Source organism: Arachis stenosperma, chromosome 5, assembly GCF_014773155.1.
Source record: "Arachis stenosperma cultivar V10309 chromosome 5, arast.V10309.gnm1.PFL2, whole genome shotgun sequence".
NCBI lineage: Eukaryota > Viridiplantae > Streptophyta > Magnoliopsida > Fabales > Fabaceae > Arachis > Arachis stenosperma.
In genome coordinates this window covers 134,036,074-134,180,252 of record NC_080381.1, presented here as the reverse complement: position 1 = coordinate 134,180,252, position 144,179 = coordinate 134,036,074, and the positions used below count along the sequence as shown (strand labels likewise).

General features: G+C 34.5%; 7 protein-coding genes and 1 non-coding gene across 13 annotated transcripts; 3 read left to right on the top strand and 5 right to left on the bottom strand.

Moving 5' to 3' along the window:
• Positions 1-4,045: 4,045 nt before the first annotated feature.
• On the bottom strand, positions 4,046-13,248 carry LOC130981456 (putative phospholipid-transporting ATPase 9). The gene is made up of 11 exons (XM_057905052.1): positions 12,826-13,248; positions 10,753-12,077; positions 9,840-9,950; positions 9,335-9,611; positions 9,027-9,115; positions 8,829-8,937; positions 7,037-7,249; positions 6,562-6,687; positions 6,351-6,449; positions 5,870-6,061; positions 4,046-4,678 (listed from the first exon to the last, which is right to left on the bottom strand). Exons 1-11 carry the CDS (start codon positions 13,246-13,248, stop codon positions 4,046-4,048), a joined length of 3,597 nt encoding a protein of 1,198 aa, XP_057761035.1.
• Positions 13,249-30,737: 17,489 nt separating this feature from the next.
• Positions 30,738-30,845, bottom strand: LOC130983759 (small nucleolar RNA R71). The gene has a single exon (XR_009087737.1). It is a non-coding gene; the product is annotated as a small nucleolar RNA R71 (small nucleolar RNA).
• Positions 30,846-61,009: 30,164 nt separating this feature from the next.
• Positions 61,010-70,844, top strand: LOC130980086 (tRNA(adenine(34)) deaminase, chloroplastic). 4 transcript variants are annotated; one of them, XM_057903718.1, is made up of 6 exons: positions 61,010-61,323; positions 61,737-61,851; positions 61,950-65,622; positions 65,712-65,799; positions 69,120-69,247; positions 70,241-70,844. In XM_057903718.1, the coding sequence occupies exons 3-6, from the start codon at positions 62,027-62,029 to the stop codon at positions 70,503-70,505; spliced, it is 4,077 nt and encodes a 1,358-aa protein (XP_057759701.1). In that variant the 5' UTR covers positions 61,010-61,323; positions 61,737-61,851; positions 61,950-62,026; the 3' UTR covers positions 70,506-70,844. The 4 variants fall into 4 exon arrangements, with proteins under 4 accessions (XP_057759701.1, XP_057759700.1, XP_057759699.1 ...); XM_057903717.1 differs by having other exon boundaries at positions 61,945-65,622; XM_057903716.1 differs by having other exon boundaries at positions 61,845-65,622.
• A 1,389-nt stretch (positions 70,845-72,233) lies between these two features.
• LOC130983032 (lysine-rich arabinogalactan protein 19) lies at positions 72,234-73,331 on the top strand. Its single transcript, XM_057907200.1, has 2 exons — positions 72,234-72,893; positions 73,022-73,331. The coding sequence occupies exons 1-2, from the start codon at positions 72,234-72,236 to the stop codon at positions 73,118-73,120; spliced, it is 759 nt and encodes a 252-aa protein (XP_057763183.1). The 3' UTR covers positions 73,121-73,331.
• On the bottom strand, positions 72,665-78,129 carry LOC130983033 (uncharacterized). Of its 3 annotated transcripts, none has more exons than XM_057907202.1 (5): positions 77,883-78,129; positions 77,653-77,764; positions 76,452-76,580; positions 73,325-73,458; positions 72,665-72,900 (listed from the first exon to the last, which is right to left on the bottom strand). In XM_057907202.1, the coding sequence occupies exons 1-4, from the start codon at positions 78,047-78,049 to the stop codon at positions 73,351-73,353; spliced, it is 516 nt and encodes a 171-aa protein (XP_057763185.1). In that variant the 5' UTR covers positions 78,050-78,129; the 3' UTR covers positions 72,665-72,900; positions 73,325-73,350. The 3 variants fall into 3 exon arrangements, with proteins under 3 accessions (XP_057763185.1, XP_057763186.1, XP_057763184.1); XM_057907203.1 differs by having other exon boundaries at positions 72,671-72,900; positions 73,339-73,458; XM_057907201.1 differs by lacking the exon at positions 72,665-72,900 and having other exon boundaries at positions 73,222-73,458.
• A 3,078-nt stretch (positions 78,130-81,207) lies between these two features.
• Positions 81,208-113,767, bottom strand: LOC130981838 (phosphate transporter PHO1 homolog 1). The gene is made up of 14 exons (XM_057905571.1): positions 113,044-113,767; positions 112,661-112,928; positions 112,004-112,394; positions 111,855-111,903; positions 111,692-111,763; positions 111,266-111,398; positions 110,193-110,313; positions 108,977-109,226; positions 108,401-108,505; positions 107,863-107,907; positions 107,589-107,741; positions 83,293-83,577; positions 82,536-82,672; positions 81,208-81,437 (listed from the first exon to the last, which is right to left on the bottom strand). Exons 1-14 carry the CDS (start codon positions 113,275-113,277, stop codon positions 81,347-81,349), a joined length of 2,334 nt encoding a protein of 777 aa, XP_057761554.1. The 5' UTR covers positions 113,278-113,767; the 3' UTR covers positions 81,208-81,346.
• On the top strand, positions 94,958-96,392 carry LOC130981839 (uncharacterized). The gene is made up of 2 exons (XM_057905572.1): positions 94,958-95,781; positions 96,177-96,392. The coding sequence occupies exon 1, from the start codon at positions 94,979-94,981 to the stop codon at positions 95,735-95,737; it is 759 nt and encodes a 252-aa protein (XP_057761555.1). The 5' UTR covers positions 94,958-94,978; the 3' UTR covers positions 95,738-95,781; positions 96,177-96,392.
• Positions 99,612-100,973, bottom strand: LOC130981840 (uncharacterized). Its single transcript, XM_057905573.1, has 2 exons — positions 100,131-100,973; positions 99,612-99,735 (listed from the first exon to the last, which is right to left on the bottom strand). The coding sequence occupies exon 1, from the start codon at positions 100,931-100,933 to the stop codon at positions 100,175-100,177; it is 759 nt and encodes a 252-aa protein (XP_057761556.1). The 5' UTR covers positions 100,934-100,973; the 3' UTR covers positions 99,612-99,735; positions 100,131-100,174.
• Positions 113,768-144,179: the final 30,412 nt, after the last annotated feature.

Here is a 144,179-nt window from a genome sequence, read left to right as displayed (position 1 = left end):
TCTCTAACTTTCAGAGTCTATTGCATCTCTCCACTTTTTCGTTTGGAGAGTGACAAAATCTCACCACTCTAGGTTAGGTAATGTGACATAAAGTCCTAGGCTAGGTGTCTCTAGGAATAAGATTGAATTGTGTGATTGGATGGAATTAAGATGTGATCATTTATGAAGTGTTGGATTTGATTTTTATTTGGTGATTGGGTGTTATGAGTTATGAGAATGTGATATGAATTGATGATTAAAATTATGAATTAATGAATTATTGAAATATTGAGTTGATTGAATTAGTGAATGTTGGGTCAAATGCCGTGAATTTGGGTTGGAGGCCGTGAAAGGTAAGTTTGGTAAGTTGGTGAATGTATTGAATGTTGATGCATGAGCATGAAATGGTAATTATGTGATTGAGCATGTGAAATTTGGTAACAAATTGTTAGAATATAGGAATTGAGGATTGGAGATGTGAAAATGATGATTTAGAGTTGTAATATGTAATTTAAGTAGGCGTGAACGTGGTTGATATCAAATGAGTGAATTGGGATGGTTGGGAGGCATTATATTGAGTAGAAATTGATATGGCTTGTAAATCTTTGAAAAAATTGGTGAATTATGTTTTTGGACAAAAACGGATTTTTGGCCAACTTCGGCGGGTCGTAACTCGGTCCTCAAAGTTGAAAACTTAACGAAAATAGATTTTTATGGAAGTTTATTTATCGATCTTTCCAATGTTCAAGAATGGTTGAAAAATAATTCTTAACGAAAAAGTTATACGCTTTTAAAGTTGTGATAAAAAAACCGCATTTTTGCAACATATCATCTTTTTTCTGGATTCTAATATGCATGCGTATGCGGACACGGCATGCGTATTTGACTTTGAAAAATTTTGGATTTGTGCATACACAAAAGTGGCTTGTGTATGCAAGCCAATGCTTCTAGCTGGGTACTCGCGTACGCGACTATAGTCCGTGTACGCAACATTGTCAAAAGTTGGACTTATGCGTACGTGGAAGGCATGTGTACGCATGACCACCCAGTTTTAAAAAAATATATATTTTTATATTTTTAACCATTCTTCGAGCCTTCTAACCCTTTATAAACCCTGTTATGAGTCTAGAGCCTGTGTAATGGAGGGTAGAGGAGTTAGAAATAATACCTAATGAGTCAAGAAAGTGAACTGAGGAGAGATGGATTAAATGAAATGAGAGGTGTGATGAGAATGAGTGTGATAATGAGAATGATGAGGTTGATTATGAGAATGAAGGATGACGAGGATTTATTTTAATTATGATTTTTGAATGAAGTGGAATGATATTAAGAATGGATTTGAAAACGATATTGAATCTGATTAAGAAATACCACCGAGTACGATGCAGTGGCATTGTCCACTTACTGCGGGTAAAGGTTTGAGACACTAGGTAAGATACAGTGGCGTTGTCCACTTACTCTGGATGAAAGTTAAGACACCGGGTAAGATATAATGGTGTCGTTCACTTGCTCCGGGTAAAGGTTCGAGACACCGGGTAAGATGCAAGGGTTTGAGTTTAGTCACACTTGCTCTGAGTTGAGAATTATAACACCGCCTGGGTAAGAGGCAAGGATTGAAGTTGTTCCCCTTGCTTCGGGTTACGCGAGTAAGATGCAAGGATTGCAGTTTTGTCCCACTTGCTCTGTGTTGTAGTGTTCCTGTCCAGGGTTCACTACCGGACATGTCGAGTTTGACTATATAACTGATAGGTGATATTATCGGCCATAGTGCAAGCATACATCATTTGTATATGATTGAATTATTTGGGCTTACTATTCTTGTCTTGGGTTGATTAATTGTGCATAATTACATGTCTATATGCTAAATGTCTTGCTTGAATCTACTTGTATATTATTTGCTTGCTTTGCTTGTGTTTGCATTTTGAGAGGTCCCTCATGTTGGTGTTGGTTGACGCTGAGGGCTGTTCTATTTGGAGTATGGAGTATGGTGAAAAACCTTGAGAGGAATGATTGTGAAAACTTGAATAAAAGTGACTTAGACTAGCATTCCCTAGGAGAGTTGCCTGATTACAGATTAGTGAGAACCTAGGATGGCAATGTTAATGTATGAAGTTTAAAATTACTTAGTGAGTTTCCTATTACCTTATATTGTATCTGTGTTGGCACTTTTATGGTAATGGAAACCCATGAGTTGGTGGTTCTCATTCTGTATATATATCCTTTATTTTTCAGATACAGGTCTTGGTGCTCCATGAGTTGGAGTTCGTCTAAAAGACGACGAACTTTATTTTGACTCTACTTTGTACTTGATTAGAATCTTTCCCCTTTCTCCTTCCCCCTCGAGCAACGCGGCGCAAGTTCTCCACTTCTCCTCCTCCTCATTCAGATACAGGTATACAGCCTCTCACCCCCAAAACACAAACCCTAGTCTACTTCCCTACTGCTGCAAGGGTCTCACTCAGCGCCGCCTTCGTTGCGCTCAGATTCCATAGTGTCTTCGTCTGGTCGTTTGCGGCTCCGCGCTTCTTCCTCATTCAACAATTGATGCATCTTCCTTAAGCTCACGAAGGCAATTGTTTCATTTTTTTTAATTTTCATTCTTTTTTTTCGATCTTTGTTTAGAACATTGATTCAATAATTTTTTTGAGATTCTGCTAGAACATTGATTTTTTTAGATTCTGTTAGTGCTACCCAGATTAAAATTTGAATCATTGATTAGCTCTACTCATGTGCTATATTATATGGTTTTCTTGTTTTGGATTAAATTATTAAATAATTAGTTGATTTAGTTCGGTTAATCTTTGTTAAAATTACATTGATTTAGTTCACTACTTAACCTTGCTTTAGCTCTCAAGTTGCTTGCTGCTTCAATTTAAAGGGATTGTGAAGTTTGGTTTAAGCTGTGATTGAGGTTTCCTTCATTTGGGTGTTCTTCACCTTTTCAGTGAAACTTAGCCTTTGATTCTTTGAGCATACACGTTCAAGTTATTATTCCCAGCAATGGTAATTCTTAGATATTTCTTTTTTTTTTTGTTTTAAATGCTCTTATAGGTGTTGTGTTGTTGCTGTGTTTTAAATGTTCCTTTGATTCTTTGTTGTGTTGTCGCTGTGTTGTCTTTCTTTTTTTTCGAATGTTTGTATTGATTTGTTGTTTGAGGACCTGCACACCGACTCGAATTCTCGCACTCTTGCAATGAAGCTTTCCATGTTAAAACTATTTTTACATACAAAATGAATGTGGAGGGAAGGATGTTATTAAGCAATTGGAGGGTTAATAGTGCTCATTCAATGCTTTTTTTTTTTCTGTTAAGCATTATGCTAAACTTGTTAAAATTGGTTTGAAAACTGTTAATTTTTTGTTAAAGCACGTTAATTATTGTGTTGATCTTGTTGAAATTATGTTTGAAACTTTTTGTTAATCTTAGTTAAATATAGTTAGTTTTTGTTAATTTTAGTGTGTTTATTTATATTTTATTTATTATTTTATTATAAAACGATTATTTCGATTGAATTACGATTGAACCGATTGGACCAATAAATCAATCATTAAAACTGTTCGATAATCGATCCGATTTTCAGAACGTTATTCTCTTCATTATTCAAAAGAAGAAACCAATTAAATTTTTTCTACTTTTTGCAGGAAAGTAATGCCTAGAGAAAAAGATGGAGAAAAATTTAGTGTTGTTTGATGACTCTAAGTTAGGAATGAAATTGTGATATGAGGGTACAGAAATTCTATTAAGTTAAAAATCTTAGCAGAACCATTTGAAATAATACGTACTCCGTGATGAAGACAAATTAACAAATAAAACAAATAGATAGTTTATTCTCCATTCTGCAATCAAACTTCAACTCCCCCAATCCACAAAAAAACAATCCCCCAAAATGAAAAAAGGTTTTGTGCATTATGCGCTTACCATGAAAATGGATATACAAGCAACATTCCCTTGTAGTGAGTAAGCAATTCAAAAATGATATGCACAACAAATATATTTTCAACTTTCTATACACAAAACTACATTTCCTTTTTCGAATATGGAAAAAAGAATAGTAAAAAATATAGATATCATCTATGGTCAGTGAAGCTGCCTCTAAGGCTGTTAGTCTTGGCCGCTCTGCGTGCCGTTGATCCAACAGTTGTGGGCCTCAATGAACTTTGCCGCACCATAGCGCAAAACTCGGGATCATTCGTCTTTCCTTTGTGCCTCAACCACTGCACTATTTCATGATACATGGGAAAGAATCGCATCTGTAGTGCTGAGAAAGTGAAGTATGGTACAAGTGTTGTGATTACCACAAAAAATATCAACAGCCAATAGCATGGAGTCGGAGCCAGAGTTTCAACAAAGACATGGTAAGCGTTTCCAGAAAACGATGAGGCCATTGCTCCATAGGTAAGGAGGAAGATATACCAGATAACAATGGAGCCCCATATTAAAACATGTTGAATCAGGGTGAAGTAATTTACAGCAAGTGCCATTTGCAGGTTTACTACCCAAACCACACAAGTGTACATTGTTGCTCCTAGTATATCTCTTCCTGCCGTTCTTCCTCCTTCATCAAAGGCTTGAATCTCCATAGCTTTTGTGCAGAAGAAGAAAATTATTATGGAGCTAATAAATCCATTAAGCATCCAACTAAGTATTCGACGCCAGCTAAAGAGGATGTTTTCTACACCTTCTCGATACAACATAGGAAACTGCCACATCAATAAAAAATAACAAAAACCGATTATCGAAGAAATGAAAACCAGAAACCAATATAAGATAAATCAATGATTAGTGAATTTTACTTTATATAAGCATGAGGATTTATTTACATGGTAAGATGTAAGTGATCAACATGGAAAGGGTTCTATTTACTTCCCTTTATAATGGGCTCTCTGGATACCAAAACTGAATAAGCCTAACTCAAATCCCACAAACTTGATCAAGAGTGAAAGATTACTCAAGACTTTTTAAGGCTATTGTGTAAAGTGTTCAACAGGAACCATATATATCATATTTCTCTTATATTAATATCAAGATAATATCCAAAAGCCACCATGAGAGTTAAAAAGCAACCAAGAGTAAGAACTTGTTTGGGTGAGTTTTTTAAAAAAAAATCTTTTTTCGAATTATCTTTTTTTAAAAGATCTTATAGAAAAATAAAAGTAATTTTATGTTTGGGTATCTTATGCAAAAAGATCTTTTTATCTATCAATTATGTTTGGGTATAACAATATAGAAGTACTTTTTTGTTTATTTATTATATGAAAAATATTTTTTTAAAAGAAAAAAAACTTTTAAAAAAAGATATAAATTATAGCTCCTCAAAAAAATGTTTTTTTATTTTTATTTTTCTAGTGTTTTTACTTTTACTATTAGAAATTTTCCAAACACGTTAAAAAAAAAAATTCATTAAAAAAAAATCCTTTTTTATCAAAATAATAATGGCGCTCAAACACACATTAAATGTCTTTTCTAATTTCTAACCATTTGTCTAAAAGATAAAGCGTCTCTCCACATTTAAAAATTTTTAATTAGTTTTCAACCATTCAAATAATTGGTCTAAATAGTTTTTATAAATAGTAATTTGCTGATGTATTAAAAGCTTCTTAAACTAATTACTTGAATAATTAAAAACTGATTAAAATTTTTGAATTGTGAAAAAGCATTTTGTCGTTACAGACAAACGGTTAAAAATAAAAAATAGAAAGTTACTCATCAATCAATATGTCAAAAAGGGCCTCATCATGTACGAATTATTGCAAGTTTTTTTTTCTAGCTTCTTTATATGGACTCTCTATCTTTGCTATTCTGTCAACTAAAATAGGGCTATTGAATTTTCATTTGAAAAACATTATTAGAAACATGAAAACCTTAATAAAATATTTGAACAATAAGCTTACCCTCAAACAAAACCGGGCTGATACATCCTGGTCAAAGACCCCAAGGGCAATGACTGGAAGTGACGAAAAAAAGACATTATACAGAGACAAAAACCAATCATTATACGCAGGTTCTCCAGAAAATGACGCATGGACCTCAAACAAGAATAAAGTGAAGCCAAATGTGATATTCTTGTAAAAGAAATAACATATCTGTAATAAGAAGAATGAGCAAGTTAATATACCAAATAAAAGTTAAGGTAACCTTTTAGGGGTGATTTCGACTTTGTACCTAATCGTTATTTTGGTTTTATTTTTGTTCCTAACTTTAATAACATATATAATTACTTTTTAGTTTTTAAAATGATTTGAAAATTAAACTGCATTGAAGATGCTAAGAGATAAAAATAGAAAAAGAAAATGTTTGGAAGAAAATTGAAATCACCCCAAAATGTTAAGAAAAAAATATACTTTTCCTAATATAATTTATTGTTGCCTATACCATTGATGAGATTCTCCGGTAACACCAATGTCCATGCACAAGAAGTAGTCGTTCCAAATAACAAAACTGTGCAATTGCAACATCACTGGACATAACAGCCTGTAAGAAAAAGATACAAATAACAACATGCAATAAAAACAAAGGAAATGGAAGCAAAGACCAACGAAAAGAGCAAAACGAGAACAATTTATCCTTTTTTTTTGTGAATAACCTGCATTCCTTCAACACCACTGATTCCAATCCCTATGTCCGCTTCTTGAAGCATTCCGACATCATTAGCTCCATCTCCAATAGCTAACGTAGTTTTACCGGTTCTAGATTTTACAAGTCTGGTCACCTTTAAGAGAATAATCAAGAAAAAATTATTTTAAGCCAGCCTTTTTAACAATGTAATTAGAATGAGGGTAATATTCTAAATTAGTTCCTAACGAATTTTAGTCGGATAATGTGATCCATCAACAAATTAATCACCAAAATAGTTTTTAAGAATTTTTAACATTTTTAAATATAATCACTCCTTTTAAAAAGGCAAAATATAACGTTAAAATTTGTTGAATAATAAGTGCTAAACTAAAAATTCTTTAGGTTCTGACTTGGAATATTACTCTTAAAATTCTTATCATAAGGAGGAGAATAAAAAAGAGATGATGCTAAATGGAGAAGAAACCCAATAGTCCAAAACATACCAATGCTTTCTGTTTTGGCGATGAGCGACAACAAATAACAGATGCACATTTAGTTGCTAAATCCAGAAGCAAGTCCTTCATATCATCCTCTAAAGCATAAGTAAGTGATTTGCCATCAATAATTAGAGCAAATGCTTGCTCAGGGGTTCCACTAGCAGCTGCAATTTGTTGAGCACCTTGTGATAGTTGACGCTGAATACTTTTTCTTGAAGCCTATGATATAATATAAGTTGGAACAAAATTATCATAGCTTTATATATAGTTTCATCAAGACATTTGAATTCTAGTGAATTACATAAAACACGAGCAACAAAGACGATTTATAACGTGAAAAGAAAGACATAAAAAATAAAAAAGATAAATAAAGGTGCATATTAAAGAATATATTGAAAGTAAATAAGTGGACCATATCATTATATGTAGGGACGTATGTGGGTTGGGTTGGGTAAGTTTTTTTTTTTGTCATTTTTTTTGGAAAAGTACGAGGAGCCAATGAAATATTTGTACAATGTGTATAATGGAGGTTTATGGAGTATTAGAGATATAACCATTAGTGTTACATTTTTTCATCAGTTGAAGTTTTTGGGATGAGTGATATCATGATATGGTATTAGAGTGTTAGATTCGAAAGGTCAAGAGTTCGATCATTAGTGAACCCCAAAATAAGTATAAAAGATGTTCATTTTATAACTCAATAGCCTATTATACACATTGTACAAATAGTCTATTATTGCCTCCCTATTGGAATCTTTTTTTTTTTTAACCTTTCGACCTTAATTCTTTCAACCTTAAAAGAATTATATATATATGTATGTGTGTGTAACTATAAGAAGGTATATATAGAAATTATGCGTACTTGATCAATGACAAAGTCCAATTTTTACAAAAGTATTAGTCCATTTCATCTTTTTTAAAATGAAATATTATAATATTCTTTTTTTTTTTACCACAACTAACAAAATATATGTATATTGTTTTCTTTATTTTAAGATTAGATTATTAGTGGGTGGCATAGGTTATATATGATTAAATCCACCTACAAATCAATTGAACTGATTTCACTTCTCACCCAAACAAAAATTTTAAAATTTTTTCTTTGCATCCACTTGCAATTCTCTAATTAGGTTTTTGGGAGATTAGTGTGAGTGAGAGAAAACAACTCTAGAACGAGAGAAGAATGAAAATATTATATCTGTTTTTTGTGCAGAGTTGTCATTTTTTAACAACATTTTTTTTGTTTATTTACCATTAGATTGGCCTAAAATTTAGACTGATTATTTGGTTCTTCATTTTAAATAGTTGGATCATTGATATGAGTCTATAAAAATAAAATTTGTTGTCACAAAATAATTCTAAATTTTAGATATTTTCATTTTCTAACTTCCTATTTGTAAATTTTAGTGTTTTTGTTGCTGTTATATGTATAATTCATGTTTTATTAAATATCCTCATCTTGTACTCTATATTTAATTATAACGAAGATATTTTTTTAGTACTAGTTTTATCTGTCACATTAAAAATTTTGGTATATTTTTATTATTGTTTTATTTAATATATTTGCTTGATAATAATTGCTGCGTTATTGAAAATATTATTTATTGCTCTTGTTAGATATTTGTATTGCTTTTACTGGTAGGCTGTACCTGTCTACCAAAATCATGGGATGGTATTTTTCGAGTTTGAACCGACCCATATTTTCTAGTTGGATTGGGTCAAAATGCATGAGTTGATGGGTTAGCACATAAAATTTAGGATAAAAGAACATAAAATTAAGGCTGGAATTTAATTTTACCTTGAAAATTTCTCTCTTATCTCCAACCTTCTCTAGTGATCGAATTTCTGGAGTATCCAAATGAATTATGATTTGTGTCATTCCTTCTCTAAGTAAACTACAAGCAAAACTGTAGTAGTATATGTTGTAGTCAAACATCTTGAAAAATAATTTTCATCCTGAAGCCACTATAAAAACTGCATAGCCAAAATGTCATACCCAATATTGATGGCAGTCTCCATTTTATCCCCTGTCAAAACCCAAATTTTAATTCCTGCTTGAGAAAGCTTGTCAATGCAATTCGGAACCTAGCAAAACATGAGAAGCATCAGAAGTCCTATTTTATATGATAAATACGAGTAATGCTAGGAAATTCATTTTTTTGGACAATATTAATCAATTTTTTTTATTATACTTATCTTAAATTTTTGACTCTGCATCATAAACCTTTTGGAAAAGTATGAGGAGCCAATGGAATACTTGTACAATGTGTACAATAGAGGTTTAGGGAGTATTAGAGATATTACCCCGTGTTGGAGCTTGTCCTCTATTGCAGTGGCACCAAGTAGAATCATATTCCTCTCGATGTTATCTGATACTTCCTCAATCATTGTTTCTCGATCTGCTGAAACTGAATTTTTTGCTTCGGTAAATTTATCTTGAAACTCCTTGTATTCTTCTTCATCAAGCTCGCGGAACGCTAGTATCAATGTCCTCAAACCTGCATCGGCATACTCATGTACATGTTCCAAGATTTTCTCTTCAAACTTTCTTCCATTGTTTGCAAGTCTTTCAAACATGACACTTCCAAGGAAAATAAAAATGACATAAGCAAAGTTTGCAAATATCGAATATGAAATGTATATGGTGTGTGTTTGAACTTTGAACCCATTAAGTGATTCAAAAATTTATTGTGTTAGGCAATTTTTTTCAAGCAAAAGTAAATATGTTTTAGCATAATAAATGAACAAAAATATAATTTTATATTATTGTATCTTTAAATTACTTTTATTTTTAAAAAATATCACAAACCTGTCAGCACCTTTACAAAGTAGCAAAATTCTTCCCTTTTCATCTTTTACTATGACTGACATTCGCTTTCTTGTGCTATTGAATTCTAAAACATGGAGAAGCATGTATGTCCTGTAAAATATGATTAGTTAGTACATATATGGTGTATTAATCAATCTTAACTTGAAAATTGAAAATTCCAAAAGCAGTAGCTATAAACAATAACAAAATTTGGAATATAACATTGTAAATGTATTTTCTTTATAAGTGAATTCCTTAAATTGAAAGACAACAAAATAATAATAGGCAAATAATAGAAAATCAACAAAGAAGCTTAAAAAGTGTTAGATTACAAAATTTTCTTATCCAAAACCATAGGGACAACTTTTTCCACCATTTATGCCAATGCATAAACTAGAAGTTAGATGTCATCAAAGAAAATTTAGTCAATAATTTTTAATCTAAAAATGTACATCATTGGTACAATTTACCTATCATATTAGTATTTTTTTTTTAAACAAAAAAGACAACAAGACGAACCATATGTAAAAAAAAAATAAAACAAAAAGATCAACAAACATCTTTAATTTCTTCGTTATTGACACAATCGCACTCCTTGTAGTTTTTAATCCCAAAAGCTTAAATTGATTTTGGGGTTCACCAAAAAATCGAATTCTTGACTTTTCAAATCTAGAGTTCTAATACCATGTCATGATACCACTCATCCTAAAAACTTCAGCTGATGAGAAAAGGTAACACTAATAATTATATTTCTAATACTCCCTAAACCTCCATTGTACAATTCCATTGGTTCCTCGTACTTTCCCAAATGGTTAATATGTAAAATTCATGTGGGTTTCCAACAAGAATTCACCTTAAAAGTTGATTGGCAAACATACAAAGAAACAAATAATATAAAAACAAAAAAGCTTGCCTCTTAACTTTTTCTTGAGAAACAGGATCCAACTCAAAGATTGATAAACTAGTCTGAGTCCTTTTGTAGAATTCAAAGCCAAGTTCTTTGGCCGCAATGACGAATGCTGCTTCATCTGGAGATTCAGCTTCATAAGAGATATTTCCTGTGTCTTCATTAATTTCTGGTATAGCTGTATGACAAATTGCCAATAATCGAAAGAAATTCCGGATAACATTTGCATGAGGCTCATTAACCCAATTTCCATCCATGATCCTTTCATCTGTAAAATTAAAACCTTTGATTGGTGCCTTTCTATCAGGAGAGTTTCTTAAGTCATCAAATTCTAAACCATTTCTTCTGTTCATGGCCTTCTCCACCTCTGTGACTCCACGACCATAAGCGACTCCGGCAATAGAACATTTGATGAACTCCATTGAATTGCAAGTGAGAGTTCCAGTTTTATCAGAAAGAATTGTGTGAACTTGACCAAGTTCCTCATTCAAGTTGGAAGTAATGGCATGAGCTGGCTTGTCTGTTTCTTCATGATACATTAGGATATCTTGGTTTATGAAAATGCTCTGAAGGACCTTAACAACTTCGATGGATACATACAATGAGATCGGAATAAAGAAGCTGTATAACATTAAGGCTGTTAAACAATGGAAGAAAGCAGCAGCAGGTGCTCTTTTCGGATCAAAGAAAATTGTAGAATCATCTGGCCTTAGATACCATCTTTTCATCACATTATTGTTCAAGTCCTGTTTAGTTTCAATGCCAAAGAAAACTGATCCAACAAGTGCCATTAGGAACAAGATTAAGAACATGAAATAGATAACCCGATCCATCTTCCTCTCGATCTTGCTTCTCTTGGAAGGTGGAGAAACCGAGTTTTGGATAACCTTTGTGTCATGACCGGTGAAGATGACAGCTCCAAATATGTAGTCCGTGTTGCGAAGTTTGGAATCTCTTAGGAGAAGCTGCTGGGGAGAAAGTGCATAAACTTGCTCCTTAAACTCTATGCTTCCAACAAATGTATACAAGTTTGCATTGGGGTCTTCACATTTGATTGAAGCTCTGAAATCACTCAAGTTGTCTTCTGTTAAGGAGCAAGTTACTTCCAAGCCTTGTTTCAACTTCAAGTTTGTTTCTCCATCTAAGTTCATGGTCTCAACATAACAAACTGCATCCTCATAACTTGATGAAAGAAGTAGTAGGTCTGCAGGGAAGAACTCATCCTTTTCAACCTTAACTATGTCACCCACCTTTAGGTTCTTCCACTCAGTACATTCAAAAACTCCATCCCCTTTATGCACTTCCACTATTCTATTGTTCACCTCAATATCCTGCAATGCTCATATTCAGACTATCACATAATAACTTTCTTTTAACACCAATGCAAGACTCATTTATGAAATCACTTCCTTCCAACTAAAAATAAAAAAGATAAAAGGAGGTACTATAATTGAATGCTTTGGTGTGTCATTTTTTACACTTACAACAAATTAGTGACTTCAGAATTAAAATTTACGTTGAAATTAATTGATGAAATGAAACCGATTTTATTTTAGAAAAATAGTACTATCAATCTTTATAGAGATCTAATAAAAAATTGGTGGCTACTCCAATAAAAATTTAATGATTGTCATCGTGTAAAGATATATCATTTTGACTATTGAACGATAGATTGTAGGGCTTGATTTCATTTGAAGTAAAAGTGTTATCTTTATTTAAAGTGTTACAAAATAAATAAGTTACACTTTTTAAGCAAGAATCATCATAAGAAAATATTTTTGACATCTTCATAGGAGTAGTTGCTAAAAAATTATCATTTATATAACTATCTTGATAGAAAATTTAAGAATATAATTGTCTTATATATATACAAAAAATTGACTATCAAACCAATTATTAATATAAAATATATATTAAAAATAAATCAAATAATACATATATTTATATACAAATACTAATTTTGTATGTGTAGATAGTATTTTTGTTAAAAATAATGTAAGATTCAAATTGAATTTAAATTAAGTATTAAAGTAATAAAACCAACATTTAGCTTTAAATAACTGTTTATGAATGGAGTACCTGCTTTTTGCGACGCATATCTTCAATACCTTCTTTGACCATTGTTGCAGTAATGACAACAATTAAGGGCAGAATGGCACTGACAGCTGTATAAGGCGCAAGCTTGGTAAAGGACAATACACCAGTGACCAAGAAAAAGAAGTTTGCAACTCTCCTAAACTGCTCAAATAGTGACTTGGGTAAGAAATTTGCAACAGTATACTTTGTGGATCTCACAACATTATCTGCATACTGCTGGTTGTTATTGTTGTTCCCAGAAGCATTCTCAGAGCTCTCTGAAGCCTCATTCAACACAACCACCCTTGAAAAGCCAGGACTTCCAATTCTAGAATGTTCTTCATTCAGTAATGATTTCTTACCACATGCGAAAGTGTAGATCTTGCTCAGACGTAGATTTCTTAATTTTCTAGTACCCTTCCTCATTTTTGTTTCAATGTCTTGTTTTTTCTTTCTATATGCAGAAAAAAGGGAGGAGTCAAACTAATATTATGGTTGTTATTCACAACCCGAATTGGAAACTATTTCCCCTTTGTGTTATATCTTCAACTCCCTCATAGAGGCTGGCACAAAATAAGCCTGAAAATTTATGGCATTTGATCAATTCTGTTTCACACGTGCATGAAGAACAATAATAGGAAGGATTCGAAGAAGGCCAAAGGGTTGAGCAAAGAATTGGATTGGATCTTGCATTTTGACCTTCCAAGAGATTTGCGCATTGTATCTTTTTTGTTTTCGACGTCACCAATTCAAGCATACGCTATTTTCCCAGAAACCACGGTGCAATAATGAGGGAACAAACTGGAATTCGTCCAAAAGGAATTTCTTTTTAAATTTTTTAAAAGAAATGAAATTTCGTGAGAAAAGGGAAATGATGAAGAAGAAATGAAAAATGGGAAGAAACACGAAGAGAGGACAAATGAAGATCGAGATTTTCTTTTGGAAAGAGAGAAAAAAAAGAGTTATGTATTTTCTTTCCTTCTTCGTGTTTGTTCTATTTTTTCTCTCTTTCTCTTTCTCTCTCTCTCTTTGTTTTGCAGAAAAACTATGGAGCTTGTTAAGGGTAACAAGGTGTCTCTCTTTTAGAAACTTCACAACTAATTCATAAACCAAAGAAAAGATAGAAAATGCACTAATTTTGTATTATGAGCCTAACCATGTGTTGTTAACAGAAAAAATAATAATAAAACATTGGCTTAAAAAAAAAAGAAAAAATATAAATTAGTTTAAGAAATCAAAGGCAAGACGAGTTTGCCCTTCAACCAAGACTAATTCTATAGTGATTTTCATCTGACTTTTGTGTTTGACTATTAGATGTACTGCACGATTGTGCATAATAATAACAATAATATAAACTAGTTTAAGAAATCATTAATTATTATTTATGTTTAAAATATGTTTAAAATAAATATTTATAGATATATTTAACTCATATAAAATAAGTTAGTTTGTATATTTTTTATTATTTATATAAATGCTAAATAACGGTATAAAATAAAAAATATATATATAAAGTATTTGATTTTAAGCAAGAAAAATATCTAATACATACAATAAACAAAAATCTCAAATTTATAAAAAAAAAATATATGTCAATGAGTAATAGCTCAAATGATATAGTCTTCCCATACTCAATTAAGAGGTTCAGGATTCGAGTATTTTATTTTTGGTAAAAAAAATAAGAAAATATATGCACATTGTTTTTAAACAACCAATACTTCGATCAAAATATACTTTATACTTTCCGTTTATATTTTTAGTTTATAAGACATTGTGTTGACATTTTTAATAAAATTACCTATAAAAAAATTAAAAAAAATAAAGAATATAAATAAAATATTCAAATAATATGTATATATTAATTAACTAGGAAAAAAAGGTACTTATGGGCAGGGACGGACATAAGTGGGTGAGTGACGGCTTGCCCCCAACATTTTTTAATAGTAATAAGTTATTATATATAATTTATTTTTTTTAAAAAATTATTTAGTATTTAGTTTAATATAAATAAAAGTCCAGTTTAATTTAAATATTAATAATTTTTAATATTTAAAAAGTAAGTAACAATATTAAAAAAATCTGAAAAAGATATTATTACTAATATTTTTTAATTAAATAAAATTTTTCAAATCTCATAAAGTGAATTCTTTTTCTTCTTGTAGCCGTCTTTTTTTATTCATTTAATATTAATTCTCTCTGTTTCAATTGCTACAATTAAGAGATCTTTTTTAACTATGGATATTGTGAAAAATAACTTAGAAACAAAATAAAAGATGAATTTCTTACTAATTATCTTTTAATTATATTGAAAAGAAAATTATTAAAAAATTTGACACAAATTCTATTATTGCTGAATTTTATGATACGAAGAATTGATCACTACGTTAGTAAAAAATATACACATATTTTTTTATTTTAAAATATATTCTCTATCGGTATATTTTTGTAATACATCTTATATTATATTATTTTTTATATATTTTTTAATATTATATGTATTATTGGCCTCCGCATAATATCATTTCTGGATCCGTCCCTGCTTATGGGAATATGTAAAAGCTATAGATAGAAAAAATAAAAAGAATTTAACTTAAAAAAAAGTTATTAATATGTCAAACTCTTTTAATGTATTTTTATGTTTTATGTCATGAGTTCAAAAAAATTTTCTTGCTAAGTTAGAAGAGTACTTAATGTTAAAGTCTAAGCTAGGTTAGCTTAGCCGTGACAAGCTTGATTAGAAGTTTGTGTGTTCTTTAATAGGATTTAATAGTATTAGGGAGAATTCTAAAGAATTGATAAATGTAATTTCTCTAAAATTATAGTAAATATTATATTATTATTATTGTAGTGAAAACTGAATGTAAGTTACAGTACAGTAAATGACTAAACCAAGATCAATATATAGTGGTACAAGCTCTTCTTTTTTACTTTGTCTTTTAATTCAGGTTTTATAAGACAAAAATAAAATGTCTTCTACATAATCATTTTTGCAAACACCGAATCAACTAAGTTTTAAATCTATTTTGATGTTTAAGTTAAAAAGCACCAAAAGTGGTCCTAGATTCAATCCTTTTTCTACAAATCTTGAAAGTTTTCCTAGAATATTAAAGAAAATGAAAAAAATAACACAGCTCAATTTGCATGAAACTTTTATAAAAGAATTGCCTTATTCCATTTGTAATCTTACTCGGCTTCAGTTGTTAAGTCTGTATTATTGTGGAATCATTCAATTGCCAAGCAGCATTCTCATGATGCCAGAACTTAATGACTTGAAACTTTGAGAATATAAAGATTTGCTATTACCAAGTGAAGAAGAGGATGATCAACAAGAAGAGCAAGTGAACTCAGTAGTGTGAGTATTGTCAACTAATACCACAACACAAGTTTATTTGCGAGCTTGAAATCTATCAAATGAATTCCTTCAAAAGATTTCTTTCTCGGTCTTTGAATGTGAAATGATTAGACTTGTCAGATAGTGGTTTCACAGTTCTGCCAGCTTGCATCAAATATTGTCGCTTTTTGAGGTTTCTTTTGGTGGATGGCTGCAAGTATCTTGAAGAAGTTAGTGGGATCCCACCCAATGCAACTTAGAATGCTTCTATGCAAGTTACTGTGTTTTCTCAGTTGCTAAACTAAGATGATGTTATTGAATAAGGTATCTATCTATTTTAGTTATTTTTACATTACTAATGAAATCCCAAATTAATAATTGATTATGAAATTATTATTGACTAGAAAAAATTGCAGGAAGAAGGAGGAAACGAGACATTCAATTTGCTAGAAACAAGGATTCCAAATTGGTTTGAGCATCAGAGCAGTGGACAAATAATTTTGTTCTGGTTTCATAACAAGATCCCTGCCATATCTTTTGTCTTTTCTTTTGAAGGAAGATTTTGCAAATGATTGCACACTTTTCCATCGAATGACACTGTTCACCAATGACAATGTTCACTTCAGATACTTGGACATTAGTGTCAGGATTTGTCCCAGCCATATTTATATTTATGACTTAGAAGGCTATGCCAATGAAGAGCTTCTAGGAAAAGAAGGAATCAAATAGTGATTTTTTTTTCAAGTATATCTGGAATGTATAGACACAACCGAAGCTGAAGGATCATGATGTCATGTTTGGAGTGCATATACTCAAAGGGAGAAGTAGCATGGATGATATTCGATTCACAGTTCCAGTGATCCAACATGTGCAGCAACAAACAAATTTGGCTTCATTGAAACTACACGTGATACAAGTTATAAATGATCAACAAAACAATAAGACTATTAATCCACTAGTATATAAAAGAGTAAACATAAAATGATAGGATATTTGTCATAATCAAAAACTGCATGTTGACTTGTCCTTTTAAATTACATCTCTGCTTTTGTATATTGTGATTCAGAAAAGACTACAGGTGAAGTTTCTCAAGTCCCAAGTCCTACTTTATTAATTAAGTGGCACTAAAACAATGAGAGAACGAGAGAGATGGGAAACACAAGGTGAGGTAGAATTAGGCACCACAACACTATAAAAAGGATCCAAGGGTTTAGAATTAAAAGAAGTAACAATGATTGGAGAGTGAATCGTTCATGATCTTTGTGGATAATCTACCAAAAGATATCTCGAAAAAAGAGTTGTTCCACATGTTTAAATGGATATGTCGGATAAATGACATATATCTGTCATAAAAAGAGAGGAATGGAAAAATCTATTTATTTGCATTCATACGATATACTAGAAAAGGAAGAATTTTGAAGGCAATAACGGATATAAAATAGAATGCGATTAAGGGATAAGAAGATATTTGTAGGAAAAACCAAGTATTGGAGGAAAGTAGAAGTTAAGGGGAACAAAGTTAAGAAAGAAGAAGATAACATGAGATACATTGAAAAAAGTATAATTGAATGTGAAATAAACGTTGAATTAGGAGCAGATGGTCTAGACAACACAAAGAGAGGACAAAAAATGTAATACATCCGCACGGAAATGGATGAATGAAGAAGATAAAAGTTTCGGTTGCAAAAAAAAAAAAATAAAACTGGCTGCAAAGAGCATTTGGGGGACTACCACTGCCATAGATTTTAACATATTGACAGAAAAAGTGAGAATGGATTTAGGGGTGGCAATAGATAAGGTAGACTAGAATTTGTACCCAACTTTAACTGTACCTGCAGGTTGAATTTGTTACTAAAACTTAATCTTAATTCTTATCTTATCCGCGAGTTGAGAACAACCCAATCCTAATCCTATTCGCGGGTATCCAATCCTATCGCGGGTTCTCACAAATATGCAATATTATCATATGACTTAATGAACATGTTAATTAAAAATTCAATACAAACAACACAATCATCTCCCAAACAACATAATCGTCCATAAATAACATAACCATCAAATATTCAATTTTACATAAAAGTTTTTGCTTAAATTAATAACAAAAATAAATAAAATATTGTGATATAATATTATATTTATATGTCACTAAAATAGAATTGGTTTTTATATAAATAAAAAAGTGTTAAGCTATTAATTGCTAATCTTGGTTCCGTAGTAAAGACCTTTTGCACTAAGTGGGAGATTCTTGGTTCAACACCCAAGTATAACATATTTTTATAACATATACATATATAGGGTGCGGGCTAGTCAGATAGGGTTGAGATTCAACCCGCACCCTACTCGACCCATGCTCAAACCCGCTTCGTATTCAACCCTACCCGCAGCAGATTGGGTTAGCAATTCTACCCGCCCGGGTTGGATAGGGTTGGATACTCGCGGGTAAGGTGCATACTGCCACCCCCTAGATGGAGTGGCCGCATGGAGTCCGAGTTTGAGACATGAGAGCATACAAAGTCTTGTTGTCTTTTGATAGTTTGCTTGATGTTGAAGATGCGCTTGCAGCTAATAGGAGTATTTTCTTAAAAAAGTTTCATAGTTCATGAAGATGGGATAAGAATGAGTGAAGCAAAAATCAGAAGGTATGGTTGGAGTACTTTGACATTCCGCTACATTCTTGGTCAGTTGACACACTTAGAATGATACTATATATGTGGTTAAATGCGACAAAACAACTAAGTCATGCAAATCCTTTAGTGCGAGACGGGTGTAAATTGATACTTGTGTTTTTTTATCTTATTAACAACTAAGTCATGCAAATCCTTTAATGCGGGACGGGTGTAAATTGATACTTGTGTTTTTTATCTTATTAACAAATGGATTCATATAACCATAGGTGTAACGAATCACATTTTTTAAAATCTAAATATAGATAAGTAATAATTTATTTTATTAACCGGAGTTCTTTATTTTAAGAAATTATTAAAGTAATTAAATTAATTTTATAACTATTTGAATTCAATTAAATTCAGATTCTTATATATATTTTTATTATGATAAAGTATTTTACATAATTAATACTATAATTTTAGTAATTTATAAATAATAAAAATTATATATATTTTAATTTGAGTAATTGATATTTTTAATTTAAAAATAAAGTTTAGTTAATAATATTATTATCGAACATGATATCTGATGCGGTATTTTACAACCCACAAACTTACCGGCAAGTGCACCGAGTCGTACCAAGTAATACCTTACGTGAGTAAGGGTCGATCCCACGAGGATTGATGAATCAAGCAACAATGATTGATTGATTGGCTTAGTTAGGCAAGCAGAAATTGGTTTTCAGATGTTCAAAAGGTTTAAGTTCGAATTCAAAATATCAAAAGTATAGACAATTAAATAAATTGGGAATGAAATATGGATAAACAGTTAAGGCTTCAGAGTTATCTATTTTTCCGGATTAACTTTTCTTACTAACTATTTTAATTATATAGGATTTAATTTATGGCAAACTATATGTGACTAGACCCTAATTCTTTAGACCTTCCTAGTCTCCTCTAAAATTCATTAACTGCCAATTCCTTGGTCAATTAATTCCAATTAAAGGGTACATGATCAAATTCCAGTTTGCATGCCACAAAAACTCTAATTACCCAAAGAATAAAAGGATTATATGTCACGTATCCCGTTAAATCCAGATAATTAGAATTTAGGAGAATATGTTTTCAAGCCGTTGTTCAAGTATAGAGCTTTTCCAAGTTATACAAGAACTCAAATAGAAAGAGGGTCATACTTCCGTTCCACCCAAATTCATAAGATAAAGAACGAAAATAATTCTAAAAATATAAATCCAAAACATAAATTAAAATAGAAAAAGTAATAAAATCAATCCATACAAATAGACAGAGCTCCTAACCTTAACAGTGGAGGATTAGTTGCTCATGGAAAAGAGAGAAAATTAGGATTGTCAGTTATGTTCCAATCTAATGGCATCTAAAATTCCTATTTATAACTAATCTTAATAAATTTAAAATCTAATTATCAAAAATTAAAAATAATATCTTTTCCTAAAAGATAAGATTTGAATTTAAATTTAAATTAATTAACAGGTCTTCAGCTGATGGGTGGGGACCACTTGCTTTGTCCATTCTACAGCTTCTAATCTGTGTTTTCTGGGCTGGAAACTGGGTCAAAAACAGCCCAGAATTCGTAACCAGCGTTTTCTGTATTATTGCAGATCGCGCATGTGACGCATCTGTATCGTCCACGCGCTCGCATCATTTGTGCAAATTCCAGTCCATGCGTTCGCGTCAAGCACGCGATCGCGTCATTGCGATTTTTCCATTCCGCGCGTGAGCCATGCGTCCGCGTCGGTCTTCGCTGGTCATCTCTTTGGCTTCTTCTTTTTCTCTGCAGAAACTTCATCAAATCCCTCTGAATGCTACCTAAAATAAATAAAATTATACAAAACTCAAAATAGCATCCATAGTGGCTAAAATATAATTAATTCTTAATTAAATTCAACAAATTAGATGTAAATTCACTAGGAAAAGATAGATAAGATGCTCACGCATCACAACACCAAACTTAAACTGTTGCTTGTCCTCAAGCAACCAAAACTATATAGGCTTGGGATGTGAATTTGCATGAGAATGAGAATTCGATTAAGCTCGTGTCTCTTTTTATAGTGGGGTTTATAACTGTAATCCTGAATAGGTTTGGCATCTCACTCTCTTTTAAATCAGAAGGATGTCACTGTCATCTAGAATTAGAATCCGGATAATATTATGAATTCTCTGATCTTTTATATTTCAGTTTAATCCTTGAACACAGCAAAATTTACTTTAATTTATTTTCTTTGGTGCTTTGCACCTTGAGCCTAGTCGTGACTTTAAATGTTTTGTCTCAAGGGTTACTTGACACAGAAACACCACAAGCACTTAATTGGAAAACTCTCTTTGAGTTCTGGTTTTTCTTTCAGTTACTCCCAGACAGTGGTGCTCAAAGCCTTTGGCATACTCTGTTAAGCGCACTTGGTCTCGACTCTAAGTGTTCTGTCTCAAGGATTACTTGACACAATCACACCACAAGCATGTGACTAGGGAAACAACTCTTTGAGCTTATAATCATGTCTGACCTCCCTAGTCATTGATGCCCAGAGCCTTGGACCTTGCTTTTATTATTATTTATTTATTTATTATTTTTTTCTTTTGCTGTTTCTTTTGCTTCAAGGATTAAATTTTTGTTTATTTCAGAGAAGCCATAATAATTCTCTAAATTCCTATTCCTTATACATCAACATCTCTTGATTCAAATTCAAATATGCACTGTTTATATCATGCATTTAAAAATTACAGAAAATACCACCACATTTAAGTAAATAAGACTATTCTTAGAATTAATTCAATTTCTCATGCAATACATCACTTCTTTTTCTTTTCTTTTTAGATTCAAGTTCAGTGAGTGGTACATGAAACATCTTTTCAGAATTAAAGCAATTAAAAGAAAACTAATCCTAGGATTCTAACTAATAAAAGATCATGCAACAGACAAAGTAAAATAGCAGAAAATTGGAACATAACATAGAAAAAGAAAGGAGGAATAAAAATGAAAGGAACTCAACCACCTTAGTTATCCTAGCTGTCGCTTTATTCTTCAGGTTGTGCTCCTCAATGAAGATGATTCGCCTTCCTTTTGTGCCAGAAAATCAATAAGCGCAGCATCAACACCAAACTTAAAGGTTTGCTTGTCCTCAAGCAAAGAAGTACTGAAAATAGAAAGAGATAAATATTATGAGGAAAGAAAAAGAAAAATAAAAGGATAAAAGAACAAGAGAGGATTAGGATTGGGAGAGAGGAGAAAGAAAACTGGGCGGCGAACTAGTGTGGCGCAAGCGACACGAACGCGTGCAGCACGCGTTCGCGTGGGTCGCGAAATTTCCATAATGACGCGTAAGCGTCAAGCACGCGTCTGCGTGCCCTGGGTTTTGTGCGATTCGCGCGAAGTCAGCCGCGCGCCCGCGCGACTTTTTGTTTGCATGGCTTAGGAACCAATATTTCATACGACGCGTTCGCGTCATGCATGCGAACGCGTGGATGGCCATATGTGCAATTGACGCGGACGCGTCAGTCACGCGTCCGCGTGACAAAATTTGTGCTTTTAACACACTTCTTGCCCCAAGCCAGCACAACTCTCTGCCCAAACACTCTTTTACGTCGATTTTGCAGGTCACGCGTCCGCGTCATTGGCGCGCCCGCGTGGATGGCGAAAATCACAAATGACGCGAACGCGTGGGGTACGCAATCGCGTGGGCTTGTTTGTGCGAAAGGCTCCATTCTGGCATCACTCCTGCACAACTCTTTGTCAAATTTATTTTTCACACACATCCATCTAACGCGTATGCGTCAGCGACGCTTGCGCGTCGTGTGCTCTTTTTTTTTCTTTTTTTTTAATATCCGGTTCCTGTTCTAAAATAGCTGCATGATCAGAAAATTAGTAAGAACTCAATAAAATCAAATAAGTGAGAAAACTACTACTACAAAAAAAATAACTAAGAATGAAAAGGAATGATCATACTACGGTGGGTTGTCTCCCACCAAGCACTTTTAGTTAAAGTCCTTAAGTTGGACATGTGGTGAGCTCCTTGTCATGGTGGCTTGTGCTTGTACTGATCCAGGAATCTCCACCAATGTTTGTATTTCCAATGGCTACCGGGATCCCAAACTAGGCGCATAACGCCTTTGAGCAAGTTGAAGCAAGTGACAGGACCCCATGAGTGTTGATTGTGAAAATGAATTCCAGGGTCCCAAACCTTGCTTTTACACCCGTCTTCTTGTGGATCACCATTGTTCTCACTGGGTGGCAAGCAATCTGAATTCTCACAGAGACATCCAAACAACCTTCTAAACCCATTCAAATTAGCTCTACACCAATCCTTGCACTTTAATTTAGAGCATGCAACCATACTGAACCTTGCTTGACATCTCTTGCCACTAACCATCTTTCTCTTACTCTTAATGCCACAAAAAGCTCTAAGTTGACCATCCGTCTCTAGTAGCCCATATTCAAGTGGGAAAGTACAGGTTAAGGATAGGAATTTTACCTACTTAAATATTGTATTGGATGGTGATGGCTTTGGAAGAGGTCTTGCAAGCTCCACTCCCTTGTGCTCTCCTTTGAATTCTTCTATCTCTTTGCAAGCTTTCTCAATTTCCATCTCTTCCTCTTGGTAGCTTTCTTTTTCAACTAACTCTTCATTGACCTTGGTCTCAGAGCCAACTACTTTACCACCGCTCAACTGAATAACCGTGCAGTCTTCTCTTGAGTTCACCACTATATCACTTGAAAATGTACTTGCAGACCTCTCAAGTAATTGCTTGCTCATTTGGCCCATTTGCATTTCCAAGTTTCTAATGGAGGCTCTGGTTTCCTGCATAAAACTCATCATCATCTCCCAATTAGGATCTTCTTGGGATTTAGAGTTTGCCTGCTGAGTTGATTGAAACTGGTGGTTATTAAAATTATTCTGTTGAAAATCACCCTGAGCACTCCCCATGTAATTAACCTCTTGAAGAAGAATTTGGGTGTTGATAGCTGGGACTTGCATGTCACCCATCTGTTGAGCAGGTAGATTTAATTGCTGAGACATAAGCTTGTTCTGAGGAAGAATAGCATTAAGAGTTTCTACTTCCATAACACTATTCTTCTGAGAAGCTTCAATATCTGATGGTGGCTCTTGACATGGGTAGAAAGATGATGGTTCTTGGTATTTGGAACATGGAGCATTGAAATTTCTTTGGTTTTGACTTTGCCAACCAAAATTTGGATAGTTCCTCCATCCATCATAGTATGAATCACTACTTGAGTGTAAGTAGTAACCCATGTGATCTTTTTCCATTATTTTTTCTTAACACAAAACACCAAACAGAATTAAACGCACCATGTGGTTGACAAGCAAGCAAAGAAGAAAGAATATAAAGGAGATTTAAACTAAAAAAAATAAAACAACTAAGGGGACACCAACCTTAATTTCAAAAATTAAGAAAAATATTAGTGCTATTTATTTATTTAAAAAAATATTTATTTAAAACAAAATAAAAGAGGAAACGATAAAGAAGGAATAGGGGAGGGGGGAAGTAAACGAAAGAAAGTGTAACGAAAGAGCAAAAAAAGACATAAAGTTATTTTTTTTAAGGAAAGGAAAAAAATTAAAAAGAAGTAAAATAATAAAAAAAGAAAACAGGAAAACGAAGGCGAAAAACAAAAACGGAAGAAAGGAAAAAAATAAATAAATAGTGAAATAAGGAAAATTAAAATTAAAAATTTTATTTTTTTTCAAAAATATTTAAAGCAAATTTTAAATAAAATTAAAAATAAAACGTCTAATCTAAGCAATCAAACAACTAATAGTTGTCAATCACAGTAATTTTCGACAACGGCGCCAAAAACTTGATGCGGTATTTTACAACCCACAAACTTACCGGCAAGTGCACCGGGTCGTACCAAGTAATACCTTACGTGAGTAATGGTCAATCCCACGAGGATTGATGGATCAAGCAATAATGATTGATTGATTGGCTTAGTTAGGCAAGCAGAAATTGGTTTTGAGATATTCAAAAGGTTTAAGTTCGAATTCAAAATATCAAAAGTATAGACAATTAAATAAATTGGGAATGAAATATGGATAAACAGTTAAGACTTCAGAGTTATCTACTTTTTCGGATTAACTTTTCTTACTAACTATTTTAATTATGTAGGATTTAATTTATGGCAAACTATATGTGACTAGACCCTAATTCTTTAGACCTTCCTAATCTCCTCTAAAATTCATTAACTGACAATACTTTGGTCAATTAATTTCAATTAAAGGGTACATGATCGAATTCCAGTTTGCATGCCACAAAAACTCTAATTACCCAAAGAATAAAAGGATTATATGTCACGTATCCCGTTAAATCCAGATAATTAGAATTTAGGAGAATATGTTTTCAAGCTGATGTTCAAGTATAGAGCTTTTCCAAGTTATACAAGAACTCAAATAGAAAGAGGGTCATACTTTCGTTCCACCCAAATTCATAAGATAAAGAACGAAAACAATTCTTAAATATAAGTCCAAAACATAAATTAAAATAGAAAAAGTAATAAATCAATCCATACAAATAGACAGAGCTCCTAACCTTAACAATGGAGGATTAGTTGCTCATGGAAAAGAGAGAAAATTAGGATTGTCAGTTATGTTCCAATCTGATGGCATCTAAAATTCCTATTTATAACTAATCCTAATAAATTTAAAATCTAATTATCAAAAATTAAAAATAATATCTTTTCCTAAAAGATAAGATTTGAATTTAAATTTGAATTAATTAACAGGTCTTCAGCTAATGGGTAGGGACCACTTGCTTTATCCATTCTGCAGCTTTTAGTCTGTGTTTTCTGGGCTAGAAACTAGTTCAAAAATAGCCCAGAATTTGTAACCAGTATTTTCTGTATTATTGCAGATCGCGCATGTAACGCGTCCGCGTCGTCCACGCGCTCGCGTCATTTGTGCAGATTCCAGTCCATGCGTTCGCGTCAGGCACGCGATCGCGTCATTGCGATTTCTCCATTCTGCGCGGTCGCGTGAGCCAGGCGTCCGCGTCAGTCTTCGCTGGTCATCTCTTTGGTTTCTTCTTTTTCTCTACAGAAACTTCATCAAATCCCTCCGAATACTACCTAAATACTCAAAATAGCATCCATAGTGGCTAAAATATAATTAATTCTTAATTAAATTCAACAAATTAGATGTAAATTCACTAGGAAAAGATAGATAAGATGCTCACACATCAATATCCGCCGACATGAGTAAATATCGGTACTATTCGGTGAACTTAACTTTACTAATACTTCACCGTATATTTTTTGTTATTGTTACTGATATCATTTATATTAATAACTCATATTTATTAATTGTGTTTTAATATATCCAATTTTTATAATTATTCATTTAGGATATCTATAACCTGAATCGCTGACTCAATAGCTTAGTTTCGTGAAACCTACCTCCTTACGTGTCACCAAACCATTTAAAACCATCCTCATCATTATTAATCACCATCATCGGCATCTCATTTTCTCTCTTAAACGTTACAAGAAGAAAGAAAAAAAAGAGAGAGAGGGAACGCAAATTCTATGAAACCCAAGAGCTTCTGACTTCGATTTTTTGAGATCCGTAACTCCAATAAAAAATTAATTCAGTAAAATTATTCGTATCCTCCTCCTTTACACGTTGGCATCACTTTTGTTTGGTAGAAGTTGACGGTGACATAGCTCTCCTTCTCCTTGAGTTCAGCCAATTGGAGCTCTAGAAGACACAGACAATTTCTGACGTTTTTTTCTTCACCAGCTTGGTCAAAAAATTTTTCCAAAATTTTTGTTGTTTTGATTTCATATAGAGGTAGGGTTTGGTAATTTTATAATAATTAAATATGAATTTGATAAGTAAATATTGGTTTGAGTGATTATTAGTTGAGTTTGATTAAATTATGTTGAAATTTTGTTGAAATATTGTTGTTGTTTGTGAATTATGGTTCGGCCATAAAGAATAGCCCAACTGGGCTTATTTTGATGATTTTATGGCTGTTGTGAATGAGAATTTGATTATAATTGATGAGGTTTGATTCCCGGGAGATTAAATGAAAAGCGAAAAAAATCGGTAATAGTAAAGTTTAAAAACGGACTTAAAACTCAAGCTGAAAACGTGGGGGGTCATGCATACGCAGAAGGCATGCATACGTATGACATGATTTTTTTTAAGGGGTGCCACGCGTACGCTTAAGGCACGCGTACGCGCGACCTTGAATTGTGCTCACACACATAGTTTTCACATAATATTGGCACGATGGCCAAATCTCTCTGTCCAGGAGGCATGCACGCGCACAGTACTTGCACGATGGCCATTCTCTTCGGGGTAGGATGATCATGTGTACGCATGGGGCATGCGTACACATGATTTGGTGAACTTGCAGGGGTCATGCGTATAGGTGCTCTGCTTTTTTTCAAAAAATTTCTAATTTTTTGCACCAAATCAAACATTCTAAACACTCAACAAGTTACCAAAATACTACCAAACCTTATTAAACATGTTAAACTATCAAGAAAACTTAACTAACTGATGAGCGGATAATTTGTACGCTTTTTGGCATTGTTTTTAGTATGTTTTTAGTATGATTTAGTTAGTTTTTAGTATATTTTTATTAGTTTTTAGTTAAAATTCACTTTTCTGGACTTTACTATGAGTTTGTGTGTTTTTCTGTAATTTCAGGTATTTTCTGGCTGAAATTGAGGGACCTGAGTAAAAATCTGATCCAGAGACTGAAAAGGACTGCAGATGCTGTTGGATTCTGACCTCCCTGCACTTGAAGTGGATTTTCTGGAGCTACAGAAGCCCAATTGGCGCGCTCTCAACGGCGTTGGAAAGTAGACATCCTGGGCTTTCCAGCAATATATGATAGTTCATACTTTACCCAAGATTTGATGGCCCAAACTGGCGTTCAAAGTCACCTTCAGAATTCCCAGCGTTAAACGCTGGAACTGGCACCAAAGTGGGAGTTAAACGCCCAAACTGGCACAAAAGCTGGCGTTTAACTCCAAGAAGAGTCTCTACACGAAAATGCTTCAATTCTCAGCCCAAGCACACACCAAGTGGGCCCGGAAGTGGATTTTTATGTCATTTACTCATCTTTGTAATTCTTAAGCTACTAGTTTCCTATAAATAGGACCTTTTACTATTGTATTTTACATCTTGGGATCTTAGATCATCTTGAGATCTTTGAATCTTTTGATCACTGGGGGCTGGCCTCACGGCCATGCCTAGACCTTGTTCTTATGTATTTTCAACGGTGGAGTTTCTACACACCATAGATTAAGGTGTGGAGCTCTGCTGTACCTCGAGTATTAATGCAATTACTATTGTTCTTCTATTCAATTCAGCTTGTTCTTATTCCAAGATATTCATTCGCACTCAAGAACTTGATGAATGTGATGATTATGTGACGCTCATCATCATTCTCACTTATGAACAAGTGACTGACAACCACTTCTATTCTACAAGCAAACAAGGCTCTAATGTTTATCTCTTGGGTTCTTTAACCGGAATCTTCGTGGTATAAGCTAGAATTGATGGCGGCATTCAAGAGAATCCGGAAGGTCTAAACCTTGTCTGTGGTATTCTGAGTAGGATTCAATGATTGAATGACTGTGACGAGCTTCAAACTCGCGATTTTGGGGCGTTAGTGATAGACGCAAAAGAATCACTGGATTCTATTCCGACATGATCGATAACCGACAGCTGGATAGCCGTGCCGTGACAGGGTGCGTTGAACATTTCCACTGAGAGGATGGGAGGTAGCCACTGACAACGGTGAAACCCTTGCATACAGCTTGCCATGGAAAGGAGTAAGAAGGATTGGATGAAGACAGTAGGAAAGCAGAGAGACGGAAGGGACAAAGCATCTCCATTCGCTTATCTGAAGTTCTCACCAACGAATTGCATAAGTATCTCTATCCTTATCTTTATGTTTTATTCATATATCACCCATAACCATTTGAGTCTGCCTGACTGAGATTTACAAGGTGACCATAGCTTGCTTCATACCAACAATCTCCGTGGGATCGACCCTTACTCGCGTAAGGTTTATTACTTGGACGACCCAGTGCACTTGCTGGTTAGTTGTGCGAAGTTGTGTTTATGCCATGGTATTGAGCACCAAGTCTTTGGGGCCATTACTAGGGATTATTTGAGTTCTGAAAAGTAGTGATCACAATTTCGTGCACCAAGTTTTTGGCGCCGTTGCCGGGTATTGTTTCGAGTATGGACAACTGACGGTTCATCTTGTTGCTTAGATTAGGTATTTTTCAAAGTTCTTAAGAATGAATTCTAGTGTTTCAAGGTGATGATCTTATCATCACCAAAGCTGATTGATTATCATCAATTTAGCTCTTGAATGCAATGTCCTGCTGAAGCTTGGCTATCCATGTCTAATTCCTTTAGACTGAAGCTTTAGACTAACATTGCATGATTCCTGGAATTCTCATTAAGAATTTTGATACCTTTATTTCCTTTTCCACTTAATTTTCGAAAAATCCAAAAAAATTACAAAATCATAAAAACCAAAAATATTTTTATGTTTCTTGTTTGAGTCCAGTGTCTCATTTTAAGTTTGGTGTCTTGCATGCATTGTTTATTTGATCTTGGTTCTATTTTCAAGTCAATAATACAGAGAACTGAAGATTCAGTACATGCAGCAGAGGAATTATACAGAAAAAGCTGGGCGTTCAAAACGCCCAGCGAAGAAGGAAAACTGGCGTTTAAACGCCAGCCAGGGTGCCTGGCTGGGCGTTTAACGCCCAAAAGGGTAGTGCTTTGGGCGTTAAACGCCAGAATGTGCACCATTCTGGGCGTTTAACGCCAGGATGGCACAAGAGGGAAGATTCTGTTTTTAATTCAATTTTTTTTCAAGTTTTCAAAATCTTTTCAAAATCAAATCTTTTTCAAATCAAATCTTTTCAATCAAATCTTTTTCAAAATCAATTTCTTTCCATTTTCAAAGATACTTGCTAACAATTAATGATTTGATTGAACATTTCAAGTATGTTGCCTTTTCTGTTGAGAAAGGTTTAATGTTTGAATCATATCTTTTCTTGTTAGGCAAGTCATTAATTTTTAAAATCAAATCTTTTCAAAATTGTTTTTCAATCATATCTTTTTAATCACATCTTTTTCAAAAAAGTTTTCAATCATATCTTCTTCAAAATCTTTTTTTTTCAAAATGTTTTTTTTAAAATCTTTTTAACTAATTTTTGAAAAATCTTTTCCCCTCTTCTCACATCCTTCTATTTATGGAGTACCACTCCTCCTCAATGCACAATTCGAACTCTATCTCACTAAGTTCGAATTCTTCTACCTCTTCCTTCTATTTTTCTGTTCCTCTGACACCTCAAGGAATCTCTATACTGTGACATAGAGGATTCTACATTTTCTTGTTCTCTTCTCTTTCGTATGAGCAGGAGCAAAGACAAAAGCATTCTTGTTGAAGCTGATCCTGAACCTGAAAGGACCTTGAAGCGAAAGCTAAGAGAAGCTAAAGCACAATTCTCTGTAGAGGACCTAACAGAATTCTTCAAAGAAGAAGAACCCATGGCAGCCGAAAACAACAACAATGCCAACAATGCAAGGAAGGTGTTGGGTGACTTTACTGCACCTACTCCCGACTTTTATAGGAGAAGCATCTCTATCCTTGCCATTGGAGCAAACAACTTTGAGCTTAAGCCTTAATTAGTTTCTCTAATGCAACAGAATTACAAGTTCCATGGACTTCCATTGGAAGATCCTCATCAGTTTTTAGCTGAATTCTTGCAAATCTGTGACACTGTCAAGACTAATGGGGTTGACCTTGAGGTCTACAGACTTATGCTATTCCCTTTTGCTGTAAGAGACAGAGCCAGAATATGGTTGGACTCACAACCTAAAGAAAGTCTGAACTCTTGGGAAAAGCTAGTCAATGCCTTCTTGGCAAAGTTCTTTCCACCTCAAAAATTGAGTAAGCTTAGAGTGGAAGTCCAAACCTTCAGACAGAAGGAAGGTGAATCCCTCTATGAAGCTTGGGAAAGATACAAATAATTAATCAGAAAATGTTCCTCTGATATGCTTTCTGAATGGAGCATCATAGGTATTTTCTATTATGGTCTGTCTGAACTATCCAATATGTCTTTGGATAGCTCTGCTGGAGGATCTCTTCATCTGAAAAAGACGCCTGCAGAAGCTCAGGAACTAGTTGAAATGGTTGCAAATAACCAATTCATGTACACTTCTGAAAGGAATCCTGTGAACAATGGGACAAATCAGAAGAAAGGAGTTCTTGAGATTGATACTCTGAATGCCATATTGGCTCAGAATAAAATATTGACTCAGCAAGTCAATTTGATTTCTCAAAGTCTGTCTGGAATGCAAAATGCACCAGGCAGTACTAAGGACGCTTCATCTGAAGAAGAAGCTTATGATCCTGAGAACCCTTCAATGGAAGAGGTGAATTACATGGGAGAACCCTATGGAAACACCTATAATTCTTCATGGAGAAATCATCCAAATTTTTCATGGAAGGATCAACAGAGACCTCAACAAAGTTTCAATAACAATAATGGTGGAAGAAACAGGTTTAGCAATGGCAAGCCTTTTCCATCATCTTCTCAGCAACAGACAGAGAATTCTAAGCAGAACAACTCTGACTTAGCAACCATGGTCTCTGATCTAATCAAAACCACTCAAAGTTTCATGACTGAAACAAGGTCTTCCATTAGGAATTTGGAGGCACAAGTGGGACAGCTGAGTAAGAAAGTTACTGAACTCCCTCCTAGTACTCTTCCAAGCAATACAGAAGAAAATCCAAAAGGAGAGTGCAAGGCCATCAACATGGCCGAATTTGGAGAGGGGGAAGAGGCAATGAACACCACTGAGGAAGACCTCAATGGACGTCCACTGGCCTCCAATGAGTTCCCTAATGAGGAACCATGGGAATCTGAGGCTCACACTGAGACCATAGAGATTTCATTGGATTTACTTCTGCCATTCATGAGCTCTGATGAGTATTCTTCCTCTGAAGAGGATGAGTATGTCACTGAAGAGCAAGTTGCTAAATACCTTGGAGCAATCATGAAGCTAAATGACAAGTTATTTGGTAATGAGACTTGGGAGGATGAACCCCCTTTGCTCACCAAAGAACTGGATGACTTGTCTAGGCAGAAATTACCTCAAAAGAGACAAGATTCTGGGAAGTTTTCAATACCTTGCACCATAGGCACCATGACCTTCAAGAAGGCTCTGTGTGACCTAGGGTCAAGTGTGAACCTCATGCCTCTCTCTGTAATGGAGAAGCTAGGGATCTTTGAGGTGCAAGCTGCAAGAATCTCACTGGAGATGGCAGACAATTCAAGAAAACAAGCTTATGGACTTGTAGAGGATGTTCTGGTGAAGATTGAAGACCATTACATCCCTACTAATTTCATAGTCCTAGAAACTGGAAAATGCATGGATGAATCCATCATCCTTGGCAGACCCTTCCTAGCCACAGCTAAGGCTGTGATTGATGTTGATAGAGGTGAACTGATCATTCAAGTGAATGAAGAATCCTTTGTGTTTAAGGCTCAAGGATATCCCTCTGTCACCTTGGAGAGGAAGCATGAAGAGCTTTTCTCAAAACAGAGCCAAACAGAGCCCCCACAGTCAAACTCTAAGTTTGGTGTTGGGAGGCCACAACCAACTTCTAAGTTTGGTGTTGAACCCCCACATTCAAACTCTAAGTTTGGTGTTGGGAGGTTCCAACATTGCTCTGAGTATCTATGAGGCTCCATGAGAGCCCTCTGTCAAGCTACTGACATTAAAGAAGCGCTTGTTGGGAGGCAACCCAATGTTCTAATTAATCTATTTTCCTTTGTTATTTTATGTTTTCTGTAGGTTGATGATCATGAGAAGTCACAAAATCAATTGAAAAAGCAAAAACAGAATAAAAAACAGAACGAAAAATAGCACACCCTGGAGGAAGACCTTGCTGGCGTTTAAACGCCAGTAAGGGTAGCAAATGGGCGTTTAACGCCAGAAAGGGGCACCAGACTGGCGTTAAACGCCAGGAAAGGGTAAGAAGCTGGCGTTAAACGCCAGAAATGGACACCAGCCCGGCGTTTAACGCCAGAATTGGCAAAGGGTGCATTTTTGCACGCCACTTGGTGCAGGGTTGAATTTTCCTTGACACCTCAGGATCTGTGGACCCCACAGGATCCCCACCTACCCCACCACTCTCTCTCTTCTTCTTCACCCGTTCACCTATCAAATCCCATCTTTCTCTTCACCACTCACATCCATCCTTCATAAAACCTCACCTACCTCACCATTCAAATTTAAACCACTTTCCCTCCCAAACCCACCCATAATGGCCGAACCCTACCCCTCTCTTCACCCCTATATAAACCCATCTTCACTCCTTCATTTTCACACACCCTAAACACTACTTCTCCCCCCTTTGGCCGAACCACAAAGCCACCTCCTTCTCCCCTATTTCTTCTTCTTCTACTCTCTTCTTTCTTCTTTTGCTCGAGGACGAGCAAACCTTTTAAGTTTGGTGTGGTAAAAGCATTGCTTTTTGTTTTTCCATAACCATTTATGGCATCCAAGGCCGGAGAAACCTCTAGAAAGAGGAAAGGGAAGGCAAAAGCTTTCACCTCCGAGTCATGGGAGATGGAGAGATTCATCTCAAGGGTGCATCAAGACCACTTCTATGAAGTTGTGGCCTTAAAGAAGGTGATCTCCGAGGTCCCTTTCAAACTCAAAAAGAGTGAATATCCGGAGATCCGACATGAGATTTGAAGAAGAGGTTGGGAAGTTCTTACCAACCCCATTCAACAAGTCAGAATCTTAATGGTTCAAGAGTTCTATGCCAATGCATGGATCACCAAGAACCATGATCAAAGTGTGAACCCGGATCCAAAGAATTGGCTTACAATGGTTCGGGGGAAATACTTAGATTTTAGTCCGGAAAATGTAAGGTTGGCATTCAACTTGCCCATGATGCAAGGAGATGAACATCCTTACACTAGAAGGGTCAACTTTGATCAAAGGTTGGACCAAGTCCTCACTGACATTTGTGAAGAGGGCGCCCAATGGAAGAGAGATTCAAGAGGGAAGCTGGTTCAATTGAGAAGGCATGACCTCAAGCCCATGGCTAGAGGATGGTTGGAGTTTATCCAACGCTCAGTCATTTTCACTAGCAACCGGTCCGAAGTTACTATAGACCGGGCCATCATGATTCATAGTATCATGATTGGAGAGGAAGTAGAAGTTCATGAGGTTATAGCCCAAGAACTCTATAAGGTGGCAGACAAGTCCTCTACCTTGGCAAGGTTAGCCTTTCCTCATCTCATTTGTCACCTCTGTTATTTAGTTGGAGTGGACATAGAAGGAGACATCCTCATTGATGAGGATAAGCCCATCACTAAGAAAAGGATGGAGCAAACAAGAGACCCCACTCATCATGAAATCCCTGAGATGCCTCAAGGGATGCACCTTCCTCCACAAAACTATTGCGAGCAAATCAACACCTCCCTAGGAGAATTGAGTTCCAACATGGGACAACTAAGGGTGGAGCACCAAGAATATTCCATCCTCCTCCATGAAATAAGAGAAGATCAAAGAATCATGAGAGAGGAGCAACAAAGACAAGGAAGAGACATTGAGGAGCTCAAGCACTCCATAAGACCTTCAAGAGGAAGAACAAGCCGCCATCACTGAGGTGGACCTGTTCTTTAATCTCCTTGTTCTTTATTTTCTTGTTTTTCGAATTTTCATGCTTATGTTTATCCATGTTTGTGTCTTATGATCATTAGTGTCTTAGTGTCTATGCCTTAAAGTTATGAATGTCCTATGAATCCATCACCTCTCTTAAATAAACAATGTTCTTAATTGAAAAAGAGAAAAATTGCATGAATTTTGAATTTTATAACAGATTAATTATTTTGATGTGGTGGCAACACTTTTGTTTTCTGAATGTATGCTTGAACAGTGCATATGTCTTTTGAATTTGTGGTTCATGAATGTTAAAATTGTTGGCTCTTGAAAGAATGATGAAAAAGGAGACATGTTACTGAGGATCTGAAAAATCATAAAAATGATTCTTGAAGCAAGAAAAAGCAGTGAAATCGAAAAAAAAAAGAAGAAAAAAAGAACGAAAAAAAAGAAAAAAAAAAGAGAAAGAGAAAAAGAAAGAAACTAAGTTGTGATCCAAGGCAAAAAGAGTGTGCTTAAGAACCCTGGACACCTCTAATTGGAGACTCTAGCAAAGCTGAGTCACAATTTGAAAAGGTTCACCCAATTATGTGTCTGTGGCATGTATCTATCCGGTGGTAATACTGGAAGACAGAGTGCTTTGGGCCACGGCCAAGACTCAGAAAGTAGCTGTGTTCAAGAATCATCATACTTAACTAGGAGAATCAATGACACTATCTGGATTCTGAGTTTCTAAAGAAGCCAATCTTTCTGAATTTCAAAGGATAGAGTGAGATGCCAAAACTGTTCAGAAGCAAAAAGCCCCGCTCATCTAATTAATACTGATCTTCATAGATGTTTTTGGAATTCATTGCATATTCTCTTCTTTTTATCTTATTTGATTTTCAGTTGCTTGAGGACATGCAACAATTTAAGTTTGGTGTTGTGATGAGCGGATAATTTGTACGCTTTTTGGCATTGTTTTTAGTATGTTTTTAGTATGATTTAGTTAGTTTTTAGTATATTTTTATTAGTTTTTAGTTAAAATTCACTTTTCTGGACTTTACTATGAGTTTGTGTGTTTTTCTGTGATTTCAGGTATTTTCTGGCTGAAATTGAGGGACCTGAGTAAAAATCTGATCCAGAGACTGAAAAGGACTGCAGATGCTGTTGGATTCTGACCTCCCTGCACTCGAAGTGGATTTTCTGGAGCTACAGAAGCCCAATTGGCGCGCTCTCAACGGCGTTGGAAAGTAGACATCCTGGGCTTTCCAGCAATATATGATAGTCCATACTTTGCCCAAGATTTGATGGCCCAAACCGGCGTTCAAAGTCACCTTCAGAATTCCCAGCGTTAAACGCCGGAACTGGCACCAAAGTGGGAGTTAAACGCCCAAACTGGCACAAAAGCTGGCGTTTAACTCCAAGAAGAGTCTCTACACGAAAATGCTTCAATGCTCAGCCCAAGCACACACCAAGTGGGCCCGGAAGTGGATTTTTATGTCATTTACTCATCTTTGTAATTCTTAAGCTACTAGTTTCCTATAAATAGGATCTTTTACTATTGTATTTTACATCTTGGGATCTTAGATCATCTTGAGATCTTTGAATCTTTTGATCACTGGGGGCTGGCCTCACGGCCATGCCTAGACCTTGTTCTTATGTATTTTCAACGGTGGAGTTTCTACACACCATAGATTAAGGTGTGGAGCTCTGCTGTACCTCGAGTATTAATGCAATTACTATTGTTCTTCTATTCAATTCAGCTTGTTCTTATTCCAAGATATTCATTCGCACTCAAGAACTTGATGAATGTGATGATTATGTGACGCTCATCATCATTCTCACTTATGAACAAGTGACTGACAACCACTTCTATTCTACAAGCAAACAAGGCTCTAATGTTTATCTCTTGGGTTCTTTAACCGGAATCTTCGTGGTATAAGCTAGAATTGATGGCGGCATTCAAGAGAATCCGGAAGGTCTAAACCTTGTCTGTGGTATTCTGAGTAGGATTCAATGATTGAATGACTGTGACGAGCTTCAAACTCGCGATTTTGGGGCGTTAGTGACAGACGCAAAAGAATCACTGGATTCTATTCCGACATGATCAAGAACCGACAGCTGGATAGCCGTGCCGTGACAGGGTGCGTTGAACATTTCCACTGAGAGGATGGGAGGTAGCCACTGACAACGGTGAAACCCTTGCATACAGCTTGCCATGGAAAGGAGTAAGAAGAATTGGATGAAGACAGTAGGAAAGCAGAGAGACGGAAGGGACAAAGCATCTCCATTCGCTTATCTGAAGTTCTCACCAACGAATTGCATAAGTATCTCTATCCTTATCTTTATGTTTTATTCATATATCACCCATAACCATTTGAGTCTGCCTGACTGAGATTTACAAGGTGACCATAGCTTGCTTCATACCAACAATCTCCGTGGGATCGACCCTTACTCGCGTAAGGTTTATTACTTGGACGACCCAGTGCACTTTCTGGTTAGTTGTGCGAAGTTGTGTTTATGCCATGGTATTGAGCACCAAGTCTTTGGGGCCATTACTAGGGATTATTTGAGTTGTGAAAAGTAGTGATCACAATTTCGTGCACCACTAACCAACTAAAATAGGAATTAAAATTTATTTAACAATATATACAAAAGAGAAAAAAATAGAAAGAGTTTACCATAGTGTCTTCCACCTAGCACTTTTAGTTATAATCATTAAGTTGGATATTGGGGGAGCCCCTTGTTATGGTGGCTTATGCTTATACTCATCTTTGAATTTCCAACAATGTTTGGATCTCCAAAATGCTTCAAGATTAATAATTGATTGCACCAAGTTTTGATGAAGTTTTAAACAAGCTATAGAGCTCCCAAAGTTGATCCTCGTCTTGTAATTCGGGATCCCAAATCTTGTTTTCACACCCGTTTTCAAGTTGATCATTAAAATTCTATATGGGTAGCAAGCAACTAGAATTCCCATTCAAACACACAAAAATCTTCTTAGACTCACTCAATTGAGCATCACACCAATCCTTGAACTTAAACCTTGAGCTTTCAATCATAATGAATTAAGAATTGTATTTTCAACCACTAACCATCTCCATTTTGCTCTTAAAGCCACAAAGAGCTCTAAGTTGACCATCCGTCTCAAGTAAACCATATTCAAGAGGAATAAGAAAGCTAAGAGATATAAATTTTATCCACTTGAAAGAAAGAATAGATGGTGGTTCCTTAGGGAGAGATGTCTCCAACGGTATTGACAAAGCAATTTTCACTCCCATTCGTCCCGTTTTAGGGACTTCAACCACTTGATAAGATTCTTCAATTTCAATCTTTTCCTCACTAATTCCTTCTAACTCTTCTCCATCATTCAAGTCATAAGTTGGAGGTTGAGTGAAGTCTACATCAACATCCAATTCAAATTCAATGGGAGAATGTTCATCAAGTTTAAAGAAATCATATGTTGGTGCGGAACTATCATCAATAGGAGGACTTGTTGCTTGCTCCATTTCTTCCAATTCTTCATTCACAATATGCTTTGAAGGTTGTGCACTATCCTCCTCAACATCACTTTTAAGATTAATGGAAGAAGGTTCTACAACTTTAAATTCCTCTTTGCATTCAACATCTCCTAAATCTTCATCCACTTCTTCTTCTTCAATAATTTCGGCTTTCTTCACTTGTTTCAATACAAAAGTCCACTCCTCATTCTCCACTCGAGATTTTAACCTCTCTTTCATACTATGCTCTTCAATTGATTCTCCATATTCGACAATGGGAGTGTCTTGATTGCATAAGCGTTGTGAGGCTAAGTTAGTTACTACCTCGACTATGGTAGCCATGAATTCTTCTTGCCTCCTTAGAACTTCACATTTCCCTTCAAGAATTGAAATGAGAGTGTTATCCATAAGTGCTTAAGGTGGAGAGGAGGATTCATTGTTTGGAAGAAAGGTTTCATAATTGAAAGGTGGTTCATATTGATGAGTATGGTGAAGTGGTGTATATGGAATTCCTGGTTCTTGGGAGTATTGGTATTGAAATGGGGGTGGTTCTATAGGTCTTCGTTCATAATAGTCACAAGGGTGAGGTATATAAGGTTGATGGATGGGTAGATATGGGTTATGGGAAGGTGGTTGGTAAGATGAGACTTCTGAGTAAGGTTGAGAACAATGTTAAGGAGTTGATTTATATTGGTGTGCATTATAGGGTGGATTATGATCATTGTCGAACGGAGAAAATTTTTATGGATACCAAGAAGTCCATTCAAAAGAATGCAGTTTCTCTCTCAATTGACTTCCAATCACATAGCGCCTACCATCATTGAAGTTCGCATTTCCTGCAACATAGTTATAACTAAACTCAAAGTCAAAAGGATGAGAATTCATAGTGGAAATAAAAAATAACAAAACAAAAACTATTAAAAAAATAAAGAAATAAACTCCTAAACTAACAAAAACTAGTAAAGAAACAAAAAGAAACTATTCACAATATTAACATATATACAATAATTGATGAGTTTGGAAAACTCTTGTTTAATTTTGATGATGAACAAACATTATTAAATATTTAATTACAAAATTATTAATTTGATCTCAACTCATATTTTCTTAATTAATAATTTTGTTGTGTAGATTTTGTGTTGGGCCGAAAATGAAATTCTGGATTAAGCCCAACTAGCCTTACTACATGCTTCTCATGCTATAAAGCTGAATTATTATTTGGGCCGAACAAAAACAAAAGAAATGTTGCAAAGCCCAAGTGAGAATTTTGTTCAGCTTTGATTTTAAAGATTATAATCAACAAAGTGAAGCTGAATTATGATTGGGCCAAAATGAAACCTATTGCTACCAAGCCCAATGTTGATGAATGTTTCCATGCCTTATTCGAATCCATGAAGCAAATGAAATGCCTAAATGCTTCCAACGGATTCCACTTCATTATTTTGAAGGATTTCAAATTTAATTAATGCATTGGAAACATAAGAAAGAGAGAGAAGATTGATTTGATGGCTATTATGACACTACACGCTACTCAACAAAGGGAAGTGGGAAATTTGAATTCATTTTTACTCTCTCTCTCTTTGTTCATTGATTATTGTTCAAATCCATTGAATATTTTCTCTCTTCTCTCTCATTCCTTTCCTCTTCTTTCTTCGGTCATTAACCAGGAAGCCATGGAAGCTACTTGGAGCTACCAAAAGGAAAGAAAAGCAAGGCTAAAGACCATCGAGTTGATGGCACGAAAAAGAAAAAGAAAAGTATGCTGTGGCTGAGATTATCACCTAATCTGGTAAGATTTGGTGAGGTAATCTCGGATCCTTCATGCTCAAAAAGGAAGATGAAGATTCGGCCAGCTTGAGGGAGATTCTTGAAGCATGGCTTGTCTTTGATTCTGCTCAACCAACACAGGAAGTAGCTAGAGTGGCGAAGTGATAGTTGAGGCAGAGATTGAAGCAGATGAAGTCATCATCATCATGAAGCATCAAGGGCCAGAAATCCATCTTGGAGAGGAAGCCAAGGATGGAGCGCCCGGATTGATGAAGAGTGATGACCAAGGAAGGATTAGAGGTATTTGCATGTTGGTTTTTGCATGAGTTACCTATTTTCTCTGTGTGGCTGAACCGGTTTTTGTTGAAGGAAAAGAATCTGAGCTCGGGTTTGTGTTTCAACTGTGAAGGCTTCACTTCTCTATAAAAAGAGGTGAACAGTCATGGTTTGATTCAAGGAGAAAATTAGAGAGTGCATGGCACAGAGTTCTCAGAGCTACCTGAGCTAACAGATTTCTCTTCTCCTTCAATGTTTTCTATTTTGTATTTTTCTGTTTAATTTTGTCATGTCTTGAGTCTTATGGAAAAAGGCAAACAGTGAATTTTGTATGAAAAAGCCATAGAGCAGAAAAAGGCAGAGAGTGTAAAATTAAAAGAAAAAGCCATAGATGTCTTAGAGTTCCTTTGTACATCTGTGTTGTGTTTCATGATTCTGTGGGAATCCCCTTGTAAGTTGGGTTAGCACTTTACAAGTTGTAATCTGGATGATCATAGTGAAATTCCATCATTGTTGTGATGGATACTGGATGTAGGCTGCACTGCACTTAACAGCTGAACCAGGATATATCTGGGTGTTATCTTATCTCTCTTCCTACTTCAATTCTGTTTTTACTGTTCAGATGAAAAATAAAAAATGTCTCGTGTCAAGTGACGAGACAAAATGAAAATGTCTCGTGACTAGGGACGAGCTAAAAACAGAAAAGCTACTCCTAAGCCCAGCAAGTATCAGCAAGCAAAAAGGGGGCTAAGATTCAACCCCCCTTCTCTTAGCCACTGAAACCATCAATTGGTATCAGAGCTTGGTCTCAAAGAGATCAAGCTTTGCAGCTTGGAGTAAAGATCCTCATGGCAGAAAACAGTGGCGCAAGTGTGTTGTCATACAATCTGGCTGAAGGTCAATCAAGCAACAGACCTCCTCTTTTCAATGGGAAAAATTATACCTATTGGAAGGAGAGGATGAAGATATTTGTACAAGCCGTGGATTATAGACTTTGGAAGATCATCTTGGAGGGACCTAAATTTCCAACTACCACAAATGCTCAAGGAGTAATCTCTCTTAAACCAGAAGCAAGCTGGACCGAGGAAGATAGGAAGATGGTGGAGTTAAATGCCAAGGCAACCAATCTGCTCAACTGTGCCATCAGCTTTGAGGAGTACCGACGAGTATCACGATGCACAACGGCAAAGGAAATCTGGGACAAGTTGCAAATCACTCATGAAGGAACTACCCTTGTAAAGAAAACTCGGACATACATGTTAAACAGGGAATATGAGATGTTTGCAATGAAGGAAGGAGAGTCCATTGATGAACTGTTTGAACGGTTCAATATCATCACTGTTGGCTTAGATGCTCTTGGAATCACACATTCAGAATCTGTGCTAGTGAGAAGAGTGTTGAGATGTCTCACAAAAGAGTGGGAAACAAAAGCTTTAATTATTTCTGAGAGTAGCAACTTAGATTCTATGACACTTGATGATTTGAGAGGAAATTTACTTGCTTTTGAAAACTCCTATTTGAAAAAAGATTCTAAAAAGAAAGGAATTGCTTTTTCTTCTATGACTAACCCCCTGGATGATGAATCCAGTGATAACTCTTCTGAAAATGAGTTTGTGTTGTTTGCAAAAAAATTCAGGAAAATGATGAAACTCAAAGGCAAAGGCAGCAGCTCAAGAAGGATGAAGAAAGAACTTAGCAAAGTAATATGTTACAATTGCAAGGAAGTGGGGCATTTTAAATCTGATTGTCCCAAGTTAAAAAAGGAGGAAAAGCCGAAAAAGGGAAAGAAGAAGGGACTGATGGCTTCATGGGAAGATTTAGAAAATGACTCAGATGATGATGATGAAGAATCTGAGACTAAGTCACAGCCTTGTCTCATGGCAAATGAGGAAAATCAGGTATTCTTTCAAAACCCTAACACTGAAGACCTTCATCTTATGATAGATCACCTTTCTGAAAAAATAAGATATTTTCTAACTGAGAATCAAGATCTTGAACAACAAAATATCATTCTTAAAGCAGAAAATGATTTTCTCAAAGAAAAACTAAGAGAGGTCGAAACTGCTTGTGATCTTGTGGAAGAGAATAAGCAGTTAAGAGCCCAAGTTAGAAGCTGTGAAAGTGACCATTCTGTCCTTGCATATGTAAATTGTTTTAAGCAAAATGAAGAGTTGCTTAAAGAGGTTAAAAGACTTAAGGAAGACTTAGCCAAGTTCACCCAAAGTTCTGAAAATTTGAATCAAATCTTGGCTAGTCAAAAACCTCTTTATGATAAAGCTGGGTTGGGTTTTTATAAATCTGAAAAATCACATTTTGAAAACATTGCTTCATCTTCAAATGATACAAAGTATCAAGACCCAACTCGCTTTAACAAAACAGCAACTCCAAGATTTTGTAGGCTATGCAATCGAAGTGGACACTTTCCTATCCAATGTTTCTTTGGTGAAAGAATGATTGGTGATAAAGTTTGTAAAGTTGTTTTTGACTACAATGATTTGGGACATAAGAGATGGTTTAACGTGAAAGGATCCAAGAAAATTTGGATACCTAAGGTCACTTGAGCTTATTGTGTAGGTATGCCTAGCATCCAAGAAGAAAGAAAATATGTGGTACATGGATAGCGGATGCTCTAGGCATATGACCGGGAAGACAACCTTCTTCATAAAGCTTGATGAATATGATGGAGGTTTTGTCACTTTCGGTGATGATGCAAAAGGAAAAATAGTGGCTGTTGGGAAAGTGGGTAAAAATCTCTCATCTTGTATAAATGATGTCCTCCTTGTACATGGCTTGAAACATAACTTGCTTAGTGTTAGTCAATTGTGTGATTTGGGCTTTAAGGTTATCTTTAAGAAGCTTGTTTGCCTAGTTGTTTGTGAGAAAACTAGGGATGTTCTTTTTGAAGCTAAAAGATGCAATAATGTGTATGGATTAACTCTTGAGGATTTAAAGGAACAAAATGTAACATGCTTTACCTCTCTTGAATCTGAAAAATGGCTTTGGCATAGAAAGTTGGGTCATGCTAGCATGTACCAAATTTCTAAGCTAGTCAAAAAGAATTTGGTTAGAGGAATTTCAAACATCAAGTTTGATAAGGATCTTACTTGTGATGCTTGCCAATTGGGCAAACAAGTAAAATCCTCTTTTAAATCAAAAGATGGAATCTCAACCAAAAGGCCATTGGAAATGTTACATATTGATCTTTTTGGTCCTACTAGAACTCAAAGTTTGGGAGGTAAACACTATGGTCTTGTGGTGGTAGATGATTACTCTAGATTTGGTTGGGTACTTTTTCTTGCTCATAAGAATGATGCATTTTATGCCTTCTCCACCCTTTGTAAGAAAATTCAAAATGAAAAGAATTTGAAAATTGCCCATTTGAGAAGTGATCACGGAAGAGAATTTGAAAACCAAGACTTTAAAAAATTCTGTGATGACTTAGGGATTTCTCATAATTTTTCATACCCTAGAACCCCCCAACAAAATGGGGTGGTTGAAAGAAGGAATCGAAGCCTTCAAGAAATGACTAGGGCCATGCTATGTGAGAATGATATTCCCAAATTCTTATGGGCTGAAGCTGTGAACACAGCATGTTATATTTTGAATAGAACAATCATTAGAAAAGGGTTAAAGAAAACTCCTTATGAGCTATGGAAATGAACCCCTCCAAATCTTAAGTACTTTCATGTTTTTGGATGTAAATGCTTTGTACTTAACAATAAGAAAAACCTTGGAAAATATGATCCAAAATCCTATGAAGGAATGTTTGTTGGATATTCTACCACAAGCAAGGCCTATAGAGTTTATCTCAAAGAGCATAGGACCATAGAGGAATCCATACATGTTACTTTTTGTGATTCTAACTTAATTTCCAGTATTGTAAAGGATAATGATTCAGATTGTGAAGAGGATGGAACAAGTAAAGAAAATTCCAAAACTGTGGAAAATGAAGAATCTGTCAGCCCTGTTTTATCTCGTCAGATTGAAGGAGAAACTTCCATTTTGTCTCCTGAGCAGACACGAGAAACTGAAACAGTGAGACCATCAGAAGTACATCAAAAATCAACACCTGTCCGAAAGCCTAGAGAATGGAAGTCCATGAGGGGTTATCCTCATGATTTCATCATTGGTGATCCCTCTCAAGGTGTAACCACAAGATCCTCCACCAAAAGGCAAACCGAACCTAGCAACTTTGCTCTCTTGTCACAAATGGAGCCCAACAATGTCAAACAAGCTCTTGAAGACCCATCATGGGTCAAGGCCATGCAAGAGGAGCTCGCTCAATTTGACAAGAATAAGGTTTGGACTTTAGTACCTCATCCGGATGGTAAGAAGGTAACGGGTACTAAGTGGGTATTCAAAAATAAACTTGGTGAGGATGGACAAGTTATTCGTAACAAGGCTAGATTAGTGGTCCAAGGTTACGATCAAGAAGAGGGAATAGATTTTGATGAGTCTTTTGTTCCGGTAGCTAGAATGGAAGCAATTAGGTTGCTTCTTGCCTATGCTGCCCATAAAGGTTTCAAAATATTTCAAATGGATGTTAAATGTGCTTTCCTTAATGGCTTTATTGATAGAGAAGTGTATGTGGCTCAACCCCCCGGTTTTGAACATAAAGATTTTCCTAATCATGTGTTTAAACTTTCAAAGGCTTTTTATGGCCTTAGACAAGCTCCAAGAGCTTGGTATGAAAGGCTTAGTGCCTTCTTGTTAGAAAATCATTTTCAAAGGGGAACCACCGACACTACTTTGTTCATTAAAGTTTCTAATGATGACATCCTTCTTGTTCAAGTTTATGTGGATGATATTGTATTTGGATCAGCCAATGAAACCTTGTGTGAAGAGTTTGGAAAACTCATGACTAGTGAGTTTGAAATGAGTTTAATGGGAGAGCTAACTTTCTTTCTTGGCCTCCAAATTAAACAAACTCCTAGTGGTACCTTTATTCACCAAGGCAAGTATGCAAAAGAATTGATAAAGAAATTTGGCTTAGAGAATTCCAAACCAATGGGAACACCAATGCATCCTAATACTAAACTTGAAAAGGATGATGATGGCCTAGATGTGGATGAGACACGGTATAGAGGAATGATTGGTTCACTAATGTATCTTACATCCTCTAGACCGGATATTGTTCAAAGTGTGGGTGTATGTTCAAGATTTCAATCTCACCCAAAAGAATCCCATTTAACGGCTGTTAAACGCATCATTAGGTACATTAAGGGAACATGTGATTATGGCTTGTGGTATCCAAAATCTGATGATTTTTGTGCAGTAGGGTTTTGTGATGCAGATTATGCGGGAGATAGGGTGGATAGAAGGAGCACCTCCGGCATGTGTTGCTTCCTTGGAAGTTCACTCAACATGTGGTCAAGCAAGAAACAAGCCACAGTGGCTCTATCCACAGCTGAAGCTGAATATATATCCGCATCTGCTTGTTGTTCGCAATTAATTTGGTTAAAAACTCAATTGGAAGATTACAAATTAAAGATCAATAGTATACCCTTATTTTGTGATAACATGAGTGCAATAAATATTTCAAAAAATCCTGTTTTGCACTCAAGAACAAAGCACATTGAAATTAAATATCATTTCATTAGAGAACATGTGCAAAAGGGTACTATTGATATTCAATTTGTAAAATCTGAAGAACAACTTGCTGATATTTTTACAAAACCCCTCTGTGAAGATAGATTCTGTTTGTTGAGGAAAAGCTTGGGAATGATTGATTTAAATCATGTTGAAAATCTGTGAATTTCTGACTCTGTTCAATTTTATCTCGCAGGTCTAGACGAGATAAAAATAAATGCATGATAGGAGAGCTATGCTTAAGGGGGAGACTGCGCAGAAACAAATTCCAATGGGTCCCACTAAATCCCTTTGATCTATCTCTGACTGTTTTGTTAATCATACAATTTTTGAAAACCAAATCTCAAAGTTGTCCTATCATATCTAGTTGAAAAAAGGGATAATGTCAAATCAAATCCTTTCTTTTCAACTAAATCCCTTGATTCAAGGAACCCTCCTTTCAAATTTTTGGGAAACCGCTCTGGTTAATAACCGCGCATAATGACCATTAACCACTCCCATCATCTCTCTCCAATCAACATTTAATGCTTCCTTAACCTCCCTCCACTCTCCACCTTCGGCCAACATTTCTTCTTCCACCCCCATTATCTCTCTCCCCATAATGAAAAAGAAAACTGCATCAAGAAAGAGTGGAAGAATCAATCTCTCTCAAAAACCGTTCACTCCACAAACACACACTCATATTCACATTCACTCTACATCTTCTTCCTCTCCCTCTCAATCTGTCAAACAAACACCCACCATGAGAAAGAAGATTGCTCACAAGAGTTCTGGCCGTGGCAAAAACAAGGAGCACAGTGTTAAAGAAGAATCATCTCAAACCTCACCCGTTCCTTCTCCACCGCCGCGATCACCAAAGAAGGCAACACCACACACATCAGGAAAAAGTTCTCAGAAGCCCAAAGGTTTCGTGTTGCATGAAACCAGGGAACCAGCAAATCTTGAGTCACTGGAATTCAAGAACAAGTTTCACAAGCCACATTCTCACTATGATCCATCCAGATTCCTGACATGTGCATTTTATGAATTCCATCAAGAAATTCTGGAAAAGAGGCATATCTGTCCCTCCTACTTGGTGAATCTTGATCAACTGTCAGCCAAAGGAATTATTTTGCAACCCCTGTTTGATAACATCAAATGGTCTCCACTGCTACACACTCACAAAATGGTATATCGAAAATTGGTTAGGCAATTTTATGCGAATCTCAGACTGATTGATGGTACTCTTCACTCTTATGTGAAACGTGTGCATATGGCTCTGAACACTGAAACCATCAGTGCTGCCCTTGGTTACACGGACGAGGGACCGAGGGTATACATGAGTGACAAATGGGATGATCATGTTGGGATTACTTACAAGCAAGTTCTCTCCCATATCTGTGCAAACATGTCTGGATTAGATGGCACTGTTCCTACTCACAAAGCTCTTGGACCAACCAACTCATTGCTGCATCGCATCACTACCCACATTTTAACTCCACAAAGTGGTTCTCACAATAGGGTAACTGTATCTGATTCCTTAATAATTTTTGCCCTTGTTACTTCTTCTCCTATTTCATTTGCTTATCTCATGATCAGACATATGTGGGACTGTGTAAGAAGTACCAAAAAGGCTAATTTACCTTATGAAATGTTTCTCACGTGTATTTTTGAGTACTATAAGGTAGATTTAACAAATGAGACTGTGGAGAACAAAATTTCTATGATCAAAGGCGGTGGTGCTGTAAAAGGAACAAAGAGTAAGAAATCAATGCCAATGGACAGTGACCTTGAAAGCCAGTTTGAATCCTCTAAAGCAACCGAGTCAACAAGGGAAATCCTCACCGAATTCTCTAATATGTCTACTCTCATGATTCAATTCCATAGGGCTGCTCGAAAGCTAGCCTATGAAAATGAACGTGCCTGGGGGAGATGTAAAGAGCGAGTGGATATGATGCTGGAAAACTTGGAAAAGGATCTGGGCACTGGCAGTGAAGAAGATGTTGCAGACTCTGATTACAATTTGTCTGATGATTAATGACTCTTTTCTTTTACTTGATATTGGCTCTATTAGGCTCAATCTGTTTTTTGTATGAGCATAACTTAAAACTCCCTGCTCTGTGATACTTTGATACACTCCTATTTTTTTGTTGTTACTTTGTTGTTATGGTTTTTTTTTGTGGTGTTCCTCATATTTTGTGCAGGTGCCCCTTGATGACAAAAGGGGGAGAAAAGCTGAAAATTGAAATCTGAAAAACAGGGGATGAAATTTTCTGTTGAAAATTCATGATCACCCTTGTTAAAAGATATATTTTGATGCTTGATGATAGCATTGAAACTGCTCTTGCCTCATTATAATTGATGCTACTGTTTTATAATGATTTGGCAATGAATGAGTGACTGGTTGTTAATTAACCTTGATGAATATGCATGATTGTATTGAATATTCTGTTTCATCCTGGTTAACATGCTGGATATTTTTGGCAGTTCCTTTAAATTGTATAAAGTATCAAAAACTGCCTTATTTTGCTCTACAAATATTTTCCAAACTGCCTTATTTTTCTCTACAAATATTTTCCTTCATGTTGTTTTGCTCTGATATATTAAACAGGAAAATGTTTGGATATTTTTGAAGTTTGTAATTTATTGAGCAGTAAATCAGTTTATGATATCAAATGAGTTTTGATTATCAATTAAAAATGCTCATAGATCAAGCATTTAGTATCATAAAATTTGCTAAATAACATTGTTACTTGAAGCTTGATTAAATGTCACAAGTTTAGTGCTTCCCTTGGTAAAATAGCATACATCAAGGGGGAGCCATGTGATAATCTGAAAAGGGAAAAATTCAATCCTCAAAGGGAGTACTCGTACTCAATCTTTAAATTTCTTTTCATTTCAATTTTAATAATGTTTGTCATCAAGGGGGAGATTGATGAGTTTGGAAAACTCTTGTTTAATTTTGATGATGAACAAACATTATTAAATATTTAATTACAAAATTATTAATTTGATCTCAACTCATATTTGCTTAATTAATAATTTTGTTGTGCAGATTTTGTGTTGGGCCGAAAATGAAATTCTGGATTAAGCCCAACTAGCCTTACTACATGCTTCTCATGCTATAAAGCTGAATTATTATTTGGGCCGAACAAAAACAAAAGAAATGTTGCAAAGCCCAAGTGAGAATTTTGTTCAGCTTTGATTTTAAAGATTATAATCAACAAAGTGAAGCTGAATTATGATTGGGCCAAAATGAAACCTATTGCTACCAAGCCCAATGTTGATGAATGTTTCCATGCCTTATTCGAATCCATGAAGCAAATGAAATGCCTAAATGCTTCAAACGGATTCCACTTCATTATTTTGAAGGATTTCAAATTTAATTAATGCATTGGAAACATAAGAAAGAGAGAGAAGATTGATTTGATGGCTATTATGACACTACACGCTACTCAACAAAGGGAAGTGGGAAACTTGAATTCATTTTTACTCTCTCTCTCTTTGTTCATTGATTATTGTTCAAATCCATTGAATATTTTCTCTCTTCTCTCTCATTCCTTTCCTCTTCTTTCTTTGGTCATTAACCAGGAAGCCATGGAAGCTACTTGGAGCTACCAAAAGGAAAGAAAAGCAAGGCTAAAGACCATCGAGTTGATGGCACGAAAAAGAAAAAGAAAAGTATGCTGTGGCTGAGATTATCACCTATTCTGGTAAGATTTGGTGAGGTAATCTCGGATCCTTCATGCTCAAAAAGGAAGATGAAGATTCGGCCAGCTTGAGGGAGATTCTTGAAGCATGGCTTGTCTTTGATTCTGCTCAACCAACACAGGAAGTAGCTAGAGTGGCGAAGTGATAGTTGAGGCAGAGATTGAAGCAGATGAAGTCATCATCATCATGAAGCATCAAGGGCCAGAAATCCATCTTGGAGAGGAAGCCAAGGATGGAGCGCCCGGATTGATGAAGAGTGATGACCAAGGAAGGATTAGAGGTATTTGCATGTTGGTTTTTGCATGAGTTACCTCTTCTCTCTGTGTGGCTAAACCAGTTTTTGTTGAAGGAAAAGAATCTGAGCTCGGGTTTGTGTTTCAACTGTGAAGGCTTCACTTCTCTATAAAAAGAGGTGAATAGTCATGGTTTGATTCAAGGAGAAAATTAGAGAGTGCATGGCACAGAGTTCTCAGAGCTACCTGAGCTAACAGATTTCTCTTCTCCTTCAATGTTTTCTATTTTGTATTTTTCTGTTTAATTTTGTAATGTCTTGAGTCTCATGGAAAAAGGCAAACAGTGAGGTTTGTATGAAAAAGCCATAGAGCGGAAAAAGGCAGAGAGTGCAAAATTAAAAGAAAAAGCCATAGATGTCTTAGAGTTCCTTTGTACATATGTGTTGTGTTTCATGATTCTGTGGGAATCCCCTTGTAAGTTGGGTTAGCACTTTACAAGTTGTAATCTGGATGATCATAGTGAAATTTCATCATTGTTGTGATGGAGACTGGATGTAGGCTGCACTGCACTTAGCAGCTGAACCAGGATATATCTGGGTGTTATCTTCTCTCTCTTCCTACTTCAGTTCTGTTTTTACTGTTCAGATGAAAAATAAAAAATGTCTCGTGTCAAGTGACGAGACAAAATGAAAATGTCTCGTGACTAGGGACGAGCTAAAAACAGAAAAGCTACTCCTAAGCCCAGCAAGTATCAGCAAGCAAAAAGGGGGCTAAGATTCAACCCCCCCTTCTCTTAGCCACTGAAACCATCAATAATCAATAACAAGCACACATTGCAATTCTCCAGCAACGGCGCCAAATATTTAATGCGAGAATTAATGTCGGTTCGGAATTTCACAAGATAATCGCGTTGATAGTATAATCTAAACCGACAAATAACTCTCACAATCAAAGTTTAATTTTGTTTATCACAATACAAACCAATAAAAACTGAGAGTATTTAAACATCGGGTCGTCTCTCAAAGGAATTGCAGTGAGGTATGCGTGTTACCGGTTATGAGTCTAAAATTGGAGGTTTGCGGATAAAGAGGCGAGAAACTAAATGACAAGAAAGTAAAACTAACAACTAAAGAAGTATAAATGCTAAAAGACACTCCTGGCAAGGATTGAGAATTAAAGCTTCCTTTTCAAGTCATTGACCACGAACATGGTGATTATCTAGAGTTAATCTCATTCAGTCATCTCTAACATCGAGAGAAAGTCAAATAGGCATAGTCAGTCTTAATCTATAGGTCTTACTCGTTAATGAAAATAAGTACAACTAACAACTTTCAATCACCAATCAATATCAAACATCAAAGATATTAAGATCACCTTCATTACTCAATTCCAAGCTAAGAGTGCAGAAATCTACTCTAAAGCTCAAAGTAGTATTTCTACAAATACTTGGAAGGCATAAAATGAAAACATGGTAAAATTGCAATAATAATAAAATCTAAAGCTACTAAATGTAAGATATCAATAATAACAACTCAATTAAATATCAATAAATATAAAAATATCAAATTGCATTAATAGAAATTGGAAGTAACAAGATGGTTCATACAACTAAAAGTGACAAAATAAAGGAAATAACAAGTAAAACTAAGAGAATTAAGGCAATTCAATAAGGGAAGGTAAAGAAAATCAAATCAAAACAAGCATCAAAACCTAAATCTAAGAGGAATTAACTAAATCTACCATAATTTTAGAGAGAGACTAGAGCTTCTCTCTGTAGAATATAACCTAAAACATGATCTAAACTAAACCTAATTACTCTACCCTTGTTCTTTCTTGAATTTGACTTGAAATAGCTTCAGAAATGAGTTGGATTTGGGCTTGAGGAGGTCTAGAAATCGCCAGCCACGTTTTTCTTAAGTGAATCATGTGCTTCACGTCGTGCATACACATGAGACATGCATATGCGTGACATGGTGAAATCCCAAAGCATGCGTACGCGTAAGGCATGCGTATGCATGACCATGAATTGCTCTAAAACTTTATTTCTTCATGAATTCTCCACTTTGCATGCTTTTTCTTCACTTCTTCAATCCAATATTTTCCTTTTAAGTCTGAGATCACTTAACAAACACATCAAGGCATCGAATAGAATTAAAGTAAATTAAATTAGACAAATTAAGGGTCTAAACAGTATGTTTTTACTCTTAAGTACAACTTAGGAAGAACTCACAAAACTATGCTATTTTAGTGAATAAATGTGAGATAAGTTGATAAAATCTACTTATTTCAATACAAGATAAATCATAAAATTGTAATTTATCACTACCCATTGTATCAATCTTAGTTTAAAAGATATAATAAGTATTCCTCACATAGCTGACCTTGTCCCCTGTGCATCAAAAGTGATTATGTGTATTTACAATCTTATGATCTTCTTGTCTTGGCTTAGAAAAAGAAAAAATTGGAAAAAAATTATTTTCATTACCTTAAAAAGTATATACAATCACAAGGAAGATTTACAAGCATTGATGGTGGATAAATTTTTCACTTCTTATAAATTAGCAAAAAGTGCTAATGAAAAGATTGTTAGCTCAATTGTATTGGATAGTAAATTTTGGGAGGATTGTGTTATTACTGTGAAAATTATTGGTCTTCTTATTAAGTTGTTTAGGATGTTGATGTTAATGAGAAACTTTCTTTGTGATATGTGTATGAAGGCATGCAAACGAGCCAAAAATGCTATAAAGATAATGTTTAGAAATCGAAAAAGTTTCTTACACATCTTACATAAGTATCCTGAAAATGCAGTAGGATAAGCATTTGAAGCGTGCTCTCCATGCATCGGCTTACTTTTTAAATTTAACTTTTCTTCTATAGTGAGAATTTTATTGAGAAGATAAATATTTTGATGTCTTTACTAGATTTGCTTGATGTTAAAACACTTTATAATGACTCAGCTGCTGTAATGCAAGAAATACAATTGTATCGAGATCGTAAAGAAAGTTTAGGGAAAAAAAAGTGCTTTGAGAGTGACAAAGAGACTTGAACCTAGTAAGTTATTTTATTTCTCAGTTCAATTCAGTTTGAAGGCGTTTTAAATATTGAGTAATAAATAATATTTGATTTTATATCTATGTAGGTAAATGGTGGAGGTTGCACGGTGGGAGTGCTCTAAATTTGTAAAAAATGATAATTTATCTTCTTCATCAAACATCTTTATCTCAATGTGAGAGGAACTAGAGCCTTTTTGAATAAATCCATTCAAGGAGGAGAAATCTATTAGAGCATCAAAGGCTAAGTGACATTGTTTACGTAACCTACAATCTGTGCTTTCAATTTAGTTGCCTTCAAAAGAAGAGGAATTATAATCCAATTGACATTCAAAATATTGACACGGTAGATTTTTGGATAATGGCAGATGAAAATGATTCTAAGTTTATTAATGGAGACATGGAAGGCATTAAAAATTTAATATACACTGATAATGTTATGCCTTTATATCCTAATAATGAATGAAATAGCAAAATTTGTTTCATGCAATAAAAATATATGTTGTTAAGTGTTAACTTTGGATTCTTATTAACTTTTTATTCTATTTTATTAGATGGAAGAGATATAGAAGTTGATGTGGGTATGCCTAATGCTATAATTGAGTCTTCGAATATAACTTCTTTTGGTGGTATTTCTGAAGACATGACTTTGAAAACTCTATTAATGATAGATATCTTGAAGCACTTAATGATGATTATGATTTTTGATGATTAATGCTTTTGTTTAGTTGAAAAATTGTTTGTCAATGTTGTTTTTTTTGTAGTAAAACATTATGTTTGTCATTTATGTGTGTTTTAATCTATTTTAGTTATAAACTTTGATATTTGAATTTGTTTATGAACTTTTATTGATAAATTGTGGATAATATATTATATAAAATTCTAAAATTTTGAATTTTATTAGATTAAAAATTATTTAATTTAAATATTTAAAATTATATATTAAATTTTTAATAATTTTATTTAATATTTAATTAAACCAATTGAATTTCAGTTAAATTTCGGTCAGACCATTAAATTAGTGAACTAACTGTCTTACCAATTCATTGATCAATTCGATTCTCACAACTTTAGTTAAAAGTATGATATTGCACTACAAATTTAAAATACTAGCTAGTATAAATTAAAAATGCTAATTTTTTAAATTTTTTTGATATTATATAATATAATTAATTTATCTTTTTATACGTTGCATGAGTCTTACTCAAATGTAATAAAAAAATTTTATTTTACTAATACTAATATCAAAAAATATTTTAAAAATAAAATATTATTTTAATCCTTAATATTTAGACTAAACAAGTTTAATCACCCGTGCCATACACGTGATAAGATTGAAATTATAATTTTAAGTTGTTATGTTAAATTTCATTTTAATTATAATAATTTAATTAATAAAAAAATAACGTGTATGCGTTGTTTTTCTTTTCTTAATATAATGTTAATTGTATTAACTATAAAATAGTTATTTAATCTATTTTTTTATAAATCAGACATATATACTCAATATGACCATAAATAATCTAGTAATACTTAAATCTACCAACAAATTTTTATATGTTGGTATATTGTGAAGTAAGAAAATATCAAAATCAGCTCGAAATGAAGAATAAATTAATAGAGAATCCTTATGCAAAAAGTTTTGTAATAAACAATAAATAATTTAAACCTACTGAATAACAATTCAATGCTATCCTTTGATGCCTGCAAAATATATACATGAAACAACACTGTATCAATGTTTGTATATAAAATTATATGATTAACGTAATTATAAAATTATTTGTCAAGAGAATAAAATTATACGAATTTTTATGATAATTTTAATATTCTCAAACTATTAATGTACAATAAGAATTCATCTATTAGTTCCTAGAATTTTTAAATTTTTTTAAGTGATAGTAATAAATTTTAATAAATAAATAGATTTAGTAAGACATTTTGTTATTACCTTTTATTATAGGCTCTCAAAAATTTCTCTATATACCACATTCATCGAGCAGTAATTTCCAAGTGTATTAACCCGTGCCATACACGTGATAAGATTAAAATTATAATTTTAAATTATTTTGTTAAGATTAATTTAAATTATAATAATTTGATTAATAAAAATATAACATGTTATGTATTATTTATTTTTTCTTAAGCTAGTGTTAAATATATTAACTCTAAATAGTTATTAATTGATTTTAGTAATCTACTTTTTTCAATAAATCAAACATATATACTCAATGTGACCATAAATAACTTAATAATACTTAGACCTACCAACAAATTTTTATATATTGTTTTACTGTCAAATAAGAACATATCAAAATTAGCTCAAAATAAATAATAAATTATTAGAGAATTCTAATACATAAAATTCTCTAATAAACAATGAATAATTTAAATCTACTAAAAAATAACTCAACACTTTTCTTTGATGCATGCAAAACATATACCTAAAATAATATTATATCAATGTTAGTATACAGTTTTACAATCATCGACCGTATTTACTATACATGAATCCTTCTTAAAAGTTATTCTATACACGTGTGCAGTCGGAAGATAAATTACTAGACTTTATATTATTTTTCTAAATTATTATAATTATGCATTATTTATTAAATGCTAATTGTAATATTGTAATATAATTATAATAAAGATATTTTTATAAAATAAATTTAGAAGAGAGAATAGTACTTTTATTTTGGAGGGAAAATGAATTCATGAGGAATTGACACCTCACTTTTATTAGTTGATAATGTATTAAATATTAATTTTATATAATTATAATAAAAATATTTCTCTAAATTAGTATAATCATGCATTATTCATTAAATGTTAATTGTAATATAATTATAATAAATATATTTTTTAAAATAAATTTAGAAAAGAAAATAGTGATTTCATTTTAGAGAAAAAATGAATTCATGAGGAATTAACACCTCACTTTTATTAGTTGGAGAAAAAATTCAGTTTTAGTATATTTTGTCATTATTATACATTTTTCTCTAATCATATATTCACTGTTTTCTTTTCTTTGTTTCAGCATTTTGAACCTGGGTTTAACTTCTCGTAGTTCTCACTTCTCAGTCATTCTATTAGATGTAGTTGATAACTATTAAAATTCTTTGATTAATATAGGAGAAAAATATATTATTATATGATATAATTAATATGAGTATATTTTATTATTAAATAAACAAAGTTAATATAAAATAAAATTATACATAAAAAACAAAGAAAATAAAATTAAAATAGTAAAAGTGATAAAAAGATTATTTTTATAATTTTATTTTGTCATTTTTATGTATAGAAAATTAAAAAATAGTAAATTTTTAACTAAATTAATTTATATTTGTTGTATTCAATTTAAATAAGTAATAAATTATCTTATTTTAATTTATTCCTTAAATTTATATATCATAAAAATTAAATTAAATAATTAATATACATAATTTTAAATTGTGTGATACTTAAATATCTATTCAAATCAATTAGTTGATATAATTAATTCATCATAATAAATTGACTTTAATGAGTTAAACAAAATAATACAGAAGCATGCTACGTTGATTCTATCATTAAAGGTAAAAATTCGATTTTTATATGATGATAGGATAGATAATATAATAGACAACGAAAAAGAGAAAGATAAACATTTTATATCCTAAGTTGTTTCATTTGAATGTTGCAATGTGGGTATCACATTATTTTACTTATTCTACCCTATGGACCCTTTTGTAACTTTATTTCAGTATCAATAGAATTTCACAACCTTTGAGTACTAAATTAAAATTCAAAATAAAACTAAAAAAAAGTAAAGAGTATAAAATTATTGATTGAAAAATACTCTAAATAATAAAAAGCTAAATTAACTTTAATATTAAATTCATTAATACGATTTTAATTTTATATAATAGTTAAAAAATATATTAGTAAAAGCAAATGGAAGAACAGCTTTAATTAGTATTTGATAAAATATTCATTTAGAATAATTAAAAAATATAAAATTATGATATTATTAAAAATAATACATTTTTATGTTAAAAAAATTATATTTAAATAAAATATTTATAAAATATAAAATTTAGAGTAACATAGCTTTATAAACATTAATCATTAATCAATTATGAACTAACATAAAATTATAATATAATTTATTTATGAAAAAATAATCAATAATTAATATTAATAAATATAAAAATTATCCAAACACTTTAATTAAAAGTATGAATGGTTAATTATTATTCATTATTAATAATATTTTGTTCATAAAAAATGAAAATATAATTATTCAAATTTAGATTTTAGAAAAATAAACGTATAAGTAACAAATGATCTATTTTATCATGTATATTATAAATTAATGAATTAAACTAACTGATATAATGAATTATAATTAATTAATTGGTATAAATTATAATAAATTATATGATATTTAAAAATAAAATAAAATGAATAAAAGAATAAAAAAATAGAAGAATAGAAGACTACAATAAAATAAATTGAATGTAAGTTTTTTTCTTTTTACAAATTTTATATCACATCTGCTTCAATAATAATAAATAAAAATACATTAACTTAATATCTAAGAAAAAAGGATGAGATAAAATCATAACACAATTCTAAAATAAAAGCTTAAATTAAACCATAATATCATTGCACAACACAAATTAAAAGTAATTTCACACTACAATATACCACACAAATAGATAAATGACTTAAGCTTAATTATGGATTTTTTATTTATTTATGCAAACATGATAACACCATGGTCTATAAATGCTTAATGGATAACATATCATATATTGCTCTAAATGATGAGTACGGGAGTTGAAGAGTGTGTGCTGATTTGTGTTCATGATAGTTGCCTTCTTGTGACGACGCCTCATAGGAAGAAAAAGAATTGTTGTAAAAGCTACCCAATGAAAGAGTAATTGGTAAATGAATTATATTTTCTTCTAGCATATATGGCCTTTTATAGTGGTAAAATAAAAATAGAATGAATAAAATTTTGTATTTTTATATTAGAAATAGAATTTGATATTTATCCTAATAAAATTAAATAATTAATTAGTTATATTTAAATAAATAAAATAAATTAAATAAAAATATTTTTAAGAATTAATTAAATCAATTAGTCAATACAAATAATTAGTATAATTAATTTTATTTGATTTATTGAATTCAAAAAATAAATTAAAAAATAATTGATTGAATTAATTAGTTAATATAATTAATTTATTATAATTGATTGGATTTAATAAATTAAAAAAATAAATAGAAAAATATAGGACACAGTGATTTTTTTAACTAAATTAATATGTATTTATTGTATTTAATCAGTATAAGTAACAAATCATCTATGTTATTATATATCTTATTTAATCTTGCATGGCACGAGTAATTATAAGTTATATTTTGATTTCTAATTACTTACGTACATAAATGATTAAAATATATAACATAAATATTGTAATTATTATAATTCTATGATATAATTATAATTAATATATTTTATCATAATTAAATATTGATTTGATATAATTATAATGAAAATACTTTCCCAAAATAATATAATCTACTATTATTCATCCACTAATTATTTGGCAATAAACCTTAATATGATTTTTTACATCTCCGCTATGGAAAATAATTACTTAGATATACCAAATAATATGTAACATATTACTACCTGTATAAGTTAAGGCACAAATACAGAATTTAATTAAGGTGATTGAAACTTTCAACAAACAGAATATGACCTCAATCGAATAAAAAAGGGTACTCGATTTTGCATTAATTAGCTAGTCGAAGAAATAATATACTCATTCATTATTCATGTTTCATTATATTTTTTAAATAATATATAGAAAATATATATCCTGTGTTGTGACTATTAGTAATTTTATTAATAAACCTTTTTTTAAATTATTACTAATTTCAATTTTAATAGAAAATCTGAGGAAATAATTTCGCTTGCCATAAATAATATACTAAAACTGTTAGTATATTATCTTCTATAGGGTTAATTGAATTTATCGATGATTTTCCCGTGTAAATCGTTATTACCCAGATTTTAATAACTACTTAATATACAAAATTTGAAATTGGAAATTGTTATTACTAATTCAATTAACTGATTAATTGAGTAATAATTGTCAAATTATTAAGGTACAAAATCATTAATTTACTCAATAGATTTCCATATATTATTTATATTTCAAGTAATAATTTGAAATTATATTATTTACCCAATTAATAATACTATTATTAATAATTTTTTTTGCATTGATTTTTAAATCAATTATTAAATAATTATTTTTGTTAAGATAATTGTTTATAAATTATTTCAAATTATATTTTGTTAAGATATAATTATTTAGATTATTACTCATAGCACGGGTATAATTTAATTTTATACCAATTAATCAATTATAATTATATGACACGGGTGTAATTTCAATTTTATCCACCGATTATTGGCAAATAAATTTTATTCTAATTATAAATAAAATCTATTTTTATTGACAAATAAATTGTCTTTAGGTCAACGATTTAATATATGTGTAGGTTCATTTTTTGTCAAATATAATGAAAATACAAATAAAGAAATAAAGGATAAAAATAAACTTAATAATATCTGACACTACTTTATTTTATTAAATTATTTAAAAATAGCAAATCTACAAAAAATAATCGTAATATATAAATTGAGGCAATAATTTAAAATTCTATAATTATAATTTAATCAAATACTAATAGTAAAACTAAATTACCTAAACAATATTGAACATATTCTAGTCCTTAGTCACATATAGTATAGAATGATTCTTGTAACGATAACCAACTGAAATAACATTGTAAGTTTTAATATTTAGAATTCGTGCAAAATCAGACAATCCTCTTGTTAGATAAGCTTCATCATCCGCTATCCATGCAATGCGGCAAGATATAGAATTGTCACACCGAGAAACCAAACTAACTCTTATTCCCCTCAATGGCATTGCATGCTTGCAAAAGAAAGCTGGTAATTTCTGAAAAAAATCAAAATATGTTAAAAAAATTATTCTAATAATGAACAACTTAAACTAAAAAAATTTAAATATATTACCAATCGTTGAAATTGTATATTTGAATTTGTCACGAATTTAGCAAAACTAAACTGAAACTGAGAGAATTCAATTTCATTATGTGCTCCACTTCAAAGATTTTCGGGCAGACGTAAAAAGCATGGAGGGGATGGAACTTGAACTTGCCCTATAAAGTTCCGTGAATGCAATTTCTCAATCAAAAATCGAGCTCCTCCTAAGAAATCTAACTTTAACCACATTCCATTGGGTTGGTCATAATAGGTGAGTAGATCCAACCATCCTTCGGTAAAGTAGAGACTATTGCCTCTTCTTTGAATGCTTACATCCATGTAGTTGGAATCCGAATCAGTGAAGACAACTCGATGAGGTATTTCATGGATGTGATGTATTGTAAATGATTGTGGCAAAAGACAATCGAACTGGAATATTAGACGATAAGAATAACTTAGAGTAACAACAAATAAAAAATTATCAAAAGAATAATATAATAGAATGAGTATATGAAAAATATTATAAAAAATTATAAATTGTACCTTAAAAGGATCAACTTCAATAAAAAACGAAGAATACATTCTTATTCTATGAATTAGTAAAAAAACCACTAAATATAAAATTACGAATTGACTCTCAAATTTAGATTCATGTATCACAGGAAAACACTATATATAGACTTTAGTAAAACAAAAATAAATATGTAAATTACCTATTATTAAGGTAATTTTTTAATAATGCATTAAATTTTGATTTGATACAATTATAATGAAGATATGTTTCTAAATTAGTATAATTATATATTATTTATTAAATATTAATTACAATATAATTATATTAAAGATATTTTTTATAAAATAATTTAGAAAAATTATTTGATATACATGAATCGGGTAACAAAGATTTTTTTTTATTATTATTACTATTATTGATATTATTATTATCATTAAAATTATTAAAAGTATTTTTAATTGATAATTGATAAGTAGTTTAATAGTGTATTAAATATTGATTTGATATAATTATAATAAAGATATGTTGCTAAATTAGTATAATTATATATTATTCATTTAGTATTAATTATAATATAATTACAATAAAATAATTCAGAATAGAAAAAAAAATTTATTCATTTTGGAGGAAAAACGGAGGCATGAGAGATCGACACGTCATCTTTAGTAGCTGAGAAAAAACCCAATTTTAGTATATTAAGTAGATTCTAATAAAAAAAAAGGTACTTTACCCCCTGTTTTAATAAACAACTAAACATGCCGATGATATCTTAAATTAGATGTAAACATATTCAAAGCTGTACATAAAGTATATAATCAAATATTTTGCCAAATAATATACGTCTATACACTCTGGCTGAACTGTGTTGTGTGCTTTTGCCACAAACAAACAAGGCAAATCAAACCCCAGCTGAGACTATTCACCACTCTCTCTCTCTCTCTCTCTCTCTCTCTCTCTCTCTCTCTCTCTCTCTCTCTCTCTGCTTTCCCCAATCTCACATTTCTCATCCTATTTCTTTCGTTTATCACGCTTTAATTTTGCATTCAACGAAGCTTAGTGTTCTTCCAGTACACATGCAGATCGTAGCTATGGTGTATAGTACCCATCACGGTTGAGGGTCTCACTTGCTTTTCGCTTTCGAAATCTCTCTCTTCAAAAGGCACGCGCTCTTTCTTAGTTAGGTACATATAACCCTCTTTATCATCAGTTTTCATGCATTTTCGTTGTTTTATCGCAATTAGTCAAGTTTGTATAGAAATTGAATCCTTGTACTCTGGGTTGGTGAAAACTGTGAGAGCATAGGGAAATTCTTTGTTTCGTTTAAGAATAAAATTAAAATTATTATTCTTGATTTCAAGTGAAAAAAATGATATTTCTGCGTTGATGATTGTTTATTAACACAAAGATTGCAACTATTGTAAGGTTTATTTTTTTTTTTCCGGAGTTTAATTCATATGCGTCCTTTTGACACCGTTGGCATCCTTATCTTATGCATATTATTATATAGACTGTATATAAGTTATAATTGACATAATAATGAGTTCTTTATTGGTATGATTTAACACATTAAGATTTATTTATATTTTTTATTCAGTGTTATGGGATGTAGTAGAATATAAGCAGAGTGTGGATCAGATGTATTTTGAAGGTGATTTACTCAGCGAGCTAACACGCTTTGGGCTTCTACATTGACTCCTAGCAGATTACAGGTGACAGCTTATTACGATTGCTTTCGTAGCTTGCTCGGTCCACCTTATATGAGCATTTCTGGCTGTGGTCTGATACTTTCTCTACTTGAATAGCTCAGTTGTGAATAAAAGAGCTTGCTCAATTCATCAGCTTACGGTACCCTCTCCCATCCTTTCTGGGAAGGCAAATGTAACTATGCACAACACATATTTTAGCTCTACAATTTATGCTGTCAGGGGTAGGGAGTCATTCTCATTATCTTTCAATGGCTACTCAAACATCTGTTATGAAAGATTTGACAGAACTCCATCACACTGTTCATCATGTTGTCGCTGTTGTGGTTGTTGTGCACTCTCCAATTATAGGGTACCAATAAAGCCTAGTCTTCTAAATGGGTTGAGGCAGTCCACTCTCCTTCATCTGTCAGCTAGAAGATTTATTTTGGGTAGAGAACAGTTTTTTCCCCGTCTACCAGCTTATGGTCTACACAAAAGATGTTATGTGAATGAAGAAACTGTTTGCAATAGAAGTAGAAGGAGAATAGAGGGAGAATGTGTCTGTGCGGGAGACTCGCGAAAAGGGAGGGAAAGTTACCATTCATTTGGTTCTGATGATGCCGAAGCAGTTCTCAGCTTATTGAGTGAGCAATCAGATAAGGATACTATTGATGTTAAAAGGAAGAATGTCTCCACATCCAGAAGAAATGAAGCAGAGAAGAACATAAAGAGTGTGAGTAGGCAGAGAAATTTGAATTTGGGTAAGAAAGTAGAAACAAAGACAAAAGGGATCTTGAAGCAACGCGAGACATGTGCTATTGACTTGAGAAGAGAGAATGAAAAATCTAGCAGAGGAAATGTAGCCTTGGCCAGAAGTGAAGGCCATAGGTCGAGAAAAGATGTTTCTAGTTGTTCATCTTATTACACAGTTTCATCAGGAGATCTCGGGAGTGACATCGATGTTCAGGATAAACATGGTTTGGAAGAATGTTCATCAGGATATGAGAATGATGAAGCAAATTATGTGAAGGAAGAATTCAACAAACAAAGAGATGATTTGGTGAGGCTGCAGGACTTTTCAAAGCATGAAAAAACTGCATTTGGTGCTGACATTGATTCTAGCCTAAGGAAGAAGTCTGAAAAGAAGCTGGCCGAGGTAACAGTGCAGGAAATAAAATCCACAAGAGAACAGCAAGATGTGCATTCAGAAGGATTTAGATCACATGAACCTAGTAGTTATGGTAAAGCGTCTCTTTCACATAAGCAAGTCAATAGTAAGGAAGATGATGATTCGTCTTTTCTCAAGCGTCAGAATGCATTTATTCAAGCAAGAAACAAAAGGCATCAATACACAGGTGTGCAAGATTCTGGTGTCGATGAATTTGAAACAACCTTGGTTTCAAAACAGGCATTTACTGGCAGGCATGAGGAACTTGATCTATCTGATGCACAGTTAAAGGAAACAAGAGATGAACATAAAAAAATTGTTGGCTCTACTACCACTGGAAAGCAAACCTTGAATTCAAAGAAGATTTCCAGTAGCAGACATGGGAACCTTGAGATACTAGAAACATGCTCACACGAAAGAAGTGATGAACAGAAAAAATTTTCTGGTTCTACTTCTACCACAGGAAAGGATGTTATAAATAGAAGTTCACATAAATATATTGAAACTTCAAAAGTTGAAGACATTCAAAGGACATCCATGAAGAATCTTGGAGCACAAAGGATTTCAGTTTCAAGTTCTGTTCAGGGAATGGAGGAGCATCAACACCAAAAAGGAGAGAAGAGACTTCTAAAGAGAGAGGAAAAGACTGAGATTAAAGATATGAGAAAATCTCAACATATTTCTGAAGTATCACACGGTCATCAGAGTAATATTGAAGATACTTCTATCATAAATGCTAGAACTAAAATAAAGAACACAGATGAAAAGCAACTTTCAAGCTCTCAAAGAACCTCTGAGAAGGTGAAGCACATACCTAAAAGCACATTGAAGTCAGTTGCCAAAACTACAGAAAGTTCTTGCCAAACAGATGAAACAATTGTAAATTTTGAATTAAGCAGGGAGGACAAAACAACTCGGAAAGTAACAATGTCAGATAAAACTTCCTCAAGAGAGGAATCCAACATCCGGGGATCAAGGAGTTTTGTTTCTGAATCTGGAACACATGTCACATTAACAGATGATCATGAAAGAAAGTCTGCAACGATGTTGATTGCTTCCTCATCCCAAGAGTCAACAGGTGGAGGCTCAGCACGTGCTCAAATAACTTCTCGAGTCGCTAGCCCAGAAATTATTGTCGAAACTTCAGAAAGTGGCTCATCTGATACATCTGATCATTCTGATAAAAGTCCTGTTTTGCTACAATATTCTAGAGATGGAAGTAATCAGTCTTACAGTGAACCGTATACCATCATGGCTCCAGAAGATTCTCTTCGTTCAGTTGATTGCTTAGAGAAATCATCCAATCAGTTTGTTGCTGAGTTTGTTCAGAGAGCCAGACATGAAGTTGCCACTTCAGCCACATCAGAGGTGGAAGGTACTAGAACAAAGTTAGCTGTTGAAGATGAGGGGAACCAGATCTACAATTCAAGCAGGCAACATACTGAAGATGATTCTCAGTCTAAGAAGCATGATTCTAGCCATTCCTCTGGGATTCGAGAGTCCAAAGGACCTTCTGATGAGATGTGGGATGAAACAAAATCTTCTGTTGAGCAAAGTCAAAGAGCTGAAGAATCGGAGGTTGGCAATGAAACGTCAAAAATAATTGTCCGTAGAACCGGCAGGTCCCTTTGGAGTATGATTGCTGACGTTGTAAAATTACGTTGGGTTTCACATGCTGCTTCTACTTCAGCTGAAAGATCAGATGAGAGAAACTCACCAAACAAGTCTGATAGTGAAACATGGTTTTCTGGGCAGGAGCATGCGGAAAGGCATAAAAGTAGTGCTATAAAAGAAGCGAGTGTGATATCACCAGAAGCCATTACAATTGACAAGTTAAAACAGGGTAAAAATGATACCCAATGCGAAGGGGAGATGTCTGACACTAGAAGAATTAAGGACAAAGGAAAATGTGTTGAGATTAGATCATCTGATAGTGAAACATGGTTATCTGAGAAGGAGCAACAGGAAAACTATGAAAGTAGTTTAATAAAAGAAACAAGTGTGCAACCACCAGAAGTCATGACAATTGACAAGTTAAAACCGGGTAAAAATTATACACAAAGTGAAGAGACGTCTGACACTAAAAGAATTAAGAATAAAGGAAAACATGTTAAAGTTAGATCATCATCAAATACTGAAGAAAGTGGGTCTGTAACCATCCCGTATGCTTCAGGAGAGGAAAATATTGAATGGACCAGAGATAGAAAAGATTTAAAAATTAGTACTTCGGGCATTAAAAGTGTGGACTTTCCAAGTGCATCATTGCCTGCCAGAGGGCCTCCTGTTGCAAGCCCAATTGTAAATATTGGTGTGCTTGACTTGTCTCGAACTCGGTCAGTGTTGCCAATCAAGGAACCAGTTCCTTCAGTGCAGTCTGAATTGTCTGCTTCAGGGGAAAAGGATGGAGAATTGAAACAAAGAAAGTTTCAGAGGACCGGGCAAGTCTTAAGAGATAGATTTGATGACTGGGAGGAAGCCTATCAACTTGAACTTGAGCAGCGAAGGATGGATGAAATGTTCATGAAGGAAGCACTTCTAGAAGCCAAGAAGGCCGCAGATATTTGGGAAGTCCCCGTTGGTGCTGTTCTTGTGCAGCAAGGAAAAATTATTGCCCGGGGATGCAACTTGTGAGTATCATGATCTACAATGATATTTCAATCTCTTTAGCTGTTTTGCATTAAGTTGTTCATAATCAATATCAAATAATCTGTTTCAGGGTCGAAGAGTTACGGGACTCCACTGCACATGCAGAGATGATTTGTATACGAGAAGCTTCAAATCTTCTTCGGACATGGAGACTATCAGTATGTTTTCCTTGTTTTAGTTTAGATTGTTTTATTTACTGCCAAAGTTTGATATTTGTTAGTTCAGGCTCCGTTTGGTTCATGTCTCACAAAGGCCGAGACACAGACACAGACATGAATACTGAGATAAGCACACATACACAAAGATACGGTTAAAAAGAATTGTGTTTGGCAATTATAATGGACCGAGCACACATTATTTTAATGTCTATTTTACCCTTAAAAAAATGCAAACAAAATTTTACACACACACACACACACATATATATATATATATATATATATTAGGGTTTGTGTCAAGAAGCTTGAAGAAAGCAAAGAGAGAAAAAGAGAAGAGAAATAAAATTACGAATTGCAAAAATGAATGTAGTCTACTTTAGTAACGTGTCAGTCAATATATATACAACACCTTATGCACACTTAATCAAACTATAATTAACTTACTAACATATATAATATATGGAAAAAAATAAAATTAAAATAAAATAAAAAATGAATAGAAAAGAAACAGATCTACACAATAGAAGAGAAAAGTACACAAAAATGTAGCAGATTTACAAATCAGATGAAAGAAGAACGAAGAGATGAAGTAGATAACATAGGACTTTCGCAAGATGGTGGTGGCTGCAAACAACCTTCTTCATGCCCACAGTTGTGATAGTGTATCCAACTCAGAGAGGGGAAGGGAGGGAAGGAGGGAGAGAGAGAGCGAGCTTGTTCTTAGAGGATAAAGGTGAACAATAACAAAGATGAAGAAGAAGAGAGCAGGGAGTCCTTGTTATTGGAGGAGGAAAGTGTGCGGAAAAGAAAAGAGAAAAATGAGGCAAGGATAAAATAGTATGAAAATATAATTTCATTTGTGTTTCAAGTAAAAAATTTGTGTCTTGCCTTTTTGAAGAGACACAAATTACATGTATTTTATGGGTACTCATGTGTAACCGTGTCTCTCTCAATTTTGTGTCTTAATAACCTAACAGTGAACATTTATACCCGTGTCTATGTCTTTGTGTCTTGTCTTCAAAAACAAACGCTACCTCATTTATATATTACTTTTAAGTCCAGGTGACCGTCTTAAGATACGACAGTAGTGTCTTTATACTTTCATAGTTGAAGTGAATTAGACCATCTTTTTTCCCCAAACATGAATAGCAGCTGACCTAAGATTTACACAACATTCATAACACTTTTAACATCCAAATGCTTGCTATCTAATCTGTTATTTGTCTTATTCTCTTTAATATGATATAATCTACTATTATAGTATAACATGAATGTCAATTAATTATGTAACATACCACTAAAATGCCAAGCAAACTGAACCATGATCATGTGTTCACTGATGTCATAGAAATTCTGCCTTCATGGTGACAATATCTGTACTATAGACAATAGTTAGGTTCAAGCATTGTATAGTACAATCTTCAAGCACACCTTATTACTTAATGAGTACTGTCATGGGTAAACAGTTTGGTTTAAGAATCGTTGTCTTCCTCTGGATGCTTCTTGGTAGAGAACATAGTTTGGACTATGCTTAGTGTTTCACTAACCAAACCAGTCTATGTTCACAATGCCTAAACTAAACACCATCCACATGTCTAAACTGTAGAGTTGGGATAAAATTTGACCTTAGTTCAAACCTTAAAGCTTGTTCAAGAGAGAATGATTTCCCAAGTTATTATGGAGTACTTTGATCATATGTCTAGCCAATGTGAGATTAACACACCATTATCATACCTAATTTTAGACATTTATATGTAGCTTAACATCATCCATAAAATAAACTTTGATTGTATTAGACTTTACCATTATGTACAATATCATGCTTCTACCTAACAACTTAAACTTTTAGAAGATATGGTCATGACATGGTGTGATAACTAAAGCGATCTAGAATTTCAACAGGAGCACATTGGATACAAAACTATCATTTGGTTCTATAGTTCTACTTAACAGCTCAAGCCTCAAACATTTAGGAGATAGAATTCACCGCATGATCAAACCATTTTTATTCTCTCTCCACCCCCCCCCCCCCCCCCCCCGCGGCGAACCGGTAGTTTTTTTTCTGCACTATACAAGATTGAAAGAACATGATCCTTTCATTTTTCATCATTTGGGATTCTAAAATAATTCTTCCATTATTCAACAAAGCATCTTTAGTAGATGTTCAAGTGTATTAGGAATGAAAGCCCACCTACTTATTAGAGAGGCTGAGAGTAAGCGTTGGCACTTTGAGCTTCCCTTCATTTGCTTTGCAGGAGCTGCACATTGCATCAGTTGCAAAATAGGAAGTCAGGAATTAGGAGAGCAAGAGACCTCCCAAATATACCTACACCATTGTATTCTTATTACCCAAATAATACACACTTACTTTGTTTTTTGCTTTTCTCTGAATTGGTTCCTCAATAACGTCTTTTGATCTTTTTGTAAGCACCTTAATACTCAAGTCTAACAATCCAGTGTCAATGGAGACGTGATGGATGCACTCTATAGTACTTCATTAGGTCTCTTGCTGACCAGAATCCTCTAGAGATAGCCCTCTTTGTACCACTGACAACAAGGCTCCGATATCGTTAAGTACCTAAAGGAGTTGGGGATTACACACCTTAAAAACTATTTGTTAAGGGGGAAGAATTACTCCCCTTAAATACAACATTGAGCATCCTACTGATGTGGAACTTTGGAAATCCTATACTACCTAAGTCTCTAACACCTTTGTCATCAACTATTACAAGATTGACCAATCTTGGTATTTTTACATGACAATTTCTTGTTGCTATGTTATATATATCGAGTACATTTGCTTTATAGTTTGTAGACTATAATTTGGTAGCACAAAAAGGTAACTTTCTTCACTTTTGCTAAGAAGATGGTTCTGATCATGCAATAACCTGAACATGTTTATAATATTGGATAACAAAATGAATCCGGTGTAGATTGTCTATTATGATAACATATTCAAGGACGGATTAGTCATAAATAATAACTATTGAAATGGGTTAAGATAAGAAATAGATTATGTATGTTTCTCTCGAATTTTATCTTTCAGTTTATAGTGTTAAAACCCTTGTTATAACAACATTCTCAAAATGTGCTTCTATAAAAACATGAATATTATATGTTCAAATTACCTTTAGCAGTACTTGATAAAGGTGGTTTGGAATGGAGGAAAAGTAAATGATGTGTTATTAGCTAACTTCGTTTCAAGGATCATATGGTAATTTGGTCTGTCTTGAGGAATCATTGACATCTATTATTACTTATGTGATGCAAGAATTAGTTTCATGTCTCATTTGTTGGCGACAAATTTTTCTCACTTTCAGGGCACTACACTTTATGTTACGCTTGAGCCCTGTCCAATGTGTGCTGGCGCCATTCTTCAGGCAAGAGTAGATACTGTTGTGTGGGGAGCTCCCAATAAGCTTCTTGGAGCTGATGGAAGCTGGATCAGGTATGCAGCTGACATGCATGTATTGTGTATAGTTATTGGGTGGCAAGGGGAGTTGAGTCTTATGTACATCTTTTTCATGACAAAAACTGGTTTATTGTCTTTGGTAGCTTGGTGAAATTGATTTTGGTCGTGCCTTAATAAACTGTTGAAAGAAAATGAGGGAATTCATACTACTAAAATATTAAATAGATACCAACGTCTATTTGTCTACTTCTTTATTTATTAAATGTTTATAATAATAACAAATGTGAAACTAGTTTAAATGATAAGTATTTATACTCTAATTAAAAGGTCATAGGTTCAAGTCAAAAAGGTATGAATACATGCAAAGAACGGCATTTTAGTGAGGAAAAAAATGTGCACCTAACTTCCATTATAGTAATAACAATGTCGGGAAAGAAAAAGAATAGTAATATTTATACCCCTGAAACATAAATCATACCAATTGCATTTGAGTTGTCTAAAGTTTGAACTATATAATATGGCCAAATAAAGAGAAATATTTGGGAAGGGGAGCTTTGGAGCAACAGTTGAGTTGTCTCCATGTGACCTGAAGATTACAGGTTCAAGCCGTGGAAACAGTTACTGATGTAATTAGGCTAAGGATATTACACTCTTTGGGTGCGACTTTTTCCCGGACCCTGTGTTAATGCGGAATGCTTGTGCACTGCCAGGCTGCCCTTTTTTTTATAAAGAGGAATGTTTGGATACCAAATTCCATTTGTACTGTTCTATGGGATCCATTAATAGAGGCCTACAATTTGGTTTGTGTTTTGCATGGTTTAGGAAGAAACTTCTGTATTTAAAACTGACATAACTTGCATCTGGAAAAAAAAAAAACCATTATACCATCTTTTTGAAGTGACTAATTTTCCTGGTGGGAATTGAGTCATGGAAAGTTACTTGTATTCACTTATTCAGTGCATCAGAGATTCTATAGATGATTTATGAAAGGCCAAACAAATAAATAAAAATGACTGAACTTTTTTGCAGGCTTTTCCCCGAGGGAGGAGAAAGCTCAGATTCCAGAGATATGCCGCCTGCTCCAGTTCATCCATTTCATCCGAAGATTACGATACGACGAGGCATCTTGGAAAATGAGTGCGCAGACGTAATGCAGCAATTCTTTCAGCTGAGGAGGAAACAGAAGAAAGACGAATCGCCAAAGGAGCCTTCTCGCCTCTCACTTACTCACCGGCATCACCACGCCAAGTTCCTCAACAAGTTACATGACATCTTCCACGTATTCTGTTTGTAAATGACCTATTAGCACATAATTTTCCCTCATGTTTTAAATGAGCTTTCTAAATAAAAATTTTCAAACATGATGAGAGTAGTCATAGTGAAGAGTACAATATTCCATTTCCATTCCCCACTTCTAGATCATATTCAATCGGTTATGCTGTCAATAACAGTAATTCCAGAAATTAACAAAAATACTGTTGGCAACCTTTGTTACAAAGTTATTCTTTGATGGTTTCGTTTGGAATTATGACAATACTTATATGATATAGTAGACCCTATCTGTCTTTGTGATCATTTACAAGAAAGAGAAATCTGGAGTATGTACAACGATTACACTGCAGCTAAAACATCACAATCGCTTTTTATGTTGGACCATCAGATATCAACAGAAAGTGAGAACGACCTAATACTTACACATCGCTCATAATACGAATGTATGATGTAAATTGTAGGCAAAATCATGTCTGCGCCAAATATTAAACCTAGGGTCAGTTGCTCAGTAATATACTGAGTGATGTTTTGTGTAATTATAGCCACCCCAATTGTTCAACTTTTATTCATCTCTCTTATTTATCTCGTTCAACAAAGATTTAATAATAAAGTAGTCATGAGCAAAACACCCGATTAAAAATAACATTAACATCTTTTGTCGTATATTTAGTTTACTCTTCTGCTTAAACAAGTGTCAAGGTTTGAATTCTGCCTTGTATATACGACAATCCATTAGCCAGCGACAAACTCTTAAACGAGAAACTTTGGTCCGCGACAAATTAGTTTGACATGTCAAGTTAGAAAATACTATGGGAAACGCATTTGTATTAAATTTTCCGGAGGGTAATTCAATAAACTTTACCAATAAATTTTTTTTCCCCTCACCCACCTTACTCTATTCTAGTAAATATTAGCGGTGTATGTTACCAAGCCGAACCAAAATTTACCACAAAACTGAGTCGAAATTTACAACAACCGAATAGAAAACTGAAAAAATCAATTTTTTTTGTTTTTCTGAATTAAACGATTGGTTCGGTTGGCTCGACAAAAACCAAATCGAACCAAACCGAACCGAAAAAGTGGCTTAGTAATGCATTGAAATAGAAATTTTAGACTTAACAAATGTGTTTGTTTTATATTTAATTGTTGGAACGAGTTAAAATTGTGTTAAATTTGAATATAATGTAATGTTATTTCAATTTATTGATTGTTTTGAACATCATTTTACTGAGATTAATTTTCTATTAGTTAGGATTTAAAAATCGAAAAAATCGACCGAACAAAACCGCTTTTGATTCGATTCGATTCGGTTCGATTGTTACACAAACAGCAAACCGATTGGTTAGTACTTTGTGAAAATCGAACAGATCGATTCAGTTAGTTTTTGGTCCAAAACCGAACCAAACCGAACCGATAACACCCTAATAAATATCAACTTAAGTGTGCTTAAAAATACTAGATAGAGCATTCTCAAGTAAATAAACTACTTAGGTCATAATATGAAGAACATTTGAACTAAACTTCAGATATAAGACATCCGATTCGAGGAAAACCAATTGAACCTATAATCGTCAACTTTGCTTGTAAGATGATTAGTGTGATGTCGCAATCACTTGAAGGCTACATTACTCCTTCCACACAGATCATACATACACGCAATACTTTCTCAACTTTTTTCAAGGCATCACCATGGCCCTTAAATAGCAAGCAAACTCTCACTTAGTCCACACCAAATCACAAATCATAAAACATGGCTTCAACGTTCTGGGCAGTGGCTTTAGCAAGCCTCTGCTTCCAGCTAGTAACAATTAACGCACAAGCTCCAGCAACAGCGCCCTCAAAGCCGCCACCTGCAGCGCTGACGCCGAAAGCAGCTACGGCACCTGTAGTGGCAGCTTCCCCTCCAACCATAAGCAAACCACCAGTGGCTAGCAAGCCTCCAGCGAATGTGACTCCAAAACCTGCTCCTGTGACATCACCAGCCCCCAAGGTTGCACCTGTTTCGAGCCCAAAGGTGCCACCACCACAACCACCAAAAGCTTCACCTGTCTCAGCTCCAACCAAACCACCACCGTTGCCGTCGCCGCCTGTTGCGACACCACCACCATTGCCACCACCAACAATATCCCCAACACCAGTCCAAGCACCACCAGCAACTGCACCTACGCCACTACAGAGAGCACCAGCACCCGCACCTGTTTCTCCCCCACCAGCACTAGCACCAACGCCTGTAATAGAACCACCAACACCAGCACCTGCCAAGCACAAGAAACGAAGGCACAGGCGCAAGCACAAAAAACATCATGCACCAGCTCCAGCACCAACAATTGTCAACAAGAGTCCCCCAGCACCACCGGATTCCACAGCAGATTCGGACACAGCACCAGCACCAGCACCGGGTCTGAATTTGGTAATGTCTTTTGCCAGCAAACCATAAATTACAGTTATAAATAATATAATAGAAACACAGATCAAGAATGAAATATATGGCTCAAACAATTTTATAACAAATTTCTTTTTCCCTTTTTAACTTCGCAGAATGGATCACCATCAAACTATCAGCATGGGAGAAATATATGGGCAACGGCTGGGATTGCCATCACCATCTTGCTAGCTATGACAGGCTTCAGCTCATAGCAGCCTCGGTGTGACCATGGATTCACTCGAATCAGTTATTTTGTTTGCAAAATATGAAATCATTTTATGTGCATAGATCTGAATAATGGAAATTTGTACCTCTGATATATATTTTTTCCTATTAAATTCTTTATGGTGATATGTATTCAGAAATATTAACGAATATGAAATTTTTGGATTATGGAAGCAATCTGGAAATATTACATAAAAATGTTCACCCGAGTTGCACATTAAATTTGATCGACTTCTGACTCTATGTTTGTTTCCTCCCGAAAGTCGTACTCTGTGATAAGTCCGAGATTGTCAACTAACTTGTGATGCCGAAGACAGCCTGCACACTAATAACATGTAGTTCCAGTTACTTCCCATAGAGCAAGTATGCACGCGAAAATAACAATTAACAATATACTGATACAAATATGACCATGATGATAAAATGCATGATCAAATGGTCATCATCAAGAAGGTTAAAGAAAGCAAGCACACTAAGCAAAAGTGAGAAAAAAAACACGTGGAACCTGAAGACTAGTCACAAGATCATCAGCATAGATGCAGTTCAATGATAGATGCACACAATATTCTAGCCATTACAAAACTTTTTGAAACGTGCTAATATGCTGAATGCCAGCAGTTACTTTTCGGATATGTGATAATCAACAAACTCATGTCAGAAAAGGTAGATGGCTGGGACAGGAAATTTATTTTCTTTTCTTGAAAGAAAAACTGTGTCCCTCTTCAATTATTTTGCAGATATGGCTCACATTAATATGCTTAAATCGGAGAACAGATTTGGCAAGTGGCAACTACTGAAAGGCCGATGGAAAGTGTCCCTCTTTCACTTATATTGAAAATATAATATTGAAACTTCTGATTGTGGAAATACTATTTAATCGAAAGAATATAAACAGATTATTACTAAGTTATTATATGAAAGAATTATTTTCTTACAATCTAAACAAAACATATACTATTTTAAAATAAGTTCATGCATTCAAATATAAATTTCATTTTCGAACAATAGATTGAAATAAATAATTATCTTTATTCTTGATTAATTTAAAAGATTTTCAATGTCATTGCTAATTTAACACATTTTTTAACATTTATACTCTTGTTAAGGAATACTACTACCCATAAACTTTATTGTATAGAATAACATTAATATTTTTTTTATTATTAGATATGTAATGTGCAATTAATTTCAATTCAAATTATTGAAACTTTTTTGGCCTTGCTAAATGTTCCTTTTCCACCATCGCCAAAATGCATAGAGAACCAATCAGGGGTTCAAAAGCCTACAATTTGATCTGCTGCTTTTGTTCTTAATCAGGTACAAGTTGCCAAAGGTAAATGTCAATGAAAATTAAAGATGTCCAAAAATGCCCTTTTCTAGCCCCAAAAAGGTCAAAATACTGAACCTAATGCAAATATATGGAAAAACGAAATATTTGCTTGATAAACGGATTATCATGTTGCAAGAGATTAAGCAGTCAGCTCCAAAGAGCAGAAGGAAAAAGAAAGAGAATATGATAATCATGTTATGGAAGTAAACATATTTCAATTATAATAAAATAAAGTAAGTGGCTAAGTGGTATCATATGAACTATACAACAATAATTAATCTGCTACACAAATCAAACAATGGTATAAGGTTCTTAACAAATCATGTTTACTATTATATGAACTAAATATAGTCCTCTCTATCTCTGAGCATAAAAAAATTAAAGAGAGCAGGTTTACTATGAGAATGAGAGAAGAATGTTTAGATTATCTAAGATACGTGGACAATGAATAGTAGAACATGCTAAGTCAGTGTTGTAGTCATTTGAGTTGTGACAATATCAATACACATCCCACTATGATAGGTTCAGATAGTAACAGAATTGGCAGGCTTTATTAATGAACTAGGGATTGCAAATCACAATCCTTTTTTGGAATACAATGTTGGAACTACCAACTATGGAGGGAGTTCTTCCTCTCCTATTCTAACTGATCTAACAGAATTTTCACACAAACTAAAACTAACCAATCAACTACTATTTATAGGCAGCAGCTAGGACTAAGACTATTGCCCTTATGCCAGTTAGTGCAGCTCAAAAAGAGCAAACAGAGCCAATTAACAGCAATTAGGAACGAAAACAACTAAACCAGCAAATAGACTACTTACCTCTCCTCTTGTAAACTAAACTAGTTTCTATCACACTACATAGAGTTGGATATATATTCAAAGAACATCATCGCACCCTATCATGAATAATGTTAGAAGTGAGCCAATTTATTCTTAGATCTCCCTTGATCACCTCATTCAGAGACCTCTTAGATCTACCTTTCTAACCAGATGCTCTGCTAGTTGTTTCTCAACATGTCCAAACTACCTTAAAGTGAGATTCTACCATCTTTCAACAATAGGCACCACTCTAACTTTCTCTCTCATGTTTTCTTCATTCGAGTATGGCCACTCATCCATTGAAATATCCTCATCTCAGCCACACTATTCCTATATTCATGCTCGCTCACCCTCAACTGTCCAACACTGCATCCTAGATAACATGGCTAGTCTAATGGTATTGCAGCAAAATTTAACCTTAAATTTTAAAGATATCTTTTTGTTGCATATGAAACACGAAGCATTTAGAGACTTGGGTATTTTGGGCACCCAAAGTCCCACATCGAGTAACATGGGACGTTTGTTGTATTTTAAGAAGATTGGCTCTTCCTCCTTAAGAGCTAGCTTTAAAGTTGTAGTTTCCCACTTTCCTTAGGTGCTTAAACAATGGTATCAGATCCGGGCTACCTATAGACTAGATTAAGGTAAATATTGTATATTGATAACAGATAGCCAATTGGCAAGGTCAGTGTTGATAGAGTGAAGCTGACATGGAGGTTGGCTTTTCAAAACCAGAGCATTGTTAGCGACTTAGGTATTATGGGGTACCCAAAATCCCACATCGAGTAGCATGGGATGTTTGGTGTTGAATTTGAAAAGTGTGGTTCTTCTCCTTTAACCGCTAGTTTTTAAGGTGTAGTTCTCTACTTTCCTTAGATACTTAAAAAAGTACTCCTCCACTTTGAGCAAAGTGTATGAACTATGTTAGAGCTGAATCATGTGTCTTATTTAACCAATGGTCTCTACTCCTTCAATTTATATCTGATACGCTTTGTTTCACATCATTATTCTGCTTTACCAAGAACATGAATGAATAGAGGGTCGGAGAATGGGTAGTGGCATTTTCTCTTAAAAGAATCAGCGCTAACGCTTTCAAACAATATTTCGAAACATAAAAATTTCTACATATACATTCACAAAAAGACCTAAGATATAAATAGGTACCTGAACAAAAACAGAACCCCTTTCATAAGCTAATCTGTTAACAAGCCTCTCTGTTCTTTCGCCACACAAATTACATGTAAATTGTACAAGCAAACTTCTTCTTGGAAGATTCAAGTCAATACTAGCACCCTGCATACAGCAGCACATAATTAATATATATAAGGGCAGTTCAGCGTATGAGCCTCTCACCTAGTGGCATCTAGGAAGGGTACTTAATTGATTTATGTGATCCAGATCAAAGCAATTTATCAAACGGCAACTTTGCTATGAGGATATCATAAAAGAAGAAACTAAATGTCATTCTTCAAGATATGAAACCACATACAGAACTGGTAGCCATTCGATAACAACAACTAAGCCACAAAAAACATTGTATTAATTCATTCAGAAAGCACAAAAGCAGAGTAGGACAAAAGAGAAACTGATTAGAATACATACACATCAGTATTTGAGAATAACAATAAAGGTCTGAAACAGGTTTTGAAAGAAGTTCTTGAATGAAAATAATAAAGACAGCTTCAACTCTACATCAGCAATGAACAAACAAAAATTAATACTTTCTAAATTCTAAATGAATAACATGTAACTTTTGAATATATATATATATATATATATGAAAGAGATTCATTAAGATAAGAAGAAGGGCTCCCCTATACAAAACCAAAACAAACCAGAGAAAGTCCTCTATAAAGCATGCTTGTCAGAAATTTGCATGGAAAGTATGTTAATGCTCCAACCAAATAATGGCAAACACTGCATAGTGCCACAAATATTTGCCTCTTTTCTACTACCAAATCGGCAAATCCAACAAACCTACTCAATAGAAATTCTTCTAGTGTTGCAGGACACACCTAACATTCATCAAAAATGCTAAACAAATCGTCCCATAAAAACACAGCCATCGGGCAATGTAAAAGGTATGTGAATTTGCCTCACGTATAACACACATCACGGAAGAAGACCTTATGTGGCCTTACACGTCATTGGTATTAATTCTGTTAAATCAGTATTCTTGAATTTCATAAGGGAACCGGAGAAATCTCCCATTTGTTAATTTTCTATGCCAAGCTTAGAGCCATGAAAAGTTAGAAAGCCTAAGTTCGCAATCCAAAATGCAATAGAACTTGTAATGACTTTTTTTTCCCTTTCATTTCCTGAAATAACACAAGTTCACAAGGAAAGAAAAGAAAAAGACATTAACCTCTTCTGAATTGTTTGATTCGGGCTCCACAGAAGTAAAAGAATCATCACCCAGCAACCCATTGACCATGCATACCCGACCTGCAAGCCTTGGTGACAGAAGTATTTTTGACCTGAAAATCATCCATAGAAATGCAAATTGACAAATATTGGGACAAATCAAGAAAATTAAGAAATACTAATAATAATATGAAAACCATAATAGACAGGATATTTGAATTGGCAACTAACCTGGTGGCTCCGATAGAAGGAGTGTTGAACTTCGAAGCTGAAAATGGAAGGCTGAAGCATAGAGAACTAATAGGTCCCGTAACTTTGTGCGTAGAGGAAGACAGAGAGGGAAGGAACAGAGGGATGGTATAATGTGTGCTTGCTGCCATTGGTAACTGAAATACCATGGTGCCCAAAATAAATGAAGGAATCCTTATGGCTTAGGGCATTCACCTGTGAATCTGCACCATATATAACTAACACTAATTTATAAATCAATTCGAAAAATAATTGTAAACAACAAAGGGTAGCTTAGTATTAAAGCGGCACCTGAAAAGTATAATGTTAACACTCTTGTTGAGAGTAAAATGCTCAAGTTCATCCTAAAATTTCACACTTGAAATAAATTGGTCCGAATATATATATTTTAGTATTTTTATCCGTAATAATATTATAAGAAGATAAATATTTTAAAATTATGTCAGTTTTATTTTAGTATTATAGATTATAACAGAAAAATTTATATAATCAAAATACTTTTATAAAAAAGGTCGTGTAAGACAAAAGTTCTTTTCGACTAAGAAGATTAGAATCTTTGTAGATAAAAAAATTAAATAATAATTTTTTTAGTTATTATTTTTATGTGAAAGAATTTAATTTTTTATTAAAAAATTAATTTTAATATTTATTATTTAAAATTTGAAAGAATTTAATATTTATACTTTTTATATTTGATTAATTATTAAGTCTGTTGTCCAAATAAAAATAATTAATTTTTATATTTTATTAAAAAATATATTCTTTTCTCTTTATATATAAAAATAAAATTAGATATTAGGATAAAAAAATTTATATCGATACTTATAAAATTTACTTAATTATTTTTTGAAATAATTGAATTTTAATTTTAATTATTAATCACAATATTTATTCTCTTAAAATTATATATAATAAATATTTAAAAAAAATTAAAAGTATAAATTAAAAATATAAATAGTGTAAAATTAAAACTAAATAAAAAAAATTAAAAAATTATGTATATAATAATAATATATTTATGTGAATAATATTATGGAATATTTTTTAATTATATTTAATTATAAATTTAATGTATTCTTTATAAAAATAGGAATTTATTTAAAAAAGAAAGATACAAAAGGAGAGAGAGTGTGTGTTAATTTTGGAGAGAAAAATTTTATTTTTATTATAATGAAAGAATATATCTCGTAATACATTTTGGTTTATTAAATAATTGATATAAAATATAAATTATAAGTTATATATAGAGTGGGAAGAGTAGAGAGAATTAGAAAGGGGGGATAAATAGATAAGAGAATGGAAGAAGAAAGTTTATTAATTTTAGAAAAAAAATAGTTTATCCCAATTTTAATTAGAGAGTGTCATGTGACATATTTTAATTAAAATAAATGTTGTATTTTTGTAACAAAAATGAATGTTGTATTTTTGTAATTAAAAGAATAAAAAATATTATAAAATTAAGTTATATTTTGTTACAAAATTTTATGGCAAAAAAATTATATTTTACAAAAAAATATTTTTTAGATAAAAATTGTTATAATTTTTTGTTGAGTTAAGAAATTAACTAAATTAATTAGTGATGACAAATATTATTTTTGGACAAAATAAATAATTAGTGTTGATTAATTATAATTGTATATTACTAATTATTTATAAAATATTGCAGGCCAAAATGTGAATTACAGCCCAAATGGAATGAGAAATAAAACAAGGCTGATGGGTCAATAATGTAAAAAACGGACAAAAAGAAGTTATCCGATCCAAGTCTGATTTGATTTCACTAAATCCCTCCAACTTGCTCCCAAAAGCAACGTTCTTTTTATCTCTGTCCCAGTTAAATCACTGAACTTAGAAAAAGTAAGAAAAAGAGCTTAGTCCCTAAGTTAGTCATGAAAGAAGAAGGAAAAAGAAAGTTAAGCAAAGAATGATGAGGTCTAATCAACCATATCAAGAAAAGATCAGAAAGCTCAAGATAATTCATTTCCTCTTACATGCAACACACTTTCTTCTCTTCATCTTCAACTTTCTGTATCTCCGTTTTGAGCTATATGGAAAAAAGGATTTCTGTTTCTCTCTGCTGTATATCCATGGTCTCAAACATGTCTTGGGGACCAAGTTGATTTTCAAGGGTTCAGATTAAGTTGACCACTAGAAGACTTTTGTGGTTGCTACTTTATGGCTTTCGGCCAAGATGAAGGAGTCAAAAGCAAAGTTTTCACTCTAAGGTTTAATGAGAAAAAGTGAATCTGTGGGTTGGTGAAACTCAAGGCTCAAGATGTTAATTTTGGAAGAAGAACCAAGCAACATGCAAGGAGATAAAAGAAGTTTGGTGTTCATTCAGAAACCAAGGAGAGATAGCCAGAGTATTGAGGTTTTGTTCTGAAAAGTGTTCTTTGAGAAAGTTCAACTAACTGGACAGTGTAACCTAATCAAAGGTGCATTCCGCCAGTATGAAGAACTAAATCAGAGGCTCGCTAATCTGGTTTTCGCATAGCACAAAGGCTGTTGATGAAGTCAATCTCCTTTATGTTTTACTGATTGTAATGTGTTTTTCTATGTTTATTTTTCTGTAATTTCTTGTGAGAAAAGGTATTGTGAGAAAACTCAAATAAAAGCCATGAGAGGAAAAAGGCTGAGTGATACACTTGAGAGAAAAGCTTAGAGTTATTTTCTGATTTCTTTAGGTTGGTTAAGTGTCTTGTATCTTGTACTTATTAGGTATCCCTTTCTTAATTGGGTTAGCACTAAGAGTGAATAGTTAGGTGTTAGCATAGCCAATGTCAAGTTAGGTTAGCACTTGAATGTGAAATTGGTGTATGTAATACTTTAAACTATAGTGAAAATTCCTCCATTGTTGTGGAGGAGGCTAGACGTAGGTTGCATAGCACAAGGCAACCGAACCAGAATATATGCTGGTGTTAGCTTTTCTCTTCTCTGTGTTCTGTTTTCTGATATTTATGAAACAAAAATAAATTGTCTCATAAATTTTCACTGCTAAGTACAAATAGAATCATAATTGAAAGTGTTGATTTAAAAAGGTTATAACAGCAACTAAAAAGGAAGGCATAGATTCAAACCCCTTCTCTAAGCCTACCACAACCTTCATTTTTGTAATAAATTTTAGTTTTTATGCTAAAAATTATTATTATAAACTGTTATTTTGTATTATAATTATTTTATTTTTTGTTATAAAAACTTTTTATAATGGCAATATTGCAACAACTCTAAAAATTCTTTTGTCATTTTATTATAATAATTTTTTTTGTTATAAATATTATTATTTTTTATTGTAGTATAATTTCTATTTTTTGTTAATGAAAGATTGTGTATACAATTGGGAATCATATCCAGTCAAATCAACCGATGAAATAATCAAGTTGATCAATAATACATCAATTTAATGAAGAAAAATATTCTAAATATTCATCTAGATAACAATGGTTTTATTAGTCTTCTTCATCAACCTCATGAAAGGGAAGTGGTACTATGTTCACTGCTCTAAATTTGCCAGCATTATTTAGCTGCTCATGCTCCAGTCTGTGTGACAAAAAATATTATACAATGTTAAATCTTTTCCATGAAATAAATTACTCATGATTGAAAATTATATGTATGTAATGTGACATAATCTCTCCCTTTCAATTGACAAAAATATCTTTTAAATTTTTAATGACAAAAATATTTTAAAATATAAAAAAATATTTAAATATTAAATATATATTTTAAAAAGTACTTTGCACATAAATTAAATTTGTATACCTCTTTTGTAACTATGATTAAAAAATGAAAAATGTTATTTATAAAATTTGATAATTTTATGCTAAATATTTTTTTACATTTTTTTATTAATGACAAAAATAATTTTAAAAGATGAAATAAAAAAATCTGAAAATCAAAATTTTGTTTGAATTTTTGCATGTTATTTTTAAATAGCTAGTAGTCCAAATATTCTTATAAAATTTTAAATCAAATGCACAAATAATTTGTCAAATAAAAAAAGGTTGTACGTCAGTTATAAAAAAATTATTTTAATTTTTTTATTTTTTTTTTTGCTTTTCAAAAAATTTTAAAAGAATTTTTATTATTAACAATTTTGGAAGGTACTTTTGTCATCAATTACTTGATAATTCAATGACATATTTCATGGTTTACTCTTTAGGAAATTATTAGGAGTTCTAGAATTTTATAATATAAAATATTGTAGGTAAATAAGAAAATGACTAGCAAATAAATTCTTCAACATTTACTCAAAATTAAAACGGACCACTAAATAAATATACAAAAAAGTGCACTTCTCTTTTTTCTTTTTAAGTGAATATTTGAGTAGGTGTTGGGGAAATTATTTATGAAGCATTCTTCCAAGATTATAATACCCTCTTTAATTCATTGTTAGAATGTAGTAATTATTTTTATGAATTCCAATAGAAAGTGTTAGTAAACATTGTAGAGAGTAAAAAACGAAAAGATATATATAGTATAAACTTTGCATTTGCATGAAATGAAATTCTAATAAAATGACGAACAATTTGAAAAATGTTAGAACATTTTTATGAAAATAAACATTTTATTGTGAATGGCAAATATAAACAAGGAGCATATAAGTAAAAAATAAATGGAACTAATCAACTCGTTTACCTGAAGAAATTCCAGAGCCCTCGTCTAATAACTTCAAGAGCTGCTAAGAACAATGTTGTCACTCGAGAATCAACCCCTTGAAAAGTTGAATGGACAACAGTTTGCAACCATGCCAGTCTCAGAATAACATTTAATCCCTGCAGAAATTGCCATGGTCAACATCAGAGCTTTTAAACAGTGGAGAGCCCTGTATATTTGCAATGCAAAAAATAATTAAAAAGAAAGAAGAAAAAGAAAACATGATTTGACACTAATGCCTTCTTAATAATCCCCTGCTATTTTATTTTCGTTTTTCTTTTTATTCCAATCAAGATTAAGAATCTCTCTTTAATTACATAATGGTTTTATCTGCATTTCTTGTCGTTAACACCCAGATGTGTGGTAAGATCTTAGAATATGACAGTTAGTTGGCTAGTTTCAATTAAGTTATACCTTTTGGGTGGATCAATAATACTAGCTATACATAAAAAAAAAAAATTATTAATATAAAATATATGTTAAAATATAAAATATATTTAAAAATAAATTAAATAGCACATATATTTAGTGACTGATTTGATGATTGATTTAATGGCTATTTTTTTTATTTTTTATTTTTTTTACACGTAACAATTTGGTTAGTGGATATTGGTCATGGGTGCTCTAACCACTTTTACTAGTAACATTCATCATGGCAAACAATACATGTATCAAAACAAATTTATTTGAGAGGAGGAGGAGGCTGATGATGATGATGTATACATATATATATATATACCATGGAAAAGTAGTAAATGGCTTTATTGCGAAGCATTAGTTCATTCCTTAGCAATGGATTGTTGGAATTGAATTGAAGCAAACCCCAATCTCTTACAAAGTCCCAATACAATTGATACACTGTTGCTGCACTTGAAAAGATGACAACAACACATAGCCATCCAACATTATTACTCCCATCTTTCTCATAAGCCACTTTAGCACCTGCTGCCAACATTGCTGACACATATTTCCCAAGATTCACTAGGTGGCTTCTTTCCCCTTCATCAAACCATCTTCTAGCACACTACAAATTCAATTCATGACTGTATAACATCAGTTTTACCGCAACCATATTTAATTAAACTCTTGTTCTTTTATAAAAGCCATGATTAGGATCTTAATGTTTTTTTTTTAATATTTGATGCCACAAAGATGGGTTTAAGGAACATTTATTACCGTTTTACATTCTTAATTAATAGTTAGGATAAGACTGTGAAAATTGACTGATCATCTAACCGATAGAATTAGAAGTTTAAATATTTAAATGTTTAATTGAAGTTTGATTAAAATTAAAATTAAATATAATAAAATAATATACGGAGTGCATCCAGACGTACTTCTGAAAGAACATACCAAGGGACCAATACATCCTGTCATCTCTATCCCGATTTCCCACTAAACTCATCTCAATTGGGGATTCAAGGGACCTTATGACAAGACCGTCATGGATGCCGATATGTTCTTTCTTTCCAATACTGGAACTTCTCATGGATCGGATCAGTTTCATTTCTGATAGGCAGGATCCTCAAGACTGAGGCAAGCCTAGAGCATACGTGAAACTAGTAAGCAAAGATAAGCATATTGGAGACTCAAGATTTCAGAGAGAGAGATTTAGAGAGTATTCATGGTGAATATCTTACAATGATTTTATTGAAAGATTAACTTCTGAATTTTACAATGGGAGAGACCTCTATATATAGAGGTTCTTGGGTAGTAGAGGATAAGAAAGAATCTTATCTATCATTACAACGAGACAAACAACTTTAAGCAAGCTACTTAAATACAGACACGTGGACCGCACTACTAGAAGATAAGAAGGAATCTTATCTCTACATCATGACAACTTTATCTCACATCACACCTTTTTATGATTACAAAAGGACAAACTTACTTTATGTCACACCATATTTTACATGATTATAAAAGACAAAATACCATAATGACTTCTGGACATCATGATTCTTGCTGGGTCCCATTCTTCACAGATTGTATTTCGTAATGGGCTCATGTTCATCAATGTCATCCATAAGGTCATGTGGTCCTTCTGTGTATTGATCCTCAGTGTCACCATCTTCAATCCCAGCATCCACATATGTTGGGCTTGGCAATAGTGGATAGACCCTTGATCCTGGCTCTTCGTCTTCAATGTTTCCATAGCCATATGTGGCTTGGTCTACAAGAGGAGAATTCCATGGGTGTTCATCCTGGTGAAGTGGCGGGGTAGGATAAGTCACAGATGAAGCAAGGAAGTTGGCTTGGAACTCTCTTAATTCTTCTTGTATAGTCCTGGAGGAGGAAGCTTCTTCTTCTGATGGAAGTGAGAGTCCTTCAATGGCTTCTGTGAGTACCTCGACGTTAGGATTGTTGTGGAAGGTGAGATGTTTGACCAGATTGTTGAGACAGTGTTTCTCATCTGTTGGCCATATCTTTGAGTAACCAACAATGTTAAAGTTATTTCTGGTGTAAAGAATCTCATTACGATAAGCAAACAGCCTTCTTAAGACAAAGGCATAATAAAACCTGTGTCTTCGCTTATCAGGGATGTTCCAAACGTCATGGTCTGTTAGTGCACTGAAGAGTTTCCTCTCCAAAATGGGATGGGTGCAAACATCTTGAGAAGTTTCTCAAGATTTGTTCCTGAGAAGTTTTTATCGCAGAGGAACCTGTACATAGTAATTCCAGGAACTATGATGGCGCAATCATACTGAACAGTGAGCGCCCATATGAACCACAGCATTTCTTCAGAAATTTCACCTTTGATGATAGGTATAATGTGATAAGGTGTCTTTGGGTGAAAGTGTTGAGGTCTTGCCGTGATTTGAGTAACAAGGAGGAGCCTGTGTAACCAGTAAAACAGGCATTCTTCAGCTAGGGTCTTGACCTCAGCAGCAGTCCTAGGTCGAAGGGAAAAAGGAAACGGTCCAGGTTCTCTTCTATAGAACTTGTGGTCTTGAGGGCAGTCTGGAAGAGGGAAGGTTGGTGGTGAAGCTCTATTCATGGCTAAGATGTGAAGAACTTTGGGTGGTAGTTCTTTGGATGGTCTGGAAAGATAGTCAGCTATGGTGTTGTGGTTTCCCTTGATGTGTTTTACTGTGAATTTATAGCGTGAGAACCAATCTTTCCATCTCAGAAGTTGTGAGTTCGGTAGTATCTTCCCTTTGGTGTCTAGCATGGATGGAAAGGACGTATTGTCCATTTCCACAATGAAATGATATGCACTTAGATGAAAGCTGAACTTCTCAATTCCTCTTTTGACTGCTAGAATCTCCTTGTACGTAGCATGATAGTGTTTTTCTGACTCCTTGAACTGTCCGCTAGCATGCGCACAGTAGTGTCTTGTTCCATCAATCTCTTCAAGGAGAACAGCTCCCCAGAAATTATCACTAGCATCAGTTTGCAAGATGCGTTGTCCATTGCTAGGAATCTTCAATGGTGGGGGTTTCTGTGCTACTTCTTTCAGGTGCTTGACAGCTGTCGTCTGTTCAGGGCCCCATGGTGGGGATTTCTTTTTTAGTAGCTTTGACAACTGGCTTGTGTGTCTTGTCACATCCGGAATAAAGTCACGGATGTAATTGATGATGCCTAAGAACTGTTGGACCTGCTTTGTTGTCAGGTGATCATCAGGGAAGTTTAACAGTTCCTTTGAGATGTGCTCTCCAGGCTGGAAAAAACCATTATTAAAAGTCATTCCCAAAAAATCAACTTGGGCCTGACCAATAAGGCTTTTCTTTTGAGATAGCATTATTCCATATTTTTCCACAATTTCAGTAAACTGGATCAGAAGGGCCTGATGAGTTGGGCCGTCTTTTGAGAACAGTAGGATGTCATCTATGTAGATGAGAGCTGAGTGGAGTATGGGCTCAAAGATTCTGATCATAGTTTTTGGAATAATGACGGGGCTACCTTCAGTCCAAATGGCATGACAGTCCATTGGTACTGTGCATCAGGTATGCAAAAGCCCGTTTTGTATCTTTCTTTGGGGTGGATACCCAATTGCCAAAATCCTGCTTTGAGATCAAACTTACTGAAAAGTTTAGCTTGACTAAGCCGAGGAGTTATGGCGTCAATCCGTGGTAGTGGAAACTTATCATCTTGCAAGAAGAGGTTTAAGGGTTTGTAATCAATCACCAATCTCTTCTTTCCTCTAACCTGTTCAGACCTTTTTTCCACATAGAATGCTTGGCATGCCCAGTTGGAAGTTGTTGGTTCAATTAAACCTTGCTTTAGTAACGAAGCGCATTCTTCCTTTGCTAACTTCAAATCTTCAGGATTCATTCCTGAATGGGTTGCCTTGGTAGGGTTGATGTCTTCATTCTTTTTGAAGGGCAATTGAATGAAGAACTCTTGATTCTTCCATAAAGGAAGAGGGTGGTCAAACTTGTCATGACTGTCACAACAAGTTTTTAGTAACCTGTTCTGGATGGCTTCATAGTCTGAAGGAGCCTTGCTAATTTCATAGATGCCTCTGTTTTCAAGAAATGGTAAGAACTTTTTCTTGAATTTCAGTCCTTCAGGCCATATTGACATTCCCTGTGTTTGGTAATATGCATCAAAACCAAACAGTACATCCTTCTCAGGGAGGTAGCTTCCTAGAACTTTCAGCCAGATCACCATTTCAGGAAATATTTGTAGCCCAACATTTCTTCTAGAAATATGGTCAATAGTAAATCTTCCTTGGCTGGCTGTTATGTAGGTTTTGTCATGAGGAGCCCAAATTTCATCAGGTAACAAATTGGGCCTGACAACAGTTGCAGAAGATCCTGTATCAAGCAGTGCTACGACCTTTTTTGGCATATCATACTTGGACGCCAAAAGTTTGAGTTTGAAGTGGGGTCGTTGGATTCCATCAATTCTTTTGGAACCTAGGCTTCCTAAACATCTTTTTCCTGGCATGTGCTGTTGAGGCGGAGCAGGTGCCATACAGTGGATTGATCTGTAGTCATCATCAGAAGAATTGTCTTCAGGATTATGAAGTACATACTTTGTATATTCATCTGCTTCTGACTGTTCTTCAAGGATCGATTCAAGATCTTCATCTTCTCGGGTCAAAACAGCATCTTGTAGAGATTGAAGCATCTTGATTTCCCTTTTGCTTGTCTGCCTCTTATTGGGACATTTCTTGGCAAAGTGCCCAGTTTGTCCACAAAGAAAGCATCTGTTGGTTCGTTTGTCCTTGAAAGTCTTTTTTCTGAAGAACCGTTTCTTTCCTTTGAACTTTCTTCTTCTGCTTTGATCGAAATCTGATCGTCTGGTTCTTCTGAAGTGGTGCTTCTTTTTTGTGTGGCAATCACATGAGTCTTTATCTTTGCATTTGATCTGCAGATAAGACTTGTTGCATGCTCCCTTTAGTTTAAGGGAATTCTTGGCTAGTTGTTTGAACAGGTCTTGCTGATTGCAGAGCTTATCAAGAGCTGCTAGAGCCAATTGATAGATTTCTCCGAAGGTTATTGTCGGAATATCCTTCTGGTAGATGGCCATTGTTCTTCGTATTTCTGGAAGAAGCTCTTTTGGAAGTGAAGCAAGATAAACTTCCTTGAGTGTTGAGTTGCTCTGACCTCCAAGAGGATAATATTTAGCCTGCATCCTTTTGAAATGCTTTTCAAGATCTTTCTTATTGAGTGAACAGCACTTCATCTCGTAGTATTCTTGGGAATTTCTCTGCTGGATAATCCCAATGCCTCCTAGGAATTCTCTATGTAGTCTTCCTAGAAACTGAGCAGCAGTTCCACCAGTGAGTTGCATCCGTTCATACTCACTTAGTGTGTTTATCCATTCTCTAAGATTGCCGGTCATCCTGGTGACAAACTCAGAGAGTACTTGCTGGATATCTGCATTAGGACTGGACATTTGGGTGTCAATCCAAGCGCCAAAATCATTCAACCTTTCTCTATACTTGTGAGGAGGGAGGTTGTCAAAAGTGAAGTAATGGTTGCCTGCTCTCGTCGGAGTGGACTTAGTTTGTGGAGGAACATCATCATCCTCTTCTTCTACAACTATTCCTTCTCCTTCTTCTTCTGAGGTTGGATTAGCCTGATCAACCATTGCTATTGCAGAAAGATCTGCAATTTGATCTTCTTCAGATGATTCTTCAACTGAAAAATCTGATGAGTCAGTCGTCACTTCTTCAAATGAGTCGCTTGAAGTGATCTCTGTATCAATCATTCCGATTGTCCTCTTTTCTGGTGCCTGTTCCTTTTTTTCCTTGGAGATTGTCTCAGTTTTTTCTCTAGAGGTTTCTCCTCTGAGAAATTCTCTTTCTGACCATGGTGGATTATACATCCTTTTTTGTGAAGGTCCTGTAGGTTGAATCGGGTGTGGCTTAGGTTTTGTGTGTAGCCTTCGGGCAAGGTGATAATGGGTCTTGAAGATGTTGTCATAGTCAGGTTCATTTATGGTTGGTTGCTGTGGAGGAATGTAAGTGGGTGTGTATATGGGATACTGTGGTGGATATAAGGATAAGGAATCTGTGGCCAAGGCTTGTGGTTTGGGTTGTCTGGCTTGATCTTGTTCGATCTGTCTAATCTGGGCTTTAATACGGATGAGCTCTTGGTCTTTCTTTTGGAATTCTGGACCAAAGTAATGGGTTTGGATGTAAGTCTTTAGGTCTTGGTCAAGTTTTTGGGCCTGTATGGTCAATCTATTTTTTAGCTCATCAACTTGAGTTTGAACTGAGTACACTTGTGAGGACAGATTGTCTGTCTTTTCAACGAGTGTTTCCAAGGTGTGATCAATTCTCAACAGGACTTTGTTTTGGCTAACAGCATTCTCTGTTTGCCAATTCAGAACCTCATCTTGAGGTGAAGTTGACTGGACTCCCTGTGGAGTTACTCCTTTTGGGGCTATGTATGGCCGTCGAGTATATTGGAGATGATAGAGAGTAAGAGAGACTTTGAAATATTCATGTCAAACCCTGAATCTAGCCAACCTATCTTTTATAATACAGAGCTTTCTCTTGACCGTTTACCATCATCTGTCCATAAAACCCTATCCAACAAGATAGAAAACCTTGTTGAAGTCACTCATGTTCCAGAAGACTCAAAGATCCCTGCTACTCAACAACCTCTCATAAACCCATACACTTTTTATCACCGACAAAAGTGGTCTAGTATTCGCCACCTCATAAGAAGAGGACCGTCACCTCCTGTTAAGGAAGTGATTCAAACCTCTCGGTTACAACAGTGTGGTCTTCAAGCCACCTCTGCAGAACAGTATGTTACGATTGAGATTCCTCAAGAACTCATTCGTGAATACTTGTCACAAGGATATACTCACCTACATCTTGGAGCTATAAGGATGATTCTGACCTTACATGGCAGAAAAGGATTACCTGTCACTGCAAAGATTGCACTTTTAGATACTACTTTCAAAGAGTATCAGCATGCGCTTATTGGAGCACTTGTATCCACTCTCACCAATGGAAGTGTGATTCTTACAATCTCGCCAGATTTCACTATCAGGCTTACAGATCCGACCCTTTCCCAAAGGATTCGGATACAAATCCAGTTAATTGGTGTTACACAAGATGCCAGTGCTGAACAAGCAACACTCCATCACCAGGTGTTGTACAGAATCCAGGATCATGCTCTGGATCTGAACCTTCCAAACACCACCCATGATGCCCTTTTGATGTTCACAGATAAGAACCATGGTCCGGCCATAGTTAGCATCCCAAGGATGATTCCTCCAGACGAGCTTGCTGCTATAGTACCACTGGAATGGATTACTAATTACGAGAGAGCTTTTCCTCAAAGCACTCCTGACGTCCATACAACAGCACCACCAGCGGTTACACGAGAGACTGACGGAACAGTCAGAACAGTCTTTCAAAGGCCAGGAACAGAAGGACGACCATCTTTTTCTAGACAGTCATCTTCCAGAAGGATCTATATGATCTCTCCTCTCACTGTTCAACATACCAGTGATCAAGATGATCCCCCAATTCACTACTTCGAAGAAGGAAAGCCAGTCTATGTCTCACACGTCAATGGCCATTTCATATGGGATGTTGACCATAGCATGTGTGACTCAGATTGCGACTGCGATGCTTGGGGAGAATCTGAAGATGAAGATTACTACAAAAGGAAGAAGTCCAAAAAGAATAGGAAGCAGAGCTGTACTGCTCCTCCAAAGTTCCACCCACCTGATGACCCTGAGGAACCACCAAAGTTTCACCTAAGGCAGAAGAAAAAGAAGACCTTTAGGCCTCAGTTCTCAGATCCTATTGCTGTACCATGTATAGCAACCCTTAAACCTTATGAGCAGGAGTTTCCTCCTCTACAGGTTTCCACTGATAGTCAAAGGATTACTCGACGGCCATACATAGCCCCAAAAGGAGTAACTCCACAGGGAGTCCAGTCAACTTCACCTCAAGATGAGGTTCTGAATTGGCAAACAGAGAATGCTGTTAGCCAAAACAAAGTCCTGTTGAGAATTGATCACACCTTGGAAACACTCGTTGAAAAGACAGACAATCTGTCCTCACAAGTGTACTCAGTTCAAACTCAAGTTGATGAGCTAAAAAATAGATTGACCATACAGGCCCAAAAACTTGACCAAGACCTAAAGACTTACATCCAAACCCATTACTTTGGTCCAGAATTCCAAAAGAAAGACCAAGAGCTCATCCGTATTAAAGCCCAGATTAGACAGATCGAACAAGATCAAGCCAGACAACCCAAACCACAAGCCTTGGCCACAGATCCCTTATCCTTATATCCACCACAGTATCCCATATACACACCCACTTACATTCCTCCACAGCAACCAACCATAAATGAACCTGACTATGACAACATCTTCAAGACCCATTATCACCTTGCCCGAAGGCTACACACAAAACCTAAGCCACACCCGATTCAACCTACAGGACCTTCACAAAAAAGGATGTATAATCCACCATGGTCAGAAAGAGAATTTCTCAGAGGAGAAACCTCTAGAGAAAAAACTGAGACAATCTCCGAGGAAAAAAAGGAACAGGCACCAGAAAAGAGGACAATCGGAATGATTGATACAGAGATCACTTCAAGCGACTCATTTGAAGAAGTGACGACTGACTCATCAGATTTTTCAGTTGAAGAATCATCTGAAGAAGATCAAATTGCAGATCTTTCTGCAATAGCAATGGTTGATCAGGCTAATCCAACCTCAGAAGAAGAAGGAGAAGGAATAGTTGTAGAAGAAGAGGATGATGATGTTCCTCCACAAACTAAGTCCACTCCGACGAGAGCAGGCAACCATTACTTCACTTTTGACAACCTCCCTCCTCACAAGTACAGAGAAAGGTTGAATGATTTTGGCGCTTGGATTGACACCCAAATGTCCAGTCCTAATGCAGATATCCAGCAAGTACTCTCTGAGTTTGTCACCAGGATGACCGGCAATCTTAGAGAATGGATAAACACACTAAGTGAATATGAACGGATGCAACTCACTGGTGGAACTGCTGCTCAGTTTCTAGGAAGACTACATAGAGAATTCCTAGGAGGCATTGGGATTATCCAGCAGAGAAATTCCCAAGAATACTACGAGATGAAGTGCTGTTCACTCAATAAGAAAGATCTTGAAAAGCATTTCAAAAGGATGCAGGCTAAATATTATCCTCTTGGAGGTCAGAGCAACTCAACACTCAAGGAAGTTTATCTTGCTTCACTTCCAAAAGAGCTTCTTCCAGAAATACGAAGAACAATGGCCATCTACCAGAAGGATATTCCGACAATAACCTTCGGAGAAATCTATCAATTGGCTCTAGCAGCTCTTGATAAGCTCTGCAATCAGCAAGACCTGTTCAAACAACTAGCCAAGAATTCCCTTAAACTAAAGGGAGCATGCAACAAGTCTTATCTGCAGATCAAATGCAAAGATAAAGACTCATGTGATTGCCACACAAAAAAGAAGCACCACTTCAGAAGAACCAGACGATCAGATTTCGATCAAAGCAGAAGAAGAAAGTTCAAAGGAAAGAAACGGTTCTTCAGAAAGAAGACTTTCAAGGACAAACGAACCAACAGATGCTTTCTTTGTGGACAAACTGGGCACTTTGCCAAGAAATGTCCCAATAAGAGGCAGACAAGCAAAAGGGAAATCAAGATGCTTCAATCTCTACAAGATGCTGTTTTGACCCGAGAAGATGAAGATCTTGAATCGATCCTTGAAGAACAGTCAGAAGCAGATGAATATACAAAGTATGTACTTCATAATCCTGAAGACAATTCTTCTGATGATGACTACAGATCAATCCACTGTATGGCACCTGCTCCGCCTCAACAGCACATGCCAGGAAAAAGATGTTTAGGAAGCCTAGGTTCCAAAAGAATTGATGGAATCCAACGACCCCACTTCAAACTCAAACTTTTGGCGTCCAAGTATGATATGCCAAAAAAGGTCGTAGCACTGCTTGATACAGGATCTTCTGCAACTGTTGTCAGGCCCAATTTGTTACCTGATGAAATTTGGGCTCCTCATGACAAAACCTACATAACAGCCAGCCAAGGAAGATTTACTATTGACCATATTTCTAGAAGAAATGTTGGGCTACAAATATTTCCTGAAATGGTGATCTGGCTGAAAGTTCTAGGAAGCTACCTCCCTGAGAAGGATGTACTGTTTGGTTTTGATGCATATTACCAAACACAGGGAATGTCAATATGGCCTGAAGGACTGAAATTCAAGAAAAAGTTCTTACCATTTCTTGAAAACAGAGGCATCTATGAAATTAGCAAGGCTCCTTCAGACTATGAAGCCATCCAGAACAGGTTACTAAAAACTTGTTGTGACAGTCATGACAAGTTTGACCACCCTCTTCCTTTATGGAAGAATCAAGAGTTCTTCATTCAATTGCCCTTCAAAAAGAATGAAGACATCAACCCTACCAAGGCAACCCATTCAGGAATGAATCCTGAAGATTTGAAGTTAGCAAAGGAAGAATGCGCTTCGTTACTAAAGCAAGGTTTAATTGAACCAACAACTTCCAACTGGGCATGCCAAGCATTCTATGTGGAAAAAAGGTCTGAACAGGTTAGAGGAAAGAAGAGATTGGTGATTGATTACAAACCCTTAAACCTCTTCTTGCAAGATGATAAGTTTCCACTACCACGGATTGACGCCATAACTCCTCGGCTTAGTCAAGCTAAACTTTTCAGTAAGTTTGATCTCAAAGCAGGATTTTGGCAATTGGGTATCCACCCCAAAGAAAGATACAAAACGGGCTTTTGCATACCTGATGCACAGTACCAATGGACTGTCATGCCATTTGGACTGAAGGTAGCCCCGTCATTATTCCAAAAAACTATGATCAGAATCTTTGAGCCCATACTCCACTCAGCTCTCATCTACATAGATGACATCCTACTGTTCTCAAAAGACGGCCCAACTCATCAGGCCCTTCTGATCCAGTTTACTGAAATTGTGGAAAAATATGGAATAATGCTATCTCAAAAGAAAAGCCTTATTGGTCAGGCCCAAGTTGATTTTTGGGAATGACTTTTAATAATGGTTTTTTCCAGCCTGGAGAGCACATCTCAAAGGAACTGTTAAACTTCCCTGATGATCACCTGACAACAAAGCAGGTCCAACAGTTCTTAGGCATCATCAATTACATCCGTGACTTTATTCCGGATGTGACAAGACACACAAGCCAGTTGTCAAAGCTACTAAAAAAGAAACCCCCACCATGGGGCCCTGAACAGACGACAGCTGTCAAGCACCTGAAAGAAGTAGCACAGAAACCCCCACCATTGAAGATTCCTAGCAATGGACAACGCATCTTGCAAACTGATGCTAGTGATAATTTCTGGGGAGCTGTTCTCCTTGAAGAGATTGATGGAACAAGACACTACTGTGCGCATGCTAGCGGACAGTTCAAGGAGTCAGAAAAACACTATCATGCTACGTACAAGGAGATTCTAGCAGTCAAAAGAGGAATTGAGAAGTTCAGCTTTCATCTAAGTGCATATCATTTCATTGTGGAAATGGACAATACGTCATTTCCATCCATGCTAGACACCAAAGGGAAGATACTACCGAACTCACAACTTCTGAGATGGAAAGATTGGTTCTCACGCTATAAATTCACAGTAAAACACATCAAGGGAAACCACAACACCATAGCTGACTATCTTTCCAGACCATCCAAAGAACTACCACCCAAAGTTCTTCACATCTTAGCCATGAATAGAGCTTCACCACCAACCTTCCCTCTTCCAGACTGCCCTCAAGACCACAAGTTCTATAGAAGAGAACCTGGACCGTTTCCTTTTTCCCTTCGACCTAGGACTGCTGCTGAGGTCAAGACCCTAGCTGAAGAATGCCTGTTTTACTGGTTACACAGGCTCCTCCTTGTTACTCAAATCACGGCAAGACCTCAACACTTTCACCCAAAGACACCTTATCACATTATACCTATCATCAAAGGTGAAATTCCTGAAGAAATGCTGTGGTTCATATGGGCGCTCACTGTTCAGTATGATTGCGCCATCATAGTTCCTGGAATTACTATGTACAGGTTCCTCTGCGATAAAAACTTCTCAGGAACAAATCTTGAGAAACTTCTCAAGATGTTTGCACCCATCCCATTTTGGAGAGGAAAACTCTTCAGTGCACTAACAGACCATGACGTTTGGAACATCCCTGATAAGCGAAGACACAGGTTTTATTATGCCTTTGTCTTAAGAAGGCTGTTTGCTTATCGTAATGAGATTCTTTACACCAGAAATAACTTTAACATTGTTGGTTACTCAAAGATATGGCCAACAGATGAGAAACACTGTCTCAACAATCTGGTCAAACATCTCACCTTCCACAACAATCCTAACGTCGAGGTACTCACAGAAGCCATTGAAGGACTCTCACTTCCATCAGAAGAAGAAGCTTCCTCCTCCAGGACTATACAAGAAGAATTAAGAGAGTTCCAAGCCAACTTCCTTGCTTCATCTGTGACTTATCCTACCCCGCCACTTCACCAGGATGAACACCCATGGAATTCTCCTCTTGTAGACCAAGCCACATATGGCTATGGAAACATTGAAGACGAAGAGCCAGGATCAAGGGTCTATCCACTATTGCCAAGCCCAACATATGTGGATGCTGGGATTGAAGATGGTGACACTGAGGATCAATACACAGAAGGACCACATGACCTTATGGATGACATTGATGAACATGAGCCCATTACGAAATACAATCTGTGAAGAATGGGACCCAGCAAGAATCATGATGTCCAGAAGTCATTATGGTATTTTGTCTTTTATAATCATGTAAAATATGGTGTGACATAAAGTAAGTTTGTCCTTTTGTAATCATAAAAAGGTGTGATGTGAGATAAAGTTGTCATGATGTAGAGATAAGATTCCTTCTTATCTCCTAGTAGTGCGGTCCACGTGTCTGTATTTAAGTAGCTTGCTTAAAGTTGTTTGTCTCGTTGTAATGATGGATAAGATTCTTTCTTATCCTCTACTACCCAAGAACCTCTATATATAGAGGTCTCTCCCATTGTAAAATTCAGAAGTTAATCTTTCAATAAAACCATTGTAAGATATTCACCATGAATACTCTCTAAATCTCTCTCTCTCTGAAATCTTGAGTCTCTAATATGCTTATCTTTGCTTACTAGTTTCACGTATGCTCTAGGCTTGCCTCAGTCTTGAGGATCCTGCCTATCAGAAATGAAACTGATCCGATCCATGAGAAGTTCCAGTATTGGAAAGAAAGAACATATCGGCATCCATGACGGTCTTGTCATAAGGTCCCTTGAATCCCCAATTGAGATGAGTTTAGTGGGAAATCGGGATAGAGATGACAGGATGTATTGGTCCCTTGGTATGTTCTTTCAGAAGTACGTCTGGATGCACCCCGTGGTATCAGAGCCTAATGAGCTAAAGCAAAGAGAAGGTATATTGGAGATGATAGAGAGTAAGAGAGACTTTGAAATATTCATGTCAAACCCTGAATCTAGCCAACCTATCTTTTATAATACAGAGCTTTCTCTTGACCGTTTACCATCATCTGTCCATAAAACCCTATCCAACAAGATAGAAAACCTTGTTGAAGTCACTCATGTTCCAGAAGACTCAAAGATCCCTGCTACTCAACAACCTCTCATAAACCCATACACTTTTTATCACCGACAAAAGTGGTCTAGTATTCGCCACCTCATAAGAAGAGGACCGTCACCTCCTGTTAAGGAAGTGATTCAAACCTCTCGGTTACAACAGTGTGGTCTTCAAGCCACCTCTGCAGAACAGTATGTTACGATTGAGATTCCTCAAGAACTCATTCGTGAATACTTGTCACAAGGATATACTCACCTACATCTTGGAGCTATAAGGATGATTCTGACCTTACATGGCAGAAAAGGATTACCTGTCACTGCAAAGATTGTACTTTTAGATACTACTTTCAAAGAGTATCAGCATGCGCTTATTGGAGCACTTGTATCCACTCTCACCAATGGAAGTGTGATTCTTACAATCTCGCCAGATTTCACTATCAGGCTTACAGATCCGACCCTTTCCCAAAGGATTCGGATACAAATCCAGTTAATTGGTGTTACACAAGATGCCAGTACTGAACAAGCAACACTCCATCACCAGATGTTGTACAGAATCCAGGATCATGCTCTGGATCTGAACCTTCCAAACACCACCCATGATGCCCTTTTGATGTTCACAGATAAGAACCATGGTCCGGCCATAGTTAGCATCCCAAGGATGATTCCTCCAGACGAGCTTGCTGCTATAGTACCACTGGAATGGATTACTAATTACGAGAGAGCTTTTCCTCAAAGCACTCCTGACGTCCATACAACAGCACCACCAGCGGTTACACGAGAGACTGACGGAACAGTCAGAACAGTCTTTCAAAGGCCAGGAACAGAAGGACGACCATCTTTTTCTAGACAGTCATCTTCCAGAAGGATCTATATGATCTCCTCTCACTGTTCAACATACCAGTGATCAAGATGATCCCCCAATTCACTACTTCGAAGAAGGAAAGCCAGTCTATGTCTCACACGTCAATGGCCATTTCATATGGGATGTTGACCATAGCATGTGTGACTCAGATTGCGACTGCGATGCTTGGGGAGAATCTGAAGATGAAGATTACTACAAAAGGAAGAAGTCCAAAAAGAATAGGAAGCAGAGCTGTACTGCTCCTCCAAAGTTCCACCCACCTGATGACCCTGAGGAACCACCAAAGTTTCACCTAAGGCAGAAGAAAAAGAAGACCTTTAGGCCTCAGTTCTCAGATCCTATTGCTGTACCATGTATAGCAACCCTTAAACCTTATGAGCAGGAGTTTCCTCCTCTACAGGTTTCCACTGATAGTCAAAGGATTACTCGACGGCCATACATAGCCCCAAAAGGAGTAACTCCACAGGGAGTCCAGTCAACTTCACCTCAAGATGAGGTTCTGAATTGGCAAACAGAGAATGCTGTTAGCCAAAACAAAGTCCTGTTGAGAATTGATCACACCTTGGAAACACTCGTTGAAAAGACAGACAATCTGTCCTCACAAGTGTACTCAGTTCAAACTCAAGTTGATGAGCTAAAAAATAGATTGACCATACAGGCCCAAAAACTTGACCAAGACCTAAAGACTTACATCCAAACCCATTACTTTGGTCCAGAATTCCAAAAGAAAGACCAAGAGCTCATCCGTATTAAAGCCCAGATTAGACAGATCGAACAAGATCAAGCCAGACAACCCAAACCACAAGCCTTGGCCACAGATCCCTTATCCTTATATCCACCACAGTATCCCATATACACACCCACTTACATTCCTCCACAGCAACCAACCATAAATGAACCTGACTATGACAACATCTTCAAGACCCATTATCACCTTGCCCGAAGGCTACACACAAAACCTAAGCCACACCCGATTCAACCTACAGGACCTTCACAAAAAAGGATGTATAATCCACCATGGTCAGAAAGAGAATTTCTCAGAGGAGAAACCTCTAGAGAAAAAACTGAGACAATCTCCGAGGAAAAAAAGGAACAGGCACCAGAAAAGAGGACAATCGGAATGATTGATACAGAGATCACTTCAAGCGACTCATTTGAAGAAGTGACGACTGACTCATCAGATTTTTCAGTTGAAGAATCATCTGAAGAAGATCAAATTGCAGATCTTTCTGCAATAGCAATGGTTGATCAGGCTAATCCAACCTCAGAAGAAGAAGGAGAAGGAATAGTTGTAGAAGAAGAGGATGATGATGTTCCTCCACAAACTAAGTCCACTCCGACGAGAGCAGGCAACCATTACTTCACTTTTGACAACCTCCCTCCTCACAAGTACAGAGAAAGGTTGAATGATTTTGGCGCTTGGATTGACACCCAAATGTCCAGTCCTAATGCAGATATCCAGCAAGTACTCTCTGAGTTTGTCACCAGGATGACCGGCAATCTTAGAGAATGGATAAACACACTAAGTGAGTATGAACGGATGCAACTCACTGGTGGAACTGCTGCTCAGTTTCTAGGAAGACTACATAGAGAATTCCTAGGAGACATTGGGATTATCCAGCAGAGAAATTCCCAAGAATACTACGAGATGAAGTGCTGTTCACTCAATAAGAAAGATCTTGAAAAGCATTTCAAAAGGATGCAGGCTAAATATTATCCTCTTGGAGGTCAGAGCAACTCAACACTCAAGGAAGTTTATCTTGCTTCACTTCCAAAAGAGCTTCTTCCAGAAATACGAAGAACAATGGCCATCTACCAGAAGGATATTCCGACAATAACCTTCGGAGAAATCTATCAATTGGCTCTAGCAGCTCTTGATAAGCTCTGCAATCAGCAAGACCTGTTCAAACAACTAGCCAAGAATTCCCTTAAACTAAAGGGAGCATGCAACAAGTCTTATCTGCAGATCAAATGCAAAGATAAAGACTCATGTGATTGCCACACAAAAAAGAAGCACCACTTCAGAAGTACGTCTGGATGCACCCCGTGGTCGGGGTGCATCCAGACGTACTTCTGAAAGAACATACCAAGGGACCAATACATCCTGTCATCTCTATCCCGATTTCCCACTAAACTCATCTCAATTGGGGATTCAAGGGACCTTATGACAAGACCGTCATGGATGCCGATATGTTCTTTCTTTCCAATATTGGAACTTCTCATGGATCGGATCAGTTTCATTTCTGATAGGCAGGATCCTCAAGACTGAGGCAAGCCTAGAGCATACGTGAAACTAGTAAGCAAAGATAAGCATATTAGAGACTCAAGATTTCAGAGAGAGAGAGATTTAGAGAGTATTCATGGTGAATATCTTACAATGGTTTTATTGAAAGATTAACTTCTGAATTTTACAATGGGAGAGACCTCTATATATAGAGGTTCTTGGGTAGTAGAGGATAAGAAAGAATCTTATCCATCATTACAACGAGACAAACAACTTTAAGCAAGCTACTTAAATACAGACACGTGGACCGCACTACTAGAAGATAAGAAGGAATCTTATCTCTACATCATGACAACTTTATCTCACATCACACCTTTTTATGATTACAAAAGGACAAACTTACTTTATGTCACATCATATTTTACATGATTATAAAAGACAAAATACCATAATGACTTCTGGACATCATGATTCTTGCTGGGTCCCATTCTTCACAGATTGTATTTCGTAATGGGCTCATGTTCATCAATGTCATCCATAAGGTCATGTAGTCCTTCTGTGTATTGATCCTCAGTGTCACCATCTTCAATCCCAGCATCCACATATGTTGGGCTTGGCAATAGTGGATAGACCCTTGATCCTGGCTCTTCGTCTTCAATGTTTCCATAGCCATATGTGGCTTGGTCTACAAGAGGAGAATTCCATGGGTGTTCATCCTGGTGAAGTGGCGGGGTAGGATAAGTCACAGATGAAGCAAGGAAGTTGGCTTGGAACTCTCTTAATTCTTCTTGTATAGTCCTGGAGGAGGAAGCTTCTTCTTCTGATGGAAGTGAGAGTCCTTCAATGGCTTCTGTGAGTACCTCGACGTTAGGATTGTTGTGGAAGGTGAGATGTTTGACCAGATTGTTGAGACAGTGTTTCTCATCTGTTGGCCATATCTTTGAGTAACCAACAATGTTAAAGTTATTTCTGGTGTAAAGAATCTCATTACGATAAGCAAACAGCCTTCTTAAGACAAAGGCATAATAAAACCTGTGTCTTCGCTTATCAGGGATGTTCCAAACGTCATGGTCTGTTAGTGCACTAAAGAGTTTTCCTCTCCAAAATGGGATGGGTGCAAACATCTTGAGAAGTTTCTCAAGATTTGTTCCTGAGAAGTTTTTATCGCAGAGGAACCTGTACATAGTAATTCCAGGAACTATGATGGCGCAATCATACTGAACAGTGAGCGCCCATATGAACCACAGCATTTCTTCAGGAATTTCACCTTTGATGATAGGTATAATGTGATAAGGTGTCTTTGGGTGAAAATGTTGAGGTCTTGCCGTGATTTGAGTAACAAGGAGGAGCCTGTGTAACCAGTAAAACAGGCATTCTTCAGCTAGGGTCTTGACCTCAGCAGCAGTCCTAGGTCGAAGGGAAAAAGGAAACGGTCCAGGTTCTCTTCTATAGAACTTGTGGTCTTGAGGGCAGTCTGGAAGAGGGAAGGTTGGTGGTGAAGCTCTATTCATGGCTAAGATGTGAAGAACTTTGGGTGGTAGTTCTTTGGATGGTCTGGAAAGATAGTCAGCTATGGTGTTGTGGTTTCCCTTGATGTGTTTTACTGTGAATTTATAGCGTGAGAACCAATCTTTCCATCTCAGAAGTTGTGAGTTCGGTAGTATCTTCCCTTTGGTGTCTAGCATGGATGGAAATGACGTATTGTCCATTTCCACAATGAAATGATATGCACTTAGATGAAAGCTGAACTTCTCAATTCCTCTTTTGACTGCTAGAATCTCCTTGTACGTAGCATGATAGTGTTTTTCTGACACCTTGAACTGTCCGCTAGCATGCGCACAGTAGTGTCTTGTTCCATCAATCTCTTCAAGGAGAACAGCTCCCCAGAAATTATCACTAGCATCAGTTTGCAAGATGCGTTGTCCATTGCTAGGAATCTTCAATGGTGGGGGTTTCTGTGCTACTTCTTTCAGGTGCTTGACAGCTGTCGTCTGTTCAGGGCCCCATGGTGGGGATTTCTTTTTTAGTAGCTTTGACAACTGGCTTGTGTGTCTTGTCACATCCGGAATAAAGTCACGGATGTAATTGATGATGCCTAAGAACTGTTGGACCTGCTTTGTTGTCAGGTGATCATCAGGGAAGTTTAACAGTTCCTTTGAGATGTGCTCTCCAGGCTGGAAAAAACCATTATTAAAAGTCATTCCCAAAAAATCAACTTGGGCCTGACCAATAAGGCTTTTCTTTTGAGATAGCATTATTCCATATTTTTCCACAATTTCAGTAAACTGGATCAGAAGGGCCTGATGAGTTGGGCCGTCTTTTGAGAACAGTAGGATGTCATCTATGTAGATGAGAGCTGAGTGGAGTATGGGCTCAAAGATTCTGATCATAGTTTTTTGGAATAATGACGGGGCTACCTTCAGTCCAAATGGCATGACAGTCCATTGGTACTGTGCATCAGGTATGCAAAAGCCCGTTTTGTATCTTTCCTTGGGGTGGATACCCAATTGCCAAAATCCTGCTTTGAGATCAAACTTACTGAAAAGTTTAGCTTGACTAAGCCGAGGAGTTATGGCGTCAATCCGTGGTAGTGGAAACTTATCATCTTGCAAGAAGAGGTTTAAGGGTTTGTAATCAATCACCAATCTCTTCTTTCCTCTAACCTGTTCAGACCTTTTTTCCACATAGAATGCTTGGCATGCCCAGTTGGAAGTTGTTGGTTCAATTAAACCTTGCTTTAGTAACGAAGCGCATTCTTCCTTTGCTAACTTCAGATCTTCAGGATTCATTCCTGAATGGGTTGCCTTGGTAGGGTTGATGTCTTCATTCTTTTTGAAGGGCAATTGAATGAAGAACTCTTGATTCTTCCATAAAGGAAGAGGGTGGTCAAACTTGTCATGACTGTCACAATAAGTTTTTAGTAACCTGTTCTGGATGGCTTCATAGTCTGAAGGAGCCTTGCTAATTTCATAGATGCCTCTGTTTTCAAGAAATGGTAAGAACTTTTTCTTGAATTTCAGTCCTTCAGGCCATATTGACATTCCCTGTGTTTGGTAATATGCATCAAAACCAAACAGTACATCCTTCTCAGGGAGGTAGCTTCCTAGAACTTTCAGCCAGATCACCATTTCAGGAAATATTTGTAGCCCAACATTTCTTCTAGAAATATGGTCAATAGTAAATCTTCCTTGGCTGGCTGTTATGTAGGTTTTGTCATGAGGAGCCCAAATTTCATCAGGTAACAAATTGGGCCTGACAACAGTTGCAGAAGATCCTGTATCAAGCAGTGCTACGACCTTTTTTGGCATATCATACTTGGACGCCAAAAGTTTGAGTTTGAAGTGGGGTCGTTGGATTCCATCAATTCTTTTGGAACCTAGGCTTCCTAAACATCTTTTTCCTGGCATGTGCTGTTGAGGCGGAGCAGGTGCCATACAGTGGATTGATCTGTAGTCATCATCAGAAGAATTGTCTTCAGGATTATGAAGTACATACTTTGTATATTCATCTGCTTCTGACTGTTCTTCAAGGATCGATTCAAGATCTTCATCTTCTCGGGTCAAAACAGCATCTTGTAGAGATTGAAGCATCTTGATTTCCCTTTTGCTTGTCTGCCTCTTATTGGGACATTTCTTGGCAAAGTGCCCAGTTTGTCCACAAAGAAAGCATCTGTTGGTTCGTTTGTCCTTGAAAGTCTTCTTTCTGAAGAACCGTTTCTTTCCTTTGAACTTTCTTCTTCTGCTTTGATCGAAATCTGATCGTCTGGTTCTTCTGAAGTGGTGCTTCTTTTTTGTGTGGCAATCACATGAGTCTTTATCTTTGCATTTGATCTGCAGATAAGACTTGTTGCATGCTCCCTTTAGTTTAAGGGAATTCTTGGCTAGTTGTTTGAACAGGTCTTGCTGCTTGCAGAGCTTATCAAGAGCTGCTAGAGCCAATTGATAGATTTCTCCGAAGGTTATTGTCGGAATATCCTTCTGGTAGATGGCCATTGTTCTTCGTATTTCTGGAAGAAGCTCTTTTGGAAGTGAAGCAAGATAAACTTCCTTGAGTGTTGAGTTGCTCTGACCTCCAAGAGGATAATATTTAGCCTGCATCCTTTTGAAATGCTTTTCAAGATCTTTCTTATTGAGTGAACAGCACTTCATCTCGTAGTATTCTTGGGAATTTCTCTGCTGGATAATCCCAATGTCTCCTAGGAATTCTCTATGTAGTCTTCCTAGAAACTGAGCAGCAGTTCCACCAGTGAGTTGCATCCGTTCATACTCACTTAGTGTGTTTATCCATTCTCTAAGATTGCCGGTCATCCTGGTGACAAACTCAGAGAGTACTTGCTGGATATCTGCATTAGGACTGGACATTTGGGTGTCAATCCAAGCGCCAAAATCATTCAACCTTTCTCTGTACTTGTGAGGAGGGAGGTTGTCAAAAGTGAAGTAATGGTTGCCTGCTCTCGTCGGAGTGGACTTAGTTTGTGGAGGAACATCATCATCCTCTTCTTCTACAACTATTCCTTCTCCTTCTTCTTCTGAGGTTGGATTAGCCTGATCAACCATTGCTATTGCAGAAAGATCTGCAATTTGATCTTCTTCAGATGATTCTTCAACTGAAAAATCTGATGAGTCAGTCGTCACTTCTTCAAATGAGTCGCTTGAAGTGATCTCTGTATCAATCATTCCGATTGTCCTCTTTTTTTGGTGCCTGTTCCTTTTTTTCCTCGGAGATTGTCTCAGTTTTTTCTCTAGAGGTTTCTCCTCTGAGAAATTCTCTTTCTGACCATGGTGGATTATACATCCTTTTTTGTGAAGGTCCTGTAGGTTGAATCGGGTGTGGCTTAGGTTTTGTGTGTAGCCTTCGGGCAAGGTGATAATGGGTCTTGAAGATGTTGTCATAGTCAGGTTCATTTATGGTTGGTTGCTGTGGAGGAATGTAAGTGGGTGTGTATATGGGATACTGTGGTGGATATAAGGATAAGGGATCTGTGGCCAAGGCTTGTGGTTTGGGTTGTCTGGCTTGATCTTGTTCGATCTGTCTAATCTGGGCTTTAATACGGATGAGTTCTTGGTCTTTCTTTTGGAATTCTGGACCAAAGTAATGGGTTTGGATGTAAGTCTTTAGGTCTTGGTCAAGTTTTTGGGCCTGTATGGTCAATCTATTTTTTAGCTCATCAACTTGAGTTTGAACTGAGTACACTTGTGAGGACAGATTGTCTGTCTTTTCAACGAGTGTTTCCAAGGTGTGATCAATTCTCAACAGGACTTTGTTTTGGCTAACAGCATTCTCTGTTTGCCAATTCAGAACCTCATCTTGAGGTGAAGTTGACTGGACTCCCTGTGGAGTTACTCCTTTTGGGGCTATGTATGGCCGTCGAGTAATCCTTTGACTATCAGTGGAAACCTGTAGAAGAGGAAACTCCTGCTCATAAGGTTTAAGGGTTGCTATACATGGTACAGCAATAGGATCTGAGAACTGAGGCCTAAAGGTCTTCTTTTTCTTCTGCCTTAGGTGAAACTTTGGTGGTTCCTCAGGGTCATCAGGTGGGTGGAACTTTGGAGGAGCAGTACAGCTCTGCTTCCTATTCTTTTTGGACTTCTTCCTTTTGTAGTAATCTTCATCTTCAGATTCTCCCCAAGCATCGCAGTCGCAATCTGAGTCACACATGCTATGGTCAACATCCCATATGAAATGGCCATTGACGTGTGAGACATAGACTGGCTTTCCTTCTTCGAAGTAATGAATTGGGGGATCATCTTGATCACTGGTATGTTGAACAGTGAGAGGAGAGATCATATAGATCCTTCTGGAAGATGACTGTCTAGAAAAAGATGGTCGTCCTTCTGTTCCTGGCCTTTGAAAGACTGTTCTGACTGTTCCGTCAGTCTCTCGTGTAACCGCTGATGGTGCTGTTGTATGGACGTCAGGAGTGCTTTGAGGAAAAGCTCTCTCGTAATTAGTAATCCATTCCAGTGGTACTATAGCAGCAAGCTCGTCTGGAGGAATCATCCTTGGGATGCTAACTATGGCCGGACCATGGTTCTTATCTGTGAACATCAAAAGGGCATCATGGGTGGTGTTTGGAAGGTTCAGATCCAGAGCATGATCCTGGATTCTGTACAACACCTGGTGATGGAGTGTTGCTTGTTCAGCACTGGCATCTTGTGTAACACCAATTAACTGGATTTGTATCCGAATCCTTTGGGAAAGGGTCGGATCTGTAAGCCTGATAGTGAAATCTGGCGAGATTGTAAGAATCACACTTCCATTGGTGAGAGTGGATACAAGTGCTCCAATAAGCGCATGCTGATACTCTTTGAAAGTAGTATCTAAAAGTGCAATCTTTGCAGTGACAGGTAATCCTTTTCTGCCATGTAAGGTCAGAATCATCCTTATAGCTCCAAGATGTAGGTGAGTATATCCTTGTGACAAGTATTCACGAATGAGTTCTTGAGGAATCTCAATCGTAACATACTGTTCTGCAGAGGTGGCTTGAAGACCACACTGTTGTAACCGAGAGGTTTGAATCACTTCCTTAACAGGAGGTGACGGTCCTCTTCTTATGAGGTGGCGAATACTAGACCACTTTTGTCGGTGATAAAAAGTGTATGGGTTTATGAGAGGTTGTTGAGTAGCAGGGATCTTTGAGTCTTCTGGAACATGAGTGACTTCAACAAGGTTTTCTATCTTGTTGGATAGGGTTTTATGGACAGATGATGGTAAACGGTCAAGAGAAAGCTCTGTATTATAAAAGATAGGTTGGCTAGATTCAGGGTTTGACATGAATATTTCAAAGTCTCTCTCCTTCTCTATCATCTCCAATATACCTTCTCTTACTCTCTATTTTATACATATAAAATATATATATTTTAAACTAATTAATCACTAAAAAAACCTAAATTCATTCGATTGGTTTATCATTTTTAATATTTTTTTTCATTTTTTACCAATACACTAACAACTGGTTTTTATCATGAATTTGACCGGTGTGGTGGCTAATTATCTATTAGCCTTATCAAACTGATCAGTTCAATTTGATTCTTATAACTATCATTAGAGATGTATTTATTTGTCAGTGTATTCAAATTTTTTATGAACAACAATATTTTAAATAATTTTAAAACGCGACAAAAGTGTTCAATAATAAATATGTATTTTTAAAGAATACTTTAGAGATTAAATTTTGATACGATTTTTTATAAGTATGATTATTAAAAAAATGAGATATTTTTATTCTTAAAATTTGGTAATTTTTTATTAAGTATATATATTTTTTTGTTATTTTTTGGTCAACAACTAATAATACTTAACAAAAAATTACCAAATTTTAAAAATAATAATATCTCATTTTTCTAATCATGCTTATAGAAAATCACATCAAAATTCAATCTCTAAAGTATTTTTTGAGAAAAAACATATTTAATATTAGATAATTTTGTTATATTTTAAAATTATTTGAAGACATTTTTATCGATAGCAAAAATTTAGGTGTATTTTTTTTTTCCACAACAAAATTATTCAAATGCATTTTTAATAATTTATCCTTTTATAAAATTTTTAAAAGTTTGTAAAATCAACATAATTTAAATAATGTTTAATTAAAAGCATCTAAAGAGGTAAAAAAAAATTGTAAGAAAAGAGGTATAAAGTTTACTAATACTAATAATATGATTGATAGTATTCATCTCATCATTTCAGAGCAGATCAAATGTTTAACTACACGATTTCATATTTTATGGAAACTATTTTTTTTTAATTTAAATAAATAATTGTTTATTATTAATATTATCGTTACTAATTAAAAATATTAAGTTACAAACAAGTATTCAATAAGTACCGGCGATAAGTAGTGGATTTGAGAATATGCTTCTTCAAGAAAGCTTAAAGCAGAATGAAAGCTAAGTAATTTACCTGCATAGCCCTCCAATAATAGGGTAGAAACGACACAGCATAAGCAAGGTCTTTATAGTAATTTTTCCTCGTGCAGTATCCATAGTCTAGAGTTTTGTAACTCCCACTTATATAGTAACATGCCACATACTCGAGGTTCCTCAGCATTGGCACCTATAAAAGTTAAAGTAATGAAATAACAATTAACAAATTCCAAACATTAAGGATTTCTTTTTTCTTCTTAATCTAGTAGTAGTAATAATAATAATAATAATAATAATAATAATAATAATACCTGACTACAAAGTTGATCTGCCACGAAAAAATCTTGCATGACAACCTGAAGGGACAAGAGAGAAGCCAGTTATTATTGAACATTGTTTTTCTCCTCCCAAAATTTTGTGTGGTGTATGATGCTTGATGATGATATGATACGATATGATATTAGAATTAGACTAATAAATTATATTTTTGTCTCTAAAATTTGTCAAAAATTTTAAAAATATTTTATTTTATTTTTTTAATTTTATTCTAAAATTTTTTTTTTTACATCAAATATATTATTGAGAGCTAAATTTTTAAAAAAATTTAATATCAATTTAGTAATAATGTATGATAATAATATCTTTGTTTGTATTAAAGTTTGTTTTTGAAAATTTGTGTTGCTGAATTAATCATAAATTTTTTTAAAAATTAGTTCTCAGTATATTTGATATAAATAAAAAATTTTTGAAACAAAATTAAAACAAAATAAAATTTTAAAATTTTTACTAAATTTCAAGAAAAAAAAATATTTTACCCTAGAATTAAGAGTTAAGACCACGGAAACCTACCTTGTAAAGTGGTGAAAAAATTATGTTTCTTATAGTACAAATAAAACGGTAACGGGTTGATCGGTAAATAACGTTGAAGGGGCAAAGTAGCATTAGTAAGAACACCTGCACATGTAGTGAAGAGAAAAAAAAAGGTTAAAACTTAAAATTATAGCTGACACAAAATTCTTATTATTTTTTTATTAAATTATAATTTTATTTCTTATTCATGTATTACGGAAAATGTCATATTATTAGATCTACATATTCATTAAAATAAGATTAAGACGGTAATAATTAGTTATTACTTGCTTTTCTCATAAATTTTAACATATTTTACTTTAATAAAAATAAGTCGAATAAATAATGTGTCATGTAACAAACGGATGATAACATAAATATGATTTGTTCTAACTTCTAAGCAGTAACGCACCCAGAGAATTTTTAAACGAAATAATCTTTACTATTCACAAAAATTTCACTTTCTAGCATCGCATTACCTGAGAATAAAGCACATCACAAGTTTGATAGATTATTTGTTGATTTTTGTTATTTTTCATATCGACTAGGATGTGATATATAATTTATTGAAATTACCAGTATAAGAAGCCCTGGAATATGTTGAAGTTGGGCATAAGAATAGCCTTTTGTTAGAAGAGTCAAATGAAGTAACATTGTCCCAACTACAATGGTCATAGCCATTGTACAAACCAAGAATATATCTCTGTACGTTAGCTCCTTGGTAGGAACCAGTTCGAATATGAAGCTGTAGTTTATACGAGTCTTTCTCCATGCCACAATGTTGCATCCATAAAGAAAGAAATGTAGAAATATAAGGCTAAACAAGCTGCACAAACAAGGCGCAAGAAAGCAACTTAACAATTTATGTTCACAAGTGGTATGCTACTATTTAAAGAAACACAATTTATGACTAGTGTACAATTTACTTCTTAAACTCGTAATAAATGTGTAATTTGATATCTTAATTTATCAAATCGTGCAAAAAGAACATTTGCAAATTTTTTTTTTCCAAAATCACCCTCGATTAAGGAATAATTGTATGACTAGAACATATAATTTTGAAAGAATAAATGAGTAAAAGCATTAAAGTAGCGTTTGTTTTGCAGTATTGGGACAAAGACAAAGAGACTAAAACACAGTATCATGTTTGTTGGCTCAGAGACTGGTACTAAAATTTCTGTCTCTGTCCTCAAAATTTCAGTATTTCAGTGCCTCCAAAATGTAGAGACACAGGGGTGATATTTTTAGAAACAGAGACTGAAACTTTAATAACATTTTATACCTAAAATATTCTCATTTTAATTAATTAATTCTAATTTTATCCGTTGTGCAAATTAAATTAGAGTTTTATTCTTGTTTCAATTTTTGTCTCTCACTTGGCACCAAACAGAATACTAAAACTTATTTCAGTCTCTATCTCTTCGTCTCTGTCTCTCAGTTTCAGTTTTTCAGTATCTGTCTCTCCACCAAACACTACCTTAATGGTTTTACCATTTGATCATGATAAAGCGGCACATTGCACGCTTAAACGTTTAGAAAGTAAACCGCACATGAACTAAATCAAAGTTGTAGGTTCAAATTACGTTTTACCTTGTGTGCAATTAACATAAAGTGGAAATTCACCTGCATTTGTTTTCAAGCGAAGTTGATAATTAAAGTTCAATAGATAGGAATTTAGTTAAATATGTGAAATCATCGAAACTAATTTTTAATTATCAATTTCACATAAAAACAACTGCATGTGAGTTTTTAGCTTAAAATAACATATCATGTGCTAAGTAGGCTTTCTTACCCAAGTACAGGATAGACTGTTTCCATGTAAAGTGAATCCTGTTGTGGTTTATATAGGCCACTAAGATGAGCCATTACAACATATCCAGTTAAAAGTGCCAAGAAGCATCCACCAAATAGTCCTGATTTCATTTGAGAGACCATAAGTCACCATATTTATTAGAAAGCAACATTAGCTGTAACTCTTACATAATTTCTGCTAGAAAAGTTAGGCAATTTTACATGGGTTCATCATTAAATTCCTCAATTGAATTAACATAGAACTTCATGTTTTGTTGTTTCTTCTGATTTCTAATGGTTTTATCTTTGTAATGTAATCAATATGTGTGTTACAAGAAGAAACATATAGCCAAAACTCAGAAGCTAGGTTGAGCACAGTAATTGCACAATTGCACCAAATGGTGTTGTGAATGTGGAAATACAAAAAAAAAAGGGGGAGGAACCATTGCCAAAAAAAATATTATAGTGAGTGGGGAACTTGAATATAATTTTTGGGGAGATATATGGGAATACTGACTACAACGGTTGACTTAATAAACACGTGATGAGTGCTGAGTGTCAATATTCAAAATATGTCAGTCACGCTAATACAAAAGTTTAACAAAGTGCTTGTGCTTCGTAGGTAAAGAAACATTGTAGTGCTACTCAGTAGGTTAGTGAGGGGCCTTTTGAGGTTCATTCTTGATACGGTTATGTATGGTTTAGAATTTTGGATAAAATATAAGGTAGCATGGGACCTGTACTATAAATCCATCAAATTATTTTCTCAGCTTAGTGGATTTGAGGGTCCATATTCTGTTTTTCTTGATGGAAAAGTTTAGGGGCCAGCAACTTTTGTGTTTTTGTGGCCAGCACTTAATCATCAAATGAAAAGTAAGTAATCTCTCACTATTAGATGTAATCTCACACCATTAAAAATACTATTGATGGCCAATTGATGGTTACAAAACATAAAAGTTGCTAGCCCTTAGCACTCCTCCACGACAACAATGAGAAAGTCTTATTCTACTAAGTGGAGTACCAAACAGAAAACATCTTTAAAAAATGTTGAAATGAAGTAAAGTTTTAACTCACCAATGAAGAAAGTTACAGAATGAGATTCTTTATGCCGGTGGCTCGGCCTGAGGTACTTTGCGGCCTTCTTTCGATCATCTCCGGCGAAATTCCTGACGAACAGTTCCTCTACTTCATCAGACAGCTTAATCACCTGTCATTTTCTTAAACTCATAAGCAAAACAAAGCTAGCTCCACCATAGTTGAATTCTCTAGTGAAAGTGCTAAGAGACAAGCATATCTAAATTTTTATGGTGCAGATATGAATTGTAGGATTATTATTGGCCACTTGCGACTGTCGGAGAAAGCCTGAAACTTTTGCTGGTGGCAAACACCATAACATGATTTAACAACATCGTATGATACATGGATTTCATCAAAGTTTGATAGAGTTGAAGTTAGATATTTTTAGTTAGCCGAAAATTTTAACTTGTGCTTGTAATTTACCTTGTCAGAGCTATTGAAATAGGAGCTTTCAACTACTTTGAGATAGATCGGAAGAACTTGCTTTGAAGTGACCTGCGAAACATTGATAATTTGCTTTATGTTAACACTTGGCAAATGTGTAATTGAAACTTGATTTTTGGCATCAATCTTTAGTTCGTTTTACCTTGTCAAACTTCTTCAAAATCTTCATAAATGCAAGCATGTTCAAGTTCCTAAACAATAAAATGGGAAAAAAAACTGTATGAGTGCATGTTCTGGTTTAACTGTTATGCTTCTAAGATTTTGTGAAGAAAAGAATGAAATATCTTATACCTGTAAAGTTTGAGATATTCTAGTCCTTTATAGAGTTCAATGAAACCTCGTTTGATCATCTTTTCAGAGTGGCGCAACTTTGTTTGGTTAATATGAACCTTGCCAGCTCCTATGCTGAATTTCCTTGACTGGTTAATCAAATCTTCCCGGACAAGGTAAGTTATGGTCGAGAAGGTTCGCAATGGAGTTGTCAAAGGAATGTTTATCCTGAGATTCTTCCCTTGGTAATCAATAACACGGCCGGAGAGTGTTCTGAGTTTTTCTTCTCTCTTCACCTGCGTCGGCTCTCCAACTTCGTCTGTGCGACAAGAATCAGAAAACTGAATCTCATCTGTGCTAATTTCCTCTGTTTCTTCTTCGGGATCTTCTCTGTTCCTAACAGAGTCCTCCTCTGAAGCGAAAGCCAGAGGACAGAATAGTGTTTTATAATCACATATTTTCATTAGTGATGGAGGTGTTGAATACAAAATTCAGTAAAATTTTGAAGTAATTATATAGTTTATCTTGTAATAAATTCACAATTGATTCATCAAAAGGCAAATATTTCACAATAAAAAGTCCACATAACTGTGCATGAATGTGTCAAAGATATTGAGTTGTCAAAAAATGTTATATTGTTCTCAAGATTTTGAATGAAGAAAAGTGCTATTATGTTACCATTGGAAAATGTGCATGAGATGGAATGATACTCTTTGTCTATGGAACCTTGTTGATCTTGGAATGCAAATTTGAGCTGAATTAGAATGTCCATTTGTTTTCTCAAAGAATTCCCTCTCTCCATGAACTCATTCTCCTTTGTTCTATAGAATTTGTTCACCTTGTTTAGCTGCTGATCCAAACAAGCAAAGAATTCCTTAATAGCACCGGTTTCGGCAAATTGCTCTAGCAATTCGGTGTCGTACGACGAACCAAGTCTCCTATGGACCTGAAAAAGGAAAATCAAATTAAGGTTTTCTCTAACATTCATCCAAAATTATATGACGACTGTAACGTACAAATTGTGCTTCTTTTAAGCTTTTGAATGGAAAGATTTTTTTTACTTGAATTGGTGGTACGTGCTCTCCATTTTGGTGATGGCCAAATGGAGAGTAGTTTCTTAGTGATGAAATAATGGAATTAGGCACAGAACTATTTTGGTTCTTGGTGTCGTTGCTGTTGTTATTATTAAGGAATTGAATATTTTTTAGGTCCTTCTTGAGTTGCCGATAATCAACAAAAACTTCTTTCCATTCTGGAATGAGTTGCCCTTCAAACTGCTTAGAGAACTTCACCATTTTTGTTCTTTGGAGCGTTAATGAGAGAGCGAGAGAGAGAGAGAAGTATTGTTGTTTATGTTGTTGGATGGTGAGTTCGAAATGGAGTTAAGATGGCGTTATTTATAAGTGGTTTGAGGGAGAAAAGAAAGAAGATAAAAGAAAAAGTATTTGAATGATGTTTATGGTACTGATTCCCTTGAGCACATTCTATAATGTACTATGATCCTATGTTTCTCTCTCTGCACTTGAGGATTTAGGCATATGTTACAACGGCAAAGATTTCACCGGAAAAGTAACCGAACCGCCGTCGGTTATGATCACTTCTTGGCCAGACATGTTCTCATGATTCATGAAGATTTTGAAAACAAGGGTGGGAATGAATTTTAAAGTGGTTTTGATGAAGTGGGCACTGGGCACACGTTGGAAAATTGAGAATACATGTAGAAGATGAACATGCTTTTTTTTCATTTTTGGAGGAAACTGAATAAAGTTTGTCACAATAATTTAGAAGCAAAAACCATTTTGAGAACAAGAGGTACACTAATAAACAATCAAGGCATTTTTGATATATATGTAGAAATGCGACTTATTAATAATGTGATGGTTTCCTATAAACTAAGCTAACTTAAGAATTGCTCGTGTCATTTTGTTTAATTTAAAGTGAGACTTATTGGCTAAATAATTTGCTACTCTAATTAGACCAGCTTGATTTCCACTAATTGAGGATAACTAAAAGCTCTCCCCCACTTTCATTACTAAGCATCTCCTCTTTTGTTTGCAATGTGAAAGTATCTCACGTACATGCCTAGCGGAATGCACCAATACGTCACTTAAAAGCATCATAGAATGCTCAAATTAGTCAAATTTAGGTAATTAAGGGCTAAGGCAACGTTTATTTACAAAGACAAGGACATAGAAGTGTTTAGTTAGAATAAAAGGGAAAGACAAAAAATAGTGTATCTTAGAAAACAAAATTTGTGTATTACAACGAGAGTAATATTATTATTATTATTATTATTATTGTCTATGTTTATGCGTAATATTTTTTTTCAAAGATAATATTTTATTTAATAAAATACATCTAATCAAAATTCAGGACAAATTAAGATAGTATAAGGGGGATTTCGTAATAAATTCAAAAAAAAATTTAGTGGAGACAAAATATACATAATATAATAATAATTTTTATAATTATACTATTATATTATAAAATATAATTACTCTTCAAATTATTTAATCATCAAATTAAAATAATAAAATAATAATTTAAAATAATAATAAATAATTTAAAATTTTATTTTTTTGGGTTTCATATTTTGAAAAAGATTCATTGTCAATATAATTAAATGTTTTTTCTTTTATATATGTCACTAAATAATTATTTAAAAATTTATCTCCCATAGAGTTACAAAACCGACTCTTTATGATGTTCATAGCAGAAAAAGTTCTTTTAATTGATGCAATTGTTACGGACAAAACTAAAGCTAACTTCAAAAAAGAAGCACTCATGAATGAAAACTATTTTTCAAGTCTCGACCAATTTTTAAAAAAGAGCACCAGCAATCTTATTTAAGTCCGAGAATTAATCATCAGAACACACATCTAATATGAAGTTCTCAAGTTCATTATCAAATGGCAAAAGTTGAGTGGAAGAAAATTCTACTGGATAGAATTGAGTTAACTGGATCAACTTCTCCTTATCAAATGCAAAAAAAATGAGTGTCTTAGATTAAGACAAACTATGCGAAGAAGCAATTTAGTATTTACCTCTGTAAAATGATTATTGAATTCTTGAAGTTGTCTATCAACTACTTGATAGAATATCTCAATTTAAAAATGATGTAAATTTGAGATCTTTTAAACTTTGCGTCTTGATATTCCTTGTGACATAAATATATCATCCATTTTTGGAACAATAACATTATGTTTGTCATAAAATAATGAGACTTCGTCAAGTAAAAGAGACCAACCATCTTCTCTTATATTTTGCAACTATTGTTTAGACACTTTAACCAACGCCATAACATTTGCATTATCTTGATCATTCATTTGTAATGTTTGAGATAACTTATTAGTAACTCCCAATATATTTTTCATCAAGTGCAAGTTGAAAATGAATTCAACAGATTGAACAATATTTAATAAATGACATGCTTTAGCACTTTGTTCTGAATTATTTTCATCTTTCATATTTAAGAATATTGATCACGGAAGAAAATAAAAAAATTAATCTAAGTATAATTCTATAGTGTGAACCTCATCTAGTGTCATCTAATTATTTAAACGGCATCAAATTCACAGTTTCACATAATCACAATAATTATTCAATTATTCAAACATAAATCACAATTTACAATTTCACACATTTTTTATCAAAATTAAATTCTTACTAGAGAGGCGAGAGAGTCAGAGACGCAGAAGCAGAGCAGCAGAGATGATAATGACGAAGTGGCGAGACACTTAGAGATGATGAATCGATGATGGACAGATGGAGTGGGCCATCGGCAAGAGTTCGAGATCACGAGAGACGATGATGGAGCGACGAGCCAGCAACTGACGGGAGACAAAGTGAATACAGAAACAAGGAGCAAGCGTGCAAACGAGCAAGGCAGGTCAGGAGATAGCGAGCCAACGACGTTGGCGACACCACAACAGTGATACGGGGCAGACCAAAAGGTGGGCGACAAGCTGGCGTAGTTATGCGGGGCTGGACATTAGAGAGCAGAGACAAAAATTGAAAAGAGGGAGAATGAGAAGGATTAGGGATTTCAGATTTGGGGGTAGTCAGGATTCCAAAAGCTAACAACAGAAGGTGAGTTTTTTTTAACAAAGAACAGCTCAACACACTAAAGTGGAGCAACACAAAGAAACAAGACACAAGCAAACAAAGTAAAAATAAAAGAAATACAAAATCTACTAATCCATTGTTATCTCCAGCACTGCCATCAACAACTACATAGATCAGCACTAGACCACTCTTTGTAGCTCAACACCGAACTCAATTTAATGTCCTCAACACTACCTTCTTCATTCTTGAATATTCTCGCATTTTGTTTCTTCCAAATATTCCAAATTACTTCAAAGAATCCAACCAACCATTTATCCTGCTCAACTTTTCTGTCAGGTTCTCCTGTCCAACTCTCAAATAGTTCTTTGATCGTACCCGAAACAGCCCAAGCTCTATCAAAGTATATCAACCAAGTGCACTGATATAAGGAATTATCGTCGGTCTAGAATTTCTCAAAGGAATTTAGTTGCAAGTATAGTCCAAACCAATAATTAACCCTCAATCAAAGTTTAAAAGGTTGTCACAATACAAATCAAAATAACCGGGAGCATTAATCCCGGGTCGTTCTCCCTAGAAATTGCAATCAAGTACTCAATTATTGGCTATGAAGGGTTTCGGGGGTGAGGTAGCAATTGACAAGAAATGTAAATAACAAGAAAGTAAATGGCAACTTAACAAGACAATATATAAATCTAATTCTATTCTAGAGCTAACTAAACAACTAAAATTAACTAAAGCAAGAAATAAGTAATTAGAATTTTGGGTTTTCAAATATGAGATGCAAAAGAACTCTTGGCTAAGGCATAGGAATTGAGATCACTATCCTTGTCTAATAATCATATATATTGACAATTATGAGGAACCAATCCCATCAAGTCCACTTCTATGTTTGAAGTATGTCAAATAGGCTTGATCAACATCAACCTATAAGTCCAACCTAACTACTAATTAACTTAGTAGTAGGCTAGCGTTAATGGGTATTAAATTGACCAATAAGGGTTCCCAAATCACTAATCCAATTTGACCCAATGACTCAAGGTCACTCAATTTCCTTAGCATAGGCCAAGAGTGTAGAAAACTACTCCATAATTAATGAAAATAATTTGTCAAACACATGGTAGGCAATAAAGGCAAAAATAATACAATGTAAGAATTAATACAAATCATAACAAACCCAAGCAAGGGATCAATAATAGCAACTAAAGCAAATATCAAAAGACATGAAAACATATAATTGCATTAAAAGAGAATTGAAGTTAACAAGATAGTTCATAAACTAAAATTGGCAACATAAAAGAATTAACAAGAGAAGTGAGATAAACTAAGGTACTAGAGCAATAAAAAGTAAAAAAAAAAATAAATTAAAACAAGATTAAAATCTAAATCTAAAAAGAAATTGAAGTAAGAAATCCTAAATTCTAGAGAGAAGAGTGAGGTTTTCTCTCTAGAATTCTCTCCTAAAACATGATAAAAACCTATTCTATGACTACTTGTCTCATCACCCTCTAATCATTGGGTTCAATAGCATCAGAAATGGGTTGGATTGGACCTGGAGTAGCTCAAAAATCGCTAGCCACGTTTTCTATAAATGAGTCACATGCTGAACGTCACGCGTCCGCGTGGGTCACGCGTGCACACCATTTGAACTCTTCACAAGGCACGTGTACCCATGGGTTACGCGTGCGCGTCGGATGAATTTCGCAATTGTCACACGTACGCAGAAGGTCACACATGCGCGTGGGGACCAGCCTTGCACAACTTCTATTTTTCGTTTTCCTTCCATTTTTGCATGCTTCTTTTCCATCCTCTAAGCCATTCTTGCCCTATAGATCCTGAAATCACTTAACAAACTCATCACGGCATCAAATAGTAATAGGAGAGGATTAAAATTTAGCATTTTTAAGGTCAAAGAAGCATGTTTTGAACTATGAAGCATAATTAGGAAGAAATCATAAAAACATGCAATTTATATGAATAAGTGAGAAAAAAACATTGATGAAACCCACCAAAATTAACACAAGATAAACCATAAAATTGGGGTTTATCATGCACCACACCTACCAAGTAAACTCACAGCAAAGGAATATATGATGAATAAATTCTATATCTTTTTTACACAGAACAAAGGTATTATCACTTTGATGAATGACGCCTAATCTACTCAATCTCTCTTTGATATTCACCCTTCCTACTAAAACAAACCATGCAAAGAGCTCAATTCTTGGCGGAACCAAGCCTCTCCAAATTGAACTAGTAAAACTGTAACTTGTGACTTCCTCCGAAATAGTTTCTGTCTGCAACACCTGCACAAAAGAGTTAGTAAAAAAAGTACATTTTTTTATCAAATTTTCACACCACTTTTTTCTCTCTACTAGGTGATAATTTAACTAGCCTTAACCTTTCATGAAGTTGGTTAACAAGTGCCAACTCCCATTGAAACAAGTCTCTCCTTTAAGGGAAGTTCCATATCCACTCTAACCCATCTCAAAACACATAATCCCCTATAAAAGATCTTTGCTGGTTTGGAATAGTGAAAAGCCTCGAAAAACTCCCTTTCAAGGGTCCACCTTGTAACCAATTATCTTCCCAAAAATGAGTTCTCCTTCCGTCCCCTATTTCCATAGATAGCCTACTAATCATCTTGTCTTTGACATGTTTCTCTTTAAACTTCAATTGATATATATCTTTCCACGGACCACCTCTAGAAGGTAGTGACTGATTTACTAACATTATATTTGGATTTAAACTATTACAAGAACATACAATCTTCTTTCATAACGGACAATCCTCCTTTGAAAAAAGCTACCACCACTTAAACAGAAGCTGTATTCCTAATCATCGTATCCCCCACTCCCAAACCCCCTAGCTTTTTTGACGCTTGTACCAATTCCCATTTTACAAGAGAAATACCATTATTTCCATCCTATTTACCGATAAAAAACTTTGCAACACAATCAACTTCTCTGCCACCCCTTTTGGAATCTTATATAAGCTAAGATAGTAGACTGACAAGCTATTAAGCACAGACTTGATAAGAACTAGCTTTCCAACTTTGTTAAGTACCTTTGCTTTCCAAAGACTGAACTTTTCTTCCACCTTATCTATAATCGGTTTTCATGTCTTCACTAGTCAAGGATTTTCTCCTAAGGAGATTCCCAAGTACCTTACTAGTAGAACTGCTTCCATACATCCTAATATCCCACACATATTCGTCACCTACTCCTGCTCACAATTGACTGAGATCAAATTTGATTTGTCAAAGTTGCTATTTAGGCCAGACATGAGTTCAAAACATTGTAGGAGCCTCTTATAATTCAAGATTGTCTCAGTCTTTGGTGGGAAAAATAAAATAGTGTCATCCGTAAACTGTAGGTGTGACAGTTCTATGTTATCCCTCCCAACCAACAATGAAAATATACGCCCATTTCTGACTGCCTCTCCCACTATCCTATGCAACCCATCAACCGCAAGAAAAAACAAGAATGGAAATAGAGGATCTCCTTATCTTAGACCTCTCTCCATCTTGAACTGCTTCGATGGTGACCTATTAATCAGAACCACCATAGAGGCTGTACTTACACATTCCTTCACCTATGCTTTCCATCTATGACCGAAACCCATCTTTTGTAACACAATATCCACAAAGCTCCACCTGACCCTGTCATATGCATTTTGAAAAATCTAGCTTTATAATTGCCGCCTTCTTCTTGCTCATCCTCAGCCACTGAACTGTTTCACAAGCAATGAGAGCACCGTCATGTATTTTTCGTCCCTTCACAAAAGCACTCTATGTCTCTCCCACTAATCTTGGCATTACTGAACTCATTCTTTTGACCAATGCCTTCGATATCACCTTGTACAAACATCCAACCATGCTAATAGGCCTAAGGTCCTTGATTTCCTTGGCACCTACAAACTTTGGATCTAACGCCACCCAAGTTACATTTGCATCCGTTGGTAATTTGGCACTTTGAAAAAAAAAACATAATACAGCTGCAGTGAATTCATGACCAATCTCATCCTAACACTTTTTAATAAAGTTCATCTTATATCCGTCATTACCTGCAGCTTTTGTTGACTCACAATCTTAAATAGCCTTTTTAATTTCCTCAGCAGAGGGCATTACTTCCAATGCTGTAGCCTCTTCTCCATCTATCTTCATCACTAATCCTTCCCGAAACCCAATCAATGGAGCATATTTCTGCCAATACAAATTTTGATAGAACCCTCTAATCACAACCTTTATTCTAGACTGATTCCAAACCAACCTCCCATGCAGTAAAAGCGCATCAATTATATTGTTCATCCTTCTAGCCGAGGCTACTTGATGAAAGTATCTAGTATTCTTATCCATATCCCTTGCATGCCGAGCTGAGACATCTGCTTCCAATGAATTTCCTTCCAAATATACTATTTCTCACAGCATCTCACCAAGGCTTTGCGTCTAGCCTGTATTGTATCATCATATGCGCCAACACTTACTATATCATCAATCTTTTTTATCTCATCCTCAAACCTCTTTATTCTATTATTCATGTCACTGAAGTTATCTCTATGCCATCTTCTCAAAGTTATCATCAGCGCCTTCAACTTGCTAGTAAATTGAACGTCCCTTAAATTTTTCCATTCCTCTTTCACCATCCTTAGAAAACTCTCATGTGTAAACCATGCATCTAAACTTCTAAATGGTCTTGGGCCTCCCTTCACCAGTGTATCTTCCACAATCAACGGACAGTGATCCAATAACACTCAGGGTCTACCTCTCAGGCGAGTATTCGGAAATGCTTCAATTCAATCAACACTGACCAAGACCTTATCAATGCGGCTACACTGTCGACCCCTGAACCATGTAAACTTATGGTCATTAAGAAGGAGGTCCATCAACTACACATCCTGTACTCAAAACTTAAACTCTTTCGCAGACACCGGTAACCTACTTGCTCCTTTCCTTTTCTCCACTTGCATTATTTCATTGAAGTCTCGCATGAAGCAAAAAGGCACCTGACACAACCCCCAATATAACTCAACTCCTCCCACATCACAAGTTTGTCTGCTTTCCCATTATGCTCTATACACCAAGCAAAACGCACAAACAAAATTATTATTTGTCATCAATCCCTCCACACACAGCCAACGTTTCCCTTTATAATAATTACTTATTTTAAACAATGTATCATCTCATATTAATAGTATACCTCCAGAAGCACCTACATATTCTACATATTCCAAACCCACCATGCCATTTCTCCAAATACGTATTACATCAAATTTAGTCAACACTTGTTGCTTAGTTTCTATCAACCCTAACATGTTCAATTTACAATTCTTTTTCAATTCTTTTATCATTCTCATCTTTTTATCACCTCCTAACCCCGTAATATTCCAACAACTATAAATCATTTAAATATATTTTTACACACCTTGTTGCGGTTCTTAGGCCTGCTTCTTCTCACTTTTTCTTTTTGTTTCGCCAACCTCCTTCTATTTGCAATTTCTTCGTTCTGAACTTGAAGTATTGCCATGATATCCTCTCCTTCACTATGTAAAGCTGCACCTAATTCCACTGCTAGCTCTCAAGTCTTCCTATTTTCCTTCATCTATTCCTCCCACTTCAACCTTTCCTCATCCATCACATTTTGAAGCTTTTGGTTAGTTTTGCATCCAGCCTTCTCATTGTCACACTCTTTACCATTCACACATTGTTCCATGCAAGTTGTCACTGTCTCTCGTATTATCTCCCCTTCTTCGCCTCTTGCCTCCACTGGATTGGAGTTCATATTCTTCCTGTTATTAAATGGCACATTAGTTTCACCATGGCACTCTTCTTCAACCATTACCATCTTTTCTGTCTCTATCACACTGCTCGCCGCCACCGCAGACTGACCCGCAACATGTTTTCCATCACCGACGTTTTTCAAGATTGGGCCACCAGGTGCTATTCGTGAAGCAATCCTCCTCAGCTGCATAGGTATCACACCACTTGCATCCGCCGCCGTCTGTCCCGCAAGTGGCTCATCGTCGTCTCTTCCATGGCAGACACTGTTCTGGTTCGAGACTCTACTAGGCTCTGCCCGTAAATGAGTCATCGTCGGCTGCGCAAGTTCCAAAGGCGCACAGGAGCTGCCCCTTGAAGAGCAACTGACGTGGCTCCTTTCTTCATCAGGGGTCCAACTTCAATCCGTGGAGCACCAGTCCGACCAGCCTCAGCATAAACCCATCCTTCAAGACTCATTCTTCCTTCGAAAGATCTATGTTGGCTATGGTCAATTGTTAGCCTAATACCGTGAAGGCCTAAACTACCCATGCCACCCCTATCTCTTTTATTTTCACTTTCTTTGTGAATACAATGGCCCGCCAAAAATGTTCTTTCAGCCCTAATATCACCCACATGTATCCCTCCACCCAAATTTAAATTTCCTAGTGACAAAGTCCTTTTCGAGTCCCCTTCCATAATAAATTCATAATGCCCATAATCCTTGCCTCTATCAATTTCCTTTAATGCATTTAAGTCAGTTACCATTTTTTTCTTAAACGGAAATAAATGCTCCTAATTCCAGTCATTCAAAAATATGTCATAAATTACGGTTCTACCCTTATTTTTACCGTGATTCCTTGGCCTTGCCTCCACTAATTCATCCGCCAGATCAAACATTGATGTCGGCATCTTTCTTTCTTTGTCACTTGCATCATGGTTGACCTTCATTATTTGCAAATTTTCATCTACCATAATGCTCTCTGCTCCATATATCTCACGTCCCACCTCCTTCACAAGACATCAAACTCATTAGTACCAACTATTTTGTGGATTCATTCACTAATAACATCAAACACACAAGTATCGATTTGAATTTTTCTAGAGCTGAATGATAAATTTGATTCTGTCACTTCATCACACTGTACTACTTCCCCCCAATGTTCCCCTATCGTTTTGAACGTTTCTGCGAACCATACATGCAACGGTACTCCAAAGCATTCTAGCCATACTCTTCTAGTCTCACTTCATTTTGATTATTTCCATCTCTAAACATTATGAAAAAATTACAAAAGACTATTCATTTTGAAGGTATAACACTCCTCCGCATGCTTCATGGTGTCAAAAATTAATAGTGCCTTATAAGCTCCTAATTCCCGGACTTGAACAACTTGAGGCAGATTCTTACTAACTGTCTTTTTTAGAGCATTGAAATCTATGGTCGTGGTCATCCCCCTGACTAAACTCCTTGCCAGCCAACCCATATTCTCTTCTGCAACTGTTACTTCAACCTTCTTTGTCCATCCATTACCGTTTGGGTCCTTATCCAATGTATTCTTCATCGTCACTCCCCCACCTGCAGGGGTAACTACATTGTCCCCACGTTAAGCCTGTCTAATCTCATCAACCTTTCGTGCTCTTTCTTCGACATACCCTCTTCTCTCCTTCTCCTTCATTGGCCTTCTATACTTATCTTCTTTTACTGAGATTGTCTTTTCTCGTAATTTCATGCGATTTATGTCCATTATTGTCTTCAGTGCCCCCCTTTCGTCGTATACCATATAAAGGCAAAAAGATATATCAGGTTCTATAGCACTATCAACTTTTGTGAAAAAAAAATCTTAAGGACCAGCAGATTCTAACAAACTTTAGCCAACATTTAGCATTTAATGCTATGTTACATTTGGGTTTTGTTTAGACTAATATACACAAAAAATTAATGCTAACTAACTGATGGTCTAAAATGATAAAATCTGCTAATTCTATAGCATTACTAAATTACACATTGTTCATTGCATATTTTCATTAATAATGTAATTGCTTACACATAAATAACCTGCTAATTATTAGACTCAAAATCCTTTGATAAACAAATATTGTTTTAGACTTTCTATTAAATGACCCCATTCATATTCAAGTATTGGTTGGGATCAGCTGATGAAGCCTTGATATGTGAAGATGCGAAAAAAAATTAGCATATTTATTGAAATATAGGAAAAATAATCATTTGTATCTATGAACTTTGCAAATGCTTACAAAAGTATTTATCAAACAAAAAAACTAATGTTATATTCATGAGAGATAGATTTTCTGTGATAAAATTACTCAAACTCTAATTTTTTGTTATTTTTTTATAAAATTCTCAAATTACCCCATCCTTTATCTTTAACGCCAACTCCACACCATCTATTCTTCTCCAAATCTCAAGGTAGAGCTTCCGATGGCAGTGGCAGCGCTTATGTTCCTGTTCGTAAAGGCACGACGGAAGAACGATGAATTTAGGTTGATGGGGGAGAATAAACAGAGTCGATTTGATGGTGGACATTCACGTGGTGAGCACAAATGGTAACAGGATGCTGGAGGAAGAGGGGTCGATGGCGGGGGTGGGGATGGGGATGGCGAAGAGACGAGATTCAAACAGAGGAGGGGCGCGGGGGAGGGGAGGGGGAATGGGGGACTTTGTAATGGTGAACGACAAGAAAGGGGTGTTTGGACTGCAGGATTTGATGAAGGCATCGACGGAGGTGCTAGGAAATGGAGGACTGCGGTCGGCGTACAAGGCGGCAATGGCGAACGTGCTGTCGTCGGTGGTGAAGAGGGTGAGAGATATGAACCAAATGGTAAGAGATGTGTTTGATGCTGAGATGAAGCATAAGAATATATATTGAGGCCTTTGGCTGTTCATTACTGTCAGGAGAAGAAGTTCTTCATTATTGAGTATATGCCCAAAGACAGCTTGTTTTATGTGGCTGTCCAGAACTGTCGAAGCTCAATCTTGAAATTTGAGAAAGAAGAGATGATGTAGAGTCGAGGTTAAAGATAAAATGTAGGAGTAATTTAGGAATTTTATTAAAAAGTCAACAAAAATTAGAATTTTGATATTTTTATCTTATGAAAGTATGAAATCTATCTTTTATGAGTATAATATTAGTTTTCTTGTTTGATGGGTATTTTTATTGTTTACAAAATTTATGGGTACAAATGATTATTTTTTTCAGAAAATATAAAAGAAAATTCTAAGTAATTACACAAATTAAGTAAATTAATAATGCTAAAAAGCTAAGGAAGAGTTGAAATTGAAAACACAAATATCCTATCATTCAAATAATCTAGTGAAACATAAATTTTATATAATTAAAATTTGTTTATGTAAAAGAAAGTTATTAAAGAAGGAAGAAGAAAGCAAATGAAGAGGGGACTTAAAAATAACCTCTGTATTATAATTTGAATCAATGTTTAACAAAAAAAGATAAATAACAAATAAAGTTTGATCAAAATTTTAAAAATAAATATAGTTAAATAAAAATCGTTGAATCTATATTCTTTTAATTTCATACAACCATCAATTTATTTATGCATCAATGTTGGTGCCACATGACGAGGCATTAAGGAATCGTTTATCAAAACTAATAATACTGTGTAAAAATTTTATCTGACACCCATTTTTTGTACTTTCGGTGGCATATTTTTCTTCTATTAAAGGAATAGATTAGGCAACATGCATTACTTAGATGGCAGAATCTTCGTACCTAGGATAATTCTTCCATATATGCATGTTACATTGTACCATAGATATTAAGCAGCAGTTCAGGATATTAGCGTGATGACATCGATCTCATAAGCCTTGCCAATGTGTATGACTATATGGAAAATTAGTATATGGAAAAAATTAATTTTCGCCATATATAATGAAGCCTTGGTCCCCTTAATTAAAATGGTTGCATGCCGTGTGTATACTAATAATGCGTATCCAGAACTGAAGGATCTCTTGCCCCTTAAATTAAAGAGAAAAGTATTGTATTATTTTCAAACGCTTAGATTATTAACTTCTAATTTTATTTTTAACGTTTGAAGCATTTTATTCTTATTCTTAATATTTTAATTTATTTCGTTTTATTTAAATTTTTTCTTTTAAAAATATCTTTTTTTATTATTATATATCTTAGCTTCTTTACTTTTTTTTTTATATTATTTTATTATTTTTATTCTCAAATTACTATGGCCATTATGACCATTATATATAATTACAATTACTAAAAGAAAATTATAATGGAGAAATAGGCATTTTTGAAAAAAAAAAAGATAATTTGGAGCAAAAGAATAAAATAAACTAAAATAAAACATATAAAATAAAAATTAAGACGTTAAAATGTTAAAAATAAAATTAGGACTTAACTCAAATAATAGTACCAAAAATAATACTTTACACTAAATTAAAATAGCTAATTAAGTCAGTTTGAAAGAATTCGTTAAAATTCGAGTCAATTACAGTCTGAATAACTCGTCAAGCAATTTAATAGTCCTTAAACCTAGTTTGGTAAACAGTTTAATTAAGCTATTTTTGAAAAAATAGTTTAAATAATAAATGAATATATTAGAAATAGCTTATAAATAAGTTATTTTGTATTTGTATTTTTAATTCTAAAAGTATTTATTTTATAAAATATGATAAAAAATAATAGTATTATGAGATAAGTTATTTTTTTTAACTTCTCTATAAACTTCTAAATAATTTTTTAAAAAGCTACAATTTAATTTTAAAAATTATATTAAAAATTAATACTACTATTTTTCTTTAAGTCAAATGTTTAGAAAAATTATTTTTAAAGCTTGCAACGGCTCTTATTCTTGTTTGTAAACATCAATGGGTATAATTATCGTTGGTTTGACTTTAAAGTCATAGTTCAAGCAATCTTTACAATGATAAAAATATACAAACTCGATCATTAGTATAAAAGTTCTGTAAAACAGAGAGTAATTGTTAAAATCTATGAAAATTGGAAAGAATCATATAATAAGTTTTTGATGAGTCATGCAGACATAGTTATCAGATACATGTTTTTGTATTTTCTGTAGGTACATATCAAAAAATATTTTGATATTATTCATAACGGTATATATAAACTGAATAATTCATCGGTGGTTAAAAAATGAAATACAATAAAAGTAAAATGAAATGCCAACTTTAAGCAAACTTATTGATTTCAATATAAGTAAATTCATTTCAATTTCTTCATGTAAACATGATATACCACGATTCCTTTTTTGAATGACATGTAAAATTGACGTGATTTCCACACAACACGACAATTTAGCAAGAATAAAGTGGCAGAGAACTTTCGATAAACCAAAAAAAAAAAAAAAGAGCAAAGGTGGTAGAGATAGAAGATCATATTTATGAATTCAAGCAATCAATTCAAATAATTGTAACATATATTACATAAACTTTAAAAATATGTACTTATTCATATATGAACCTTATTAGAAGTAGAAGTAAAAGGTTTTTTTTCTTTCAATCTCAAATAAGTGTTCAATTTATAAAATTTTATTTTGTTATAAATAATGATTTAATTATAAAAATTAATTAATATTAATTATTTGTTCATTAATAATCCTATATTAAATGAATAAGAGAGAAAATGTAAGGAACCAGAGTAAATAAATAATAAGAAAATTAATAACGGTAATTTTGTACGCTCAATATATATTATTAACAAAAGGATATTTCTAATAATTTTTATTCTATATGCGTAAGATAATTAGACAATCATTTAGGATCAAAGAGAGTATTTTATCAAAATTATACGGCGTGAAATTATTTGGATCATTGGATGTAATAATGCATATCGAATACCTCCTTCGTTTTGCGTAAGGGCACGAAAAATTACTCTTCAAGATTATGTTATTTTGTATAATTTTTCTACTATTAATTTTCACTAAAAATGAGCTTAATTAAAAATAGGATTATACTACATGTATACTAAAATCAGCCACTAAATAAAATTAGTCATCAGTATAAAATATATGTTAGAATATAAATACATATTAAAAATAAATTAAACCACACATGTATTTATATATAAATACATTCGTGGCTGATTTTAGTGTAAAAATAGTATTTTTGTTAAAAAAATATGAGGAGCCAATGTAATTAGTGTACAATGTGTACAATTAGGGTATTTTTGAAATTAACATTAAATGATAATTAAATTAATTAATTACAAAATTATTTCCAATTTTAAATACAAAACAAATAAGAATTCCAAATACAAAACAAATAAGGATTTCAAACAGTCACGAACACCTCCAACTGGTCTCCCTCTCCCTCTCTCTCTCTCTCTCCCTTTCCATCCTCTCTCATCTGCCGCGCCGCTACAGACACCAGCCGCTGTAGCCCTCAACATCCACTACCGCGGCGCCGCATGACCTGAAGCCTTCATCTGCGCCGATCAGAACTGCAGCGCCCAACTTCCTTCGCGTGCGTCTTTCCCCCGCTGGCAGCAGCTGCTTTGGTCGGCCCTGGTCCTGCACCGCTCACCCATTGCACGCGCTTGTCTTTCGGCATCGGCTTGTCTCTGCGCCAGTAACATGTACGGTGTGTGCGCCCTGCGTACGCCTGCCTCCTACCTCCTTCGTCAGCCAGTTGAAGGCATGACCATTGGACGGCTCACGGTCGCATTGGTGTTACGGCCCCTTCACACCTACCATCGTTGTCTTCTCCTCATCTGTTCAAGCTTTTTTTCCTTTAGTTTTCATTTTTTTTTTATTTTATGGTTACATCAAATCATAAAATTCATGTGTTAAATTATACTTTTTTTTTCTTTTTTTTAATAAAAATTAAATTGTTAGATGATCATAGTTGCTTCTTCTATTTATTCATCTGCTTTTTCTTCTATTTTAATGGCCAATTTTAGGATGATCATTTTATTAGGTATGCAGATGGTTATTTTAAATTTTATGTAGATGATTATTTTGACTAAATTGGGTTTAGTTATATATAATTAAAATATGTTGGATGTTCAATTCATTAGGTAAGCAGATGATTATTTTTATTCTTAAGTGGATGGTTATTTTACTAAAGGTGAGTGGTATGTCGCAAGTCAAGCAGCGAAGGTGGAGTGGGATAATCATTGATGAAAGTGGGGGTGGCCGTCGGTTAAAAAAGAAGAGAATATTAGAGTGAAATATTTTGGTAAATTAAAATTTTGGATGGTTATTTTTTTGAAATAATTAATTAGATTTTTTGAAAATTTAAAATTAGAAATTTTGAAATTTAAAATTGAATGTAAAATAATTAAATGAGTGTTTTTGAATTTAAAATAATCTGTGAAAATTTTTTTATTATTTATTCCAATTGAGTTAAATAATTAGTCTATTATATACATTATCAAAATTTTTCAATTGTCTATTTAGTAAAATTCTTGTTAAAAATATACTACACACATGCATGCACTTTGATTTGTGTTAGAGAAGAAATGAAGGAGCTCCTTCACCGTATAAAAGAACAAAAAAGTCTATTTATTCATTATATTTAAAGAGAAATTAAATTGTACCTATGTTTAGGTACCTAAAAATACTTTTATAATTTTATTTTTTAATTTTTTCCATTTCTTAAACTTTTTTTTTTTGGTTTGCTTTTTTCATAGGTATGTACAATGAACAAATAATTCTGATACAATGAATGTGTCGTCTTATTACTCATTGAAACAAATCGCACAGAATTAGTATACTACAATGAACTAATAATTCTACTACCCCATTTTATCGTTGTGGTACGATTATTTATTGTTCTGGAAACAATAATTTTTGTACAGAGTATACTGGCATATATAATTCAAATTAAACATATGTACAAAAGGCATTAGTTAGAAATTGTCAGAATTGATTCTGTCGATTGTGGTTCAATAAATCAGGATTTGTGTGACAACTTTTAACACTGATGGTAGGAGCTGAAGTAAAGTATGTAGCTATCATTTCATTATCCATTTCCTAACACATTCATGCACGGTGATGATTCATTAATACGTGGAGCATATACTCATTTCCTAAGCACTACGTACGAAGGTTCTCACCAATATTTTTACTATAAAATAATTATTTTCAGAGTCTATTTTATAGTTAATAATTATCTAAAAAATATATTTTTTTATAAAATAATATTTATGAAACTTATAGTTATGATAACTTTAGTGACTATCCAAGTGTTGTTAAAATTAAAATTATATTTTTTATATTTTGATAATATTTTAAAATTAAAAAATATTGTTAAATAATTCATTACAAAAATTCTAATAGATAATGACAAAAATTTTGTGGTGGTTATCAAAAATCGCTGCAAAATAAAAAAAAGAAACTAGCAACGGTCAAATTAGTTAAGAGAACTAGATTTTTGCTTTCGCACTTTTAGTTTTTAATTTACAACAAATTTTAATTTCAAATAACAGGAGTTACAAAAACTCCCGAAATTAAAATCTTATTACTCTAAAATTCTTCATTAATTTCACTCTTTTCTCTTTTTTTTTTATATCCCATCAAATCGAATTCTCATTCTCGCAAAACTGCAAAACTGTTTTCGTTACTTTTTCCTACCCTATCCTCCCTCTCTTCTTCTCCAGTCACTATCTATCCTAGATCTCAATCTCCATCCTCGTTGATCCAGTCTTAGCTCTCTGTCAGTTTCTCTAGCCTCTATCCTCAACCTCCAACCTCGACATCCCCGACTCCAATCTCGTCGCCTCGTCCTTGCCGGCCCGTCGCGCCCTCTCATCTCTTCTTTGTTGGTCTTTTGCATCTTTATCGCCTCTTCCTCATCACAGATTCTGTCTCTGATCAACAAATCTCAGTTTCATATGGAGATATTTCAAGTAATAAGATTTAATTTGGGTTCTTGGTTTATGATTTTGGTTTATAGCTTTCAATTCTTGGTTTATTATGATGTTATTCTATTTTTGAGTTTATTCTAATGGGTTTATTATGAGTTTCTATAAGCCAAACGTTAGCCACCTGAGGCTTTCACTTTATGAATCTTTGTCCTTCAAAATTTAACTCTGTCTATTCAAGCACGTTGTTGTGTCGATTCAAATACGTTACTGTGTTATGCTCTGTTTCATTTTACTTCTGCTAATTGCTTGTTGGTATTTTTTTTGAATTAATTTTTATGACTTCTTCGCACTCAAAGAATGTGGGAATCCTTGATATTTCAAGATAAAATTCCAATTTTAACGGTTTTGATTTGTGAGGTGTTATGTGATTCTGATGCAAGAAGATTTGAAGGCTCACAATGGGGCCAGCAAAGGGAATTGAAATACACTATTGGGCTTGGACAAGATTGCTTGGCATTCTACAATGTGGTTGAAGATGTTATCTCTATGAGGTCATTTACCAATTTTTCATTGCCATATTTCATATATCAATCCTATTTATCATTAGATTTGAAATTCTTTAATAGTTTGGTTACAGCATAATATGTTGTACTTAGATTCTAAAGAGAAAAGAAATTTTATTTACTAGGAATTTCTTTTATATATTTTGAGGTGTCTGTGTTGCATAAATACGAATAATACATAATTAGGAGAATTCTATTAAGAGAAATTGGTACGTGTACGCAAACCCCACACTTTCATACAGACAGTACCAGCAAGTGCACTGGGTCGTCCAAATAATACCTGAGTGATTCAGGATCGATCTTACGAGGAATATGGTTTGAAGCAAGCTATGGTTATCTTGCAGGTCTTTGTCAGGCGGAATCAGAAGGTTGTTGGATAAACTTTGAATGATTATATGTCATATATGGAGTTGTAAGAGTAATATGTGAAAGGGATAAAACCAATTAGATTAAATGATAGGAATAGAGTTGAGAGTTGGAGTTGCTTTGCCTTTCTGAATTAACTCTGGTACTACTACTCTCTTTGCTTGTGAGTGATTTCTTCAATGGCAGACCGTATGTAATTGACACTGATTTGAGCAGCTGCCAATATTCCTCCAGATCTGAACCCCATGTTTAGTGTGGATCCATCTCTACTTGAAGGTAAATCACATATAGTCCATTCTCCTTTATGATCCTACTCAAAACGCCACAGACAAGGTCGGATCTTCCGGATCAGAAAATGCTGCATTTTTGGGTTCTAGCCTTTACCACAGAGACCTTAATCTCCCCAGAAATCGGCTAAACTGATGTCTTAAGAAGTTCCCAACGAAGTCGTGGATTAGCCATTTGAGAGATGTATATTCAAGCTGTTTGTCGTCCTTGTCCGGTGAAAGACGCATTCTGACCCAAGTAGACGCAGCTGTTTGTTAGGCACGTTTGTCTTAATGTGATGAACAGAGCTAATTGGTTAGAGATCATCCTATTCACCACGATGAAGTACTTTTAGAATTAATTAAACACGGATCGAAGAGAAGCATTAGTACTTTTATTAATTCATAAGACTCAGCAGGGTTCCTCCCCTCAACCTAGGAGGTTTAGAAACTCATACTAAAAGGAAAATACAATGTAAAACAAAAATAGGCTGAATAGTATGCGTCCTCCTCTCTAAGAGGTCTGTAAAATACACTTTAAATACTAAACAGATGACTAGTAAGGGTAAAATAGTCTATTTAGTACTAAAATCCACTTCTAAAACCCACTTGGTGAGTGTTTGGGCTGAGTTTCGATGAAATCCACATGCTATGAGGCTCCTTGGGTGTGGAACACCAGCTGGGGAGTTCTCTCTAGGCGTTTGTACATTGGTCTTTATTCTTTGGGCGCTGGACGCCTGGAAGGGGGCAGGTAGCTGGCGTTGGACGCCAGTTTTGGGCCTTCTAATCCGAAGCAAAGTATGGACTATTATATATTGTTGGAAAGCTCTAGAAGTTCGCTTATGATAATGCAAAGCAAACAAGGTAAAAACGAGCTGTGGTTAGTTATTAAGTGATATGTTATCTATAAGCCACCTTGTGATGCAGTGGTTAGTTATTAAGTCATGTTGTTAGTTGTTCTTCTCATTCAATAAATGAGCATGTGAAAGACATAGTCGACATGTGAGCAGTATTACAAATACAATGGTCTCGTGCGTATGAGTATCTTACAAGAATCTCTTCCAAGAGATAATGGATGCAAGAACTGAACCCCACTTGCTTTGGAGGGATACCATACAAAACAGCATTCTTTTTTTCCTTTCTTATAAAGCTCAAAATCCTGCCCTGCATCTAATTTCCTCCACAATTACCAACTATTTTAAATAATAAAAGATTCTCATTGCAATCCTTGTTACTCACAAAACTATATACTATATCATATAATTTGTTTGACCTCTATACACTGTGGTCCATGTTCCAAGTTTCCTCCGCTAGCCTCAAGCTCGGGGCTCAGAGCAACACTTGTCACTTAATTGTAGCAAATAACAAATCTTGAACTCTCTCTTCATCTTTTATCTTTTATTTATCTCTTATGCTACTATACAGAATTATAGCTAGATCCACTTCCTACAAAAGGAAAATGATTGCGTGTGAATGGTTGAATGCTAGCAATTTTCTGGTATTACTACTTTTATATCATCGTTCAGAACACATGCAACTTATTAAGTGGAAATAATAGAATGATGAAATGTACTCATCACCGATTTTATGAATAACCTTTTACATTTTCTTAGAGAATATATGATTATGGTGGCATATAATATTGAAGTTAACGTATATGTATATCCATGTATTTCATAGACTTTTGCAGGTTGTAGAGCCAAAAATACTGAAAACCTCATAGCTCACAGTTATATATACAAAGCCTAGTGAGATTTTTATGTAAAATTGTGTGGAAATTCACATTTTCTGCAGCATGGTAAATAATAAAATTTTTAATGGTTTTCACTAGAAACCACATGAAAGGAACAAAGTCAGACTTGACCTCAGGCGTGGACTCTTGTATCGGTCCTACTTGCACTGACCAACCGTAGATCTTTCCTTTCAAGCTTTGTTGCTTTAATCAAAGCTTTTTTTACAGTGCATTGTACAGTTGGGAGAGAAGTTAGTTTGATTTTAAAAATGAATAAATGACACTTGAGATGGAACAAACGTATCTAATATGCACAATATTCCTTATTTTAACATAATGTGAACAAATAAATAAATACATGAATAAATGAAATAATAGTATATTTTGATTCAACTAAAAGGAACAGCTTTTCATCACCTTAGTAAAATGCCATATATAAATGTCAGAATGTGCATTTTGAAGGACAGAAGAAAATCGATTCTCCCATAAAAATTAATTCATGTGAATCAATTATGTATAATCAAGTGCACTATTAATATTCCCAAAGATTTTATTGACAAATAAACTAAACATAGCTCAACCCATTCTGATTCTGTAAAGGAGTAAGACTATGTTCTAAAAATAATAGAATAAAACAAGAGCAGCACCTTGTAATGACCAAATGTCACTTCTTTAGAATAATCAATCATCAATTAAACAGAGTTACAATAAAAGTCTATCGAATTCAACCACCATAACATAGAACAAACTAATTTCTCATTTGAAACATCGCCAGATAAAAAAAATGAAGAAATTAAAATGAAATAAAATAAATTGCTCCATAAATCAAGTAATTATAATCAAGTAAAATAAAATGTCAAGTAATAGGATAAGAAAACAATTAATTAATCAAGTAATTATAATTCACAATTAGAAAGAGAGATAGAAAATCATGATCATAGCAAATAATCAAATCTAAAATAACAAAAACGCAAAGAAACGTAAAAAGACAAATAAAATTCTTTAAAATAAAATGACATTGATCCAGAAGCAGATAAAGACTGCTTCTGATCTCACCATACACATATATTCAATCCAAGCAACTTTTGAATCTCTAAAACCATCCATTGTTAGTTACACGATGACATTAATATGGCAAAAAAAATCAAAATGCGCATAACATGGTTAACCCGTTCGTCCATTAAAGGAACTAGCACAAAACAAAAATCAAACATGACCAAAAATAAATAAAGAAAAAGAAAAAGAAGAAACAGCAATACAGAAATAGCTGAGAAAAAAGAAAGAACATATTTAGGAAAATCCAGAAGCAGAGCGAATGGAATTCGCAAGGATCTTATATGTGAAGAGTTTACTTAGCAACCATTCTAGTGATGAAATCCTCGTAATGGATCTTACCACCGGGGCCAACATCAACCTCCCTGATCCAAAAGCGCTTGATCCAGAAGCTCTCTACCGCAACGGATACGACAGTGGTGACGGTGCCGGCGGCAGAAATGGCAGCGGGAACGACGGCAAAAATGGCGTAGAAAACCTAGGGTTCTCTCGGAGATAATTCAGTCTCTCGTATTGAAAAACGAAAAAATTAGATTTTTTTCTAAAATTTAATTTTAATTAATTATTAGTGGAAGTTTTTTAAATTTTCATAAATAAAATGTATTGTGGAGGTTTTTAAAAATTTTCATTAAAATACTCCCTCAAATAAGCAAAAACCTTGTAGTGACAGCAACTGAAATAAGTGTCTTGCAAGGTAGCATTTACTGTTTATCAATGAATAATTATACAAAAAAAAAAGTTATGTATTTGTTCAGGTAAATCATCTAACTGAATCATTTAAGTATGTGATAACTTAGATGAAGGTCGTCAAATTAGAGGATACATTAACTTGTTTGGTAGATAAAACAACAACAACAACAACAAAGCCTTATCCCACTAAGTGGAGTCGGCTACATGAATCAAACGACGCCATTGTGCTCTGTCATGTATCATGTCTACAGAGAGACCGTTTACATGTAGATCTCGTTTGACCACCTCATGGATGGTCTTCTTAGGTCTTCCTCTGCCTTTTGCCCCTTGTCCATCTTCCATCTCATCCACCCTCCTAATTGGATGTTCTATCGGTCTTCTTCTCACATGTCCAAACCACCCGAGACGCGATTCAACCATCTTTTCCACAATGGGTGCTACTCTAACTCTCTCACTTATATATTCGTTCCTTATTTTATCAAATCACGTATGACCACTCATCCATCTCAACATCTTCATCTCTGCCACACTCATCTTATGTTCGTGCTCCCTTTTAGCCGCCCAACACTCCGTACTATAAAGCATAGTCGGTCTTATAGCGGTGCGATAGAAATTACCTTTAAGTTTTAAAGGCACTTTTTTGTCGCATATAAAACCAGATGCACTCCGCCATTTTGACCAACCTGCTTGGATCCTATGATTTATATCATGTTCAATCTCTCTATTATCCTGTATGATGCACCCAAGATACTTAAAACTTTTAACTTTTCGTAGGATGTTTTCTCCAGTCTTCACCTCTATATTAGGGTTTTTCCTTCTCAAACTGAACTTACATTCCATATATTCCGTCTTGCTACGGCTTATGCGTAGACCATACACTTCTAGAGCTTCTCTCCATAACTCCAACTTCTTATTTAGGTCTTCCCTTGACTCTCCCATAAGGACGATATCATCGGCAAAAAATATGCACCATGGCACAGGCTTTTGGATGTGCTCTATGAGTACTTCCAAGACTAATGTGAAAAGGTATGGACTTAAGGATGATCCTTGGTGTAATCCTATACCAATGGAAAATTTCTCTGTCACACCACCTTGAGTCTTCACACTAGTTGTGGCCCCATCATACATGTCTTTAACTGCACGAATATATGCGATCCTTACTCTCCTCTTTTCTAAAACCTTCCATAAGACCTCCCTTGGTACTCTATCATACACTTTTTTCCAAATCAATAAACACCATATGTAGATCCCTTTTATTAATATGATACCTCTCCATCATCCTTCTTAATAGGTATATCGCTTCAGTGGTAGATCTGCCTGGCATAAATCCAAATTGGTTCTCTGTTATTTGTGTCTCTTTTCTCAACCTCCGTTCTATCACTCTTTCCCATAACTTCATGGTATGACTCATAAGCTTGATCCCTCTATAGTTTCTGCAACTTTGTATATCCCTCTTATTCTTGTAGATAGGTACCAAGGTGCCCTTTCTCCACTCATTAGGCATCTTCTTTGACCTTAAAATCTCATTAAAAATCTTGGTTAACCAGTTGATGCCTTTTTCTCTAAGATCCTTCCAAACCTCAATTGGGATATTATCAGGTCATATTGTCCTGCCATTTTTCATCTACTTTAGAGCCTCTTTTACCTCGAAGTCTCGAATCCTTCGATAGTAGTCAAAGTTTTGATCTTCTTCCCTTGTGCATAACCGACCAAGGCTCGGAAGAGTCTTTTGTCCTTCATTAAATAACTCGTAGAAGTAGCTCTTCCACCTTTCATTAATCTTCTCCTCTTGAGCCAACACCTCTCCATCCTTATCCTTTATGCACTTAACCTGATTCAAATCTCTCGTTCTTCTTTCATGGCTCTTTGCAATTCTATATATACATTTTTCTCCTTCTTTCGTTCCCAAAGACTGGTAGAGACCCTCATATGCTCTTGTTCTTGCTTTGCTTACAGCCACTTTTGTCTCTTTCTTAGCCGCCTTATATTTTTTCCAGTTACCTGTGTTGCGGCATAAAAACCACTCTTTAAAGCATTCTCTTTTTATCTTTATCTTATCTTGTACACTCGCATTCCACCACCAGGACTCCTTGTCTTTTGGTCCTATTCCTTTAGATTCACCAAAGCTTTCTTTTGCTATTCTTCTAATAACTTCTGCCATCTCCCTCCACATCTCTTCCGCGCTTCCATTCCCATCCCACTTTGCCTCTTCTCCTACCCGTCTTAGGAAGCTTCTTTGTTCTTCACCTTTCATCCGCCACCACCTCGTCCTTGGGTTCTTCGTATGATGTCTTTTCCTCAACTTTTGCTCAACGCGAAAATCCACGACGAGTATCCTATGTTGTGTTGTCAAACTCTCTCCTGAGATAATTTTACAATCAATGTAAAATTTCTGGTCGACTCTCCTCAACAAGAATTCAATTTGAGAGCTTGTCATGCCACTCTTATAAGTTATAAGATGTTCTTCTATCTTTTTAAAACATGTATTTGCAATGAGAAGATCAAAGGTGGAGGAAAAATCCAAAATAATTTTACCCTCGGCATTGATCACCCCAAAACCATGGCCTCCGTGAATACTCCCATATCCAATCACTTCTCTCCCAACATGGCCATTTAAATCTCCTCCTAAGAAAATCTTATCTCCCGAAGGTATGTCTTGAACTAAACTCTTTAGATAATCCCAAAACCTTATCTTGTGTTGTTCGTCCGAACCCACTTGCGGTGCATAGGCACTAATCACATGGAAAGCACCTCCATCCACCACAAGTTTGATAGAGATGATCCGATCTCCCACCCTCTTGACATCCACTACGTCCCTCTTCCACTGCTTATCCACAATTATTCCAACCCCATTCCTATTCTTCACCTTTCCTGTATACCAAAGTTTGAAACCAGAAATATCCAACTCCCTAGCCTTCGCACCAACCTATTTTGTTTCTTGTAGGCACATAATGTTAATCTTCCTCCTTGTCATGGTGTCCACCACCTCCATGGATTTTCCTGTTGCCTATGTTCCATGTCACAAATCTCAACCTTCTATCGCTCCGACCTTTACCTTTTACTTTGTGAACTAGCTTATTTACCCTCGTCCGTTCACGAAAACGCGAGAACCCTTGCTCATTTAACACTACATTCGGGCATCGATGTAGCGGCTCTTGCTCATTTGATACCGTACTCGAGCCATACAACGCAAGTGTAACATAGTCGGAGTTTGTTTGGTAGATATAATAAATTGAATTTATTTATTGAATTTTTTAGTTGAATTTTTCTTATTTTGTATCTTATTTTGAATTGATTAAAATGAATGATGGAATTTTTGTTGTTGTTGAAATTTTTTGTTGTTGAATATTCATTTGATTAAAAAGAGAAAAAAAAACTAAGAAAAAGAAGAAGAAAGTTAGTGTTGTATTTGCTGTTGGCCTGTTGCTGTTGTGATGAGACGATGATTTTATTGTTTACATTAATATTGTTTTAGTAAATGTTGATGATTGAAATTAATCTTTATATGTTTTATTAATGAACTATAATGGTGAATTTTTGTTATTGCATTGAGTTCAATTGTTGAATTTTTGCTCATACTCTGGCTATTTCTTATCTTGATGATGATGAGTTTGAAGAATTTCTCCCAGGATCTCCTCTTCTTGCTGTTGAGAATCAAGATGGTAATGTAGAAGCTTGTGAAACTCGTGAAGAATTTATGATTGATAAAGAATAGAGTGACTATTAAATGATTTATTTAGACTTTAGTTAATTAGTTGTTTATTATAGTAGTTTGGTTGGTTTGTTTGCTACTTGAATTTATTTTAGTGTCGTATAGATTTGTGAGTTGTGAATTTGTGTTTTAATTTGAGTTGTGATTTTTGACTTATTGTGGTATATATTAGTTATAGTCCTATGAATAATTTGATTTATTTGAGATTTATTTCATTATTGTGAAATTAATTTTTGCTATAAAAAATTTCATAATTTTTATATTTTACGAGTAATGTTTACATTTTGTCTTACGATTCAATAAATTACGATTATGAACTAGCTTAGCGAGTTCAGGTAAAAGCTACGAGTTTATTATTTTGAATATATCAATTAATTAAAAAATAAAATAATTTGACAAATTATATGTGTAATTTGTATTTAAAAAATGGTTACAAAATATAAATAATGTGCTTTTGTAACTAAAAGAATGAAAAATGTTATAAAATCGAGTTATATTTTATAACAAAATTTTGTGATAGAAAAAATTATATTATTACAAAAAATATTTTAAAGGTAAAAAATAACTATTATTTTTGTAATAAATTTTGATTTTTATATTAAAAAAATTTGTTATAAAATATTATTTTGTATTGTAATAATTTTATTTTTTGTTACAAAATTTTTTTGTAACAAAACATATTGTAGCAACTTTTTTTTTATTATAAATTTTTTTTGTTTCAAAATTTTTTGTAATAAATTTATTCGTTATGAATATTACTTTTTCTTATAATGTTATGCCATGCTGATCGATGCAAGTGCAAATCCATGCTGTGTGCAACCATATCCGATCCCAGTTTGTGGCGATATTGGACAACCATCGTGTTGGGCCTAGTTAGGGAGTTAATCCACAGCACTTTTACATTTAAAAAGTTATTAGATAATTAATATACATTGATTTTACTTTAATAAATTATAATTTCTAATTTTATCGTTTATATGACACAGGTTATTAATATTAAAGTTGTTTAGAACATACTATTACCGGCCAGAATTCTAGTTCCAGCATATTGTAATTTACTATTTACCGGAAAATTCAAAGAAATTAAAGGATAGCAAAAGGATAGTGGCGTATATCTTTCACTATACTAGCTAGGGTCTAAGCATGTATTTAATAAATAATAATTGATCTTTTGGTTTCTAAGAAAGAATCCAAATCCCCTTTTGAAGATATTGAGGTACACATTTTAATTAGGTGTCGACTAGGGCATATAGCATTTTGGATTTCTTTTTTCATTCTAATTCAATAAACCTTTTTTATGGGTGGATAATTTCAACCTCTATCTTTTGCCAACGCGTATTTTGGTATGTCTCCAATATCTCTCATACTCTTGAAACTTCATCGGTCCTACCGAAAACTTTAAACATTAAGCATGTATATGGATAAGAACTTTACCTTACGTGTTTATCTATTATAGTATGCCATGCACTGACATTAGTTTTCCTTTTTCAATTTTGTTTACGTGGATTTAGGGAACAAATAGAATCCATAACATCTCTATAATATGCTGCTCAGTTTATTAGGTATTGATTTTATATTAATCCTAGTATATATGCTTTCTGCGGTATATATATAATGAGAATCGAGAACAACTTGGTTCATAATTTTTTTTCCCTTTTTAAGATAGATATCCCATGCTTTTCATATATTCATCAAAACAATTGTTTGTGTTATTTCTAATATTTGAATTCAAATCTTTTAATGAAATAATAAAATATTATCATTTTAACTATCTCACATCTATTATTATTATTATTATTTAAAAACAATGGATTAATAATAGGCATGTTCCACGCACGTAAAGCCAAAAAATATATTTAGACATAAAACTTCTTATTGAAAGTACAAGTTATTTATCATCTTTACTAAGATTTGTTATTATTACACACGTTCGATAAATAAAAGAATAAATTAATATATAGGTTAGTAGTTATCAATCGTTTAACACACACAAAAAATCATATATATACAAATAGAATTGTTTTAGGTAAAGATAATGTTAATGTTAAAGATCTGTCATGGTTCAATTTCTGACATTTGTTTAAATAAATTAGTGACTTATTCATTTCACTGACAAAAAAAAATCTCGTCTTAAAATTAAAAAAAAAAAGCTGGGCAAGAATCTTTGCTACTAATATATATATTTGTGCCATAGAACAATTAAAGAAGACATATAATTTAAGGCCAAAAATTTTGGATATAGAATTTTTTTTATGTTATTCTCGAAGATGAAGATGTATGATGTTAAATATATATTTTTTTATTATTGATTATGCAATTCTTAGTAAAGAATATACTTTATTGATATTTAAATTAATGAACAATTTTATCAGTTTAAATTTTTTTCGTTCACCCATCAATTTATTCATTCAATTACAAAATAATTAAGTTTTTTAATATAAAAAATTCAAAAAAAAACCAAAAAAATAATTCAGTAATTAAAAGAGCATTGATTGTCAGTGCAAAATACAGTCATTTTGCGGCCATTTAGATGGAATAATAGCGGCAGTTATCAAATGGTCGAAAATAAATTTAAATTTTTTCGAAAATCGGATAGCGGCGGTTTGGAACTGTCGCAGATTACATTTTAAAAAACACAACCGTCAAAAGAACAGCAGTGGTTTAAAACCACAAAAAAATGCGATTGAATTTTCTATTGGCCAAAACTGCCGCTAAATCAATCGATGCCAATCAAGTAGTTTTCTAACGGTTGTGTCAACGGTTCAATGAAATCGTAACAAAATCAAATGTCCACATTTTATACAGTAATGATTTTTGAACTGCTAATAATTCGTTTTGTAGTCCTCATATAAATCGCTACTAAGACAGTTCTACTATAGTGAGTGGAGTGGTGGGTTGACCTTTTTCGCAGTGTGCGAAATATTTGTTTTTTTTTTAAGTTAACCATAAAACATATAGTTAAGAACATGAATAATTTTTTACATTTTAAAATTTTTTAAACTAAAAACTCGCTTAGAACAAGAAGAGATTTTTTTTTTAATTTTAGAAAATCATGTGGTAATTAATATATAATTAATATATATATATATTTAATTATACATGTACCGTAATTATAATATATATTCTATTATTGTTATTATTAATTATATATATTATTAATAATTAAATTTTTCTAATACTTTATTTATTATAATATAATACTATATTTATATACCTAGAAATTTTTTTTAATAATATATTTAGCATAAACATATTAATATAAAGTTTTTTAACGAGTCTCATCAAAATCTTCTCGCAAGTAAGGGAAAGGGAAATCAATAGAAGTAGGAGAAGTAGAGTTTTAGCTGGTCCCACAACACGTGTCACAACCTGAGTTTCTCACGGTTTAAGTGTTGCCAGCATGTTTGTTCCTCCAAAAACTTATGCACATTTTATGGAAGAGTTTGAGATGTGTTTCAGTTATTTTAACTGTTGATTTAAATTATAAAAAATATATATAATATATATTAATTAAAATTAATGACTAAGACAACTAAAATAGTAATATTTTTGGTATATTTAAAATTTTTTTATATAATATTTATTTCATTATTATTCCACTCACATATACAACACCAATAATAAACTAATATAATAAATAATTTCTGTTAATACCTACGTGCTTGGTTATATATGTTAATCTGCAATTCAAACAAGAAGTGGATGTGTTTATTATGATGTATATGTTCTCTCTGCCAACCTTTTTTAATTTAAGCAAGTAACAAGTAACAAGTAACGATTGGTTTGAAATTAAACAAAGGTATTCAATATTTCAAAAAGATAAAAAGTTTTAGCTTTTTCCTTTGTGTTGAGAGTTGAGACTACCAATAATGAGAAAAAACCATAATAGACATATCAATTGTACGTGTACCATTGTATATCCCGTAAAAAATCTGCACGAAACAAATGTAAAATATTGAAGCAATATTAAAGTTGGATAATATCATAATACGTATAGAAGAGAAAACTATACCGTATGGACTATGGACTAGGACTATATATGGACCAAATCCACTGTCTCATTTTTATTTTATTTTATTCTTAAAAAATTCAACTATGCAAGGATTATATATGGACCAAATCCACTGTCTCATTTTTATTTTATTTTTTAAAAATACAACTATGCAATATCTTCTCATTATTCCATGTTTGCCTAATCATCATACGCACCCTAGCGCTGAATCAATTTTTTTTAGGAATACCTAAACAAAGAAAAACATAAATAATAAAAAAAATTATATATAAAATAGATTTTTAAAAAATTTTGTATCGGATATTTTTATATCTGAAAAAAATTTATTACAATGAAAATTTTCAATTTTATGAAAGTAAAATATATAAATTCTTTTCTCACATTTTTTAAGATTTATTTGTCCAAGTAAAAGCAACGAATCTAACTAAGATATATAGAAATTTATAAATTTTATTTGTCCTCGAAGCAATATAATTTTTTTGGACTTTCTCAAAATTTCATTTGGATATATACTTTAAAAAATTGTTTCAAAAATTAAGCAACATCATCAAAGAAGAACCTCGGAAACAAGCTATCATCTAACGCAGTCTATTCACAGAAGCTTATTGAATTATATGTACCTTTTTTACTAGAAGGTCTGTTATTGAATTAACAAATCTTTATTAATTTGACACAAAGATCCCAGGCTCAAGAATTTTAATATGGGAAGTAAAGTGGTGTTTTAGCTAGAAATGGGAGAATATTGTGTTTTACCCAATGGTGGATTCATGTTCAACACGCAGGAACGTATTGACTGCGACGAGTGTCAGGTGAGATGATGTGGCACAGGTTGAATGGGACACGGTGGCATCACGTCGGGACGTGCTAACCTAGCACGTGGAGGCGTGATGATGACGTGGCAGAGCAAGAATTAGCCACGTAGACATCACGTAGGGGCGTGATGATGACGTGGCGGAAGATGAATGGGCCACGCAATCACCACGTGGGGGCGTGCTAATGTAGCACGTGGGGGCGTGATGATGACGTGGCGGAGCTTGATTGGTACACCTGGGCATCACGTGGGGGCGTGATGATGTGGCACGTGGGGATGTCTTGACACGTGGCAGGATGTGATTCGCCTGAGGCAATCAAAACGTGGGGGCGTGGTGAATGCTACTCTCTATA

Bases quoted from the DNA above. Each gene is read 5' to 3' on its own strand.
- LOC130981840 (XM_057905573.1), bottom strand. From the start codon at position 100,933: ATGCTGTGGTTCATATGGGCGCTCACTGTTCAGTATGATTGCGCCATC.
- LOC130981456 (XM_057905052.1), bottom strand. From the start codon at position 13,248: ATGAGGAAGGGTACTAGAAAATTAAGAAATCTACGTCTGAGCAAGATC. The intron at 8,938-9,026 runs GTATGACATTTT...ATACTACTACAG, and splicing joins GAGACTGCCATCAATATTGG to TTTTGCTTGTAGTTTACTTA. The intron at 6,688-7,036 runs GTATGTTTTGGA...ATTCTCTTAAAG, and splicing joins CGCCAAAACAGAAAGCATTG to GTGACCAGACTTGTAAAATC.
- LOC130983033 (XM_057907202.1), bottom strand. From the start codon at position 78,049: ATGGTATTTCAGTTACCAATGGCAGCAAGCACACATTATACCATCCCT. The intron at 76,581-77,652 runs GTTAATGTCTTT...TGCTGTATGCAG, and splicing joins AATCAAACAATTCAGAAGAG to GGTGCTAGTATTGACTTGAA. The intron at 73,459-76,451 runs GTACCTATTTAT...ACATGTTATTAG, and splicing joins GGGGTTCTGTTTTTGTTCAG to TGTGCAGGCTGTCTTCGGCA.
- LOC130981839 (XM_057905572.1), top strand. From the start codon at position 94,979: ATGCTGTGGTTCATATGGGCGCTCACTGTTCAGTATGATTGCGCCATC.
- LOC130983032 (XM_057907200.1), top strand. From the start codon at position 72,234: ATGGCTTCAACGTTCTGGGCAGTGGCTTTAGCAAGCCTCTGCTTCCAG. The intron at 72,894-73,021 runs GTAATGTCTTTT...TTAACTTCGCAG, and splicing joins CAGCACCGGGTCTGAATTTG to AATGGATCACCATCAAACTA.
- LOC130981838 (XM_057905571.1), bottom strand. From the start codon at position 113,277: ATGGTGAAGTTCTCTAAGCAGTTTGAAGGGCAACTCATTCCAGAATGG. The intron at 111,904-112,003 runs GTATAAGATATT...TTTATTGTTTAG, and splicing joins GAATATCTCAAACTTTACAG to GAACTTGAACATGCTTGCAT. The intron at 110,314-111,265 runs GTGAGTTAAAAC...AAATGAAATCAG, and splicing joins TTCTGTAACTTTCTTCATTG to GACTATTTGGTGGATGCTTC.
- LOC130980086 (XM_057903716.1), top strand. From the start codon at position 62,027: ATGCACAACACATATTTTAGCTCTACAATTTATGCTGTCAGGGGTAGG. The intron at 65,800-69,119 runs GTATGTTTTCCT...TCTCACTTTCAG, and splicing joins TTCGGACATGGAGACTATCA to GGCACTACACTTTATGTTAC. The intron at 69,248-70,240 runs GTATGCAGCTGA...ACTTTTTTGCAG, and splicing joins GCTGATGGAAGCTGGATCAG to GCTTTTCCCCGAGGGAGGAG.